The sequence below is a fragment of the Trachemys scripta genome, chromosome 3 (genome assembly GCF_013100865.1).
Source record: "Trachemys scripta elegans isolate TJP31775 chromosome 3, CAS_Tse_1.0, whole genome shotgun sequence".
Classification (NCBI taxonomy): Eukaryota; Metazoa; Chordata; order Testudines; family Emydidae; genus Trachemys; species Trachemys scripta.
This window is the reverse complement of record NC_048300.1, coordinates 6,005,996-6,150,174: the sequence shown is the minus strand read 5'-3', so window position 1 is coordinate 6,150,174 and position 144,179 is coordinate 6,005,996. Positions and strand designations below refer to the sequence as shown.

The 144,179-nt window shown below is 43.1% G+C and overlaps 1 protein-coding gene across 1 annotated transcript; it reads left to right on the top strand.

Moving 5' to 3' along the window:
* The first annotated feature begins 45,732 nt into the window (after window positions 1–45,732).
* On the top strand, window positions 45,733–116,946 carry LOC117874170 (bifunctional protein GlmU-like). Its single transcript, XM_034764032.1, has 3 exons — window positions 45,733–45,857; window positions 112,475–112,657; window positions 116,519–116,946. Exons 1-3 carry the CDS (start codon window positions 45,855–45,857, stop codon window positions 116,768–116,770), a joined length of 438 nt encoding a protein of 145 aa, XP_034619923.1. The 5' UTR covers window positions 45,733–45,854; the 3' UTR covers window positions 116,771–116,946.
* The last annotated feature ends 27,233 nt before the right edge of the window (window positions 116,947–144,179 follow it).

Sequence of the window (144,179 nt, the reverse complement as noted above, 5' to 3'; positions counted from 1 at the left end):
TCAATTAAAACAATTCAGCCATTTTTGCCAATGAGACTAGGGAAAAAATATAGTTTTGCCCATGTTAATAAATTCTGGTGACCGTTACTTTTTAAAAATCATACTACCTCATGCTTTGGAATAGGGGCTTGAAATTAAGTAGGAGGAGGGTGGCCTTTGTGTCAAGGATGTGCCTTTTAAAGGATAATAAGTATAAGGAATAGCCAACATGGATTTGTCGAGAACAAATCATGCCAAATAAGTCTAATTTCCTTCTTTGACAGGGTTACTGGTCTAGTGGATAGGGGGAAGCTGTAGATGTGAGATATCTTGACTTTACTAAGGCTTTTGACACAGTCCCACATTAAATTCTCATGTCCATACTCCAAGAGTAGTTACCAATGGTATGCTGTCAAACGGGGGAGGGGAAGTATCTAAAGGGTTCCACAAGCATGTATCCTAGGTCTGGAACTATTAAATATTTTCATTAATGAGTTGGGTAATGGAATAGAGAGTATGCTTATAAAATTTGCAGATGACACTAAGCTGGGAGCACTTTGGAGGACAGAATTAGAATTCAAAATGACGTTGACAAATTAGAGAATTGGTCTGAAGTCAACAAGATGAAATTCAGTAAAGATAAGTGCAAAGGACTAAGGAAGAAAAAATCAAATGCACAACAGCAAAAAGGGCCATAATTGCCTTTAGCAGTACTATTGCCTAAAGAAGCTGGGGGTTACAGAGGATCACAAATTGAATGAATCAACAATGTGATTAATTTGCAAAAAAAGGGGTAATATTCTGGGATATATTAACAGAAGTGTTGTATGTAAGACATGGGAGGTCATTGTCCCACTCTAGTTGAGTGAGGCCTCAGTTGGCGGGCTGTGTCCAGTTCTGGGCACTATGCTTTTGGAAAGATGTGGACAAATTGGAGTGAGACTAGAGGAGAACAACAAAAATGATAAACAGTTCAGAAAACCTGACCTATGGGGAAAGGTTAGTCTTGAGAAAAGATGACTGAGGGAGGACTTGATAACAGTCTTCAGATATATTAAGGACTGTTATAAAGGCGATGGTGATCAATTGTTCTCCATGTCCATTGAAGGTAAGACAAGAAGTAATGGTCTTAATCTGCAGCAAGGGGGATTTAGGTTACGTATTAGGAAAAACTTTCTCACTGTCCGGATGATTAAGCACTGAACTAGTCGTTCAAGAGAAGTTGTGGAATCCCCATCACTGAATGATTTTAAGACTAGATTAGACAAACACCTGCCAGGTCTTAGGTTTACTGGGCTCTGCCTCAGCACAGGGGGCTGGACTAGATGACTTTGTTAGGTCCCATCCAGCCCCACCTTTCTATGATTCTACATACAGTGAAAATCTGCTCAAATTTGGCCAAGTTGTAAGCCTTTGAAGAACTGCAGTTCACGCATGCTCTGTAGAGACTTCTTAGATTTTAGCAGCTAAATTAGCAGCCGGGGTTTCCAGCCTGTTGTTATTGAAGCTCCAGTTTAGGATGGATTAGTGCTGCCCATTTATGAGTGCTGCCCATTTATCTCCTTGGACCACATCCAAACAAAGGTGTCGTCGCCTCTCCTTTTTTCCGTCTGTTTTCACTCTCACTTCTCCTTTTCTGTCTCTCTTTCCTTTCTGTGCATTTTTTCTTGTTTCTTCTCTTTTGCTCTTTCAAACGTTTTCCCCCAACAATTCTTCTCCACCTCCATCGATAGCCCAGATTGCCACACTCCCTACACTGCTAGGGCGGGCATCCATTAGTCCCACCTGAGACAGAGCTTAGAGCCATAGAGGAGGGACGCTTGGGCTGGAGGGCTATGGCCTGCAGCCCTGTATATGTGAGTAGAGGCCCCAGCAGCCAACTGCATTAGGGAACCGAGGAGAGAGAAAACGAGTGGATTTGGAGGAGCCACTGGCTGCTTTATTTGCAAACATGGCAGCATATTTGCAGTCTGGGGTTTTGCAGCTATCCCTATGCATTTTGATGACTATTTTTTCTGCCCCGTGGCCTTGGTCCCTCAAAGTAGTCTGGGGTTGGAAGTCATTGAATTATATGGTCTCATATGTCAAACCTATCATCATTTCCTCTTTTTACTTGATTTCAGTCCCCATTTCAAATGGTGTCAGTGGAGTTGCTTGTTGAATTCTGTTCCCTAAAGGTTCCACTCTGTCACTTAGGGCCCAGTTCTGCCACCCTTGCATTGAATAGTATCTGACTCCACAAATAGTCTAGTTAATTCTGCCTTTTGCATTTTATAAAGAGAAAGAAAAGAGAAGGAATTTGGTGGGAAGATAATTCCCAGTGATTTCTACTTTGAGGTGTAGAATAAGAGATACTGCAACTTCAACACAGCGGAAAGTTTCCGCACATTCTAAAATCCTGATCTCTTTGGGACTTCTTAATGCCAGAGGCACAGATGTACTTCCGAAACCGTGGCCTATCAGTTCATACTGCACGTGTTAAGCATCTTGCCTCTCAGAAAACACATGTCCAAAATACAGCTATCTCCCTTATTTAATTTCTGATGTTATTTCTAATACACTTACCAGGATGTGATCTAGCTTTCTTAAGCCCCAATCCAACAAAACATCAGTGCTTTGCTTATCATTGTCTTGAAGCACTTACAGTGTATGCACCTATTCCTGAATTCCAGGACAATGTGAGATATATAATTTGCACTGTTGGTTTTGTTAGCCAGAGAACAATGACTTCCCATAACAACTACCCACGTTTATGGAGTGAAAGTAAATTCACGTTTCCTTCACTCCACTGTAGCGGGGCAGTCACCCCGCTCCGGCTAAGAGGGGTTAAAAGCAGACCTGGAGAGGGCTGCAGCTGAGAAAAAGGCTAGGCTGATTGGGGAAGCAGCCACAGCTGGGGCCACAGCTGGCCCTATAAAAGGGCTGTGAGCCAGGCACTCTCTCTCTCCAGCAATATAGAGAGAAGGACCTAGCTGCCTGGGAGCAGGGTACCAGAGGTAGAGCAGTGCTGGGGAAAGGCAAGAGGAGCTGGGGAGCTCCAGCCTGGCAACTCCCCAGGCTGCAGGCCTTGTGCAAGGCCTAAAGAAGGTACTGGGGCTGCAGAGGTGCAGCCTGGGATTAGACAGAGGCAGCTGGTCCAAACCCCCTTGCTGATGATGAGTGGTCATGACAGACTGCAGTTTGCCCCAGTGACTGGGGGCTAGATGATCACTGGCAGTAGCCACTGAGGCAAGATGGGATAGAGGGTTGGGGGTTTCCCTGGGAAGGGGGACCTAGAGACTGTGGGGGTACTGTGGTGGGCAGAACCCTGATGAAAGGGGCACCGGGGTCTGGGAGGGACAAGGGGGCCACTGACAGGCAAAACACTGGCCAGAGGAGGGTGCTGGAGAGCTAATTCCCAGGATGCCCAGCAGGAGGCGCTGCGCCGGTGAGTCGTTGCCTCGCTACACCACGTTTATGGAGTGAAAGAAAATAAAAGGCCAAGTCCTGATTCCCTTACTCATTTGATTTCACACACCTGAATAAAGCAAGACAGAATTTAGCCTAGAGCAGTGGTTTTCAAACTTTATTTCTGGAAACCCAGTTGAAGAAAACTGTTGATGGCCATGACCCAATGGACCTTGGGATGAGGGGTTCAGGGTGTGGGAGGGGCTCAGGGCTGGGGCAGAGTACTGGGGTGTGGGAGGGGGTCAGGGCTCTGGGTTGTGGTTGCAGGCTCTGGGGTGGGTCTGGGGATGAGGAGTTTGGGGTGGAGGAGGGGTATCTGGGTTTGGGGGGGGGGCAGGGGGGGGGGGCGGGGGGTTGGGGTGCAGACTTACCTGCAGCAGCTCCCTGTCAGTGGCACAGCGGGGGTGCTAAGGCAGGCTTCCTGCCTGTCCTGGCACCGTGGGCTGTGCTACACCCGGAAGCGGCCAGCAGCAGGTCTGACTCCTAGGCGAAGGCACGCAAGCAGCTCCACGTGGCTCTCTCCCAGAGGCACTGCCCCCCCACATCTCCCATTGGCTGGTTCCTGCCAATGGAGTGGGGAGGCAGTGATCGGAATGAGGGCAGCGCACGGAGCCCCATGGCCCCCCTGCCTAGGAGCTGAACCGACTGCTGGCTGCTTCCGGGGTGCAGGGCAGCATCAGAACATGTAGCCTATTTTTAAAGGCCCGGTCAGTGGTGCTGACCAGAGTCACCGCGACCCGCTGTTTGAAAACCACTGGCCTAGAGTATGCTCTATAGCTGAAAAAATTAACCTCGTTAGTCACAGTATGTTGGAATCTGCTCCCCATTTCCCTAGCTATATGAAATAAGGGGGCATGTTAGGTGTATTACAGGGGGGTTGTGATCCCTTTTTCAATCTTTATTTAAATATAAAACAGGCAGTCTAACCTGTGAACACAGCCTCCCAAACTGCACTTGACTTGCTGAACAAGTATGATCACCTTACTCTAAGTCTGAAATGATAATGGCAGGGATTGAATTACGGAACTTTTCTATTTTGTCAACACTGCTTTGTTACGACTCCGGAACCACTGCTAGGAAACAAGCAAATCATGTAAACAAATTTATCTCAGGTATGTGTCTATGGAACCAATTATTTTTATTACTATAAAAGATGCTGGCCGGGGGATATAGATTTTTTTAATGAGTTGACCAAGATAGTCTGTCTGGAAACAGAAAATTTGGTGCACACATGCATTAGAGTTTAGATTATGATTGATGAAGGAGAGTAATGGTGAGATCCGGGAAAACTGATGCCAGATTTAGGCACCAAAGTCCCTGTTTTGACTCCATTGTGGTCCACAAAGCTACCGCTGAACGCTGTAGGCACCTGAACTCACTGCCAGTGCTGGCACCACCTTCTCCTTTGGCTTGTCTGAGTGGAGCAAGGCAGGTGCCTAACGCATTCTGGCAAGAAACACCTCAGGGGCCTGAGCCGTCTAAGTCCAGGCAGCTGGTTCCCATTTGTGGATCACTAAGCAGAGCTAGGCACCTCCCTGTGACCTGGCCTTTGGTGGCTGTCTCTGCGAGAAAAGTGGGATGGGGTTTAGCGCACACCCCTGTCATCAGCATCTCCCACTGGCTAGCTTTGGTGGGTCCCAGCATAGCATGTTGGCTTTTGTGGCTCACATTTTTAGATGCCTGTCTCGCCCCATTCATTGTAAAGGGAGCCTAGGCCTGAACTCAGACTTTGTGGACTACAATTTTGTTCCTGGATTTTCTAGGCGCCAAAGTTCTGTGCTGTGACTCTTAGCATTGTAATACTTCAGTCCCCTTTGTGGATTCCTCCCCCCTTCACCCTCCCATTGTTCCTACCTGAAGATTAAGTTTATAAAAGCAGAAGGTCAACAGCTGCATTTTGTCCTTATTTATTGTTCAGTAGGAAAAGGCAACAGCGTCTTTATGTCTGAGGCATTTTCTTCTGTCTGTCTGCTATTGTTAGTCTTGCTTACAGGCACCAGCAAACCAAGCATGTGCTTGGGGTGGCACAATTCCAGAGGCGGCATTCCAGCCATTCTTTTTTTTTTTTGATTCGGCAGTTGCACTCTCAGAGATAGTTGTGGTTTTTTGTTTGTTTTTTTTTTGCTTGGGGCGGCAAAAAAACCTAGAGCTGGCCCTGCTTCCTTAGATCTGCTGAGGGACAGTAGCTTCATATTCTTGTGGTGATTGCAACCTGTATTTGTCTGAATCAATTCACTTATTTGTCTGAATCAATTCACTTGATGTTTGCTGGTTAATGCACAGTGTGTCTTTGTTCTACAGAGATCTGTTACTGCGCCAATGCGGTTAGTATGGAAATGGGAATCAAATATTTTAGTGATATGCCAAATTGTATGTTAAGAAAGAATTACCCAGCTGGCTCTGAGATTAATGGGTGTGTTTTTCCATCAATGTCCATCTCTGTGACAGAGAGTACTGCTCTTGAAGGCACATATTTAAATATTTTTACTAATATAAACATAACTTGTTGTCTTAGGCCCTGATCCTGCAACCTAAACCACGTAGGTCAACACTGGAACCTGTGAGTAGCTCCATAGATTTCAGGGGAGCTCCATCAGCTACACCAGCTGAGGCTCTAGCCCTTTATTTTCATCTTGTTACAAAAGGGTTTATTCTCCCTGTACCTGTGGCACATGAATTAAGGGCCCTAGATGCCTGCTGTGTTCCCACTGGCTAGAAGTGCCTGGGAATACAGATGATATCACTGTAACAAATACTATTCCTTGCCCCTGTATGGCTGCTGAAAGGGGAGCTGTGCAAGAAAGCACTGAGCTGGCTTCAGAGTGCTAGTGAAGAGTGTGTTGGCTTCCAAGATGAGTAGGCTGCATCCTTCTCCTGTCTTTGAAACCCTTTATTTAATAAAAATTGAGAATTTGCTTTAGGAAATCCAAGTGGGTGCTTTGGTATTCCTCAATATTCACTGCTTGCATTTCTTCTCAAGGATATAACTAAATATTGAATGGCCAGAGCTGCAAAATTCAGATCGAGTTGTGTGTCTGGATTTGGAACCAGTCACTTTCCCTTGGAGTATAAAGGGGTTCAGATATGGGTTCCAGTGGGGACTCAGTATCCAAAGCTGGATTCCCGAACATCAGGACAATACCCTACCACACTGGCATTGTTTGTTTTGATGTAAAGATCTAGAGATTCAGAGAAATATGGAGCTGGAAGGGACCTTGAGAAGTCATCTAGTCCACCCCACTGTGCTGAAGCAGGCCCAATCTAACCTAGACCATCCCTGATAGGTGTTCGTCTAGCCTATTCTTAAAAACCTCTAGTAATGGGGTTTCCACAGCTTCCCTTGGAAGCCTATTCCAGAACTTAATTATCCTTAGAGTTAGAAAGTTTTCCCTAATATCTAAAATAAATCTCCCTTGCTGCAGATGAAGCCCATTGCTTCAGTGAACATGGAGAACAATTGATCACAATCACCTTTGTAACAGCCCTTAACATAGTTGAAGACTCTTATCAGGTCCTCTCCTCAGCCTTGTTTTCTCAAGACTAACCATGCTCAGTTTTTTAACCATTTTTCATAGGTCAGGAGGTTTTCTAAATCTCTTATCACTTTTGTTGCTCTCCTCTGGACTGTCTCCAATTTGTTCACATTTTTCCTAAAGTGTGGCCCGAATACTCCAGTTGAGGCCTCAGCAGTGCTGTGTAGAGCAGGACAGTTCCCGACCATGTCTTACATACAACACTCCTATTAATGCAATCCCAAATAATATTATCCTTTTGTGCAAATGCATCAACTTGTTGACATATTCAATTTGTGATCATCCATAACTCCCAGCTCCTTTAGGCAGTAGTACTCCTAAAGGCAGTTATTCCCCCCATCTTGTAGTTGTGCATCTGATTTTTCCTTCTTAAGTACTTTACATTTGTCTTTATTAAATTTCATCTTGTTGATTTCTGGACAATTCTCTAATTTATCAAGGTCATTTTGATTTCTAATCCTGTCCCCCAAAGTGCTGGCAACTACTCCCAGCTTGATGTCATCTGCACATTATATAAGCATAATCTCCACTCCATTATTCAAATCATTAATGAAAATATTGAACAGTATCAGACCCAGGTTTGACCTCTGTGGGACCCCACTATATGTGCTGTCCAGTTTGACAGCAAACCATTGATAACTATTCTTTGAATACAGTCTTTCAACCATTCATTCATCTACCTTATAGAAACTCTATCTACACCACATTTCCCTAGTTTCCTTATGAAAATGTCTCAAGGGACAATGTCAAAGCCATACTAAAGTCAAGATATGTGATGTCTACTGCTTCTCCCACATCCTCTAGGCCACTGACCCTGTTAAAAAGAGACTTATGTTGATTTGGCAGGATTTGTTATTGACAAATCCATACTGGCTAGTTTTTGTAAACCTATTACAGTAGAACCTCAAAGTTCTGAACACCTCGGGAATGGAAGTTGTTCTTAACTCTGAAATGTTCGTAACTCCGAACAAAAAATGTTATGGTGGTTCTTTCAAAAGTTTACAGCTGAACATTGACTTAATAAAGGTTTGAAACTTTACTATGTAGAAGAAAATGCTGCTTTTAACCATCTTAACTTAAATAAAACAAGCACCGAACATTTTTCTTTACTTTTACTTTGTCAAATATTTTTTAAAACTTTCCCTTAATTTTTTTTTCGTAGTTCACATTTATCGCAGTACAGTACTGTAGTTCCTTTTTTAAATTTTTTTTTGTGTGTGGCTCTTCTACTGCCTGATTGTTTACTTCCAATTTTAAATGAGGGGTGTGGTTGACTGGTCAGTTCATAACTCTGGTGTTCGTAACTCAGAGTTTCTACTGTATCTTTTAGGTGCTTACAAATTGATTGTTTAATAATTTGTTCCAGTATCTTTCCAGGGATCAAAGTTAGGCTGACTAGTCCATAATTTTCCAGTTCCTCTTTGTTCTCCTTTTTAAAGATAGGTACTATATTTGCACTTTTCCCATTCTCTGGGACTCAGCTTTCCTCCACAAATTCTCAAAGATAATTGTCAACAGTTCTGAAACTGCTTCAGCTAGTTCCTTATGTACCCTAGGATGAATTTCATCAGGCCCTGCTGACTTGAATACATCTAACTTAGCGTACCCTTTCCCTGTTTTGGCTTGTGTTCCTTCCTCCTTGTTAATATTAATTGTGTTAAGCATCTGGTCGTCATTAACCATTTTAGTGAATATTTACATGAAAAAATATTTTCTGTGGGAACACCATAATTTAAGGGCTAGTAGCCTGTTGGAAAAGTTGGTGCCAATATTTTGAGCGCTGGTAGAAATTTTCAACTTTTCATTTAAAAAAAAAAATTCTGCAAAACCATGAAGGCTTTTAGCCAAAAAGCTTTTGATGAAAACTTAACATTTTCAGTAAAAAGCAGACACTTTTCTCCCCAAATTTGCTTAATCAAAAACGGAGTTTTCCCTCTAAAGCCAGTTTGGATGGAATATTTTCAACCAGCCTCATATACGAGGCTACATAACTTTGTTGATACGGTAAAGATAAAAAGGAGGCAGTAAAAACAGCTAGTTCAAAAGAGACGCCCATGTGCTGCATGCCAGGTGTTCAAACCAAGTCCAAAAAGAAAGATGAGAATTTACAACTGTGAATGGGAAAACACCAGGGAGAAAGGAACAACACATCTCTTATGTATCCCACACCCCTTAACACACTTTGAAAAGAGTAGGCCAGGGGTCGGCAACGTTCAGCACGCGGCTCGCCAGGGTAAGCACCCTGGCACATCGCTCGCCCACACCGCTTCTCAATGCCCCCATTGGCCCGGGACGGCGAACCACGGCCAGTGGGGGCCGCGATCGGCCGAACCTGTCGCGTCAGCAGGTAAATAAAACTGGCCCGGCCTGCCAGGGTGCTTACCCTGGCGAGCCGCATGCCAAACATTGCTGACCCCTGGAGTAGACCGTGATAGAAAATTTCAGGGAGTGAAAATGTCCACCAAACATAGAAGCAGATGGGAGAGCTCAAACTAGGTTTGCAAAAGGAGGAGACATATAAGGAAGCTTATGGCAGGCTGGGCCAGCCCTGGACTGATTGGCTTGGCAAAGAACTCTTCAGACAAAGGTGGTGTGGTTTATCCTAAAAATTAGAAGAAAAATCAAGGATGTCCTGCACCTTTAAAGCTTGAATATTTACTACTCCAGGCTTCCCTCAGCCATATTCCATAGTCCAGAGATAACATGCTGCTTTTCTCAACTGCACTAAATCCAGGATACAGAAGTGTTTGCTTCAGCCATATCCGAGGGGAAGGAACACTACTACTTCAGCTGGTAGCTCTAGCCTTTTCATCTTGCCGTGTATACACCTCAGCCCCCAGGGAGTCAGCTGTATGTTGCTAATGAGGTTCATCAACATTCCTTGCCACAGGCACATGCTAATCCATTTTGGTTGGTAGCAGAAGGCAGGAATGTTTGGCTCTTTGGGGAGATGTTTTAATCCCATTTCTGCCAGATCCTGTGCAAGGCTTGCCATTAAAATTCTCAAATCACAGATAGGTCAAGACAGAATTTAAAACAGAACTTCATATGGTAGCTAGGTCCTACCAAAACTCTGGTAGTGACATCCAGGCTACAGTAGCATCAAGGGGAAATTTACCATGGAGTTCAACAGGGCCAGGATTGTCACCAGTGATGTATAAATGTATTTCTATAGCTCTCATCAACACAGTAGCTGAGTATAAGAGAGGGAAACATGAAATTGTAGTCTGAGCAAAAATTTAGGCACTTTAGGAATCAGGGACTTCTGAATCATAATCCTTTGTCTGAACTGATGCCTTCTTGGCCTTGCACAAGTCATCCACCCTGATTTTCAGAAGCGCTGAGCAACTTCCACACCAGAGAGCTTCATTTGGAATTACATAATCTCAGGTATTCAACTTCTCTGCCTCTTTTCTCTCCACCTGTAAAATAGAGATCATCATACTTATCTATGTGAGCAGGGTCTGCATGAGCTCTCCCTTGACCTCTAGTGAGGCACTGGGGGAAAAGACCTTGGGAGTAGATCGTATTTTCATTGACACACCTTCTCTGCCTAGGTGATTAGCCGAGACAAGGTGGGTGGGGTAATATCTTTTATTGGACCAACTTCTGTTGGTGAGAGAGACAAGCTTTCGAGCCACACAGAGCTCTTCTTCAAGTCTCAGCAGATAGACCTGCTTTGCCAAAGTGATCCATTTTGGCTGGTTTTGGGTTACAATTCACTTTAGTATTGAATGCCGGGGCAATGAAAGTTATGCTTATTGTATGAGTAAAGGGCAGCAGAACTGCCCTTGCTATGCGCTGATTGAGGGGATCACTCTAAACTGAACCTCTCTTGCTAAGCAGGGGGTAGGGATATAAATTCCCACTGAGGATGAGGGAATGCTGTTTAAATACAGTAGTTGTGGCTGCCATTTGATCCTCCCCGCTCTAGTATTTAAAGACAGTAATGACTGGCCTCAGTTGAGACTCCTTGTTCCTGTTCAATGATTACAAGAGCTGAAATCGCTGATGAGCACATCTAGGGGGCTAAGCCTTAGACTTGGTGTGGGGATAGTAGCATTGCAGTAAAAGACAATGAAGAGGAAGCAGCATAGAGGTTCCTCTCCCCTACCAAGTGAAATCACTAAGAGCTGGGCTAATGGAGGGGACCTCAAACATGGCATTGCAAGTTGTGGTAGTGAGCTGCAAGAAGCAGCAATGAGCAGTGGCAGAGGTAGCAGTGGAGGCATTGCTCAATGTCCCCCCCCCCCTTTTCAGGGGCAGGAGGTGGACCCATGTGAATGAGCCTCTGAATTCTGGGTATTTGATGACTAAGGACAACCAACTGTGTGAGTAGGGTGCAACAGAGGGAAAGGGGACTGGTGTGTTAACGGGACAGGCGTTCATTGGACTTTCAGGCCATAAAGTGGGAAACTGAGGCAAAGGACACCGCCCAGTGTACTGTGGGGTGGGTGTTTGCTTATGGTTACATGGTTTCGAATGGTGGTATGGTGTTTTCCCAAATCAATGCTACGTTTCCTTTCCCTTTTAATAAAAGCTTTCTTTTGTTCTATGCAGACTCAGCGCTTGCAAGTGGGGAAGTATTGCCTAGAGGTGCCCGGGGTCATGTTTAGTTTTCCCAGATTACTGGGTGGGGGCTTGAGCCAGTTCTGTTTTTTATTGTTAAGAGGAACCCCCCTGATGCTGAACCTGACCCTTGTTACTGCCAACTCCACCTGGCAGAAGGGCTCCAGTCTACTCAAAGAGGTGGTGCTGTGGGCATTTAGAGAAGATTTGCAAAGCGCTACCACTATTATCACTTCTTGTGTAAGGCTGAGGGAGTTAAAAAGCACGGAGGCTAAGAAGGAATTAAAACAACAAAAGTGAACATAATAAAAGAGAGAAATCTGTTTTGTTAATGAGGTGGTGTATTTGCATCATTGTTGTAGCTTGAGGTGGGGGAAAGGAGCTAAAAAGTTGGGTTAACCTCTGAAAAAAGTAGAGGAAATTGCAATTTAATATAAATAAAGAAAATAAGAGCATTTCAAAGGGGTAAATTATAATTTAATTTAACATTTTTGCTCTTGCATTTCATTGATGGAAAAGGGAGAATTTTAAAGGAGAAGAGAGACCCTGAAGTTTGTTGTGGTCCTAGTTGCTGGGAAGAGGAGGATACCACTAATCTCTCCTGTGCTTCTATTACATTTTTATCCTGCATGACTCTAATGTTTCTGTGGAGGCTTTGTATCTGCCTTCCCTAATAAAACTATTGAAATAAGTGTGAACTTTGGGACTAAAATGAGTGACGTCCCTTGAAATGAGGGAAATTTGAGAGGTATGCACTTCAGTTCTGAGTGTCTTGGCCTATTGACTTTATTGCTTTTAAGCACTTATGCCTAACTGACGGTTGGAGCTTTAAGTTGACTATTTATACTCCTGTATAAGCTGACTCTTTCAGGTCAAATAAGGAAGCCAACTTGTTTGCAGAAGGATGGAGATGCGGGGTGGTGTGGGTTGTTTATATACATGAGTCACCTAAAGTTATGTGTACACTTTTTCCAAACACCTGCAGAGGGCAAGAGCCTGTGGAATTTGTATCCTGCTTGGATTGCTTATTGGTCTGAGGTAGTATGGATGTTTCATATGAAAAGAAATGGGATACATTTCCCCAAGCAGAATAAGCACCTCTCTGACATCAGTTCTCTGGTATCATTTATATGCATGCATAAATTCTTCAGTTAGCAATAATTTTGTAGAGATTTTTAAGTCTTAAATTAGGAGGTCATTTTATAAATTAGCATACATGGGAGTTATTTTTCTAAAAGTCATTGTTTAACTGTCCTTTGAAATCATTCCACAGTATAATTTTTTTTTCTACTATCAAAGCTTCATCAATCCAAGGTTAACGTTGAGAAACTAAGCCCAAAATATCAGGAAATTCAAAGTGAAGGTCCAGAAGAATTGTATTTCTCCCGTTGGGTGTAAGCATTATAGTTTGGGCAAACTGGTTCTTCCAAACTAAGAACCGGTTCCAACCTGAAAGTACACATTACAATTAAGTGTGGGAGAACTAGTATTGTCAAAATAAGGATGAAGGGGAAATTTTTGCCCATCCCTAAGGCACATCAGCTGATTCTTCAAAGTTTTAGTCATGTGCTGAACTTTGCTGTGTTGTTCTGGAGACTCACCCATTTGTAATCTGGGAGCAGAAAGCCCCACCTAGAGGATACTGAGAGCTCTAACTTGCTGAGAGTAGGAGTGAGCAGGGAAAAGCTGGAACACCCCGAACAGGTCCCCATGCAGCCTGAACAGGCATCCAGAGGATGTTTCTAGGGTAACTTTAAATGTCAGTAAGATGCTGACTTACAGATGGAGGTTTGGATAAGGATTAAAGCTCATTTATGGTTAATACAAGTTATATTTGAAGTATCCTTTCCCGTATGTACAAAGGGTTTTTCCTTCTATTGTTTTGTAAATATAGATCAATTTATTCTAATGGGCCTTTATTTGTTTTTCTTCTTTTGCCTGGACTTAGTGGGTAGCGTACTATGTTAGACTTAAGAATGTGCTCGTTTCGTAACTTCCCTTACCTGGCGTCTGCTCTTTATCACTCCAAGGAACAGTAATTGAGGGAGGGAGGCAATCCAATGTGACCACCCTTGAACGAAGCATCTGCCACATCAAGAGTGAGCAGGCAGACAGCCTTAACCCTGAGCACAGTGCATACAAACAAAATAGGGGTTATTTGGTGGCAGTGTAATTCATTAAATGTTCTCTCTGAAAGTAAAACATCAAGTTCCTTTGTATATCAGGAAGGGAAAAATAAATACAAAGCTATCCACTGGTGTGTTAGAGAGATTCTTTTTTTGCAAATGAACTGCTGCAGAATCTGGTGCAGTGATTATACCCTTCAGGAATCACTCATGCCAGCCCCCCAATAAGGATAAGGGGGGGAAAAAATCACTTTTGCTAACACAGCTGGTGTTTAGATGAAATTAGGCTGTTAGCTTTGAAAATATATTAAAAGAAAAATTTTAATTAACCTGTTCCACTGAGTCATAAGATAATATCTGATGCATATAACAAGCAAACAGGCTAAGTATGATAAAATAATTATTTGCAATTAGATATATGCATTACTGACAATGCCGTAATTAAAATGTACTTAATGTCATAGGAGGTCCTTTATTATCAAAATCATTCATGGAAGAACTGTGAAAACAATGTGATCATTATCCAGAGCTCTGAAAAATCTCAAAATTTACTAACGAGACCAAAGAATTTCCTATAACACTTTCTGTTTTTCAAACAGATAGTGATATATACAAGCAGCTGGGACAGCTGTTATTTTAGTACCTAATCCATTTGTTATTGGAGTGGCGCTTCGGTCACTTGTTCATTGATATTCTTTTCTTTCATACTCCCTGAAATCTGATATGCAGCAAGCTCCAGACTAGCTATTGCCAAGGAATTAACTAGTAGAACAGGGCATGTTTTTAAAATATAAATGAATTTTTGTGCAGATCAGATGGGGGAGGGGAATGACATTATACCGTTATCCCCATAAAATTAGATATTTTTAATTCTGCAATTAGTGGAATAGTCCAGTGGTTAGGGTGCTAGTCTGGGGCTTGGTAGACATGGGTTCAAGTACCTGCTTTGCTACAGGTTTCCTGTGGGGTGGGATGGGGTGGGGTGAGTCAGTTTGTCTCTGTGCCTTGGTTCTGCACCTTGAATACTGTGTGTAGTTCTGGTTGCCTCATCTCAAAAAAATCTTTTACAATTGGAAAAGGTACCGAGAAGAATTATTAGTGGGATGGAACAGCTTCCATATGAGGAGAGATTAAAAAGACTGGGACTGTTCGGCTTGGAAAAGAGATGACTAAGAGGGGATAAGATAGAGGTCTATACAATCATGATAGGTGTTGATAAAATGAATAAGGAAGTGTTATTTACTCCTTCTTCATACAACAAAAGAACCAGTGAGCACCTAATAAAAATTAATAGGCAGCAGGTTTAAAACAAACAAAGAAATATTTTTTCACATAACGCCCAGTCAACCTGTGGAACTCATTGCCAGCGGATGTTGTGAAGGCCAAAACTATAACTGGGTTCAAAAAAGAACTAGACAAGTTCATGGAGGATAGGTCTATCAATGACTATTAGCCAAGATGCTCAGGGATGCAACCCCATGCTCTGGGTGTCCCTAAACCTCTGACTGCCAGAAGCTGGGAGTGGATGACGGGATGGATCACTCAATTATTGCCCTGTTTTCTTCATTCCCTCTGAAGCACCTGGCATTGGCTGTTGTCGGAAGACACGATACTGGGATAGATGGACCATTGGTCTGACCCAGTATGGCCATTTTATGTGTAAAATGGGGATTTTAGCATTTCTCTGCCTCATGTGGGTGTTGTGAAGATCATAAAAACAGGGCTAGAAGGCACCTAGAGAAGTCAAGTCAACCCCCCCACCCCATGCTGAGGCTCTCTAAGGGGTCTTCTCTGAGTATTCCTTTCAGGTGGTGTCGTCAAAAACACCCTATCTTAATTCAATTCTGTTGCCACTGAAGTCAGCATGCACTGTTGTAATCGCGTTGGTCCCAGGATATTAGACAGACAAGGTGGGTGAGGTAATATCTTTTATTGGACCAACTTCTGTTGGTAAGAGAGACAAGTGTTCAAGCTTACACAGAGTTCATCTTCAGGACTGGTAAACATACTCAGAACCTGCAGAGTGGGAACCTGGGGGGTTCTGGGCTGCTGACACCTCCATATTGCCTCTGGAGGGTGTTTTAACTTCCTGTGGGTTTATCCACAGGTGGGTTGACTGGGCCTGTAAAAATCCAGGGTGTTGGTGGTCAGGAGTGAAGTACATTGAAGGTGTCTGTAACCTGGCACCTTATCCTGATCTGTTGGTAACCTGACGCTGCCTACCTCCTGACACCTAACTCTCAGTTAATCCTCTGGTCTATCTTGGACTCTGACTGTCTGATATCTGACTTGGCCTGACTCTGACCACTATGTATGATTGCCCACATCCTGATCATGACAATGTAAGCCCATGGTTAGTGGGACTCCAGATGACCTGGGGTTAGAAAACCCAGGGCTTGAGTATCTCCACTGACTATTAACCCTATGTTAAGAAATTTCTAACACAGGCTCAAACCTGGGGCTCTGGTGTCCACATTGCAGCATGCAGACCCACGTCAAACCAACCATATCTCAGACTCCTTGGTACCTTGCCAAAACATGGCCTCTCTAGCCCTTTGGTCGTAGTGCACTCTGAGAAAACTTGACTGTCCACCCTACACATTACAGGAGGTTTGAACAGCCTGCCAACACATCCTGCCAAGCAGTCTTGTTGTTATGTGTGCTCCCAGCTACCGGAGTCAGCAACATGAAGGAGGCATCTTTTGAAGAACTTCTCTTGCTTGTGCTTTCACTCCTGTGTCAGGAGATGGGCTGAGTGTCTGAGACTCTGGTGGACATTTCCTCAGCATTTTCTGACCCACCAAAGACACTTGACATAGCTCGTGATGGAGCAAGAGGAGGAGGAGGCGTACTGAAGCATGGTAGACTCAAACTGGCTGCTTATGGCACCTGGCAAAGCCACCAATGCCTGTTATATAGACCAATATTTCTGAAGCAGGGACACAAGCACAGACGGGTGATATCATCATGGAAACCTAGGATGATCAGCAGTGAGGTCAGAACTTTTGCATGAAGAAAGCTACATTTCTGGAGCTTTGTAAGCAGCTTGACCCAACCCTCCAGGGTAAAGATACGTGCATGAGGGCATCCCTGTGCAGAAATGGGTTGCTATAACTGTCTGGAAGCTGGCTACCCCAGGCTCCTACAGGTCTGTTGCCAGTCAGTTTGGTGTTGGAAAGTCGACCATGGGCAAAAGTGGTGATGGAGGCAACCAGATGTGTTTTACCCCAACCTGGTGGGTGTAAAAGATATTTCTGAAGAAATTGCTGGCTTTGAGAGAATGGGGTGTCCTAACCAATTTGGGGCCATTGCCCATAGTTTACTCTCCTCAAGGAGCACTGGTTGAGCTGGTAGCTGAATCGTTCCTTGGTGCTGTCAAGATGGTTGGTGTACCCCTTCAAAAGGCAGGGGAGCAACAGTTAGGCTGGGTCACCCAGGATCACTGTTGGCATTTCAACATTTCCAATGATGATCTGCCGTTTGTGATAGAAAGTCTCTGCTTGCAGCTTCCTGAAAAGTCCTTTGTTCTTAAAGATGTGAGCATAATGTACCTTTCCTGACCAGCCCTCATTGATGTCAGTGAAGCATCCCTGGTGATCCACCAATGCTTGCTTCACCATAGAAAACTAGCCCTTTCTGTTGATATACTCTGTGGCAAGATGGTCTGGTGCCAAAATAGGGATATGCGTGCTCTGTATCGCTCCACCACAGTTCAGGAACCCCACTGCTGCAAATCCATCCACTATGTCCTCCACAGTGCTGAGAGTCACAATCCTGTGTAGCAGCAGGCAATAAATGGCTCTGGACTCTTACCTGACAGGGGCTCCCGTGATAGATTTCGTGACTCCAAATTGATCTCCGACTGACCAGTAGTTATGTGGCATTACAAGTTTCCATAGTGGGATTGCCACTCTCTTCTCCACTGCCAGTGCAGCTCTCATTTTGGTGTCACTGCACTGGAGGGCTAGGGCAAGCTTGGCTCACAGATCCAGGAATGTTGCCCAGCACATCCGAAAGTTCTGCAGCCGCTGCTCGTCATCCCATGCCTGCACTATGATGCAATCCCACCAGTCAGTGCTCGTTTTTTGGGCCCAGAAGCAGCACTCCACCAACAAAATTGAATTGGTTCTCGCTATGTCCCACAGTAATCTGTGGATTCGGTTCTTCTTGTGGCTCTGTAAATACAGCAGGATCATGGGCCCTGTGCTCGCAAAACTCATGACAATAGTGCAGCAAGGAAAGCTGTGCGGGTCTGTGTCATTTTGAAAAAGAAGTGCAAAAATTATGGGATGCAGATGACATTATGGGATGGAGACTGTTGCAAACTGGGAAATTGACCCCATGCGTCAGTCATGACTCGTTTTGGCCCCATCATGCATTGCCAAAACGTCTCAAAAGACAGTGCGCTGGATGGTGGCGGGTTGCACACTGGGATACCTACCCATGGTGTGCTGTCCTGTGCATCGATTCAAGCAATCCTGGTACCACCAACACAAGGAGCAAAGTATGCATGCACAAAAGCAATGACCTAACTTCTGCCTTATCCAAAGCAACTTGGGTTTTCATAAGTGTGTAGTGTCGACATGGCCTGAGTACATTTTCTGGTCTCTCCCACCAACAGAAGTTGGTCCAATAAAAGATATTCCCTCACCCACCTTTTTTCACTGCTCTGAGATCAATGGGAGTAAAGCTAGTCCAAGAAGAGAGCTTTCAAAATCCTTACAATCTAATGTGTGGAATGCTGCATTCCAGTCATTTAATAAGCACAATTCAGTGCTTTGAAATAAAGACCAAATATAGCAATACGTTTTCTACACCAGGGGCCCCACGCTGTGTCATCTTCATTTTCTTCTTTCCTTTAACCCCAAGCTTCTTTTCTTAAGTCTCTTGCAGCCTTGTTCATCTGCATGGAACTTAATCCCATTCTCCATACTCAGCCAGAGCTCGGAGCTCCCCTAATATCAGGGAGGATTTTGTCTGTATGAGGAAGACAGGATTGGTCCTTAATATTTCATTAATCCTTTCTACATTTGAACACCGACCTATCTATTTCATTTCTCTTTTCCTTTCAATTTTTCACATTGTGCTTTCCACTTCAGTCCTTTTCCTTCTCTCCCCCCCGCCCCGCCCAACCCTTCACAACAAAAGCAATTTACATTTTATAACACTTAGCATTCCAAAGCAACGCACGGTCCTTTCCAGTCATATTACAGATTTTTGAGACTGATTCTCATTTACAGGAAGGGTGGACTGAAAGTGGGCTAAATTACATAATCCAGTGGATTACGATCGTTTGGAATACAGCACTTTTATTCCAGAATAAGAGCGTCCACACACGGAGAGTTAGGCCTGGTTTACAGAGTAACCCTGGCCCTGGCACCTGCTTCTATTCCAACCAAGACAGCTAATGTTAAGGCCTCCAGGATGATGCAGTGGGATAGGAAGCTGTCCTGGGGAGACAGGCAACCAATGAGAGGGCAGCTCGAGCTGGGGGCTTGGAATCCACCAGGGGACTGCTGGAAGGTGGGTAGAGAAGGAGGTAAAAGAGACTGCACGGGGTGAAAAGGGGACGAGGAAGATGGGCCATGAAGGGCAATGTGCCAGGAGCCCAGCATGAGGGGCACAGAGTATACGACCAATGAGGTTGACCATTGGGCTGCGGACAGAGGGGATACAGTTTGGGTGCCTGCAGAAAGGGTGGGGCTCTCTGGGTGAGGAGTTTACAGGTGGATTCGCTGGAAAGAGATGCGGTCGCTGCAGTGTCAAAGCAAAGGAGCATCACCAGCTGGAGACAGGCACAGGCAGGACAACTGGGTGAAGCTGGACTTTGCAGCCAAGGAGGGAAGGAGTTGGTTCCCTCTTGCGTGTTGTTGAAAAACATCTTTCAGTGTGATGGTAACTTACAGTGTATTGTTTTCCTAAGCAAGTATTTGTTACTTTATATTATTTAGTTTTATTTTCTTTTATTTCCATTATTTTATTGTTCCTACCCAATTGCTGGGTTTTTCCTTGACAAAGTTTAAAATTTAAATTTTATCTCCATTGGGTTGGTTTGCCTCTGCTCACCGGAGGCATAACCTAGACGAGGCCTAGGTCACTGCATCTACACCTAAAACCTAGACTGACCTATATCGCTCCGGGGTGTGAAACATGTACGCAGAGACCTGGTTACGCCCACGTAAGCCCCAATATAGACAGCACTAGGTCGTCGGAAGAATTCTTCTATCAACCTAGCAATTGCCTCTTGAGCAGGTGGCTTAACTATATCAACCGAAAAACCCCTTCTGTCACTGCAGTAAGTGTCATTGCTACAGTGGCACAGTCGCAGCCCTGCGACTGTAGCACTATAGTGTAGACAGAATCAGACATAGTTAATCCACTTTAAAATCACACCCTGCTTTAGCCTGAATCAATTTCCCTGGGTTGGAAAGCCCTTAGACTTACACAGGAAAAGCCGGGGACATGCATTACCACAGGCAATAAATTACATAAAGCAGTTCATGATACAGTAGTCGAAAGAGTGGCCAGCTGCTGTGAAACACTTTGACATTGAAGACACAAGAAAGCATGCCTCTATTTTGTGGCAATACGTAGAGAATGAATAGAGTCAGTAAGTCAGAAAGCTGGTCTACTTTCTATTTGTGCACAGCATTGTCAATAAGCAGGATCACCATATAACAGATGCAAAACTGGACTCGTAGCTTTTGTAGCTGCACCTAGACTGGGTGCACAGCTGAGAATTCGGCTTCTGTGCGTTGTTCAAGTTGCAAACTCGAAATCAAATGGGCTCTTAGGCCCATAGGAAAAGAACTGCAATAAAGACTTTGTGAATCCTAATAGGCCACAGGTAGAACTTGAAGGATGCTGCTGTCGCTAAGTGAATGACTAGTGCTAGTGTGCCAGGAGGTAGTCCGGGGGCTCATGTAGCCGCTTATCTGAAAAAAGCGGCAGGACACGTCCCCTGAGAACACATGCTGCTGACGTTGATGTATATATTAGTCAGTAGAGCCGGTCAACATTTTTTAGGTGGAACAGTTTTCTATCAGAAAATGTAGTTTAACTGAAATTGAAACATTTGGCTTTGATAAAGTACAAATGTTCCGTTTTCACTTCATCACTTTGATTCATTTCATTTAGTTTTATACTGTATTTGAATGTTGTTATATTTAATCTATACGATATTATGTTTTATATTTGTTTCAGGGAGTCCAAATAAAATATCCTCAGAATGATCCGCAGGCCGTTTCAAAAGGTTGGGCTTTTTGGTTATGATTTGGAACAAAACCATATTTCAAAAGGCTGAATTTCTCACAGAATGGAAATGCTACTTTCTGACTAGCTCTACTGGTCAGCTTTGAGACTCCGCGCATCCTCGAGGCAGGGCTGCCGAGAGCGGGTTCGGGCCCCCCAGCAAGGGCGGACCGGCTAAACAGGGCCGACGAGAGGGGGGAGAAGCCGGGGAAGCAGGGCCCCGGTAAGGCAACGGGGGGGGGGGGAGCCGGGCCCCCTTCCGGACCGCCGGGCCCCGGTAATTTGTACAGCTTCCCCCCCCCCCTCGTCGGCCCTGCCCCTAGGACCAAGGTGTGCACAAGAACGACAGTAGCTGATCCGCACTTTTAGTACCTGGGAGCACTTAGAGATCCTGGTCTGCTACTTGAGTGAGGTGGGCAAGACGCTGTCATTTCTTGCCCCTCCTTCCAGTTTGTCCCTTCAGAAGAGGGCAGGCTGCTGCTGTCTGTGTAACCCTCACACACCCACAGTGGCCTGCAGGCCCACTCTAGTAGTGGCTGGGCCACAGAGATTGATGAGTTTCCTCCAGCCTCGGCTAATGGCAAAGGAAGTAGAGGCTCACTCTTTAAGATTCCCAGGTTCATGTGCTGCTGCTAACCACGCCCCCGAGGGGTCTGGTGTTATTAGTGCTAATAGAAATTTCACCAAATCTTTACCTTAGACTAACATTTTATCTCCTTGGAGTTGCCGTGCCACGATTACTGAGGTATTTGTTGTTGTAAGCCATAGCTAGAGCTTTTTCTGCTTGCAAGGGTTTAGTCGTGCACTGCTGCAAAATTTCCCTTGAAGTCCAAGGAGGATAAGCTGTTAAAGTGCATGTATTTTCCTAGTGCTGGGCCTTTCTGAGAATGCTACATAGTAGCAATCCGCCACTGTCCAATCAATGTTTATTTATACAAATACTCATTTCTTCAAACTGTAAATAATAAGTCAAATTGTTTTTATACATCCCAAATGAAAGAAATTTCCAGTGGGAGCAGCAAACCTCCCTGCCATATAATCTGCTTCCTCTCCATGTCCCTTAGGCATCTTCACTTTACGGTTGTCAGAAGAACAAAGGGAACGTGCCAGGGCTGCGTTGGGATTTTAATGAAAAATAATGAGAATTCATCGCTAATTAGGGCAGCAATTAAAACATAATGATCGTTGCTGGGGCACTGTTGATGAACTTGTAAATTGCAGCTGTAGACTTGTATCCATATCCACATTACTGTTGTCTTAACTCAATTTGTATATCTAAAAACAGTAATCAAAGTACGCTGGCATTTTCTGCATGGCATTGCAATCATCACTTGGCCCCCTTACAGCAGTCTAATAATCCCTGCTGTTACTAGCTGTACTGTACATTCATTGGGTCACTTTTAGGACATGAGTGGCATATAAATGATCATGGTCTCTATTCCAGAAGAATATCAAAAAGCTTAGTGATTTTAATAGCTAGTCTCTTGTCAATATGCACTGACTTTGCTGCCCCCAGGGATGGAACAGGTTCAGGATTGCTGATTCAGGACGTTCCTACTTTGCATAGATAACACATGTTTAGAATCTCATGTCAGAGTTAGGACATTATTCCAAATTTGAGAATGGTGTTGCACTGAACTCCTCAATGACTTTCATGTCCCATGCAAATGTGTTCAGTGAGGGTGGTCCTCTATATCACACTCAGGGAAACAGAGGCAATAAACTCATGCCCATCCAGGGAGGGGAGTAGGAGATGCATGTCTTACCAGGGGACATTAGCGGGAGAGGTGGCAGGCACAGAGCATAGCAGTGTGAGATGTTGTGGCTTACTGGGGTTGCTGCACTGTACGCCAGCTTTGCACTTCAGATTCAAGCAGCCTTGTGGCTGCTCTACTTTACTTTACACCAGTCACTCACACCAACTTTACCCAGGCAGCCAGCTGGAGAATACGTGCGGTGTGGCTGTTCTTTTATGGCCTAGCCACACCCATATTCATGGAATAGTTGCCATGAACTTTGTTCCAGGAGCGAACAACCTTGGTGGTATACAGTGGATACAATTCACTGGTGGTAAATTTTAGTACCCAATTAAGGTAGGCTCAGCTGCCTACAAACAGAGCAGAGAATCAGGACTTGTGAACATGCCACACTTGGTTGCACATACAAACGTATTTCCCACTCTTGTGCCTGAGGAGCCATCATCCAGGAGATGTTTTTAATCAACAAAGAACCTATTGGGTTCAAATTTACAAAGATAAATGGGAATAATTATGTAACGCTCCCCGTGATGATGCAAAAGCGCGAGTACCAACCTCAGGGCAGACTGTTAAAAAACAGGGCACAAACTCCTAATGGGTTGTGAATTCTCAACTTAGATTTCACCAACCAACTACACCAAGTGCACATGCCTCAGGGCACTTTAATTGTCTTAACAGGAAGTCACAGGCATTCCTCTTGGGTACTCCTGTCTGTGATGCCACCCACTCTCTGAGGTACGTGGCCCCTTACACCAGGAAACACAGCAATATTCAGGTTATTTCTGATCCTAAAGAACCAGTCACTTACCCCAGGTCAATTGCACTCTAGGTCTCAAACCAAAGGCAATGCTTATAGCCAATCCTATAGTAAACTATAGGAAGATTTATTAACTAGGAAAAGGAAATTAGTTATTTTCAAGGGTGAAGTGAGCCAGCATAGACACACAAATGAGTTAGAGTGATATAGGCTTCTATCAACAAGCTCTATTTGACCTTTAGGGCTAACCCAGGCTAAACAGCTGGGATTCTCTTGCTTATGCAAGAGACACCTTGTCCCCCAGAGTCCAACCAGCATAGAGATCCCTTGTTCCTTCTGTTTGTTTGCTTTTAATCCCCCTCTTGCCATGTGCAAATCAGCTGACGGGAGGAGTCCACTTGCATGACTCATCTCCAGGGGGAAGGGGGAGAGGGCAGATCAACAATATGAGTTTTTAGGTCTTTTTTTGAAGATTTCCCTAATCCAGATTTGGGGAGTTTCTAGTTGTAAGATCCACCCAAAGCCTGTCAGGTTCCATGGGTCTCCTCTTTCAGGAGGGGCATAACAATTTTTGTAGAAGAGCAGCTCTTCACACTAATTAACGTCCCTCTCCTGTATGGCGACTCATACAGTCACGGAATACGCGTGGTGTGGATTTTTGATAACCATATCAGTATAACTGCTCAAATATTATATTACAGTATTAACAACAGATATTACAAGTAAGATTAATGCAAGCAGCAACTCACAAGCATTCAATAATCTAAACACTAAACACTGTCTTATCATTCTAATACTTATTTTATCAATATTAACCCAGACTGATTCCAGCTATGTATTTTGTCAGTGTCCAGTTGAGACCTGGGGAGCATGGCATGAGCTGGCGCAGGGCCTACCAGCAGATTAATAAAGGGGATTGTATAATAAAACTGTTATGGAAAATTTATTTTGGATCTTAAACAAGATTGAGAGTCTTATAAAAGTTTTGGTGTTATAATACCTTTATAAATAGCATATTTAAAGGATGAAGCCTAATTGATTACATAATTTCAATCAGTCTTGATTTAATTAGGCTACCTTTTCTATTTCTGTAATGGGGTGGGTGTAGAAAGAACAGTGTCAGTTAAGGGTACTTCTGGATAATTGTGATTGTCTGAGTGTACAATAGCACAAAACAGCCAACCACTAATCAATATAAATCTATACATTTACATGTTCCGAAGAGGTATTTAATTAGTGTTAATGGTTAACACAACCTCCACCCACTTTTAACAAGTTAAGGGTCAGTGGCTACAGCTGATCTGTTCAAGCTTAAAGGGACCTCTTCTTTCCCCTCCCCCCCCCCCCCCCCGGACCTGTATATAGGTAAGGAGAAAAAATAAAAAGGGTTGGGAAAAGTTGATCCCTTTTTTGTTCAACTGGTAATTCAAGGAGAACAAGCAAACTGAGCCTGCTGTGTAACTCCATCACCTACAAAGCTACAACAGAGTTACATCAGAGAGGCACTGGGTCCAGTATTTGTTTCTGTGGTCAGCTGCTGGGTGAAGGATGTTTTGCAATACGCTTCGGTTTAAGGATGAAGGTAGCATTACATGACATATGTGAAGCTTGTAAATATCAAGGACATCAAACAATCCTGTTAGGGAATTAAAAAGACAACGATAGAACCAGACAGGGATGTTCAGAAAGCATCACATGTATTTCATTTTTAACTCAAATATATTCTTTTCCCAAAATTATTGCTATACAGTAAGGTTTTTGATGGCAGTTGCAATATCTCAAGTATTTCAGTTACTTTAACTCTCATACCCAAAGATAAATTCTTAAACATCTCTCACGTGTGTATGAAGTCTTAGGACCAAATTCAGTTGAATACTGGGTATATTCACATTTACTAAGCTCCACACTTCCATTGTCTGGAAGAAGGTCTTTGGACCTGCAGCAAACAAAAGAGCTCACTGCTACCACGGAAAGGCCCTCGGAAATGTAACGCTGATTATATCTATGGTATGTCCATTTTGTTTGCTTTTTATTAAAATAAAGAAGCATTTTTTTTCTAGTGACCAGTTCAAAGTAAACCATCACTTTTAGCCTACTTTGGAACCTTGATTATTTTTTACACCACACTATGGGAGCACATGGTATTTGTCAGACAAAAATGACAGATCCTTTCCCCAAGAATCTTACACTTGAAGTTAGACTTAACAGGCAAGCAAGTGACGAGTTGTAGGGAGCCAGGGTGGCTTCCCTCCGAACCTGAGGGTAAAGAGCCACTCTCTCAGCCTGAGTGGGCAGGGCCAGGCCAAGCTTACTCCACCCCCCGGAAGAAGAGGGGTGGAACAGGAAGTACAAAGGGCGGGACCCTTAGCTCAGTCAGGGCAGCACCCGGGAGGGAGGTAGACACAGACTGCCGGCTGTTCCCTCCAGACCTTGCTGCCACGCCAGGGGAGGCCCTGGACCAGGAGAAACCTGACCTGGAGGAAGGACTAGGGCTACCAGGACTGCCTGTCGCCGAGTACCTGGAGGAACTGGAGGAGCCTGAGGTGGAGGGGGAGCTGGAGCTGCCAGCAGCTGAGTACCCGGAGGAACTGGAGGGACCGGAGGGACTCACTGGAGCAACCGGGAAGGAAGTAGCCCAGGGATAGAAGTGCACAGGGCGGTGAGTCTATTTGGTCAGCGTGTTGCGGAAGGACCCCACTGACCCAGTGGCGGGACCCTCGCCCAGCCACTGTCAGGGCCCTGGGCTGGAACACAGTGGAGTTGGGTGAGCCTGTGTTCCCCTACCCTGGCCAACCTGCCTCGGGGAGCAGAATCCCGACAACGCTACAGACTTTTGCCGGCGCTCCCCCGCCTGAGGGGCGCTAGAGACTTTTGCTGGTAGCTCTCACAATCTGCTCATTCTGAACCTCTGGAAAACTCCTCCCAGGTGAGGAGATGACAATGACCTGTAAACCCCTCAAGGAGTAGGAAGGATGATCTAGTGGATAGGGGACTAGACTGTAGCTATCTGTGCAAAAGGCTGCTGTATCATATACCTGTTAGTAAATGAAACAAACCACCATAACCCTTTGGTTCTTTGTAGGTGAGCTAAAGTCCCACCATGCCTTGTGTATAATTCTTTGCATTTAAGCTAAACCTTAGCTGAACTTTAGCTGATCCTAGTGGGTTATCAATAAACTGATTATTATAAGTAGTCCCTAGTGAGTTATCAATAATGGCTTATGTGTCGTCTTACTCTGACTTGTAGACCCTTAGGAAATGTGTCCAGGTGGCCAGAAAGGGCCTACTTGAAATTGATGAGGCAGGTATTTTCTGTGTTTGATGAGACACGGGTTTGTTGAGATGCTTTTAGCTTATCAGATATTTATCTAATACATTTTCTGTCATAATGATTTGGTCATAAATATCTTTTGCGACTGATAAAATAATGGATTGTTGAACAGGTGTTTTCAGTTGATCAATTATGTAAACCAGATTCCATGAGAAGAGCTCTGCGGGTCACTTTCTTTGTCTCTCTTCTGTACACATGCTGAGTATATAAGGGGATATAATTCTGGGAGTTAGTTGCAACAGTCTAATGCTGACCGCTGCTCTTCATAGTAGGTCTGGTGGATATAACCTTCCTTTCCGTCTTGTGCTGTGTTAATTTTTGACTAATATTGGATCAATACATTCCAGTTGAGCCAGTTATCTGACACTTATTAATATTAATATATTACTAATAACACAATTAATACAATTTTAAAACATAACACAACTTTCTGCTGAAATTGTGGATATTTTGCATTCCTGGCTAAATTCTAAGTGGCTGTTTGCTTGCTTTCTGTAGCTGTGAACTTCTGGAGTGTTACCCCAGAGGTCATTCAGTAGCTTCTTTCCTTCTCTCATTAGCTTTCACAAAATCTAACTTTTCCACAGGACACTTGAGCGGAGTGAGATTGATTAGTTTCACTAGCTCTTTTCAGTTGCCCGGGAATCAGGTTTGTGACAACCTGTCTCTACAGAGTTCTCTCTACTTACATGTGAGCTGTCACAGATTCCCATTGGTAATACTATTGCAATCACAGGATGCTATTTTCTACTCTGTTACACTTCAAAGGACCCTCCTGCAGCTCTGTGCTATGATGCCGAATGCTTGTTTACCTATTGAGAAAACAGGAATGTATTATTTTGTGTGTTCACCATGGACATCCCCTTCTTAACCTTACTGGATGCAAAGAATAACAGCTGACTGACTGGATTCCCTCCATTCGCTTGCAGTATTAGAAGACCAAGAAAAGCAGCATTTTCATGTTTATTGGCGACATTAAAACAAACCTAGTAATTGACACTAACGGTCTCCAGTTTGGCATGCAGCTAGCAGAAGGACATTTTATATTTGCACAGTGCATATAAAAAAGCAGGTGCTTTCCTTTTTTATATAGGTCAGGCCTTACATGACTTTTACAAGAAGAAAAACAATGCCATGGATATGCACACGCTTTAAATCTAGCTAATAAAAGTACCCAGGTGCCATGACCTTCAAAACACTTTTACTGCGTCCTGGGGACAAATTATGCAGTCTCAGTCACTGATGCATAATAAAAATAAAATAAAGGGCGGTTGCTTCACAGAGGGAGATGTTCCTTTTTATATAGAATACAGCATATTACTACTGTATATATGCACAAGGGTGCTATTCAGGTAAGTGTCGAGGGCCTGTACAAAGATTATCGGCTACTGAATGGCATCCAAATAAGGACAGGTTCTGATATCAGTTACTCCAGTGTAAATCCGGAGTAATTTCTTGGACCTCAAAGTTCCTTTCTTCATGCTGCCTTGGTGCAGAGGCTGGGGGGGAGTAGGAGAAGGGGCACACTGCACTCTGGCTATCTCCAGCTGGTGCACTATCCTTTGGGGACAATAACTAGTTGGTGCAAGTTACAGTAGACTGCAGGTGGTTCTCACCTGGGCTGGGGTAGAGAATTAGGGAGTCATAACTGGTTTTGGTTCACACGTTCTCCTCTTTTGTCACCCTCCTGTGGGGAGGAGAGCCATCCTTGGCTAGATGTTCCTCTAGCCTCTGGAAGAGCCAGTTGAGTTCCTGATCTCGCTGGGGACGCCAGAGCCTGGCTAGGAAATAGGCTTGTTCTTGCTGTCAGAGCTGGAAGAGAGACTCATTTTTGTGTTCCCTTCTCAAGGAAGGAGCTCACACCACGTACCAGACTGATGGATGACCTTCTAAACTCCTAGCTAGCTAGCTGCTCTCTTCCCTCCCTTGCAATACAGAAGGCGGCCAGCAGGGGAATGGCTGAGGAGGGACAGTAGTGGCTCAGTGTGCTCTTGGCTTGCATCAGAGCTGCTCCTAAGGGCTTGTCTACACTAAAAACCCTGCAGCTGCGCCACCGTAGCGCTTAGTGAAGACGCTACCCACGCCGACAGCAGGGCTTCTTCCATTGGTGCAGGTGGTCCATTTCCCCGAGAGGCGGTACACATATCAATGGGAGAAGCCCTCTCATCGACATACCGCTGTCTACAGCGGGAGTTGGGTCGGTATAACTGCGTCACTGAGGAATGTGGCTTTTCCACACCCCTGAGCGATGTACATCTATAGTGTAGATCAGGGTTAAGGCTGCAGGGGGAGTGGTGGGAAGTAGCTGTGGAGGAGTGCCATCTCCCTCCTCCCTCCAGCAACTGGGGCAATACAAATCACTGTGTGTGGCTCAGGGAGCACATTTTCAATTCGTAACCCAATGTCCATATGTCTTAATACAGCTACTCTGGAGTCCCACCATTGAGAACCTCGTGAGCAATAACTGGCCTTCAGGCCACAGGTAGGGCACCACTGGTCTTGTTGCTAAATTTTAAGATTTGGCATCAGATGTCTGGGTTCCGTTCCTGGTTCTGCCAGTGACTTGAAGTGCAACCTTGAATCTCAGGTCCCTGGCTGAGAAATGGACAATATCACCTCTCTGATGGGAATTTTGCCAGGTTTTATTACAAGGATTTGAAAACACTTGGGAATCTTCAGAATATTAATGTAACGTGCCATTTCAGGGATCCTGAAATTACTTTTTCCGTCAATATCTGTCAGTCTGGTAGAATGGCCCTGGGTACACAAACAAAATTCAGAATCGTCAACTCTCTTCCAGTGAGACGCCAGTGCCATGCATCCTATCCCAAAGACTGAAACGAAAAAAGGAAATTAAGTCTATCACATCAAAAGTCTTGCTCAGTTTTTACTGTTGAATGTGTCAGGAGAGTCTGCATGAGAGAACAGTATCCCTTTAAAGCAAAGAAAACTCCTAGGGCTTAACTTTCAGCAACAACAGAAACAAGCAAGCACCTGATTAGTGCATTCAGTGCGGAGATGTACTAGGAAAAATTATTCCATAACCAGAACTGTGAAATCTTTGCCGCGCTGACTGAGTGTTTGTGACTCCAACACCGTATACTCCATGTGTTTAGTCTTTGTTAGGACTCAGAAGAAAATATCTGTGAACTCTGTCATAAGAGAGAGAGATTTGTACAGGGGATTAATGTTGCCAGGCTGTCAAGCTGTGACAATTTGAATGAGGGAGATTTCCGATGTCTCATTGAAACGCATAGCAAAAACCATCACTGCAAGAGAGGTGTATTTTTAAAATGACCTTAAATGTAATCCAAATGTGGGAGTTTCCCTCCCTGAGAGTAAGAACTAGGAGCTTTAAACACTGCCCAGTTCACGTTGTAAGGCGGACTTCTTTTTTACTATGCTCTGGCGAGAATTCTCCGAACAGCTCAGAACCTGCAACTGGGCACAAATGTTCAAAATGTTCAGATGTTAAATGTGCTGGGCTCCTTTGAAAATCTGGTCGTATGTGTCACAATGGGAGCTGAGCTCTTTTGAAAATCTGACCCTTAGCTAAGTGCCTAAATGGATGCTGAGCTCTTCTGAAAATCTGGCCCCAAATGTGGGTGCTGAGCCCTTGAAAACCTTGTTTGGGGCTCTTTTGAAAATCTAGCCCTAAATGTTTCCAAGTGGCTGGATTCTGCAGCAAATTACATGAAATAAGTGTCCTATGGAACAATGGGCACATCAAACTCAGTTGTAGGGGGTGACAAGGAACTTCCTCAAAACTGAGATGCTGATAATCATTGCCACAACCATGATAACAGAGCCATTTAAGGGATATTTCTATGAATAGACATTTCCTGATATAAAAATATTCCTGAAAATTTGAAAGATTGAATACTGGATTGCCAATAAAAAAAACAACCATTGGAAATGCTTTAAAAGTTCTAAGGCTTTATAGAAAACTGATGGACCCGCGCATTACATTTAGAATGCTATTGACTAATAGAAGAGAAGGCATTTTGATGAAATTGTACCAAAAGCCTTCAGTATAAAGTGCTGTGGAATAACCACAGATTTAGACTTTGTTACATTTGCAAATGATCTCTTACACAAACTCGATTCTTACCCACCATCTGACTTCAGCGATTTGCTGATCATTAGTACACTGTTTTGTTCAGCTACAATTCAATATCAAAATACAAGGAAAGGTGTAATAATAACAACTCATGATTGGAATGCATTTCCTTCCAGTTGTAATGCTATGCCTACATTTTATTTTGCACTTTGGGTTTTTGAGCCTACAGAAAGGTAGCTCAGCATCGGGTATTCTGCTCTTCTCACTCACACTAGTAGAAAGCAGGACTAATTACTATGAGGTGAAGCCAATGGTGATACTGTGACCAGCCGCTATCTTGGCGGACACGTCAGGAATTGAACTGGGGACCTCCCAGGCAAAAAGCATGAGCTGCTGTTGCAGGAGTTAAACAGCCAGTTCTGGCTCTATAACAGACTCATTTTCTCTGTGGACCAGGCCAAGGGAGACCTGTACATAGAGCAGGTTCAGGCCCATAGTGCCTGAGGCCACTGTAACACTTTTCACAAGGTTCACTGTGAATTTCCTCCTGCACTAGGTCAGCTTCCTTGGCCAGGAGGGACAGGAGGCAGGACCTGGCCTTCTCTGCCTTCTTTGAGTCTTCCACTGCCAGTGCTGGATTCTTTGTGGTCCTTAGGCTAATGAGATTAAATTCACCCCTGTGCAGAGGGCTGCAAAACCGTGGCACCACTGAAGTTAATGGGAATTTTGCCATTGACTTCAGTGGTGCCAGGATTTCACCTAAGGTCCAGTCCCACTAAAGGTGTTTTGGTTTGCGTGTGCCCATTTAACTAAACACTGGGCTGGGGGCTCCTTGGCTGGTAGCTTGTTAAAATTCCCACTCTGTGCCTTGAGAACTTGTGATGCAGAACTCTCTGACCACCTTTCACGGGGGTGGGGGAGACAGGAATTCACCCAGATTTTTTTTTTTTTTAAATGGAGATATCCCATCTCCTAGAACTGGAAGGGACCTTGAAAGGTCATCAAGTCCAGTCCCCTTCCTTCACTAGCAGGACCAAGCACTGATTTTGCCCCAGATCCCTAAGTGGCCCCCTCAAGGATTGAACTCACAACCCTGGGTTTAGCAGGCCAATACTCAAACCACTGAGCTATCCCTCCCCCCAGTATAGTGCTATACCAACTCAAACGGTCCCAGAACTCCTCCTGTTTCAGCTCCTCAGACCCAGGGGAGGGTGTCTCCTTCTTTTAAGGCCCTGGCTGAGCATCACATGTAGGGCAAACTCTCTGTGGCCACACAGCCTGCTCTTTGGGCCTATCTCTGAGCCCGACGTGTCTGTCCCTGCAGCAACAGCTGCACATGCCCTCTTCGGCAGCCTGCCAGTCTAGCTTTGTTGGGAAAGGGTCTGAAGAGATGTGATCCATATTCTGTTCTGTATAGGCTTTTATACTATGCCTACCACTACAATATGAGTGCCTTCCAGTAGTGCATTAAGCAACATGACCACACCTCTGTCACATGTTGGTACTCTCGTCCTCTCCCCAGAAGAAGTGTGTGCAGTGGAGTGTCTTGTTTTGGTAGAGGTTCCCCTCCTTCTCCACCGACATCGCTGTACTGGCCGAAGCCCCTAGTGTAGGCAGAGCTATCTTAGCAAAACGGCTTTTACCAGTATAGCTTGTTTTGCTCAGGGGGCTAGAATAGCAATATTGGCAAAAGTGCTGGTATAAACTGTGTCCACACTAGGAGCACTTTCCCAATATAGTATACTGCCACAGATAGACCTGAAAAGCACTCCTAGCATAGCCTTAGGCTCTGTGACCCGGAGAACCCCTCAGTGCCCAGTACAAGGGGGGGGGTTACAGGAATGTCCTGATTATGGTATGCACATTCCAGTTCACCAATTCATGTCCTATGAGGACTTAAACGAAAGTCAGGGTCATTACTATTGTTGTGAAATGTATGTACAGGTGCTACATAAGGAGTTGTGTGTATGTCTACTGACAATTTGTTCCTAAAGCCTGTATCCAGGCAAAGTTGAGGATAGGTTTTCTATCAGACAAAAGACGTTTACTCACCTGTCTCTCTGGCAGGTAAGTTACCACAAGGGAGAGTCCTTTACCTACAAACCCAACAGGGGGGATGTGAAATCAACAGGGAGGCAGCAAACTGGAGAATAAGCTAGGGGGGCTATCCTGAGTGAGATGCAGACAATGAACTTTGGAGAAGGCAAAGAAGACACCCCTTTAACCTGCACCTAGGAAGTAATCAGGCAATGCAATTACATTCATGAAAATGGGATCACAGCCTGCACTGGTTAGAAACACTGAGAAGGACATTTGGGTGAGAGAAACTTCTTTAGACAGAAGGTTAGTCTGTTAAGTTTAAACTCTAGACATTGTATTTATGATTTTGTTTTATATGTAACTGTGATGGGATGTCCACCTCACTCAGGACTGGGGGAGGGGGGGTTAAGGTGGCCAGGTAGGCCAATTAGTTGCCCAGGCTGCACCTGGAGGAGGAGCCAGGGAGCAGAGTGTTAAGTGATTGCAAGCAGGCCCACCTGTGCAGGAACAGGTGTGGCCTATAAAGTCAGGTAGAGGGCTACAGACCAGGTCTGTGGAGCAAGGTCGCAGGAAGCAGGCACTCCCTGGGAAGAGGGTTCTTGGAGCTGATATATAGAGCTGTCCAGGGCAGAAGCAGTGAGGGCAGAGAGAAGAAAGCCTACAACTGCTGAGCTGAGGGTCCCTGGACTGGAGAAGAGGGCTGGCCTGGGTTTCCCTATCAGGGAGGGCATGGCACAGAACTGAGGCAGTGAATGGGCGGACTGCTGATGGACTGTACCCTGGAAGGAGGAATGCTCAGTGACCTAGCCAGAGGGCTGAGTCACAAAGGAAATGCTGAGGGTCCTGGAGTGAGAGGAGCTGCAGACCAGAGTCAGAGTGATGGCGTGCAAACCACTGATGGGGGTGTGGGTCTTGAGCTAATCACCAGAGTGAGCAGGAAGAAGTGCCAACCCAGAAGTTGAGTGGAGCATCCCGTGACACGTGGTGGAGAATGTGGGCACATGGTCACCCAATACAAGGGGAGGTTGAAAGACTCTAAGGCGGTTGAAGCCTGCCACAAGGTGCCATAACAGAGAGAGAATCCTAAGGGAAGGTGAAAATGGAAATGCCCACTGTACAGGATTTTGTTGCTGCGGGAAGTTATCCCCTATCACGGCTGATGCTGGAGTTGCCACTCCCACAGAGGGGAGCTGAAAAGCAACAGGGGCAAGCCCATGCCTCCTGGGACAGATCATTGAAACCCAGCAGAGACTGTGGGGAAGCCCTGGTATACCTCCAGGACTATTTGGTGAGGGTAGCTGGTCAACAGCAGCGTTTGTGTGGGATCTTACAGGAAAGAAGCAGGGACGTAAGGGTCAGGAATGGGAAAGGCACTCTGGGAGTAGGAGGCCAGAGGCCCAATCCCAAAGGGGCTAGAACTGTGGGGATTCTACCCCAGAAGAAGGAATGCTGAGTGACCTAGCTGGATGGCTGAGTCATGAAGGAGATGCTGTGGGTCCTGGAGCGAGCAAAGCTGCAGACCAGAGATGGAGTGAGGGCGTGCAAACTGTGGAAGGGGACATCAAGAGCTAATCCCCAGAGTGACCAAGAGGAGGCACCAGACCAGTGGTGAGAGGTGCACTCTGTGGCAGTAACCCTTTTGTTTCCCATTATCCTTTCTTGCTGTCTCCTGAACCTTTGATAATAAGCTTATTTTCACTATAAATATTTCAGTGCTGTGGTATCATGCAAGAAACTGAACCTGAGGTGAGTCTCATGAGCTGGTGTGTACACTGCTCCCCTGGGGATAGCAGAACTGGTATTATTGTGAGTGATCAGTGGATAAAGGGCTGGACACTACAGGGGAACACTTCAAAGGGGCTTGGACTGAGTGCGCCTATTCTTAAACTGCAAGGCAAAGAAAAAGCTGGCATAGCCCAGAGGAAGGTGGGGCTGACAGGCTGGTGGTGTCTGACACCCAGTTTAGCACAAGCAATTTCTCCCTCACTGGAAGCAGGAGGATAACAGGGTGTCTCCGTCCTGGGTTCCCTGAGAATCCTCACAGGCTCCCCACTCCATTGGGGAGGGAGATCAGTGGGAGTTGGGCACCCAACTCCCCTTTGTGCCTTTTGAAAGCCTCTGCCACCCAACATGTATTGTGTCGGACAATCCTTTTCAAAAGCATTCAGTATTGGTCCACCTCTGCTCTTGTTAAAACCAATGGTAAATCTCTCATTGACCTCAACAGGAGCAGAGCTAGGCCAGTGTGGAGTGTCTTTTTGAAAATCCCATGCTTCCATTACAAGCTGTGATCCAAACAGATGCTGTAATAAGCTGCCTTTATTATGCAGAAGCTTTATCACTCAGTGCTATGTTTAGGTAATCTTCCCATCATCAGGCTAATGTGCAGTTTACAAGCTGGCTGTTGGCCAGTTGACCACTGTTCCCATCCGCATCTGTGATTATGTAAACCTGGTCTCTTTCCATGGGGACCATTAATTGATCCTCTGAGCAGCAGGGCTGGGCTGAGCGTTTCTGCTGCTCTGTGCAAAGGAAGACATGCAGCTCTCTCCTGATCTTTAATTGGGTTTATGACACTGGATATAGGTTGTGTGTGTGTTTGTGTGGCGGGGGCGGGGGGAAGAACCTTGTGGGTAGAAAAGGTAGCAAAGATATAAAGCTACTCTGAGCAGGGCAACATAAACCTGGGAAACTGCCTTTTCCATGAAGACATACCAAGAAGGAGCATTTGAAAATCACACATAAGCAATAAAAATAATTGGAGGCATCACACCTGCAGCCTGATGCTTTTGCTTGCAGGATCATTTTTCTCAGGGAACGTACAGCAGTCTTCTTGGTACGGTGAACAACTGGCACATCTTAGGTTTTTCAAAACAGATCTTCCCTTGGAGTAGAGAGATCTCCCCTATGGTCATAAGTAAATGCACATATGGATACTAACAGGTTCAACTCTGTTCCTCAGTTGCACCTTTGCCATAATGGACAAACATAAATCCAGACTTGGAACAGCTAGATAAAACTTTGCCGTGGAGATGGTAAAATGAATTTCAGAAAAGGAATGCCAAATGAATGCACATCCTATTGGTTGAAGAGATCAATGCAATTTTTGAATCTTGCAATAGTTAAACCCAAAGTCTTACCTTAGCATTAAGGCAGCGCTGACGGTTGGGGTTTTAATGCCAATAAGTATTGCCGTTGCAGAAGAATGACTTAGCATCCTTTGGAGGGTAAACTCTTGGCTGAGGAACAGAATAAATGAGGGATGCTTCACTGGACTTGGTGCATTCCACAGAGCTCATCAGTAAACTGACAGAAGTACAGAGCAGCGCATAACAGTTGTGCTTCCATGCAAAAATTAACATCCCACTGCTAGTGGGGATTATTTAGTTTATAGGATACCGTTGCTTTGCAAGACTCTGCAATCCCAAATGTGCGACAGAAAAGCATGTTCTGTATCTCTGAGCTTATTTTGAAAGGGACACGGGCAAAGTATATAGGTCTCACAATAGCTTATTTTAAAATTATGGTGGGAAGGCGGTGGAGGCTGTTTGGGGTTTTATTAGCATATGGGTTAGGACTGCAGGATTCTACCATTGACTTTTGTTTAGACAAAGCATCTTTTCATTACTGTTGTGCTGAGGACCTATAGCTCCAATGAAGTTAGTGGCAATACCCTTGAAAAAATATAAATGGATAGAGCCAGAGACTTAATGTTGGTCTCCAAACAACCTTTTGTATGAGCCCTGCATTAGAAGTAGAAGTATCTGCCAATGCCTCACATAACCATTTAAATCTGTTCCTCTAAGAAACAAGGAATAAAACCAGGTGTCATTGGCTACATGACACTTAGTTGTGTACCTTAAGGCTACATCTTGCATTTTGAATAAGTGTTTTTGTTTGTTCTGGAAAAGTCCACCTCTGGTTATTCACCCCCCTCCCCTCCCAAGACACACTTATTTTAAAAGGAATTACATGAGTTAAGGCTCACAGTTCCTGAATATCTACCTGGACTTTCTCAGGATAGAAAAAAGTCTCAGTACAATGTCAAAGGGAGGAAAATAGAACTGCCAGGGTAGTGTTTATATTTCACTTGTGGTGGATAGTGTAAACGCATGTCCTGTATCATGTGCGGCTGATTTTAACTTTCTTCACAGGGAAAATTAAATCAAGCAAAAATTGCAACTTACAATCCGCTTTAGCTACATTATTTTTATAGCTTTGTTTATCCTTTCTCTGCAAGCCATCTAAGCTGTTCTTTCCTATGTTGGGTACTTCCCTGGCCTCTATCACTGTAATATCTGAGCACCTCACAATCTTTTTAGGTTGGAAAATGCTGCTGTCCCTATTTTACAGATGGGAGAACTGAGATACAGAGACTGTTTCCAAGGAAGTCTGAGGTGGAGCATGGAATAGAATCCAGGTCTCCTGAATTTCTGGATTACACCCTAACGTTGTTCCTTTACCCCAGCAGCCTAACAAACCAGCGTGCATGGAAGCAGTACAAGGGAGAAAAAAACCACAAGGACCCAGATGAAAATATCTAGCTTCAAGAGCTTTATTGCAAACAGAGTGATTAAAAGCATAATACCTTGGCAATATCGCTTGTAATTTTAATTAAGGCCTTGGTTCAGGAAATGGCACTACTCAGGAGAGCACTTAAGTACATGCTAAGCACATAACTTCAGTGGGACTTGAAGTGCTGTCCCGAAAAGGAACGGCCTCGTGCTTAAGTGCTTTCCTGAATAAGGGCCTTAAGAGTTAATCAAATATTTGTTATTGTAATAGTCTATAATATTGGTACACTAGTATGTTAGTAAATGGAGCCCACTTAGATGCTGTCTGTCAAAACAACAAAAAAAACTTCTGCACAGACTGTGAGCCCAGATCCTGCTAGCTTTACTCCTGCAATATCAAAGAGACTCTGCATGAATAAGGCCCTGTATTTTCTACACACCAAGTGAAAACGTATTGAGAAGTGCACTGACTCTCTGTGGTCTGTTATACAGGAGAGCAGATTAGATGATCACAATGGACCCTTTTGGCCTTGGATTCTATGACTATGCATTACATTTTCAGTAAGGTAAAATGTAGAGCTAGTCAGTGGGTGGGTGGGGGGAGTTTAAACATGGAAAAGCTTGACTTTTCATTTAAAAAAAGGGGAAGCAGACACCTTTTGTGGGAACTTTCCTTTAGTCTAAAACCCAATTTTCTATTAAAGGTTTTGATAGAAGATTTTCAACTAGCTCAAATAAAATGCACTAGAGAATTCACCTATTAAAAGAACAGATCTGTTAAGTACATCTTCAGTATCTTAGAGGAAAAGCTAAAAAAAGCCTTCATATCTCAGAACTTAATTTGAAAGCGAACGTGTTAAAGGAACAGAACAAGGTGAAGAGTGAACTTGCTGTACAACAAAGTAATCCCACTTAATGTATTTCTGCTATGTTACTGACTGTCTGTATGTAAAGATCAGAAGAACAGTGGCAATACTTTTACATTACGGTGCCATAATATTGAAAAGGAGAGGCACAGAGATGTAGGTCAATATACATGTAGTGTGAACTAGTTTCCAGAGTGCTGAAAATGATGGAAGCCCAATCTCAAAGAAGGGCCTGCTACAGTTTTGGCTTGTGAAAGGCTTAAGTCTTTAGCCCTTTCTTGGGCTACAATTGATCCTAGTTCACGACGTGTTACTATATGTATGGGAATGAAAGACAGCAGTTTTAAGTTTTTCTACAGTGCCCTCTGCTGGATGTTAGTTACTATAAGATGTATAGTATCTTATAGGCACCAAATGTATTGAATAAGCATAGATTTTAAATGTGAACCCTATTCAAATCTTTTAGGGAGGGGCTACATAAGGGAATTGAGCTCTTTTCATAGCATTCCTTGAGAGAGAATGGTTAATGGGTTAGTTCAGATATTAGCTTTCTAAGAATTTAGCCTGGGATTTTCAAAAGAGCCTAAGGGAGTTAGGCCTCTACATCCCAATGAAAGACAATGGGAGTTGGGTTCCCACTGTGTATTTGTGATTTTGAAAATCAGGCCCTATTCAGGCCACTGAACACTGCTCCCTAGCTTCACCAGCTCTTGCTGGGGCCAGGCAAGAGCTACAGCTCCATCGTTCAGTGTCTTCTGCAAGCAATACCACTTCTTTTCACACCCCTCTGCACTGCCCCATGGAGGGACGAGGCAGAACTACCGTCCTTTAACCAATTCTTCCCCAGAGGAATCAACGCAGTCACATGCACATCCCCAAAAATTGTGACTGTCCCTATAAAATCAGGAAATCTGGTCTCCCTAGTTCCAGCACCTGTAAATGGCATGTCTGCCAGATTTTTCATAGGATGGGTCAATGGTTTGGGCAGTAGCATAGGATCCTGGGTTCCTGTATGACCTTGGGCAAGTCACTCAGGCCCAGATCCTCAAAGGTATGTAGCACCTACGAGAAGATCAGGGGAGGATCTGTGCCTCACTTCCCCACTTCTAAAATGGCAATGCTAGTACCTCCCTTCCTCACAGAAAAGATTGTGAGGTACTCACAGATTGCAATGATGGGGGCCATATAGACACTTAGATAGTATAAGATAAAGATTTTTGGCCGTGTTCATTTTAGTTCCACACCCATAGCAGAGGTGTTGATGTTACTTCAGAGACCTCTCTTTATTTTATTTTGTTACTGCAATACAGGTCTGTTCCCCGATTAGCTCTCAGTTCATTCAAATTACATTTCCCTGAGGCATATAGAAAACTGCAGCCTTTCACAGCTAAAGCAATTCTGCTATTTCACTTTGAAGGAACAAACCAGGTCCTTTAAATGCAGAAGCACACCCCAAGAAGGGACCTCACAATGATGCACAATCCAAACCTGCTTGAATGTGGCAGGGCCTATCTTGTTTTACATCAAAGCATTCCCCATTTCAAAACAAAACACTTACTACAGTACTCAATATCAAAGTATTCTCAGTTAAAGCGAATACTTACTTACCACAGTGTCCCCTAGCAGCAGTAAACCATATTGTAGCAGTGCCTATCTAGCACAAATTGTCTCACATCAAATTCATCTTAGGTTATGTCTATGTTAGAGATTATGGCGGGGGCATGGCTGAAGAAGATTCCCTCTCTTAATAACACTACAAGGCTTGTGGAAAGGAAGGGGCCTCCTTCAATGTTTTGGGGTCTGTCGCTTTCTCTCGCTCCACTGTAAAAGCTTTCTTGAATGTTCTATAGTTATTTTGATTTATATAGAGGAAAAATGCCTATCCCAGGCAGTCCAGCCCATAGGCCGGGTGTAAAGCAGTCTGCCTGCTGACTTGTGCTGCAGACTTACTCATGTGATTTGCATGGCTTGTCAGGAAAAATGTATTCCACTCACATTAAGGAGTGCACAAGCAGGCAGAGCTATAGGAAGAGATCTTTAAGAATCATGCACAGAGCTCAGTACTATAGGCCAGGAGGCCTGTGTTTGGGTGCTAGCTCCATGGTCCAGACTGCATGCTTGAGCTTCCCTGGTGTCTCACTAAGCTAGGTCCCTCCTAAAACCTGACCCTATTTCCCCAGTTCCACTCATCAGGTTACAAGATGGACACAGCAAGCACAGGACGCGATTGAGCATGGGCGACAGGAAGTTTTTGGGGAGTTCAGTACTACATAACTCTCTTCTGCAGGGATGGGATTTTTCAAAAGTATTGTGTTGTCTAACCTCAAGACATCACAAATCATGAGTAATACCCCTTCAACTCATGAGTTTGATGGGGTTTTTTTTAATGTTTTTAGTCTGGCTTTTGGCTTTTTAACTCCCCTCTACTTCTTTGCCAATGTGGGTCTGTGAATTTCAGGTTGAAAAGCCAACCTCTAATGCACACCACAGTCTGGCTATTCAGTCCACCCACCCTCCCTCAGGTCTAAAACAGGGGAACTGCCATCTCTTCTACTGTCTTGACTCTCTGCCCTCCTAGTTGATTTCCTTTGATAAAAGAGAGGCTGGATGGTAAATAGTCTGAGAGCCGCTGACCTGACCAATGCACCATGATTCACACTGGCACATGGAACTTGTATTATTTTTTAGGGTTGATGAGTTGTAAATATACCTACTAAAGAACTTGAAACGTATATCAATCATTCAGATAAGCGATAGTGTCACAATAAAAACAACAGAAGTACTTGTGGCACCTTAGAGACTAACAAATTTATTTGAGTATAAGGTACTTCTATATAATTAGTCTCTAAGGTGCCACAAGTACTCCTGTTCTTTTTGCGGATACAGACTAACACAGCTCCTACTCTGAAACCTGTCACAATAAAACCACTAGGGGATTAGGTTAGCCTTTTACAAAAAGCACCACTCCCCTGACTCCTCCCTCTCCACTTCTCTGCCCAAGACTGGGCAGCATCACCTACCCTCCGCTGTTGCCTCCTGCTGCTCTGGACGAAACACCCGTTCCCCTGCTTCCCTCTTCCCCCCCCCTTCCCTCTTCCCCCCCCACCAATCCACCTTTCAGTGTCTCCTTGCAGCCCCTGAGTCCTGCCCTGCCCCTTGAACCACACAGCGGCAGCCATTCTCCCTGTGGATATGGCTTCAATTGCGTCGAAAACAGCGGGAGGTGGCTGCCCACCCACACTCCCACCTGTAGATGGACTGTAGGCAAATGGTGGCCATCTTGCTAGCTTCAGCCCCCTTGATAGTGGTAAAAAGCAACAGAGGGTCCTGTGGCACCTTTGAGACTAACAGAAGTATTGGGAGCATAAGCTTTCGTGGGTAAGAACCTCACTTCTTGCATCTGAAGAAGTGAGGTTCTTACCCACGAAAGCTTATGCTCCCAATACTTCTGTTAGTCTCAAAGGTGCCACAGGACCCTCTGTNCTGGGTGTGACTTTGATCCCTTGGGGGATTCCATTACATTAAATTGGACTGATTACTTTATTCTTCAGCGTACCCACAAAAAGGCTTTAAAGCCCTACAAAAGATGGATTGTTAAATCTCTCTACTCTGGGGTGCTTCTGAAGATATTTCTCGTTTTATGGTGTTGCAGTTCTCCCATGATGGATCTACTTTGTTTTCCTGAAGTTTTCCTCAGTGAGAACACTACTGAGTGCTGTGATTCTATCTGACAGGCTTTTACATAGGCTATGTCTACGCTACCGTGGTAAGTCAACCTAAGTCACGCAACTCCAGCTACATGAATAACATAGCTGGAGTCGACATAGCTTAGGTTGACTTACTGTGGTGTCTACATTGCACTGGGTTGACGGGAGACACTCTCTAGTTGACTTACCTTACTCTTCTCATTCCGGGTGGAGTACTGGGGTCGACTGGAGTATGTACAATGTCCCATGAAAATACATGGCATGGTGGCACCTAGATTCTATAGTGAAAAGTTTATTATAGTTTAATATTCCAATACAGTACATGGAGTCTGTGGTATTAAACACAAATCAAGAGTTCCAGAAGCGACTAGTGATTTGAGGTGCCTCAATTTTGGGGTGTCTAACTTGAGACACCTTCCAGGGGCCTGATTTTAAGACAAGGCCGAGCCCTTGCAAATCAGGCCCCTCTAAGATTGCTTAAATTGGGCATCCCAAAACTGGGGCCCTCAAAATCACTAGCCATTTCTGAAAATTTAAGCCACAGTACATAGTATACTAAATCATTAAGTAGGCGGCTTCTAAAGCATAAATAACATGGTTGTTTCCATGGTTTGGAATAGGAAGGACCGGATGGGAGGATATAGTAAAAACGGTTAATCCACTTTGAGAACTTGTAAAATTCTATCTATTTCCAAGCATCAGCCAGAACACTGCCCAGCTATACCGCCTTCAGGAATTACATTTATCATACAAAAGCTGATAGTCTCTTAACTGCCTGTTTTAGTTGGTGCTGCTGTAATACTCTATAATTTTAATTGCAAGCTGTTTTTCTACCTTACACTTGTTGGTGGCTATTTAGAGCATCCTTGTTTTAATGTTTAATTGCTCTATAACAGCACAATAATTACCAACTAGCTACAGAGGAATTACATACTTGTCTGTACTCTGTAAACTATAATGTTAACCCTATTTGCAAACAAAGAATTATGCAGCAAAAGTACCTGTGAACTTAAACAATAGTTACCAAACAAGTAAAAGAAACTTAAAAAGTACAGTGACCTGTTGCATAAACAATACTTTAATATAATTTCTTAGTAGTTAACCTATTTCTAGTAAAGGGTAATCAGCTATATGGTATGTTGAAGAAGAATGTTATTACTGTACTTTATAGCTACATTGTACATTCATCATGCAAATAATATATATCATGAATATTTGTTTCTTTCTACAGAGATGGTTTTAAATCAAGAGAATTGGAAATATTTCCAAATGAGTCATATTTGTTTTGGATGGATTTGTGAAGCCTTTTTAAAGAAAATTAGTGATACCACAGCCACAAGGTGGCAGTGTGTACAAGGAAATAAAAATCTCGCCTTTAAAATTATTTTCCCTGAGAGGTATAGATCTCCTTAGACACACTGGCCAAGTTGTTGGCCTTTAAAATTAAACTGTATTCACAGATCTCTCGTATAGTAGGATTTAGCTTCACGATTTCAACTACCAGAGAACCAACTTTTCATAGCAGCGGCAGTAATTTAAAAGCATTCACCCAACCCATTTCTCACTACCTGGTCTCATACTGCAGAGTGCCTTAGTTAAATTGATATTTTGCATTAGAATTAAAGACTCAAAGATGCCTCATGAAACACTTTAAGAAACATTCCATTTAGAAACACGGGCTCATTTGCCACGGTTCTCATCTAAAAATCTAAACAAATGTAATCCATCTGTGCCATCCTTATGCAACCATCAGTGGGGCATCTAGGCACCAGATACAAAATTAAAAATAGCATGCTTTCAGTCCAGGAAAAAACATTTTCTCCACCCCTCCCTTATTTTTCAGATGTTTCACGTACTGTGTATTTTCATGAGGAAGATTGCCAGGCCATTCTTACCCCATCACTGGTGAGGGGAGGCTTTGCAAAAAGTGGGGCCAACCTAAAACATCAAGGCCCTGTTGCATCCTGAGCTTTGGTGCTAACGAATTCATAGCCAAGGACCTTCCCCTAGCAATGCCCTGCCCCCAGCCCCCAAGAGATACACACTGGGCTCTGTCCGCTGCAGTGTTTGACTGAAGAGGCGGCCTGTAACACAGATCGGTCCAAGACCATTGAGGGCTTTAAAGATTAGGGTCGGAACCTGGGAGTGGGTCTGGAATTGGATGGGGAGCCAGGGAAGAGCACAGAGAATCACTGTGATATAATCACATCAGGGTTTTTTTTTGCCTGCATTGTGTCTCTTTCTTTGTTAATTGTGGATGTTTGCATAAAAACAAGATCTTTGACCCTTAAGAGTTCATGTGCTCCTGCTGCTTATTCCTCTCCTGAGCTAACAAGCCTCTACTACTGATGGTACAGCTGTGATGTCACAGGGAATTAATACTCTCAGATGGGAAATAAACAGGAGTAGATTAACATTAACAGCAAATTACTCTTCTCAATACAGGGTGGATCTCAGTTCTGATACGCTGCTTGCCCCAAATGTGCACATTTCCCATCAGCATCAGTGGGAGATTTGAGCATGTGGGTAGAACAGAGCAAGTACTGGAGTCAGTGTCCACCCTTCCAATCTGAAAGGCAAGTTTTGACAATGGGGAACAAGGATGCAGCTTTCATGCAAACAGCACTGGTAATGGAGGAGGAGAAAAGACAAGGAGAGAAAAGGGGACATATAGTGTGGATCTTGACAGTAGGATCCATGCTGTACAGTGATCAGAGCATGTTCCTTCCAGCTCTACTAATAATGTAAATGAACGAATTCCTTAGCGATGCTAACCACTGGAGACTGGTACACAATAGGCAGAGGGATCCTGTCTTAGCCCTTTCATCTGAGAGCTTTACCCTCTTGGTTTAGAACAATTGTGGATTAGACTAGAGCACCCTTTGCTAAAAGACGCTTAGCGCCCATGTGCACTCCTTTTGGGATGTGTTTGTGTATGTTTCCCTTTCCAGTTTTTAGAGAAGGGCCTGAATTAAAACCCTGTATCTGAACTATGGAATATGGAGTCAAAAATTATCAGGTCCAGTAGGATTCAGATACCAAAATAAGAGTTTTCCAGCTTCCCTGTACCAGGTTGTGTTGGAATCTATATTTTGTGGGTGGAACAGTAGAAGCAACTACTTTGATTATGCAGTTTCTGGATTTGTGTCTGCAGTTTGACAGACTCCAGATATGGGATCTGAGGTTTTGCAGCAGTATTGTACAGGGGCGCATCACATGTGGACTGTAAAGGTGCAACAGGAGTGGCATATGGGTTTGGGAGCAAAAACTTCTTCAGTCCAGTTGGATCCAGGTGCTGGATTTGGGTTTTTGTGGTGACTGATATACTGGGATGCATTAGCATCCAGAGGTTTTTTTGCTGAAATAGGAGTGGCTAAGTTTATTGTGTATTAATATGTTAGAATTTGTGAAAGGAGGCCAAAAATTGACTGGATGCAGGATTCCGTGGTGCTGTCATGCCAGGATGGGTCAAGGTCTGGATTGTATTGGTGCAGTAGGAGCATCAACACTTGTTCTCCGTTCAGGAATTAGAATTTGGGGCCTGGGTTCAAAAATTTGTCGGCAAGATCCAGTTGTCAGACCCAGGTTTTTGCATGCTCTCGCACTGGGGTGTGTTGGGATGTGGAACTTCTGGAGGCGGTAGGAGTGGTTAGACTTGTTCTCTATTTTGTTAATACAGTTTGTGTACAAAAACCCGGCAGCATCCAGGTCTTTTAGCTATTTCCTACAGCTGTCGTGGTGCTGCTTGCTCCAGAGCACCTCCCTTTCCTGGGCCTCTTGCCAGGGCCAAGCCACGTGCTTCGCCTGTGACCTTTGCACTGAGCGAACCGAGCCCTGGGGCCCAGCGCAGCGTCCTGGCCACAGGAGGGAGTCCAGGGAACAGGACAGCCACCGTGAAGGGCTCAAGCAAATTTAATATGGTGAGTTAAACTGCTCAGCTCGCTCTGCAACTTTGTTTCCTCTGCTACAACTTCCCTGCTACAACATTCACCATCCTTGCTGGGGGGCTCCTCTGAGATTCAAGGCTACGGGCCCTGGCCCCGCTTTGGTCATTTTGGCTACTTCAAGTCCCAGTGTCTCTGGCTGCATCTGTGAGATGAAACAGCCATCTGAGGTTGTAATGTCTGTGTGAGTGGAGGTGGTTAAACATCTTCAGGATTTAATTTCAGCAGCAATGCAAAGGGCAACGGGAGGCGTTGCCACAGGAGAGCAATTCACCTTGACTGCACATGATGATCCCAAAGCACTGCACAGACTCCATAACGTGTGGTACCACACCGTGCCAGCCTATCACACAATAGAGAGGCCACCTGCTTCTCCAAGAGAGAGGAGGACAATCAGTGTGGAAAAAATACAGGACAAAGACTATTTTCAAGGGATACCTCACTCACACATCAGTGTTTCATTTGTAGTGTAAAATCAAACAGGTGGATCACAGTGTCTAATTACCACTGAGAAACAGGATGAAGTTTATCCTGTATTGACTCACTGCGGGATGTGGGATATTAGATACTAAATAAAGAATGTGCCTTGACATAAGGAACAGGTGATCGCCCTACTAATAGGAGAATTTGAAATTTCCCTCCCTTTGGGAATCTTTTCCCCAACCTCACCCTACGTTTCTTTGTGAAAACAAAAATTGAATCATCTCTGTGTATTTAAATTATGATTTATAACTGGGAGGCTGATTGGTCTAATTTTCAGGTGCCCTCAGGACCCTTTACAGTATTCTGGTAAATGTCATTTACATGGGTTTTATGTCCACTTTTCATGGCCAGAACAGTGTAAAAGAGCCATAGTAAAATGAGAACCTGGACTAATATATACCCTGTTCTGTAAGCATCTCTGGACAAAACATGGACTCAGCACCTGCCTTTTATGTGGCCTTCCTGGATCCTCTAAAGGGCCTGATCCTGCTTCTGGGTCCACGTGTGCAGAGCGCAATTGGGGCTTAGTGCAGGAGCAATGGTTTGCCTGCGCAGATCCAGTTGCAGGATCTGGCCCTAAGAAAGAACTAATGTCTTTCTTTCTCCTCTGTTCTACTCAGACTTCTTTTAATGGTTGCAAGGAATATGGCTGCTGAATCTCTGGCACCCTCAGCTGCTACACTACTTGAAAGTCCAGAGGATTTTGAAGCTAGTGTGAGAAATTGCTCCCAAGGACAGGTGTGTGGACAGCACCACAGGAAATCTGCTATGCCTGGGAAGAGGGGATATTAGGCCAAGTACACGGGGGCAGCCTTGTAATTTTACTAAAATTCTGTGTGATTTCTGATATCCATCGAGAGCAGAATGGCTCATCCAAAGGACTCCTCTAGACTGAGCAGTCAGTTGATGATCCCTGAAGCTGACCTTGTTAGGCCTGTGTTTTGAACTCATAGCTATTTGTAACCCCATGCTTAGACTGTTAAGCTATGAAGAAGCCCCCGCCTTTAGGATTCGGGTGAGAGACTGGCAATTTTGGCTAGGGAATCCATTTCCTACTTCTCTAGCAAATAACCTCATTTCTTTCCTCTCTGCATAGAGATCATTCAAATCACTTTCTTTATAGCCTCTTTAGATATAATTTGGACACCAATGTCATGTATAATATCACTAGCATTGAGACGCTGTCTGCTTGAGATGGGGAAGGTCATTTTGGGAATACAGTGATGTATATCATGACATTCTATCTAGACAATATGACTACTGTTGTGTATGCCACCCTAAAACTGACATATATGGGATTAGAGCAAAAATCTGGTTCCACCGAAGTCATTAACAAAAATTTCCAATATTTAACCCTTAAAGCCCCAAACCTCCTTGTAAGGAACAGCATTTGGTAATATTGCTCATCATCTATACAGACATGACTAGGTACAATTTGATTAGAGTGTTGTCAGCATAGGCACAGTGCACTCATTATGCACTTGTAGCTATTTAACATTCAACTTCTTCCTATAGGTTTTGTCCTTTTTCTAAGTCCAGATTTTTCTTTTATTTCATTCTCTGCTTTGTGCATCCACGACAACTAGAATTTCACAAAAGCCTCTGTAGCTCTGAAAGCAACTGGATTGAAGCAGAGTTGACTGTTACATGAAGATAATTATGTAGTGATGCCATGTATGTTGTCAGTGGATGGTATTTTGCAGAGGAAAAAAATATTATGCTACAGTATCCAGGGTTTCCCAAAGCAATATCAGCCCATTGTGTTTGGATGTGATAATATTATGTGGATTCCTTTGGTGTTCCTTTTGTTTGCAAAGGTCTGTAACTTCCACCCTGTTCTAACCCTAGAAGGACCCTAGCCCCAGTGACTTCAGTGGGGTTCTGTGTTTATAAGGGATCATCCCTGGTGACCATATTGCAAGATTGGTGCCTTCGGAATAATTGTAAAATGAAGGTCTTCATCTTTCAGAATGAGCACGTACACTGGGGCTAGAGAGTGTCTCTTCTCCAAGTAGATCATTGACATTCCCCCACAAAATAGTAAATAAAAAACCCCACCAAAAACATTTGTGCAAGGATCAAGGCCATAGACATTTATTAAAAAGAGCACAAATATGCTTTTATAATTCTATTTAAAAAGGGGCTATTTTTAAAACATATGTATGGACATCTCACAAAAGAATGTTCTCTAAAAATTAATAACTTTTTTAGTATCAAAGTAACTGCAGTGACACATTCTGCAGCATGCACAGATAGTCTTAAGACCAAATGATGCACATCTAAAATGGCAAATACACACTGAGATGAGTCCAATTGCTTTTTTTTAGACTCCCAAACTACATGAACTTTTATGGAGCGCTTTAGCTCCAGTCTAATGAAGACAGCCGAGTCATAAAAATGATTGGAAAGGTAAAGGCCAGATATTCAAAGACTTACCCACATGCTTAACGACACCTATGCTTAACTTTAATCACGTGCATAAGTCTTGTGGATTCAGGTCCCAAATGTTCATAAACAACCCTAGGGGTTTTGTCATGTACTTCTCTAAGCAGAAAATAACTTCAAGACAATAAAAAGGCATGAAAAATAATTTGGAAAGCTAAATAGGAGTGCTCTTGTACTCCATCTTTGCTGTCAAAATACATTAAGTTGCACTGTTGTTGTTTTTTTCCTGAATTTTCTTTAAATTCTGTGTCTCTGGCAGCCTCCTTATATGAGGTTGGAAAAATCAGCTGTGCCTTTACTCATTTTAACCACCAGGGGTCATCATTTTAGGGAGACAGAGCAGGTGAACCAGATATGGAGAAGCTCAAAGAGCTTTGCTGAGTTTTTCTGGGCATGGTTCCAAATGATAATATCTTTTCCCACTAGTTGTGTTACAGAGCTAAACTTTAGTTCACTTAAAAAAAATGGTGGGGGTGGCGGAAGGGTCAGTTAACCCCGCCCCTGCCCCCCCAAATCCCGTTTCACTCATGTACAGTACTTTTGGGATAGCTGCTTTGCGAGCAAAGGGCCTGATCCTGCAACTGACTCCCTGTGCAAAGACCCCTGTGCTGGTGTGCAGCCTCATTGAGATTAGTGGGTCTCTGTGCAGGGAGAGGGATCTTCTTGCACAGAATTAATTGCAGGATCACAGCTGAAATCATACACAGACAAACTGCATTAAAGGGGCAACAATAAATCTCTGGTATTGTGCCCGGCGAAGCAGGGTAGCATCGTCTTTATTAATCCAGCAAAGCCTGGGCAAAGGTTTGCAAAAGGGGCTCGAGATTTTTGGGTGCCCAAAGAGAGACGCTTAAATGGGCCTGATTGTCAGAAAGTCCTTGGCCAGCCCACTGAAAAGCAGGCCCCTTTAAGATGCCTCGTTTCAGGTACCCAGAAATCGAGGCAGCTAAAATTGCTAGTCACTTTTGCAACTGCTGACTCTGATGTCTCTGTGGTTAACTGGACATCACCTACATTCTGCCTCCCTTGTGAGAAAGCTCTGACCTCCAGGACTATCATCTCTCCGCTTGTTCTTTTTCAAAGCAGTACAAGCTGTCAGTAGTGGACTACACCGTACCGCCCACCTACCCCTAATGTACAGGAATGGCGTTGCAACTGACATTCAACCAGATTCCCTGAAATACAGATAGGATCCATTATCACTTTCCTTCCACCAGCCTTCACTTTTTGACTTTAGGCAAATACATGGTGTGCTGGATAATTTTGGCAAAATAGGTATTAGGCTTGAAGAAAATATATTTATAATTTCTAGAAAATTTGTTTTTTTCTTTTCTTGCAAAGCTCATTCCTGGCCTGTAGCCAGCAGGGCAAATTCCCTGCCAGTGTGAGCGGGTACAACTGCACTGAGGTCAATGGAGCTGAGCTTGGTTATACCCAGGGGTGTCTAGCGGGAGATTCTTTGCTGTGCCTCTTAAACTCGCAGCCTGGGAGGAAGGAGGATTTTTGTGGCTCTAAGCCACCTTTGTGCCTCCCAATCTGGAGCTGGTCTGGTGCCTCTGGCATAATTTAGACAACCATGGGGGTCTGTTTGAATTATGCCAGCCTCCAGAGGGCTGCCCTATGGGCTTCAGAGCTGGATATTGAAGCCCTGCCCCTAACCTCTCCTCCCTCCCTGAGCCCTGCTGCTGGCGGGATAGCGTCCTTAGAAGGCAGCACTTAGAAATCTTTGGCTCACCCTAGTCCTTATTTGATACAGTCTTCTCTCTAAGGTATTTATATGGCCCTCATAACCATAGTATCTATGGTCCTCACAATCTTTTTTTTTTTTAATTAATTTAGTTGCACACACCCTTGTGAGGTAGGGAAGTGCTATTATCCCCATTTTAGAGATGGGGGAACTGAGGCACAGAGAAATTAATGGTATGTCTTCATTGCAGAGTTAACCTGGACTCTTAGTCAGGTGTTAGCCCCTAAGCCCCCTCCCATCCATACACACAAATCTCTCCCCCCAGGCTAGCTGGCCCATCCTAGGGTATAGGGTAAAGCTTAAGTGCTGCTTTCACTCAGCCTGGTAACCAGCCCGCTTTGCAACACAGGTTAAACCACTCAAGTGTTGATAGTCCTCCAGTGCCTTCCCACAATTCCCCCCTGTGCCCAGAAGGACAGACAAGTTCTCCCACAATTCACTGGGAACGAATTGTAGAGCAGCTCAGCACACTGCAGCACAAAACCAAGGGATCTGGCTGCAGAAGTTTTAGCAGCACACATGGGGGAGCACAGCACCGGGGAGGACACAATACCTTGTGTGTAAGTGTGGCTGCTCACACCCTGGCTAGACTATGATCCAGGTGCTGATCACCTGTTACTTCGCCAGTGAAGATACATGCCAAGTGACTTGCCCTAGGTTACACAGTTGGACTGTAGCAGAGCAGGGAATCAAATTCAGGTTTTCCCAGTCCAGGCCACACCCAGGTCCATCCTCCCTGTCTTTTCCTCACAATGCTTTTTCTGAAATTAGTCCTTACAGCTGGTTGAAAATGTTTGAGTTTTCACAACGTTGACTCTTTTTTTGCTGTTTATCAACCAGCGCATTGAGTGGTTGAAATGTTTTGAAAACTTGACATTCTGAAGCAAAATTTGTAGGAAACAAAATTCAGAAATGTTCTCTGAAAAATGTTTGGCATTTTCCATCCAGCTTTACTAATAATGTAAATGAACGAAGCCACCTATTCCTTAGCGATGTTAATCAATAGAGACCGGTACATAATAGGCAGAGGGATCCTGTCTTAGCCCTTCCATCTGAGAGCTTTACCCTCTTGCTTTAGAACAATTGGGTTTTTTTGCTGTGGACTTATAATGGTCCGGTCCAGCAGAGAGACAGATTGCAAGGCTGATGCTCGCTTATATTCTGCTCCTTGCTCCGTGAGCCCATTCAACTGCAGAGTTGGACACCAGCCTTCAACAGCCCAGCTGATTTTAAAATGAATCGCGGGGCTGGGTGTGGAAGTCAGTGGCTCTTTTCGAAAGAATAGAACCGTTAGTGTCTGAGCGGCAGTACTATCCTCCTTTTGTTTTTCTCTCTTTAGCTCTTTGTTATAGCAACATCTGTAATCTTGAGTAAATAGCATATGGGGAGAATACATCTTGTATTTCTATTAAAGAAGCAAAACGGTGTAGGGGCCATGTTAATGTATAAACTATATAGTCTGCATATGAAGGAAGTTGATACTTGCTGGTTTGGGACTAAAGGCCACATCTTCCTTTGTAACCTCTCTAGGCCGATCATGAATAATATTATTTAGTATTTATATAGCACTTCATGAGTCACCTCCTCACCTTGTGCAAATCTACATTGCTCCTTTGAATTTAACAGAGCTCTGCTCATTTGCACTAGCTGGGGATCTGTCCCGATAACTTAAGACGGTGTACAGACATTTGTTAATTAGTGGAGTATATGAGGGAGCCCTGATATTCTCGTCCCATGAACTTTCTACAAATACATGTCACTGTCATGTCAATGTAAAGTTTTAAATATGCGGTTATAAAGTATTGATAAAACGCTTGCAAAGAGAAGTCGTTTTGAAATGGCACCAGAACTCCTATGTTGAATATAATCGAAGCAAGGATCTTTAACACAGTGTATGGTCGCTAAAGGAGAGCAATTTAATCAAAACTGACATGAATCCGCTTGAGATTGCACTGCTCCAGAATCTATTCATTGCTATCAGAATCTTTCCATGGACTTCAGTGGGGCTTTGGATCCGGCCCTTAATGAGCAAAATTCAGGACCATAGTTAAGGTCTAAAAAAGAAATCTTTCACAAGGAAAAATTGTAGATGCAAAACATATTTAGAGTCTCAAAATAGTGAATTTTGGAAGGGCGAGTGGAGCTTGCAGAGATTAACACGGTAGAGTAGGGTCTTGAGGCAACGTATTTCCATAGATGCCACACTGTAACTGGGAGACTAGCAGCTGGACGCTGTTCGTTCTGTTTATGTTGTGTCTATAGGAAACAGTGATGCTTGGGGGCTGCGGGAATCAGGTAGTTGCTATGGAATGTTGAGACTATACGGTACCACACTAGTCATGTTGCAGAGCTCATTGGAGAAGCTGCCATGTGAATGGGGTGGGGTGGGGAGGGTGAGGAGAGGGCTTATACTGGGTGGCCCAAAGCATGGACTAAAGAAGTTATAATCTGACCTGTGTAATATTAGCCCTTATTACACAGTTTCTGGAGATCTAAATGTCAAACTTGTGCCTTGCTCATGTGACTACTTATTTGAGACCAGTAGGGTAAGCGTGACAAACAGCAGGATTTGGCCTCAAGGCTGTATTGTTTTTCTCTGCAGTCCTGCCCCAGCTTTCACCAGTCTTACTAATAGGATGAAAGCATGTACCTCAGAATGACATGTTGATAAATGAGAAACTTCTGTGTGTCCTGGTAGAAAATCTTCTCTGTGAATCATCATTTTTGTCTTTTGCCTGTGTTCATCTGTGAGCCATCTTTGTACCCATTATTTTAGCTCTATAATCTGTCCTCTGTATTGTTTTCTACCCCCGACTCAGTATTTGCCATGCCAGTCTCTGTTTTGTGTGGGTTTGTGTTGGATTAAAAGACGTGGCGTGTATCCATAGAGAAGTTAGATTTAGCCAGAAAACCACACAATATATGGGAATCTTCCAGATTTGGAGTTTGTTTTTCACACCTGGTATAAAACCAACTAACCCACAATTCTGCTGTAGTTTCATGGTTTTCATCTGATTTGAGCCCTTGCTTAGATCAAGGCAAATTTACCACCTTAAGATGGGATTGAAAGAATTATCCGTACAGGCCCCACATGCCGTGAGGTTAGAAGGACTCCTAAAGGAACTAAGTCAAGTGAGAATAGGAAGGGAGGAGTGAACTGAGAGACCAAATGGCTGGCAGAATTGCTGAAATCTCCCTCACTGCTGGAGTCAATTCCCCTCAATGAAGTGAGGAGACAGGTGATAATTTTCTGCATTTTAAAAGCTGTCGTCAAGAACCAGCTGGGGAAATCTCATGCCACAAGTTGGTCTTAAAAGTCTGCCAGAAGAACAAGTTATCTACAGGCTTATAATATTTTAAAGAAAATCAGGTTAACAGATTTTAAGGCCAAAAGGGCTCATTAGATCACTTTTCATCCTGTACTCCTGTATTGAGACCAATAACTTGTGTTCGACTAAAATAGTTCTTCCAGCCAGGCATCCAAGACTGATTTGAAGACATCAAGAGATTGAGAATCCGCCACTTTCCTGGGTAGTTTGTTCCAGTGGTTAATCACCTCACTGTTAAAAATGTGTGCCTTATTTCTAATTTAAATGCGTGTGGCTTTAACTTCCAGCCATAGGTTCTTGCTATGCCTTCCTCTGCTAGATTAAAGAGCTGGTATTTTCTTCCAGCTCACACAAGATTAATGTTAGTTGTTAATATTGTCATTTATTATTAAGCATTGGCTGTGCTTGGCCCAAAGTAAAAAGAGAGACTTGCCTCAAGGAGTGTATTCAAGGGACCCAATACTGCAAACATTGTGCATGTCTACACTGCAAGTAAAACCCCACGGCTGGCCCGTGCTTACTGGCTCAGGCTCCTGGGGCTTGGGCAATTTAACTGTGGTGTAGCCTGGGCTCTAGGACCCTGTAAGGTGGGTGGGTCGTGAAGCCCGAAACTCTACACTGCAATTAAACAGCTGCTTAGCCTGAGCCCCGCTGGCCCAAGTCAGCAGGTGTCTAACTACAGTGTAGACATACCCACTATGTGCATGTTTAACTTCACTCATGGCAAATGGTCCATCAAAAGCAAAGTTAAACAAGTGCATAAGTATTTGCAGGATTAAGAGATAGAAACAGACCAGACAAGTGTGAGTCTTCCAGTACAGGAGAGTGCAAGCTAAGGCCTCAACCTGCAGAGACTTAAACTAATGAACAAATTTACTCGTGTGAGTTGTTCCACTGAGTTGGAATGCAGTGAAGGAGAGGGCAGTGTCAGCCAATGGACGGGGCACTGAACGGGGACTCCGATCTCAGATGGGGCCTGTCGGCGTTACTGTAACGCCAATCATTAATGAAAAATGAGTTTGATGGGGCTATCCATGTGAGTAAACTCATGCATGTGCTTAAATGTTTGCAGGATCAAGGCCTTAGAGTTGGTTGGTTTCATCTTCCTGATCTCACCCTGTTTCCTCTGTTAGAATGTTGGGTGCAGCAGACATTTCCCATGAGTTAGTGTTTGCAGGCGTACATTTCGTTTTCTTTTTCAGAATATTGGGTATCTGTTTCTTTCCTCTTCCAAATTCAAAACACTATTTGAAAAGACAAAATAAAAATTTCCTTGTTTGTAGCTGCCTTTTTTAGCCTCTGTAGGGTATGACTACATTGCAGCATGGCGGTGTGCATCCTGGCCTGGGTAGATAGACTTGCACTAGCTCTGTTCCAGCTAGCATGCTAAAAATAGCCGTGTGGACTTTGCAGCATAGACGGTATCTTGGGCTAGCTGCCTGAGCTTGGACCCGAGGGTTGGGTGGGCTTAGATGTGGGCGGCTAGTCCAAGCCACCCTCAGTGCTGCAATAGCCACACTAGAGCGCTAGCTTGTTCAGAGCTGGTGGGAATGTCTCCACCCATGCTCGCAATCATGCCATCTCCAAGCTGCAGTGCAGACGTACCCTTTGAGGCATGAGAGTACAACTTGTTTCCCTCGAACTTAAGTGGGAGATTTTTAAAGGCCTGCACAAAGGGCAGGTCGGGCAATCCCATTGGGTGTTTGGAGCCTCACACCCCTTTATGCCTTTAAAAATCTTCCTGTATGTGTTTTTTCATTTGTTTGCTTCAATGGGTTATGAACAAATGTATCTAGTGGATGTACCTGTCTCATCGACATCAACACAGCTGTGTTCTTGTAGCTAACAATATTAGTTGAAAATCAGCAGGAGGCTCCCAAGAGCACACAACGTTGGTTTTGTCTATGTCGTGGGCAGACAGTTTTCTGCTTAGGTAATATCTCGACTGTGGTTATATAGATCTCCTGGCAGTGGGTTTTGTAAAGAGCTGTTATTTAACATAGGAGGGTCATGTACTGTTCCATTAGAACAAAAAATTAATGTAAACGTTTATCAAATATAAATAGGGTGGTACTAAATCTTTATAAAAATGCAAACTGATACTCCGCAGCAGGGCCACAAAGAAAGGTGTGCGTGAACTGTAAATCCAACAATTACAGTAAATACACTAGCCTGCTCACAATAGCTTTAGGTCTTGATCCTGGTAAGTGCTGAATGCCTTTTGTGAGGCACATAGACATGATATCCAGCACGTCTCAGGAGGTGCTCAGCACCCTGTGTGATCTAGCCTTGCTAAGGAAAGTTACCAGACAAAAGAAACAACAGACATCCTGTTTTGTTCCTTCATGGGATCTCCCACGTAGCAGTGTCTCAAGGAAACCAAAGAAGGGCAGGGGAAAGAAACACTACAGCAATAAACACCACCTAGCAAAACCCACTTAAATTTAAGCTATAATGGTGCCACAGGTGAAGTCATCCTTAGTCATCTTTCTATCAGAAGTTCTGCTGGAGATAGTCCAGAAGCAAGCAGTGTTGATTGATATGCCAGGGGTGCTTTTTATGGGTCCATTGATTTTTTGCAGAAGTCTTTTAAAAGTCTGCCCTGCTCTCTCCCCTGTCCCCGTTGCTCAGGGAGAATGTGGACTACTAGTACAATTTTCAAAATCAAAGGTAGGAATGCTGCAGAGGTAAATCCAGGCCCATTATCCGAGATGAGGACTTCAGGAACTCCATGTCTTGCAAATATTGACTTTAGTTTCTGAATGACCTCTGCCAGTGAATTCTGAGTATAGCCAACTCTATATATCTCAAAGTAATCAACTACAATAATATGTCCTTTCCAGAAAGACAGATCTGTGGCTGCCAGCTGCCACTGTCTCTCAGATTGCTTTGTAGAGAGTAATGGTTCTGGTGACTGGCTTTCCCCACCCTGGTTACATATTTTACAACCCTTTACTAAGGTCTGAATTTGCCTGTTCAGACCAAGCCACCATCCAGATTGTTGTGCTCATGCCTTGCATTTTTTTTACTCCTTGGTGTCCTGCCTGGATTTTGGATAGCATCTCTTTATGAAGTACCATAGTGATAAGAATGGACCTTCAGCCATGTGAAGCTCATTTCAGTCCTGCCAACGTGGCAGTAGGTCTGTTGGAAGTTGCCGTCTTCAACCATACCCTCTTTGACAAAGTTGAGTCAGTTTCTGGCATGTTCATCCTTTAGTTTTTCATCTCTAAATTGCTGAAGTTGGCTGGCAGATGCTGGGATTGCTACCACAACAAGGTCAATGTAGACTTCGACATCTTTCTGTAAAGCCTCTTCTTCCATTGGTGGCAGTTCAACTGCTACTCTAGATAGTGTCTGCTGCTATCGGTGCTTTCCCGGGTATGTTTTCAATGTTGAAAGAAAATTGTATCAGCCAGGGTCGAAATCTTTGAATCTGAAGTAGAAAGTCATCCAGCGGTTTTGAACCCAATAGTTCCAATAAGGGCTAGTGGTCTGTTTCTATATTAAAATTCAAGACAAATACAGTAGAACCTCAGAGTTATGAACTGGCCAGTCAATCACACACCTCATTTGGAACCGGAAGTACACAATCAGGCACAGCAGAGACAAAAAACTTAAAATAAAAAAGAAAACTACTGTTAAAAGTAAACTACTAAAAAAAGGGAAGGTTTTTAAAAAAAGATTTGACAAGATAAGGAAACTGTTTCTGTGTTTGTTTCATTTAAATTAAGATGGTTAAAAGCAGCATTTTTCTTCTGAATAGTAAAGTTTCAAAGCTTTACTAAGTCAATGTTCAGTGGTAAACTTTTGAAAGAACAACCATAGTGTTCTGTTCAGCATTTCAAACAACCTTCATTCCTGAGGTGTTCCTAACTCTGAGGTTTTACTGTAGAAAACAAAACCCTTCTGAAATCGCTCAGCTCTCTGGATCCATCCATTTAATAGGCAGCAGGTTTAAAACAAACAAAAGGAAGTATTTCTTCACACAATGCACAATCAACCTGTGGAACTCTTTGCCAGAGGATGTTGTGAAGGCCAAGACTATAGCAGGGTTCCAAAAAGAACTAGATAAGTTCATGGAGGATAGGTCCATCAATGGCAGCTAGCCAGGATGGGCAAGGATGCAAAACCATGCTCTGAAGTATCCATAGCCTCTGTTTGTCAGATGCTGGGAATGGGCGACAGGGGATGGATCACTTGATGATTACTTGTTCTGTTCATTCCCTCTGAAGCACCTGGCATTGGCCACTGTCGGAAGACAGGATACTGGGCTAGATGGACAATTGGTCTGACCTAGCATGGCCGTTCTTTTGTTCTTATCAAGGCCCACTGCCTGAGTTGCCAAAATCAAACTTTTCTAACAGAGCCATTTGTGCTATAGGTTCTATTGCTGCATTGATACAGGGCTCTGACACCGCCTTGCTGCAGCTTTCCTTCCTAACTTTCCACTTTCCCCACTCACTCACCACCCTGGCAGTCTGGGGTTCTCTTCTTTCCTTTACTACTTCTTTAAAGAGAGGGATTCGCTCACTGCTGACCCCAAGTATTGCAAGGACATAACCATAACGAGCCATGCTTTAAGCAGCAACTAGTAAACTGTCCTAACCTGGAAGTTCTCACATTTATTAAGCTCCCCACTGCAACACATCCTGGTCCTCTCTAGTAATTGTGGAGGACCTGGAACACTCTAAGCACTCCACAATGTGCTTTGCTGGATCGGGGCAGAGCGCTCAGCACCTGGCAGAATTGAGCCATAGACCATAAAGGCGGTGTGACCCACCCAAGGAAAAGTAAATGAAAGGACCTCCTGAGCAGATTGTCTTATTTATGGGAAGTTAATTTATAGGAACATAGGTCTTGTTGACTGGGTCAGACTTGAGCTCCATCTGAGTATCTTGTCTCTGAGTGTCGCCAGTACCAGATGCTTCAGAGGAACCCCACTGTAGGTGGATGTGGGATAATCTGCCTTCTATAGAAGTCTCTCCCTAACCCACAATAGAAATCGGCTTAAACCCTGAAGCATGAGGTGTTATATCCGTTATCAAACTCTTGTTTAGATTTACTATCCCTCTGTATTCCTGTTATCCATATCAATGCCCATTCTCTCTTACAACCTCGCTAAGTTCTTTGTCTCAAAGGCCTCCTGTAGCAACGAGTGCACAATTAGACTGTGGAGCTGAGCTGTGTGGGGAAAAAAACCCAACTAATTTTGTCACCAGTTAATGGCTTGGTTGGCACTAAATCTGATTTGCAGACACAAACCATGGCAAAAGCTCAGTAACTGTGGCCGCTAACAATGTTTCACCATAGCCAGGCAAGAAGTCTGGCACATAGGTGCCCACCTGTAAATGACCCAGCACACTTTACTTGTAGTTCAGCCCTCAACGTATTTGCATAGCAAGGTTGCCACCCTTTCTTCCAGTTCCTTGTGGTAGAACATCTTGCAGCACGTTGGGCCGTACGCTGCTGTTGCGCTGTGCGGATGTTGTTAGAGCACTCTGTCCTGCTGAGGCACTATGGGATAGCTGCATGGATTCGTCCAGAATGCACTGGCACAAGCAGCAACGTAGATTTGGGTGCACACATGCAGCTGGGCCAGCTGTTATGTGGACACAGAGGCAGACCCTCAGCTGCTGTAAATTAGCTATGATAATTTACAGTAGCATAGGAGCTGTCCCAGAATGAAGCATGTTACTTGTAACTTGTTAGGGTGATAGTGCCTCTAGTTGGTTACAAAATTACAATTAAAAGTTGCATTATGGGCAGAACCAAAACCTAGTCCAAACTATTAGGCACCTAACTCCTGTCTATGACTTTGCAAATTTTCCCCTTGGCCCTTACATGATCCACCTGGAACTCATAAATTTGAGTAAGATTCAGCAAAGCACTTAAGAACATTCTTAAATTTAAGCACATAGGACCCCAATTCAGCAAAGCATTTTGATGTGTTCTTAATTCTATTCCTGTTTAGCAAAGCACTTGAATTCACGCTTAAGTGTTTTGCTGACTTGGGGCCTAACTTAGCTCTACACGTTTTATTGGACTCCAATAAAATTTAAACCAGATTATTTGTTGCACAAATTCTCACATAAAATTCATGATCTAGTTAGCACCCAAGATATAATCCATTTTTATAGAAATCGATGCAATTCGAAATGCATCTTTTTAAAAAATGAATTTTCCATCCCAGGTGTTGGCACGCTGTATTTGCTTATAGATAGTGTTCATGTGTTCAGGTTCAAAGTGATGACTTACATGTGTTTGAGGAACACCAAACTTCTGAAGAAGTGTATGTAGAGCGTCCTGCTCCCCACCCCATTTTCTGAGGCAAAACATGAGTGTAAGATGAAAAGATGGTTCTCTGGCAATCTTTCATTTTGTGTTTGCTTATAATTCATCATTATTTGTGGCAGACCTTTTATCATCTACCCTACCTTATGTCTTTTATCTTTTCTAATACTGTATTTCAATATTTAAATAGGCCTTGCAGTTCAATTAAAAAGTGACCATCCTTTGAGAAAAGAACTTACCATACGCTGTGTGCTTTGCTTTTTTTTGTTTTGTGTTTAAAGGCTATTAAAAAAAATTAAACCTATACTGTATTGTAGTACAATTAAAAAAATGCAATTATCATTTCCCCCCAACTTTTGGCCAAACAAATTCCTCTGTGCTTTCTGCTTTAACAGCAGGGAACAAAAATGTGCAAAATAAGAAGATATATTTTTAATTTATGGGAGTTTTTTAAAAGGCTGCATTAGGTTCAGATTAAACCCTGCTGCAGGTTCAAGGGAAAATTTAAGAAAATCAATTTTCCCAGATGGGGTGGGGGGGAGAAAGGAGAGAAAAACACTGCCGTTTATAGTGTTCTTTGTTATTTGAATCAATAGCTCTGTTCCCATGAATAGCTGAATAATCACTTTTTTGTCCAGCGTTGGTATACATACAGACTTATCTCCTTCAGACTTTGGTGTTGAACCTGTAGCAGCACATTTTTGATCATTAACAGTTTCTTGCTCTTATCATTGTTAATTTTTTCTACATCTGTGAGTCTTACTCTGAGACTGGAACGCAGCGATTATTCCCTGCTGGGGAACTGGCATGCTCTATAAAAACATCTTTTTCAGATAAATTAACATTCTCACAAGAAATCAGAAGGAATATCAAGAAACCAGGAGCTAAATGTAACGTTTTTGGTGGGGAAATTTGCAAATGTGCTGTGTCTTACAGAATTCAGAGAGTGAGAGGAAACATACATAGCTTAGTAAGTAACAATGCTTCAGAGGAAAACACTTGAGTAAAATTTGTATTTGGAAAGGCTGCGTGGTTTTGCTACCTGTTATTAGAAATCGGTAGTGTGTAATATTTGTGATGTCAGAACTGGTCATGGGCACCTGCAGATGCAACAATTCTCAGCTGCAGCACAATGGAAGCAGAATTTAAAGTGGGTATAGATTTCTCATGTACAAAGGCCCCTGGGTATTATTGTTTGCAGGGAGGTATCTGTTACCTAAGGTAAATCATGAGTGGTGTTTGGATTTTAGTGGAATATTAAATAATGAAGGGCTTGATAATGCTAACCTTATTTATGTTATGGTACTGCCTCCAGGGCCTACCTAGATCAGGGTGGTAGGTGCTGTACAAACACATAGTAAGAAACAGCCTCTACCCAAAAGAGGTTATGATTATTAAATAGACAAGGCTATACAAGTATTATTGTATAGAGGGAACTGAGGCAAAGGAAGCCTTGTCTGAAGTCACACACGGTGTCTGTGACAGTGCTGGGAACTGAATCAAGGTTCCTGAGTCCCAGCGTTACAAGACTATTCTTTCTTTCAGTGTGGGTAGTTCTTTCTTATGCAGTAGTCCTGTGTCCTTGAATGGGTCTACTTCCAATAGAAAAGACTACGCACGTGAGCCATGCATCACTAATAGGATTGGTCCCTTAGTGCCTTGCAGGTTAAAAGTGATGGTAGAACACTGCTGGTAAGAAGCTTCTTTTTTTCCTTTACGGTTCTGCAATTTAAATTGTTGTTGCACGTAACCCTGCAAGGGCATGATCATTTCAGAGGCTAACGAAGACATGCATAACAAAGGAAACTGAAAACAAAGCTTTCTCTGGTTTTGGTTTGGTAATTCATACTTATTATCTCTTTGTATTTTGAGCATCACCTTTTCCACTTACAAACAGTTATATGGTTAAAAAGATATTTCCAGAAGATAGTAACCTTGGCAGTAGTTGTCAAGGCTAATAGTTTGACATTTCATATCACCCACAACTAATCAACCGAACATGGCAACACATTTGAAAAACCCATTATAGATGTACGGCTTAGGAGTAATATGTCAAAGCTAGCACTAACAGCTGTTATGTAAACTGGCTGATTTTCTTCTGCTGAATAGTCACATGGTAAAAGAAAAAGCGCTTTTGAAGGACTCAAGAGCATCTAAGCATGAGGACCTGAATAGTGTACTGTACTTTTGAATGCCATATATTTATAGAAAGTTCACCTCGGTGATAAGCACTCAGTCTTCTCTTTCAGCTGCTTTAAGATATTTTTTTCTTCCCCTAAACTGCTGAAGTTTCCAAAAGATGTGCTGTAAGATATACCATGCGACAGGTATCTCTGGTATCCTTTAAAAACAATATTTGGTACAAATGGTTTCCATAACTGTTGTCTGTGCCTTCCTCCAAGATCAGGGAAGCTCAAAGAACCCAGAAGTCACATTCAAAACTGTTTGCACGCCCCATATACCCAAGTCCAATAGGCAGAGAGAGAAAATAATTTTGTTCTGAGTCTTCTAGAATGACTAGTTGCTCAAGAAAATATTTCTTAAATTAGTTGTACTTGCTAATTGCTGAGGAAATATTTTTCTTTAGCTGCTGGGTAGGTTTCAAAGCTTGTATATAGAGGAAAAGAACTGAGTGTTCTTTGAAAACACCAGCTGAGCCACCTTTTACAGTGGAGTTAAGAAGATCATTACCAGTCACAAAAAGGGGCTTCATCTGAAGGCTGGCAGCTTTATTTAATAATAATGTTTAATTCTGCAACATTGTGTGCGAAATGATGGCTCAGACAGGTTTATTGTTTAGGAAAGAATTGGAAACGAATATAGAAATACACTGCAAACTTACACTTGCTAGAAGTGAGGTAGAAGTCCTTTCTCTGCAGATTCCAATGTTAGTGAAAGAATCGACCATCTTCAGTGTGCCATGGCACTGAGACGATACAGTCCTTCAAATGCACTGGTGCAACTTCCATTGATACCAGCGTGAGCGGTTTATGTGCCACAGGGGCCAGAATTTGGCTTACTGACCTTAGCAGAGATATTGAGTGGAGGTTCATGCTAGTTTTGTTCAAGTAGAAGAAATTAGTCTCATTGGACTGGGGCTCAGGAGATCTGGATTCCAATCCTGGTCCTGCCATTGGCCTGCTGGGTGACCTTCTGTAAAACGGTTTTCCCAGCTGTAAAATGGGGATAATAATTACTTTCTTTTGAGCTGCATGGGTGAAAAGCACCATGTAAGAATTAAGTATGAGTTCTTTTCTCATTTACAATAACAACACCACAGTGCTAATGCCTGTGGCTGAATGTGGAATCTTCCTAACTTAATGGCTGCCGCATTCTACTTGTTCACTTAGTTGCCTGTGTGTAGTTACAAACGTTATTGGCAAAGGGTTTGGGGTTGTTCTCTAAACCATACAAAAAGCACAGTGGAAATGCAAGGTGTTAACTTGTCATCTGCTTATTCATGAACACTGCAATCGAAGTAGAACTAATGAACAGACATCATTAAATAATCCAGTTAATTTGAACTATGTGCAATTAAATAGCTCACAGAGTGCTACAATGCGGACAAATGGAATCGGGACTGGCCATAAGACTCTAGCTTTCCTGCTCAGTGTGCACAGAGGGTGCTGCTTTGAGCTCTGGGTCATGAGAAACGTTCCCTGTATTAGCACCCTCTGCTGGCCACTGTATGCAGCGTGGGTGCTGGTTTGAAAAGAGACATGCTCTCCTGGCTGGAAATAAAGTGTCCCAGTGACAGCTGTCTTTTTAAAAGAGGATTGCTAACAGAATAGCTCATGGGAAGAGGCGGTCTCGGAATGAAACTGGTTGGGCCAGACTGAAAGGATGAGTTAGATCTTCCATTTTCTTTCCATTCCATTAGTATCTCTGGAGGGTGTTAAACAGAAGCTACCAACGTTATTTGCACTGTTGTCCAATAAAAGACATTACCTCACCTACCTTGTCATTAAACAATTACAACCCATCCTCCATTGGGACCATATCCTGAAATAAATCTTTTCCAAACCCCCTCGTCTGGCCTTCAGACAACCCCCCCAACCTTGACAAGCTCATCATCAGAACCAAGCTGCCCACACACCAGGACCCACCAACTCAAAGCAGCACCAGACCCTGCCATAACAGTTGATGCAAAACCTGCAGACACATCTCCACTGCTATGATGATCAATTCCCTGCACAACACACTTTTCAAGATCCATGGGTCCTACACATGCCTATCACAATATGTGGTGTACCTCATCCAGTGCACTACATGCCTCAATAACAATTGTGTGGATGAAAGCAGACAATCACAGAAAAAGGATAAAAGACAAAAACATCATGTCACCCGAGGATGAGCCACAAGGACTCCTCGTTATTTTTCACAAAGTGATCACTGCATATGTGATCTCTCAGTCTTCCTCCTCAAAGGAAACCTGTACAACACCTTCAAAAGATGAGCCTGGGAGCTTAAATTCATAATGTTGCTAGACACTAAAAGTCAAGGACTTAATAAAGATACTGGATTTATGGCTTATCACAACAAATCTGTAACCCACTAGCCCCCCCCCCCCCCCCCCCCTTTTTGTCTTATGACTACAAAGGTATTAACTGGCCACTTCACCTTGAATGGGCCCTTGAAATATGTGTTAGCTGCTTATGCTAAACAATCAGTTCAACCTTGTGTTTAGCTGTGACATTCTGAGTACCTTTCCCAGACCTGAAGAGGAGCTCTGTGTAAGCTTAAGAGCTTGTCTCTTTCACCAACAGAAATTGGTCCAATAAAAGATATTGCCTCATCCACCTTGTCTCTAATATTCTAGGACCAAACCAGCTACAATTGTCAGATGTTGGCTGCATGTGGGTGTCTTTCAGCATGCTGTCCCAGCTCTACGCAGATAGTGGACAGAGCAGACCTCCACCAAACCACCCAATAAGACCACAAATCTGTTTCAGTCGTGAAGGCACCCAGTCAGGTTTATTATCAATGAAGTTTGGTATTAGTGCCTTCTACATGCGACAAGTACACTTAATACATATATGTCTGTGACAATGGACTCAGCTCAGTGAATGTCGGGACTTTCCATCCCCCCCTCAGCTGGGCAAAGACACTCCCTCTGAGACCCCTTGTTATACCCATACAAACTAGTTACATACTGTCCCTCTGATGTGGTTAGTTACCACCCTTTACCTCGTACAGGTTGGTTCAATCAGAACATCTTTATTCATTACCCTGTCATCCTGACCTTATCGCTAAGAGATGTCTATGTGTTCCTATTATCTTTGTTTGTACTGTACTTGGTATCAGGTGTTCTGGTGCCATCCTTATGGAATGTGGTAGGCCCCGGACATTCATGTAAGCACTTCTTAGGAATGTGTATGTTTTTGCAATACTAGTCCTGTTCTTGCCCGGTTCTGTGAGCTTGCGCTCAGGCAGACCCTGACTTCTGCTCACAACCTGACTTTTGCTAACTTTGCTTTATTTTAACAGGGCCTGACTACCACTTTAGTTCAGGCCTCAGGCCTCGTACTGAGCCTCTTATACCAGGCCTCATGTTTCAGGTTCTCTCTTTCTACTACAATGACACTGCAAACAATAAATGTATCCATAGCAGCTCTGAACAGCCTCTTGGTGGGAACACGGCGTTGTGGAGTTCCAAGAAATGACCTTGTTATAGGAGTGACGTTTGGTAGGTTGGTAACTCAGCTTTCACCATTAGAGGTTCACTCATCATGGCTCTGTCAGATACAGACAGCATAATAATTAATAATACATTGTTCTTGTTATTGCGGTAGTGTCTAGGGCTTTCACCATTAGAGGTTCACTCATCATGGCTCTGTCAGATACAGACAGCATAATAATTAACAATACATTGTTCTTGTTATTGCGGTAGTGTCTAGGAGTCCCGGTCATGGACCAGGACCCCATTGTGCTAGGCCCTGTACAAACATATAAAAAAAATTATAAAGCTCTTTGGGGAATGAGCCATCTAAATATAAGCAAGAGACAATGGTTGGATACAGACCAGGGGAGCATAAGGAAGCAGCAAGCTGATACTGATTAGCATGGCAGGCAGTGGGGTCAGCATACCAACTGCCCAATTGTTGTCAATTTTTTTGTAGGGTTCATGGTGAAGGAGAGTTTTAAGGAAGGATTTAAAGGAGGACAATGAGGCTGCATTGTGGACGGTTACACGGAGCTCCTCACAAGCATGAGGGCAGCATGAAAGGAAGCACAAAAGCACTTATTTGACAATTTAACAAGTGGTTGACGAATCTGGTATCATTGGCAGAGTGGAGGCGGAAGTCAACATCTTGATAGCATTTGAGAGATGATAGATAGCTTAGGCATAGGTCAGGAAGGGCCTGGAAAGCAAAGAGGAGTAGTTGATGTTTGATGTGATGGAGTCAGTGGAGTGATGAAAGAAGGGTGACGGTCAAACTAGGAAAATGATCTTTGTGATTCTGTAATTACAGCAATTCAGAAATGGGGGCTGTGGCTCCTTAGCTGTTTCATCTCGGCAGTTCCTCCTCCACAGACTTTCACTCTCCTTGCACTGTACTTGGAACAATAGTCCAATCAGGCTCTTTTTATTTTCAGGTTTTACATCACCATCCTATCCATTAGCATCCTGCTTTTGTTGGGTTTGCTTAGAGTGGCTGCTTTGGTGTCAGAAAGGACAAGAGTAACTATGTATTTCCTTATTCCGATTCAATGCGCTGAAAGTGTAAAGAAATAGAGTTCAGCATTTCTACTTTGTATTTATGCTTTTGTTAGGAACTTGTGCTTATGTTCCTGTTCAAAGCACACAGAACTGGCAGAGCAATAGAGATGCAGGTTTGGTTTGTGCTAATCTCTCTAGTTAATTCTTCAGATGGTTTAGGTATACAGATTAGAGTCTTAGCAATGCTATGAAGCAGTCAGCAATGTTGCATTTGGGTCCTGCAGTACACACTCAAAGATAATTTATTCTCATTGACACTTCCTTTCATAAAAGCCACATTCCATCTTCTAACATCATCTTGGAATAACTGATTGATGGGCAGGCCTAGTTCTTTTTGCGAATCCTCTAGGGAGTTTAAAAATAGCCAAGGACAAGTGTTCAAAATGGCCGACACCTTTCCAGCTGAAAGTTATCGAGTTTGACACATCTGTCTGGCTAAACAAAGCACAGTTAAAACATAGCTGTGAGATGTTTGCAAGGAAAGCCTAACTGTAAACTTAACAGTGATCATGAAAAACCCTTTTCACTTGTCATGGACAACAATATGGCTGCTAATTCTTTCTCTCTTGTTTTCCCTACCATTTTCTGAAAGGCATAAGAAATTTCACTATCTGTATATTTTCCATGGGAGAACTTATAATGTAGCACTATACTTCTTCTGTTAAGCTTGTTATCTGATGGCAGTCAGGATTCAGGCATATTACTTGGCATTCATATATCAAATAGGAATGGAAAGAAAGAAGGTATTTATTAGGAGCATTAAGACTTGCAAGCACACTCTTTTAATAGAAACTGGGGAGTGTAAGTCTTCCTTGATGGGGCTGTATAATGTGGTTCAAGAATATTTAGCAATCTCACTCCTTCTGTTACAAAGCAGAATGTAGCTGCTGACCTAATATAAGTGTAAGCAGAGTCAGAATGAGCTGTACCCTGACATCTGGTGGTGAGTTGTGGAAAAGGACTTCGGGGGCTGATCTCATTTGCATGGGCACACCCACCCCGCCTAGCATGAAGGGACTGCTTGCCCAAATGGTCGCTTTGGCTGCTGTAAGACGTCCTGTCTCTTTGTTATCGGGGCAGGAGTAATAAAGTGTTGTTATCCTGGTTATGGAATCAAGGACAGTAGAACTGTACTTGGTATTTTAATGATGGAGGGACTCGTCCTCAACTAAGTAGCACTCGCTAGGCAAGGGACATGGGTTCCAAAGCTCAGTAAACTGAGAGAGGCTGGGGACAGTGATGTGTACTTGACGGTGTGTGTACCTTCTGAGGGCCCTATATGTTACTTTGACCCTGAAATCACTGTTTCCTAGGCCTAAGCATTAGACCTACTTTGGGCTAGTGGTTCTGGTCCCCCTACTGAGAGCTGAAATCACTAAAGAGCTGAAGTTACTAAGAGCTGAAATCACTGAGAGCTGCGTTAAGTGGGAGGGGGCCTGAAGACATATTGGTGAGTGGCTAACAGAGAGGAGCAAAGAGTCCTGTGGCACCTTATAGACTAACAGACGTATAGGAGCATGAGCTTTCGTGGGTGAATACTCACTTCTTCGGATGCATGTGAGAGGAGTGGCTAGAGGAGCGGCCAGCAAGATGGCTGGTGGAGAGGAGCAGCTGGCGGTGAAGACTGCAGCAGGACCGCATAGAGAGGCATGGCAATCGGGCATTGACCCAAGCAGCGGAGCATGTAAGATGCCCCCAGGCCTCCGCCCACTTCCACCCAGGCTGGGAGGTAAACTCTGCAGATGAACTTCTGAATTCTGGGGGCTGCACTGACCAAGGACAGAAGCTGTGGGTGTGGTGACTGTTGGGTTGCTGGACTTAAGACCCTGAGGGGAAAAGGACACTGCTGAACTTTTGCTCATGGTTTGTGTTATGAATCCTGTTTGTGGTGTTTCCCCAACATAATGCCACATTGTTTCCCTCCTTTATTAAAAGGCTTTTGCTACACTCAGACTCTGTGCTTGTGAGAGGGGAAGTATGATATGGGGTGGTATGTAATTGTCCCAGGCCACTGGGTGGGGGCTTGAGCCGGTTTTGCATTGTGTTATTGAAACAGAACCCCGAGATACTGAACCCGGCCCTTGTTGCTGCCAACTCTGACGGGCAGAAGGGTTCCATAAGTATAATCCACTGGTGTATGTGTGCTGCAGGTCCCGCTGTGCTGGTCTGCACAGCCCCAGATATGGAGCCTTGATTCTTGAGCTCAAGCTGTAACGGCTCATACTTTTAGCTCTGAAGGTTCTCAATGCATCAACCAAAATGGCACATAAGCCTCTCACCGAAAGTGATAGATGTCTGCATAGGCCCTTGTGGTATCCATTGCACAGTACATTTTCAGAACTACACACTATTCTTACTTCTTACTTATATTTCATAGTGCCCAGAGCAGTGGTGCCAATTGGTGTGGGGGGGAGAGGGCAGCAAAGGAGGGCAATGGAGCCAGGAGAGATGTGGTCTGGCAGCTTTTAAGCACTGGTCCCATGCTAGATCAGTATGGCAGCTGGCAGAGTGATCCAGCGTGTTGCTCCGATTGCGTGGTCACAACGCCACTCGTTGAAATTTATGTAAGGTGGACTTAACATAGTGTGAGTACCTGCTTCCTGGAAAGACTGGGGTTGTATTAACTCATAAGAACGGCCATGCTGGGTCAGACCAAAGGTCCATCTAGCCCAGTGTCCTGTCTTCTGACAGTGGCCAATGCCAGCTGTTTCAGAGGAAATGAACAGAACAGGTAATCATCAAGTGATCCATCCCATGTTGCCCATTCTTTCTTCTCTGTACCATAATGTTTTGCCTATAAATTGGCTGAGCTTGGTTATTTGGTCTCTTAAACATCTTTAATAATGAACCACAAGTGTAGACAAAATCAATTGGCTATACACAGTCAAGCAACAGTTTACATGGGGCAGTTAGAGTGCAACACATTAGAGCTCTATAGAAATCACACCCCTCTAATTTGCACTGCCGCGCTGTGTAGACGAGCCCTCAGTTTGTTACTTCTGCTCCTGATGCAGTCATTTTCTGAAGTGAGAAACAGAGTTTCTTTCTCGCCCACAACAGGTAACCTCATAGTGACCACATGCAGTTAAAATTGTCTTACATAAAAATAAAGTTTATTGGCATAGGATGAAGAATAAAGAGGAGAATCTCAAACAAATTGCTGTAAATGTAGATGACTCACTATGACTAGCCAGACTCCAATCTTAGACACACAGAATATTAGAGCAGAATCATTCTAATTCTGCTTCATTGTCCCAGAAAGGAATGTGGCTCACTTTCTCCTGACCACTTGTTTTGATATATACCATTTTCCTGTGTTCTGGAAATGAAGACTTTACCCAATTGTTGAGGGATCTTATGGTTTTAGAATCTAGCACAATAATCAAATGCGTTTCTTCTTGCTGTACCACCATGTGTATTGTTTGTATGGTTGCACCTCAAGGCGTGAATCGGGATCGAGGCCATGTTACCCTAGATGCTATACAAATGCAGTGAAAAACAGACGTTGTCATATTATTTTATGTTAACTTCTTGTTTCTTTTCCTCTTCCAGTGTTTGCAAGAATGTGTTACTAATGTGCCTATAAATAAAAAGGTTTTCTGTACTTACACCAAAGGATATTTGATCTAAAGGAATGCAACCAGCAGGAGGTTTGTACAAAACCTCATTAGCCTCCTGATTATTTTCAACACCTTTCTGAGAGAAATCTTTATTACCATGGCCCCACCTAGGACTGTAGGGGGAAAAAGAGTGGTATTATTTGAGAAATAATATGTGATTGTGTAATAAAAGACTGTATGCCAGCAAATTTGTATCTACAACTTTAACTTTTCTATTCCTTGGCTTTTGAATGCTAATAATGTTCTCTTATGGTTGTTTTTGTATAGAATTGTCTAGGATTTTTTTATATATAAAAGTAGAATGAAAATAAGTTCCGTAATCCAGGACTATTTCACTAGACAACTAGAATGCTATTTCCCACTCACATTTCCAGATCCTGGAAAAATGTGCAGCATTTGAGAGCTCCTTAAGAGCCCAGGTTCATTTAATCTTCACTTAATGTGATGCACATATTTACTGTACAACCAGCTAATTATGCACATACACCCAGAGCAGTCTACCTCCCTTTTTTCCAAATGTTGGTAAAAAATGCTGGCATAATGTAGCAGACTAAATGCTAGAGAAGGACTAACATCACTTGGTCTTTCAGCCAATGTCTCGTCCACCAGGCTAACAGTGTCTCCCAGCCAAGGCACTTGATCTCTCTGTGCCTGAAAAATATAGCAAATAATAATGTTTGGTGTTTACCTAGTACCTTTCCATCTGTAAACCTCAAAGCATTTCATATTATTATTACTTGTATTATTGTAGTGCCTAGGATACCTAGACACAACCCAGGATGTCCCTCTGCTAGGCGCTGTACAAACACAGAACAAATATAGGGATGGGTAAGTGTTACTAACCTTATATTTGTGTTGGCCTAAGTACAAATCTATTAAGTGATTGGTATGATAGCCAATGTGATCTAGTGGATTAGACATGAGCCTTGCATCTCAGAGGTTAGGATTGATGTTCCTAGCCCTGCTGAAAACTCCCTTTGGCAAGTTGCTGCTGAAATGTCCTATTTCTCAGGTACCCCATCTGGGAAATGGAAATACTGATAGTGGGCCCCTTCTCTGGGAGTGTTGTGAATTCTCACTAACTCAGCTTTGGGAGGAGGGTAGAGATATCTTAAGCCTCTTCAGGGGAGGAGTAGGACCTAGAACACAGGAACTGTCCACATGCCTCCTAGGCCAAAGGAAATTTTGGTAGCAAATGCAGATGCTGCAGTTTGCTTTGACTACTGAAAAGCAGCCTTGATTGTTCGAGATGTGACAGTGAAAATAATCTCTGTTGTTGAAATCATGCTAGACTCTTTGTAGACTAAATAAAAGACACAGTCCCTGCCCCAAGGAACGTATGATTTATAGACATGACTCAATGAATGAGAGCAATAAACAGTAGTGAAAGAAAGAACAAAGATTACAATTTGGTGTGTTATATGCCTGACTTGATGCATTGCTGCATGGCTTTAAAATGTAAGTTGATATCTTTATTTAATGTTATGGCTGATCCAAAAAAACCGCAGAAAATTATTTATGAAAAAAAAAATTGTGGAAAAATTTCATTGAAATTTTGGCTTTCCAGAAAATGTCAGCGATTCTATAAACTATACATTGAAAACGGCAAAAAAATATGGAAAATTTCTGCAAAACATTGTAATGGAAAATTTTCAGGCTGTTATGTTTTTTTATGTTGGTTTAACAGTCTGAGCTTGTTTTCTTTAATTTACGTCAACACCCTTCCCTTTCCCTCCTTACGTCGCGTTGAGAAGAAGAGGTTATTGTGCTCGGATGGTGACGGGTGGCAGTACAAAACTCTAAAAGGCATTTGATTGATGAGGGTCTGTGGGTATGCCATTAAAACGGTGTTTTTAGGAGGGATTTGAATATAAGGATAAAGTCAAGACCTAAGCCCCTATGCACGGCCAATGAAAGACTCCCATTGACTTCAGGGGGTTGTTAAAGGCCTCTCTGGTGCATTGGGATTGGAAGGTTGATCCACGCATAAGGGCAGCATAGAAGACAGGGTCGGGAGGGGACACACAAAGGGCTTGTCTACATGGGGCATTAGCCGGCACCAAAGGTGAAAATTCTAGTGCACACTAGCATGTCACGCAATAACTGGCCCATATGGGCCCTGCTACTGTGCATTAAAAGTTCCCTAGTTCATGTTAATGTCATGCTGTTTGAAACAGGACTATATTAATGTGTGCAAAGGGAACTTTTAGCGTGCACTAGTAGGGTCCACACGGGCCAGCTGGTGAGCACTAGAATTCACACCCTTCTGGTGCAAACTAATGCACCGTGTCGACAAGCCCAGAGAGGGCACTGAAGCTTGAATGATTGGTAGAGCAAAGAAGAAGGGGAATGTGATAAGAGACTAGCGAGGAGATGTAATCTGGGGCAGAGCTGTGCGGAGGCAACGATGGTAGAGGAACTGTAGTTGCCTTCTTTCTTTCATCAGCTGCCAGGATTCCTGGCTATATGAGGCCTTTTCAGCCATATTTTAAAATTCAAATCATGTCTGTCCCCATTCATGCATGCCCTCAGCAAATAACTTGTTTGCTTTGGTTTAAAACTCCCAAATAGCTAACATGTCAACTATGTTGTTGTGTTGATTCTGAGTTCTTGTTATTTGCAGTCACATTGTACTAATGTAAATTCATCTTTCCCTTTTTCTACCATTTGATGACCCCATGGGTTTTTAGGAAATAATAAGAAAAAAACATGGACTAAACATCTTTGTTTTGTGGGGGGAGGGGTTTCTTGTTGGCTTAATTGCAATACCATTTATATCACATAATATAGTGCACCAAGGTTGTAATTTTCCTATCATCTAAATTGCAGGCTGAAAATTGTGTTAAGAAAGGACTGTAGAGAATGAATTACTGCTTTCAAAATGACTACTGTTAACTGACAATGTGACTGACTGGCAAATGATTACCAAAGACAGGATGTTTTTGTGTTTAATGTTAGTTTTGGTGTCTTTAAGCATAGCCCAGCATACACTGTGTGAATAATACATTTTAAACTGAGAAGTCCTGTATCTCACTAAACATAGATATAGACTATATATACTTTGAAAAAATTAAAGGAAACAATCAAGATGCCCTATTAAAAATCTTTCTATTACTAAAAGCCACTCAGATAATGAAAACGGAAATAATTTTTAAAATTTAATTTTCTGCTCTGTTTACATTTTGCTTGAACATTGAAACAAGACGGGTAAATTTCACACGTTTCTAAATCAATTTCACTGACTGCTTCTCATAAACTATTTCTATTACTATTGTAGGCATGACACAGAGTGATTCTATATGAGACACAAAAAAGACAGTCCTTGCCTCATAGAGCTTAGTATGTTCCAGACAGACAGACAGACCAACAGACACACACATATATTTGTACCTATATGATACTATGTGGGATTTAAATGAAAAGATAGTGGAGGTCTAGTGTACTAGGAGTGGGAGATTGTCCCATGCCTATGAGGTAATGTGGACGAAAACATGGAGACGAGCAGGAAAAGAAAAAAAAGATAGTGGTAAAGCTGACATCATTGGAACAAATAGGGCTAGGGGAATACAACAAGAAACAAAGATCTGAGGTGTAGATCAGAGCAGTGCAGGTCCCAGAGCAGAAATCCTGGCCCCACTGAAGTCAATTGCAAAACTCCAATTGACTTCAATAGGTCCAGTGTTTTACTCAAGGAGTTTAAACTTGATGTGATGTGCAAAGAGGAACCGGTGGAGAGATTCAGACAGGGAAGAGACATGGGTTTGCGATCTGGCAAAGAAGGCAATTTTAACAGTTGTGGATTGGATGAACTGGTAGAGAGTGATGTGGGAATCAGGGTAACCAGCATGAAAGAGGCTGCCGGAAAGAAGGCAAGTGTTTTAGCTGACAATCTTTATTCTTTTGTGTTCACAGATGATAGACCTGGAGCCCGGTAAATGTCAGGGTAACTCAGGAAGTTCCTGGGTACAGGTTTCAGTTAGCCATACTACACAGCTGTTGTGTTCCTTGTAACCATGCTTATTTCCAATGTCACTTTTTAATTTAATGTGAAAAACCGTGACTTCAACCAACTAACACCATCAAAGTCAAAGTAAAGCCTACCACACTCACTGGTAGACAAGGAACAAATGGCTGGGAGGGTAACTGTGATAAAGTATTGCTCAAGGGGAAAAATACCTCCTGAGATTGTAGTCTGACACAGGTGCTTGGGGCGGCCACTTCGGAGAGGGGCGGCACGTCCAGCTGTTCGGCGGCAATTCGGCGGACAGTCCCTCACTCCTGCTTGGAGTGAAGGACCTCCCACCGAATTGCCGCTGCAGATCGCGATTGCGGCTTTTTTTTGGTTTGTTTTTTTTGTTTTGTTTGGCTGCTTGGGGCGGCCAAAACCCTGGAGCCGGCCTTGCTTGAGTGATCTCATTGGTGTTGATGTCTGAGAGTCTCCTGCTCTCCAGCTTCTGAGTAATCTAAAAGTGATGTTATTTCTTTGGACCCAATCAGATTAGTTAAAAAAAAAAAATCGGAAGCTTTATAACAAAAAAAAACCTGAGCTGGTCTAGGACCTCTCAAAAATGGTGTAAATGAAGGATGGAGTGGCAACAATGATTTGGAATTTCATCCCCCACCATGCCCCAACTTAAGTGAGAGTGGAGCTGTGCAAACGTTGCAAATATTTGCAATACGATTTGAAAACCCCCAAATTGAAGGCTTTTGTAAATTTGCGACTGTTATCCAGTTGCACAGAAAACCTTGTCATGCACTACTTTTTGAGAGAAAAGCCACCAAGTTTGAAATTTAAGATGATGATCAGGGTTTGTTGTGTGTTTTTTGTTTTTTTTTTTTTAATTTGTGGGGCTGTAAAATAGAATGGAATGAAATTGCAATTTTTCCCCATGCAGTTTGGTGGAGCTACATCAGTACATTTTGCACTCCACTGATTATAGCTTTAATATTGTTTTGGGGCCTGATCCTGCAATTTGTTGCTTGTGGCCAGATCCCTTCACCAGTGCCAGGCCCCACTGAAATCAATGAAGTACTACAGTTTAGGGGTTTGCCAGTGTGGACTTAATTGCAGGATTGAAGCCTGAATTAGAAATGAGCTCAAGGTACAAAATCTGGATCTGGGTTTCCAAGATCCTCAAAGTTCTGGGTCTGGTTATTTGGTTTGACCCATTGTGGATGTAGTGGCCAATCACAACAATGTGATTGGGCTCTAGGTTTAGAACGTTAGCGCCATCACAAAGTCTGCTGGTGTTTTGGTTCAGGCCACAGATCTAATGTGAATGGGGAAGGGTATTAGCTGTAGAATGAATGAAAGTGCTGTGTTTTAAAATAGAAAACAAGAAATCAACTGTTTCATTACTGTACATTCTGCTTTGCTTCCAGGCTTTGCTATTTCAGTCAATGCTGTGGTACTTTTAGATGTATTAAAGTACACTAAGATGCCTGGCACAGCAAATGTCCTTGAAATACTGCAGAATGGATTTTTGAAATGCAGTGAAAGGTGTTTGGGAGCTGTTGGGTTCTACCCTGTCAGCAAGTAGTACAGTGCCTTTTTGATGTTAATGCAGATGTATGGTTTAATAATACACACTAGGTGAGTAGTTAATTAACATATTGTGGCCCAATTATTAAATATTAATATTGGGATTGCTTTTTATTTATTTATTTTAAATACCAAAGTGGCCAGGTCCACAAAGTACATGAACAGCTGGGAAAATGGACAATTTTTTGAAAAAGTTAACCTGTTTTTAATTAGTGGATATGAAAAAGGTACCAAAACCAATCTAATTGCTACACTCATTTTCCCCTTCCCATTAAACATCCAAACTGTACAATAAAAAATATGTCTTTGCTTCCAAGCTAAGAACTTTAATGGGCTATTTCTTATAAGAATAAATTTTAAGTAACAAAGTCTTGAAATTTTTTTTCTATGGAAAATGTTACTCTTCCATATCTGCTTCATGCTTACATTTTTATTTTACATTCTCAGACAAAGAGTAAATAGATGTTGATGTCTTAAAATGTATAGTGAGGGTCTTATTCTCATTTACATTAAGATCCCTTACCTTATTCTGTCTTTTCTGTTAACTACAATTCTGTAAATCACATTCATACCAACTTTAAGACCATTTTACATTACCAGCATGCACTATAAAAGGAACTAAGTATAAATGAGAATAGGGCCTTCAGTCTATATACTTGTTGCTATCATACAAAATCCAGAAAAGCATTTGTTTATTTAAATCTTAATGTTAATTTTAAGAATATATTTTTTGCTTATAAGACTTCTTGCTGGTACAACTCTCTGTACGTCACATCAGCGGAGGTCTTGACGTTTTGAAGCACCTGGTGAAGAAAGCAATTTCATGGTTCATGCCATCATTAATGCTTTGTTGTAATCTTTAGAGAGCAAGACCTTTTTGTTTAAGTTTGGCATAATGAAGGGTTTAAGTTTTCGGTTCTGTCAAATTAGCCATCAGTGTGAAATGAGAGGCCCATTTCTCTTTTGGTTTTGTGTAGATTGCCTGCAAAGATAAATAAGTGAGCATTACAGGTGATTCTTTCTATGTGCTGAGGTAGAGAGGTTCCATTTATTGCCATCAAATGCATTAAGCTGGAAGTCAAAGCCCTTAGCTTTTTGCTTGCTGCTAGTCTGGACCAGAAGACAATCAAACCATAAGGGTCATTTTCTGCATGAGCTAACCTTTTCCTCTCTTATGGTTTGAAGCCTTTGTTGACAATGAGATGCTCAGTGGGAACATTAAATTAACACTTCATATTCGTGGCTGTAAATTTACTGGCAGGCTGAGGAAAAGTCAGGGAAAACAAACACTCCATCATTTCTGCTTCATTTAGCTTGTGAATGGGGACGCTCTCACCTGCAGAGAAAAGAGGTCAGGGCAAACAGGGATAATTTTAATCTGACTCTCAGCCTAGTCTTTAGTTGTAGTGGATTGTGTTGCATTCTGTGCTTAAAGTAAAGGTGAGAGGGAGGTGAGAGCAAGAAAATAGATAAGTACTATATGAAATGCTTAAGAGGCCTTGTCACACTAAGGAATGCATGGATAGTTACTAAGGAAACTAACAGGCTAAATACTGTTAATTTTGCAAACTACAAAATCAGCTCACTGTCGGATAACAGTTGCATTAGGATTTGGTAGGTCATGTATAAAACCAAGAGACCACTGAATATCACAGCTACAGATTTTCAGATGGAATATTTCTCCAAGATAATGACACTTGATTTTTCGGCTGCATGCTTCCTGGTCACGTGTTAAATATTTTCCGTCTCTGTCCCAGGTCAAGATAAGTACTAGGAATGGTGTTCAGGGACTGCTGAGCAAATAGTGCCGGTTCATGTTTCTCGGCTAAGTAATGTGACAAACACTGATTCATTTCTTACTGCAGGTGTTCATGACTTTGACCCCTATAGACAGAACAAAGAAAAATTATCAATGAAAATCAAGTGTCTCTTAAAACTGCTTTATTCAAAGGACTCCCCCCCCCCGTTCCATCCACACAGCATGTAAATGGTATAGATTCTCATTATGAAAGAAAGAAAAATGAGTTATGAAGAGGTGTTTGTATCTGAGTAGGAAGACAATTGAAACTCTGTATGTACACACACACACACACACACACACCAGTTAGATCTACTAAACTGTTTTATGTGTTACTGTATGTTACTTTTTCTTCAAAAAAGTCAATGTTAAAATGTATTAGATATTTGAATGTTCATTTTTACCGACTCTTGTTTTAACCGATGCCAGAATTCTAGCCCAGTCTTAAGGATAAAACCTTCCTCTTCATTGGCTGAGGATGATGAGGTGGGGTAAACAAAATAATTGCATTGCATATTACGGTTGTTCCCAGGCAGTGGAAATGCCGAAAATTGTCAACCGCTGTGAATTGGTGTGCTAATTATTTCTGAAACTGAAACATTTCAGTTTCTTCCTGCTGTGAAATCTCTAATGTTCTACATCAGATCAACCTTCCCCACTTTCTGATATAGAAATAACCAGAAAATTAATAATTATTCTCACATTATTTGTGTGGTTCAAGTTGAATACCAGCTTGTTGCTGCTTTAAGGTTTTTGTTTTATTTTTTTTTTTAATTAATTTCTTCTGAAACGGAAACACTTCAAAGACTGAAAGTGACAAGAGGCAAACACATTCCTCAGCCTGTTTATCTCTCCTTAAGTGGGCCAGAAAAGTCTGATTTGTCACGCTGCTTTCAGTAAAACCGTCATGCTTGGACCAGGGATGGATTAGTTGATTACGGTGAATGGACAAGCAAACATGAAAAGGTGCTCAAGTTGTGCCAAAAGGGATAATTATTTTTGGCCATGTTTTTCATCACAGGTGCCACCAGACAAGAGTAAAATCATGTAATCCTTTATTAGATAGCCCATGTCGTGTAGTTTTAACTTGGGACGTTTCAGTGGACGAGTGGATTAAGAGGAATTCCAGTTTGTATTTAGGCTGTGTGGGAGAATTGAGGACTAAGTGGGAGTGCTGAACTGGTGTCATGTTAAAATTAGCCTACCAGGTGGTCCAGAAAATAGACACAGTGTGTCAAGTAAACTGAAAAGCTGGGAATCTTTGCAATTCGCTGGCTGCTAGTGAGCCTGGCAAAGGGTGCGGGCTCTGGGGTGGCACTGATGCCTCAGGGAACTCTGTGTCAGGCTTGGTTTACTACAATCAGAGCAGTGATTAGAGTCCTTTTGATCGCAGGTTTAGTTTTCAGCCTATCAAGGGAGTGGGGGGTGGCGATGAGGGGGTGGGATACATATTAATGTCTTGCACGGGGCCCACATAATTTCCCAGAGGGTTACGAGGTCAGGTTTGTATTTAGTTAGCAGTAATGATCTCGTTAGGGATCTGAATGGACCACCGTCCAAGCTCTTTCAGGGATATGAGCGTGCCTGGCCTTCACCCTTCTTTCCCTTCGTTGTGTGGGCTTACACAGGACGTGAACTGTGATTAATGGACTTCCAGTGCTTAATAATTTGCAAAACAGTATTAAACAAGGAAAGTTGAGGACAATTGGAATTGGACACAGGAGGGGCAGAAGGTTGTTGTAAACAGAACCAGTACAATCCAAGTGCACGGAATTAACTAAGATGGATGCATACAATGTCACAGCTGGCAACTGGCAGGGAGCCGGGCCTGGGAGAAAGCTCTATTGCGGCGTCCAGGTGGTCAGGCTGAGCTGGCCCTTTTAACTTTGTAAGTATTAAAAAAGGGGAGAGAAAAAAAGACTACTTTTGCAGTGGGAAAGAAAGTAAGAGGAAGCCATTGAGCAACAGAAAGAAAGAGATTAAGAAGCTGAGAAAGTGACAAGTTGATAGTAGAAAGCACTTTCAATAGTAGTAATCCTTGACATACAAAGACAAATATGAATACTTTTGTTCTTGAATTTAGATTAACTTTCAGTTCAGGAGCAAAACTTCAAGTAACTTCATATACTTCCATCTCCTGGCGTACCACACAAATAAAAGTTTGTCGTTCATTGCTGTTGACCTTGTAAAAGTGCTTCTGCAAAGAACATTGAAGAAAAAAAACCACAATGTGGCTCTGGTAGCAAATAGATAAAAATGCTGAGAATGAAATATGAAGTAGAAAAATGATTAAAAATATCCACGCTACTTTTCTCAGATTTATGTCGGCACATCCTTGGTGTGTTCATCTGCCATATGCATCATCCCCAACCTCTCAGCTTACACAATAAAGAGCTGGACACATTTTACTTTTAATAAATTCCCTAGTGCACTTATGAGAAAATAGCTTTTGATAAGAGGGCCTTCAAAATCAGCCAGTTTGTATGGGCGTATGATTCGCAGAGATCAGAAGCAACAGGAAACTAGAATTCCGTGAAGTAGTGATATTTTTATGATAATTAGGCCATGTTATATCATGGGGAGCAGAAGAATACATGAAACCGTCTGAAATAAAAGTCTAATTAAAAAATCTCATATACATAAAGTTTATTTTTTTTATTTTTTGGCCAAGCAAGAAGTCATAGCTTTCTGATTCAACTGCAAAGCATTGCAATGCTGTCATTCAGCTCAGTTGGTTTGTTTTCTCTGCTTACCAGTTGGTCGGAATAAATGTCTATTTGCCCCTTTCTTTTTGATGTTCTGCAAGCGAAATGTGAACAAGTACCTCAAAGGCCGGTAGAGAGTGGAAAGTTAGAGGGAAAATGGGCAAATTCTAAGATCCCCCAAAGCAGTGAGTTTCTTTAGTCAAATAACTAAAAACTGCCCTTGTATAACAAAACCTAACCAGCAATTCTGTAGATGTAGATTTCCCTCAGTGCCATAAAAAAGGTGGCTTCGAAGTAAACAGCCAGAGAAATGAGCTATGTTAGCAAGAGGAATCAATTCGCAAAACGTTGACAGACTGCGGGTGCCTGACATCCTTGCTAAAGAGGACAAAGGCCTCAAGAAAGACTTCCCCCTCCCTCCCCTGAATTCTTGCTTGTGGTCAAGGAGATGAGGTGAGGTTGGTTGCCTGAAAAGACTGGCAACGAGGTAGGGGAGGGAAAGACAAACAGCCTATGAGGGTTGCCGGTGGGGATCCTGGCAGGTCGGCTCGTGTAATGTTGTCAGACTGATGTACAATAGCACTTCATTGTTACAGTACTTTTTGGCCCATGTTTTATCCAGTAAGGATGACTGACAGCCTTACTTTGAGATTTCCTAGCTTCTGAGAATTTGATAGACATCCTTATGAGTGCCTTCCAGGCAATGGCAGACTGTGGAGAATAAAAGAACTTGGGAGATTCCCCCGTCCCCTCTCCCCATCCTATCCATGTGGCCCGTGCATTTACTGTAGACCACACTGGATGTTGATGTGGGTTTGCCATCTTTTTGTTCTGGGTTTGTATAGTGCCTAGCACGATGGGTTCGTGATTCAGGGATGGGGCTACTAGGTATTCCCGCAATACAAATAATGCGTGTACAGAGGTTTGGTGTGGAGCAGAAGATTGTTTGATTGGTCATGCCGACCTGTTCTGTCTTCTTCCATCCGCCACCTGCAAATCCCAATTGCTGTACAGACCTCTCAAGGAGAACTTCATTTTGGAAAGTCTGAAGAAAAGTCTGTGGTTATCAAGTGCTGAACATCAGCAGCTCGTGTTTTCTGTTCTGAAACATTTCTGATTATTTTGGGTTCTTGGCAAGCAAGAAAGCAACTCTGTTTGAAGCTTTTAATTGGCCAGGTAACAGAGAGAAATGGCCTCTCTGTAGCTGTGAGGAAATTTGCTTTGCTTTGTGACTAGGTCCTGTGATTAGAGCAGAGCTCTCAAAACAGTGCAAAACATTTTGTGCAACTATTCACATGAATGGAAAAAACTGAATTCAACAATTTGGCTGTGTTCATTCCTCTTTTTGCGTTTGCTTTTCACCAGCATGAACTGATTGGCAGGAATATTCGCAGAAGCAGTGAATTCAAAGTGAATATTGGCAGAGTGAATTCTGAGGTGGGAAATAGGATTCACACTGGAAGTCTGACACTAAAAATTGCTGTGGTCATTCTGGGTATGGAAATGATACCATGTGATTTGCGGGGCCAATTGAAATCAACCAACACAGCTTCAATTTTGAATCTCAGATTTTTACAACCAACTGTTCGTTACCCTACAGACAATAATTATTCAGAGACACTATTTGGGGTGAAATCCACCCTTGCACAGAGGGGTTAGCACTTAAATCCCACTTAAACCCTATTTAAGGTGATTAGTGTGACGTATAGGCCTTAGGCTGGCCCTCTGGGAATTTCATGCTTGTTGAATAGTTTCAAATGGGGAGTAAATCTGAGAAAATGCCCCCTCTGCCCCAGGATGAATATATAGATCAGACTGGCAGTGGGATAAAGAGCCGAGAAGGGAGGGGGGAAGCATGCCTGAGAATGCAGGGATGAGCTCCTTCTTTCTGGGCTCTGTCTCCTACTGGCTAGTTGGCTGGGGAGCGGATTCACCATTTGCTCCCACCCTTTAATTTAAACCTTTTCCTGGGCTCTAGGGGCCTTTTGTCCTCGTTAGCTGCCTCTCCCTCCCCATAGGATAGGAGCTATGTTTTTAGGATGCTGTGTTTCTGACCAATCGCTTGCTTTTAGATCAGGAAGGATTTTTTCCTATTGGACTAAATTGGCAGAGGCCCACTGGGTTGTTTTTTTGCCTTCCTCGCAGCATCGTGAAGGCACAAGTAGGTTAAAGGGAGTGTGAGCTGGATATTTAACATTAGGAATTTATAGGCCTATGCTGACAGATTGTGCCACACCCTCTCAAAGATACTGCGGAACCACCTGATCAACATCCTATACAGCAAACAGGGAAAGATTACGAATGAGCTCTCAAAACTGGATACTCTCAGAAAAAAAACAACCTTCCACACAAACTTCCTCGTGGCTGGACTTCACAAAAACTTAGACAAGCCATTTACAACACACACTTTGCTTCTCTACAAAAGAAAAAGGACACTAAACTATCTAAACTACTACATGCCACAAGGGGCCACAACAGTGATTCCTTTAACCCACCCAGCAATATTGTTAATCTATCCAGCTATACTCTTAGCCCAGCAGAAGAGTGTGTCCTATCTTGGGGCCTCTCCTTCTGCCCCTCCACCCCCATGAACATAATACAGTTCTGTGGTGACCTAGAATCCTATTTTCGACATCTCCGACTCAAGGAATATTTCCAACACACCTCTAAACAACATACTAACACACAGAGACCTTCCTACCAACACTACAAAAAGAAGGATTCTGGGTGGACTCCTTCCGGAGGTCGAAACTACAGACTGGACTTCTACACAGAGTGCTTCCGCCGACGTGCACGGGCTGAAATTGTGGAAAGCAGCATCACCTGCCCCATAACCTCAACTGTGCAGAACACAGTGCCATCCACAGCCTCAGAAACAACTCTGACATCATACTCAAAAGGGCTGACAAAGGAAGTGCTGTCGTCATCATGACTAGGTCGGAATATGAACAAGAGGCTGCTAGGCAGCTCTCCAACACCACAATCTACAAGCCATTACCCTCTGATCCCACTGAGGGTTACCAAAAGAAACTACACCATCTGCTCCAGAAACTTCCTGAAAAAGCACAAGAGCAAATCCGCACAGACACACCCCTAGAACCCCGAGCAGGGGTATTCTATCTGCAACCCAAGATCCATAAACCTGGAAATCCTGGACGCCCCATCATCTCAGGCATTGGCACCCTGACAGCAGGATTGTCTGGCTATGTAGACTCCCTCCTCAGGCCCTGTGCTACCAGCACTCCTAGCTATCTTCGAAACACCACTGACTTCGTAAGGAAACTACAATCCATTGGTGATCTTTCTAAAAACACCATCCTAGCCACTATGGATGTAGAAGCCCTCTACACCAACATTCCACACAAAGATGGACTACAAGCCATCAGGAACAGTATCCCCGATAATGTCACGGCAAACCTGGTGGCAGAACTTTGTGACTTTGTCCTCACCCACAACTATTTCACATTTGGGGACAACATATACATTCAAATCAGCGGCACTGCTATGGGTACCTGCATGGCCCCACAGAAGGCCAACATTTTTATGGCTGACTTAGAACAACGCTTCCTCAGCTCTCATCCCCTAACGCCCCTACTCTACTTGTGCTACATTGATGACATCTTCATCATCTGGACCCATGGAAAAGAAGCCCTTGAGGAATTCCATCATGATTTCAACAATTTCCACCCCACCATCAACCTCAGCCTGGACCAGTCCACACAAGAGATCCACTTCCTGGACACTACAGTACTAATAAACGATGGCCACATAAACACCACCCTATACCAGAAACCTACTGACCGTTATACTTACCTACTTGCCTCCAGCTTTCATCCACACTACACCACTCGATCCATTGTCTACAGCCAAGCTCTATGATACAATCGCATTTGCTCCAACCCCTCAAACAGAGACAAACACCTACAAGATCTCTATCAAGCGTTCTTACAACTACAATACCCACCTGCTGAAGTGAAGAAACAGATTGACATAGCCAGAAGAGTACCTGGAAGTCACCTACTACAGGACAGACCCAACAAAGAAAGTAACAGAACGCCACTAGCCGTCACCTTCAGCCCCCAACTAAAACCTCTCCAGCGCATCATCAAGGATCTACAACCTATCCTGAAGGACGATCCATCACTCTCATAGATCTTGGGAGACAGGCCAGTCCTTGCTTACAGACAGCCCCCAAACCTGAAGCAAATATTCACCAGCAACCACACAACACACAACAAAAACACTAATCCAGGAACCTATCCTTGCAACAAAGCCCATTGCCAACTCTGTCCACATATCTATTCAGGGGATACCATCATAGGACCTAATCACATCAGCCACACTATCAGAGGCTCGTTCACCTGCACATCTACCAATGTGATATATGCCATCATGTGCCAGCAATGCCCCTCTGCCATGTACATTGGCCAAACCAGACAGTCTCTACATAAAAGAATAAATGGACACAAATCAGATGTCAAGAATTATAACATTCAAAAACCAGTTGGAGAACACTTCAGTCTCCCTGGCCACTCGATTACAGACCTAAAAGTCACAATACTACAACAACAAAACTTCAAAAACAGACTCCAACGAGAGACTGCTAAATTGGAATTAATTTGCAAATTGGACACCATTAAATTAGGCTTGAACAAAGACAGGGAGTGGATGGGCCATTACACAAAGTAAAACTATTTCCCCATGCTTATTTCCCCTACAGTTCCTCATATCTCCTTGTCAATTGCTGGAAATGGACCATTTTCATTACGACTACAAACAGTTCTTTTTCTCTCCTGCTGATAAAAGCTCACCTTAACTGATCACTCTCCTTATAGTTTGTATAGTAACACCCATTGTTTCATGTTCTCTGTGTATATTGTGACAAAGTTCCTCCTCTATCTTGGTGAGTCCTGCACTTATTGGCAGATTTTCTTGCCTCAGAGATTCACCATGTGGGTTGGGGAACAGCCCAGAGTCCTTCCCCTCTGGAAGAACCCACAGTCCAGGTCAATTGGGAGGTTTGGGGGGAACCCGGGCCCGCCCTCTACTCCGGGTTCCAGCCCAGGGCCCTGTGGACTGCAGCTGTCTATAGTGTCTCCTGTAACAGCTGCATGACAGCTACCACTCCCTGGGCTACTTCCCCATGGCCTCCTCCAAACACCTTCCTTAGTCTCACCACAGGATCTTCCTCCTGGCGTCTGATAACGCTTGTGCTCCTCAGTCCTCCAGCAGCACACACTCTCAGCTCCTTGCACCTCTTGCTCCCAGCTCCTCACATTCACACCACAAACTGAAGTGAGCTCCTTTTAAATCCCAGGTGCCCTGATTAGCCTGCCTTAATTGATTCTAGCAGCTTCTTCTTAATTGGCTCCACGTGTCCTAATTAGCCTGCCTGCCTTAACTCGTTCTAGCAGGTTCCTGATTACTCTAGTGCAGCCCCTGCTCTGGTCACTCAGGGAACAGAAAACTACTCATCCAGTGACCAGTATATTTGCCCTCTACCAGACTCCTGTACCCCCCAGTCTGGGTCTGTCACAATATATATATATATCTTCCTACTGTATTTTCCACTCCATGCATCCGAAGAAGTGGGCTGTAGCCCATGAAAGCTTATGCTCAAATAAATTTGTTAGTCTCTAAGGTGCCACAAGTACTCCTGTTCTTTTTAGGAATGTTCAGTTTGTAGCAGCTGGTGTCCAGTACAGAGAAAGGTCAAAAGGGCCAACTCCCAGAGGTAAAAGAGACCCAGGATTTTGCTGGTGGACTTTGTGCTTCTTGGAGAAGGGGACTCCTGAAGTCTTTGCAGACTGAGGTGCCCGTTTGGTACCCTCTACGCCCTTCGCGGGAAGAGGGGTAAGAGGATTCAGAAGTGAGCTGAGTAGGCTGAAAGGATCTACCCTGATTTATTGGTTATATGGTGTGAAATCTTTAACCCTGGACTAGACCCAGTTAAATTCCTGATACATGGGGTTGGGGTGAGTGGATAGCACCCATCCTTAGTGGTAAGTTAATAAAGCGGCGCCTGCCACTTAAATCCATCTCCGTGTTTGTCTTCATTCACCTGCATATCCTGGTCATTCATGAACTGCACCTGCGTAATTTGCAGACATAAGAAGAGGCTGATCTCTTTGAATGAATTATTTGATCAGATCTAGAATAGAATCTAGCTCACATGGCATTGCAGTTTAATTGGTCATGGTCATTAAGCATGGAAGAGGTTTTAGTGTTCATCTGGGGGCTGGTGAAAAGGTAGCTGAGCACCAACGGGCCAGATTCTGATGTAAGCAAGGGCCTGACGCCGAGAGAGTAAGGGACCACCCAACACCAGTCTGGCTTTTGGAATCTGCCTGAAAGTTATGGTCAGACAATCAAAGAGATATAAAGACTTTTGAGTATAAAACCTTTGCTCAAGGCATCAACGCTCATTCTACAAGGTTGCCTCGTGAATAGAGAGAACTAGAGCATGCTGTGTGGAACTTCACAGCACCATCACTTGGGTTTCACTTAGCAGCCAGTCTCACTCCCATTGAAATTAATGGCCAAACTCACATGGACTTCAGTTGGAGCAGGTTAGGCCTTGAATTTCTTCTTTAAGACTCAGAAAACACTTAAGCACCTACTTAACTTTAAGCACATGAGTAATTTCATCCAAATCAATGGAGTCGATGTGCACCATCTGAGGCTCTGGCCTGGCGTATGCAATATTGACTCATTCTACATCTGTGCAAATATTACCATTTATTTTACAGATTCTCTTAAAAAGATATGGTTGAAACATATAGGGCAACAGATAAAAAGGGAAAATAAGGAGGATCAGACATATAACTCCCTTGCACATGTGATAATTTCTAGCATAAGCTTATCTTGTAGGAACTATAATATACTGTATAGGAAATAAATCAGAATGTCAGGGCCAAATGCCATTTTCCTCATCTGCATGATTTGCAGGATCACAGTCAAACAGATTTCTTTCTCTCTCAGAGACGTCTCCTCTTTAATTGAATTATGCCCCTGACTAGCACACAGAATTCATTGTTTGGTGAGATACAGGGAAATTACCATTTGATAAAACAATACTGTACTCTTCCGTCACCTGCACAAACATCCTTCAGGAAAACCATTATGTAGATTTCCTTGATTACAGACTATTGTCCCTTTTTATCTAAAACTTCATTTGCCATAATCAACTATAGAACATATTACTGCACGAATATTTATATATTGAATGCACAGATGCATTTGAACTATCCTTGACAATTGTTTGCTGGATATTTCCTTTAGAACTTCAAAAAAGTTTCCTGAACCTATTTAATTAAGCTTTTTTTTTTTTTTTTTTTGGTTAAGACAATCAGTTTATAGGCAGGTATTTTCTCAGTGAATCATTTGGTACTTAAGACAAAACTTATTTTGGAATCTCCAGATATCTAAATCCAGCCCCCTTTTACCTTCCAGGTGGAGACATTTAAGAATGATTAACTCTAATAACCTTCCACCCTGACTTTCTTATAGGGTGAGACTTCAACAATTATTATAACTCCCAGTTTAAATTAATAGTTTTACCTGCAAAGTTATGCACTGCTGTCACAATAAAAATCAGATAAATCATTATTAAATGTCAAGATTCAGAGTTACCAATTCTTGAGACTTTATTGTGGGTCACACAATATTTGGTTGTGTTTTTTTCAATCCCCAGCTCCTGGAATCATATGATTATATTAGACCCTCGGGGTATGTCTACACTATGGAGTCTGTCATCTTATCTATGCCAGCATATCCTGCTCATGTAGACACAGTCTATATCAACAAAACTGCAAACGATGTTCGTTATATTGACAGAAGTCCTTCTTGTCTTCACTTGTTAATTCGGATTAAGGTCAGGTGTGAATTTAAAGCAGAATCACTACTCCTGATTAACTCTCTGTGTGGACTCCTTTATTCTGGAATAACAGTGCTTTATTCTCAATTATCTTAATACAAATTAATCCACTGGATTAATTATAATTATATAATAATAGCTATCCTAGAAAAACTCCCTGTGTAGGCAAGTCCTAAACCTCTATTAACCTGATTATGTACCTGACGTATATCTTTCTCCAAAAATCTTTGGTCGCGTAAAATATTTGTGTATATTTCTAAAGATGCCTTTAAAAATGAATCAATGAACATGGCAAGTCTAGTAAGAAAATCCTTACTGATAAATGAGGTGGAGGGACAGCAGCTAATCTGATTACAGTAATGACATCTGATGTATTTACTTGGAGCAGTGATTGCTGAACTACACAGTCATTGGCAAGCTTATTCTGTTTACAGGAGTTGTGATAAATATTCAAAAATCTGTCTCCCCTATGTAGGCAGAGAGCTTTGTCAAAGAGCGGAATCCTCCCCACTCGTATAATCTGATCTGTCTGCTTTTTCAAAAGCCCTCTCTGCTCATTGCTGTTGGTTTTGTAACCTTCCATGCACCCAGGGTTTTTTTCCAGTTTAATAAGAAATAATTTCCCGTAGGCTCATGGCATAAATACCTTTAGCTGAGTACTAGCTATCTCTGTGAGCTTTCTTACGACTACCTTTACTAATATGCTGTATGGACTGACTGTTTCACATGCCTGATTAGTTGGTTCACCAACCTCATAATTATTGCATTTGTAATTTGTAAGAAGGATTAGTTCCTTAACACATTCAGTCAGCAGCATTACCAGCTGAGTGCAAAAATATTATAAGGAGCTTTGAACCTATAAGCTTACGTCCTTTCTGAGGTTGGGCCATTCATTCATCAGTTGTAAATTCTACAGTGCCATGTAACCTGACTGCGAATGTTGCTTCCTAAAATTCTCTTCTGCTTTCTACATATGCTTTCAGGCTATCTCTCCATAGCCTCGCATTTTAGCCAGGTAGATGCATGCAATTCCATTTCAAGTGTAAAATTGGTGCCTACTCCAGCAATATCAGAAACGAAAGGGGGCCAGCACAAAAATAATTATTTACCAATTCAGTGGCTAGTTTCATTTATTACAGTTTCAGATCCCTCACTGAGCTAATTATGGTGAATCTCATTAACTCTGTGGAGTGGAGTGGGGAGCGAGGGTTTCCTGAGATGGGCTGCTGATGTAAACGCTCCGTGCCACTGCACTGATGGGAAGCGTCAAGAAATCCAGAATGCTCAAGGCGAAAGGGTTAGCTCATTTGGACATACATGTGTGGACACTTAAAGTTCCACCTGCCCTGCCGGGTGAGTTCTGTTCAGTAACATGAGTTGCTATAACAATGTTGCTCCCTTCCTGAAAGGCAGGTATAATTTTAAGACTCCATGGACCAAATTCTTCCCATGGGGGTCAGGGTTACACCAGCGATGAATTTGGCTCCAGGACTGTAGTTTAACTCATGTGTAGCTGCAGAAGAACTCACTTTTATTTAATGGTTAATTTTCTCTATTGCCCATGGACTGGACTGTAACAGGCATTCTCTAGACACACACATTTAAATGTCCTGTAAGACTCAGATATTTAACTATGTGACACAGTACTATGTGCTTTATCTTAATTGATTTAAATATAACAAAGTTCTGTGGTGAAACTAATGATTCTCAAAGGCTAATCTTTACCACTTAAGCAAAGTTAAGTGCTTTACATTAAATCGACCTAATGTTCATTAGTTTTAGAGTAATTCAAGGGTGATTAGTGCACTTTATAACATATTCTTTGTATTTTTCATTTGGATGTGCCTTTTATTGAAAAGTGCACAGTCTGGGTCAGGGCCGGCTCCAGCATTTCTGCCACCCCAAGCAAAAAAAAGCGATCGGCGGAGGCAATTGGAAAAAAAAAAAAGCCGCGATCGGCGGAGGCAGTTCAGTGGCAGGTCCTTCGCTTCTAGAGGGAGTGAGGGACCTGCCGCCCCCGAATTGCCGCAGGTGCCACCCCTGTCCCTTGGCCGCCCCAAGCACCTGCTTGTTAAGCTGGTGCCTGGAGCCGGCCCTGGTCTGGGTGTATCTCTAGGACAGAAGGAGCAAACTTCTTTTCAGAATGATTCTGAGCAATCCACTATCGCCAACCCCAAGCATTTGAAAATCATGAGTCAAGCCCCCCCCCTTCAAATCCATGAGAGTGTCATAAAAGTCATGAGATTTTAACATAAAAATTGTGAGGTTCTTTTTATTTTTTGCTGTTTTGTTTTTGAACCTTTAGGGCTCATGCTTTCAAGCTTTTTCTCCACAATCACGAAGGTCTGAAATTTACATTAAAAAATTTAAAACTGAGAATTTATGTATTCACGTGACTCCAGGACCTGGAGTTTTAGGAAAAGCAGCCAGTTTCAGGAGACTGGCAGTAAAATCACCATAAGAATTAGTATAACATTGCTATTTGTTTGTTTTTTTAATCTAAAGGTGATAGGAAAGTTGCATCACCTTATTCTATAAAGGGATGAAGCTATTGTTGTTAAAAACTCAATAACTGTGTGCTGAGGCCTGGGGGTCGTGTATTCTTTGTTAACTAAAGCCCTAAAAAACTAGGTGGTGCTCCTAGAGCCCAAAAGACCTTCTGAAAATAGTTTTTGCAATTGCAGCATCAGTTTACCCCTTTCCATAATCTCATGATTGTTAGTCATACAGGAATGGAACTAGTATAAACTGAAGTGATGCCATCAAAGCTGCAATATCCAAAGATTAGTCTACTGTATAAATAATTACTTCTTAAAAACATCCTGCAAGTGTAGAAAACTCTTACTGGTCCCTCCGAAGTGAGGCCTGTAACCATATTAAAATCTTAGGTCCTCGGGTGGGAGACTTGCTACTTTAGGCTACTGGCTTATTGGGATCTTGGTCTATCATTCACCTCTGTCCCTGCTTGGCAAAATTTTGTAAACCATCAATGTACTGTGAAACTTGTAAATATCTGTAGCCTTCCTGGTGGCAATAGTGGGGCAGGCAGGAAGAGCCAGAGATCACTTTTTGAATCATGTCAACCTTGAGCATTCAAAAAGCATGAGTCAGACCATGAAAAATGCAATTTAAAAAAAAATTGGGGTTCTTTTTCTTTGTCTTCTGGCTTTTGAGCCTTTAGCAAGCATTTGGGTCATGTTAGCAAGATTTTCTTCACAGTCACAAGGATTAGAAATTTACATTCTTTAGTGAAAGCAGGGATTCTCTTCTTACCTAATCACAGGACTCCAAGAGCTGGAGATTTAAGAAAAATATCAAATATTGCAAAATTTAGGATAAAATAATGAGAGCTGGCAACACTGATGACCCAGCAGAAGAGCTGAAATGTTGACACTTTTGCACCCCTGGTTTCAGAGTTCATGTTGGCGGGGGAGGGGGCAGCTAAGGGTAGGGAGGAAGGTCATTAAAAAAATAATCAGTAAGGCACAGTAGGTCATGTCTTGGGACTCTTACTGGAGCTGGTTAGACTGTCAGGTCTCTGAGTTTGTGTGTTTGATTCAAACAAATTTTACGGCTCTGTCCTTTTAAGACTTGTGTGGCTGGTGCAAGATATTGCAAAGCCACAGGAAAGCTTTGATTGGGGCACGTTTTAGCACATGCCTATGATTCCATTTGAGTCACTACAATAAAAATAATGTTTTGACTTCCAGGCTAGAAACTACCTTTAGCTAAAGATCTGGCTTGGGGTGGGGGTTTCAACTTGAATAGCATCTCTAACCAACCTTCAAAGTGAGAAAATTACATTTTTAGGTTGGATAGGATTATAGTAACAGCCTCTTTGCAGCCTGTATTTTCACAGAAGTCAAGCAAACTTTTTCATATATGCTCCTTGGGTTGACTAGAGCTTAAGGGCTTGGAGTTGCTTACGCATCTTGTGCCTTTTCATGCTGATCGTGAAATAAGGCTAGGCCAGAAAGACTGTTGTTTCCTTTCTGCTACACAATGGGTAAATAATTTACAATGGAAAATTTAATTTGCTATTTACACCTGATTTATAAAGAGAGACGAGTGCCTAGCTAGATACATATGACCTGCATCTTTCAAACCTGCCATTCCTTGCTTGTCTGAGATTACTAAGGGCTTGGCAGAGCTAAAACTGGGACTGTGGCTAGGACAAGAATTAATAAGTGTATGTCTAACCGGTATATAATAAATACATTACTGTTAGTATGAACTGGTTATTTGTTGATGGTTTATGGCGGACTCAGCCCTGTACGGATCATGGAGGAAGGAAAGCCAGTGACCCCATTTGTTCATCATGTCTTTTTGGACACTGCTATAATGTTTATGCATGTGTGTGTTAGAAGACTTGGGCAATTTGAAAGGTTCAACGGTGAGGTGCCGGGGAGGGGGGCCCATGGCTTGCTTAGAAACTGGCTGATTTCGGCAAGATTCTATTTGCCCTCTTGGCAATTATTTACATTTTCCCCACCACCATGGGGGTAACTCTGTGGTGAATTAATTAGCTGATTGAGAAATCCCAACTAAATTCTCCCCGCTGCTAAAACTCTGTCCTCACTGTAACTGTCATGCCCCTCCCCTGCCTCTCACCTCTGCAGCCTGTCAAAAATATCCTGCTCAAGTCATCTTCCTCGCCATCTTCTCCTCAGCTCTGTGAATTCCTCTGTTGGCTTCTGATCTGTTACTGCATCAAATTCAACCTCCATGTGCTCACCTCCAGGCCCTTCCTAATCTTCCTCCCAGGTGCGTTTCTTCCTGTTTCCCTGTATTCCATCTTCTGCCCAAATGCACCATCTCATTATTTCACCGTATTCCTCCCTCAGTTTCCCTTCTTCACTCTTGAATCTGGGCCTTGTACCCTGCTGCCTTCTGTCACCTGGATCATTCTCCTTCCCCTCATTCACTGGGCCCGTTCTCTGCCCGTGCCCCACTCCCTTCAAATCCATTTCTCGATCCAACCAGCGAACCAAATTTGGTGATGAATCCTGGTCACGTGCCACCTGAGACACGTGGCGCATACGCTAAGCAGCAGCAATCTCTCCTGCCTTCTCACCATTGCTAACCTCCATGCCGTCCCGCTCCTGAACTCTTCTCCTGTGCCTTGCCTTCCATTTCCCTTGCTTTAGTTACATTGCAAACACCTTGGAGCAACTCTATTTCCCTATTGGCCAGATCATTGCTGACCCCTGTGCATGTGTAGACGTGGGGGGAGGAGGGAAACACAAGGCTTCCTCAGGGGTGGCTGCAGTGCTTGAGGTCAGGGGAGACCAGGGGCTGCTCCCACCAGGCATCCATGGGGGTCGCACATTGCTTCAAAGGTGTTGGGGCCTCAGGCAAAGTCCATTGGAGTCAATGAGAGTCTTCACACTGACTTTAACGTGCTTTGGATTATGCTCTTGAGGAGGGGTGGAGGCCACTCCTCCTTCCCCAGCTGGCAGGGTGGCCTGGACACAGTTGGGGAAGGCTGCCCCATCCTGAGGTCAGACGCATGGCGGAGCCCTACGAGTGGGATATTCCAAAGTGCGCAGTTCCTGGACCTAACGCTGCTCCCATTGAAGTCAGTGGTACAACTCCCGCTAAAGCCAACGGGAGCAACGTCGGTCTTTTGAAAAATCTCTTCCCGGGTGTTTCTGATGGCACGTGAACAACCTCTCCTGCTGCGCCTCCAGGAGGATACAACTCCGCAGGATCCCTTGAGGAAGGTGAACCTACCCTCTTGCCAATGCGTCAGGAGCCAGCTCGGCCTCCAGGCCTCTTTGGTTCCTGGCCTCTGCTGAGACTTCCAGTAAAGATGGCAGTGTCTATTCAATAGGAACTACCGCTATGTATAGGGTACTTAGGGCAGCCCCCTGTTGCCATCATATCAGTAGAGCCCTGCAAATCCGCGGACCGCAGATGGATGTGGATCCAAATTTTGTATCCGCGCAGGGCTCTGAGTAGCTGAGCACCTCCCAATCTTAATATATTTAGCCTCACAGCACCCCTGTGTGGTCAGAAGATGTTGCTACTTTACAGCTGGGTAACTCCGTGATAATTCATCCAACCTCAGAGTAAATCTGTAGAAGAGCAGGGAACAGAACCCTAGTCTCCTATGTCCTAGGCTAGTACCCTAGCCACTGGGCCAGTTTTCACATGCATAGTGCCTCACCAGTTTGTTATACATATACCACTTTCCAGCCAAGTAACAGCAATAACTATCAGCCAGCTTGGATTGGATTCAGAGCACTGAGCTAGAGCTGAAAGGCTCCAGTTTCTGTTATCAGTGCCCTGAGCCCACCAGCCCCCACAGCCAACAGCCGTTTCATAAAAGGACGTAAATACCTTTCGTGGTTCAGGCGACATCCCAGGCCACTCCGGCGTTGCTCTGATGGTTTATTATAATGCTAACAAAATCCTTCAACATATTTAATTCACAGTTACTTATTATTTATTCTCTCCGTATGTGTAGTGTGTGTTTGTGTTCTGCATGTGTATTTATATAAATTCTTATTTATCAGCTTCATAAAATATCCCTTCTGAGAGGGGCCGTGTGAGGATGACCCAGATGCACAAGAGGAAATGTTTCATATCTCAAGGAGTGCCTTATGTGCACCCTAGACAACCCCTCCCCCTGGTGTGCCATACATAGAACTTAATGGTTTTAAAAATTAGAGCATCTGCGTGGCTTAGAATTTATTGACGTACTGTGCATAACAAGTGGAATTTAAAATATAATTAGCTGAGCTGCATCGTGTCAATTCACAAAAGTTTGACTTTGTCTGGTATTGTCATGGGCCTGACTTTGGAAGTGGAATGTTTTAATGGGGCTTCTGGACTTTTTGGGGGGTTCTCCAGGGCTGGATTTTGTATCTCAGATTTATGGAAAAATAGAAAGACCCTCTGTTACCACTGGACGGTGCTCAACATCCTGCAGGTATCCCTGAGAAGAAGGCGGTTGGAGGACAGCTGCACTATCTACAGCTCTCTGCAGAAGCTGCTAATGGAGGAGGTGGACAATATCAATGTGTGTTCAGCTGGGGGAAGACCCCCACACAATCTCTCTCCCACCTGTGTCCAGGCTCAACAGGTTACTTTCTGGTACGTCCAGAGTTGCCACAGTTGTACACTGGATTGGCTTCTCCTTGCTATGACTGTGGGTTAGCATTTCAAGCAATACCTCATGTGGTGGAAGAGCGTCCAAGTGGACATCTGGAAGGCAGTTTCCAATGCCTAGCCTCCCTTGATGGAGAGGCTATCCTCTGATTACAGAACTAGGACACTGAGCGCTGCATGTGAGAAGAAACTGTGTCCAGTCTCAGAGATGCATAGGCCCCAATTCAGCAGCTTACTTAAACTTATGCAGTCTGGCACAGTGGTGAGAGCACTAGGCTGGGAGTAAAGAGATCTGTCTTTTATTCTTGGCTTTGGCCCTTGGCCAGTCAGGTAACCTTGCATAAGTCACATGATCTTGCTGTGCCGTAGTTTCGACAGCTATAAAATAGGGAGAATGATGCTGACCTCCTTTGTGAAGTGTTTTGAGATCTGTGGATGAAAAGCCCTGTGTAAGAGCTAAGAATTATTATCTTGAAGTCAATGAGACTTAGGCATGTGCCTAAAGACATATGCCTGCTTTAGTACTTTGCTGGATCAGGGCTACAACCTGCAAACTTTGTCAAGTTACAGAGATTGGTGGAGAAAGGCAGTAGATGAAACCCTGATTACTATTATTATTTGTATTACCACAATGCATAGGAACCCTAGTCACAGACAAGGACTGCATTGTGCTAGGCTCTGTACAAAGAACAAAAAGACAGCTCCTGCCACAGGGGCTTACAGGCATAGTCAAGTGAGTGGTACTGCAATGCCTGGCACTGCAGGGCTGTTATTAATTTTGCTGTCAATGTGTGTCTCTGCCCCACAATTTCTCTGAGGCAAGGGGAAGGAGGAGGAGAAAGATTTCACTTATACATTTATAAGGTGGTATGCATTTGCCGTTCCATGCTTGTCTAATTTAGATTGTAGAGCTTACAACGTAAATTAGACAAGAAAAGCATCTGAATGGAACAGACAACCGAAGGGATGGGAAAAAAAGGGACAAGGGTTAAAATCAATACAAATAATATAAGGACAGTATCTGAATACAATGGATCTGGACAGATGTAACTGAGGGCAGAAACTGGCCTGTAGAATCTTTATTACTCCTGATGACTCGTGGGCTAGAAAGAACCCAGCTTGACTCTCAGATCCCAGGTTGAATTTGCAGCACTGGCAATTAGAAAAATGTTTTTTAATTGTCAGTTGAGCTAATCATGAGAGACAATAAATATAGAATCCCATTTTTACAAGTCAATTTTCAGAACAGGCATTGACTTTAAGATGGAATTTGTTTCTATTTATAAAATTCTGAGTGAACACACTCGTTCAGATCCCAGAGGATGCTGTCCCCTTCCAGCACCACTTCCCTTGGTTTCCTACCATCTGGGACAAAATTTTCAGCAGAAAAAAAAGATTTTTCTGCCATATTAAAAAAAAACGGAGCTGACCCTGGAAGCAAGAGAAAATGTGATTTAAGCATTGATTCAACTCTTTGTAGAGAACCAGCAAAGCAGAGCACATCTACCTAAGGCAATGTAATATCTTTCCTTTTGATAAAGCTGTCTCATTAAATTCCTCCCCTGAAGAATCCTCACCTATGCCTTTCTGTCTGCCTGTGCCTTTTGGCAGCTATGCATGTGGAATGAGAGAATACAGGATGGTATGGCCCATAAATAAATAAATAAAGGTGGGGGCCAAAATGTCCCCAGCAGGGGGCAGCGTGGAGCCATATGATGACTCCAAGGGGAGGTCAGAGAAGGATTGTGTCTGACAGAGGTGCAGTCCCTCCCTGAACATCCAAGTATGCAGCTAAACTGTGCATGTTGCCTGTCCTTTAGGCCTGCGCCCTCAGTTGTGGCCAGTGTGATCTGCTGGGTGGCGTGGGGTGGGGAGAACAGAACTATGGCTCCACTGCCTCCCAGCCCTCTCTGCCCCCTTTGGGGTGCCATGCACCCAAAGCACACACTGAGAGTGTTGTCGCTGCGCTCAGTCTTTTACCCGTGGATGGCATTCTTCATCAGCACACATGCTTCAATTAATTAAACCCTCACCACACCCCTGTGAAATCACTAAGTACTATTATTTATTATACCCATTTCATTGGGGAGTAAACCGAGCCAAATTGATGTTCAGTGTTTTGCCTCAGGTTATAGACAGTCAGTGACCAAAACCCCTAGGGAACAAAAATCCAGGAGTCCTGAGTACAAGAACCCTGCTGTACATCCTAGACAATATTTATTCTTAAACCCTTCTTTATCCGGAGGGATTGGGAGTAATTTATTTGGACTCTGAGGAAATGTTTTTTTAAGGGCCTTTCCATATGGATAGTGATATCTGGGGGAATAGCTGTGGTGACTAATAGTGAGGTTCGGTCTTCTGAGATAAGCCTTTTTAAAGTAATTTAATTGCCTGATGATCTTACCAAGGTTCTTTCTTAAGAGGATACAACATGCAAAGCAAAGAGTGGTATATTGTGTGTCCAGGACACCCATACTGTACCGCTGCACCCACAGAGGTATCCCAGGACAATTCTTCTAACTGCTTGCTTTATGATGCCAAGACCTTTGCGAAAAGAAAAAGTTATATGCTGGGTACCTCAGACTAGGGTCTGACTATCATCAGCAAGACAGGCCAAGGTTTTCTTAAGAGTTTAGATACCATGGTGATGGGTGTAGTAAGAGAACCTGAATAGAACAGATTTCTTATCGGTCGGTTTGCTCTGGACCCTTTTGGAGTTAGCTCAGGGTGGAGATAATGCCTACATACTGTGTACCCTCTGGAATACCTCGCTGGGCCCAAGCCTGTGTTCTGCTGAGCCATTACAACCAACAAGGATTAGAGGAGAAACACTTTCCCCTTGTATCTCCTGCTCTAGGAGAAGATGAATGGGCACTGAAATAGCCTCACTTAAGGGCATATCTCATTACTCCATTAAGTCAACAACCACTTGAGTGCCCAAGGATTTCAATCAAAGCTAGATGTTGAAAAGGGGACAAAGAGTGCCAAAGTTAGCTGATTTCCACTTACCTCCAGAGGCTGTTCAGCACAACTCTCCTCACCGCCTGAAGTGAGAGTCGAGACAGAGGAGTGCTGCCCTCGGCCACCAAAGTGACTGGTCAGGAGCTTGTTTAGACACTGGGGCCATATGAAAGACGGGTCTGCTATGTAAAGGAAGGCTGTGGCTAGCTGGCCTGAAAATCAGAGAAGGGAATTATCCAAGCCCTTCTTGGATACTTAGCTCTGACATGCAGCAAAAGGGGAGATAGAATTGTTCCTGACAGTGGCATTATCCGTGTTAAATTTTGCAGAGCAGCCTGTTTGGATGTTAATGCTGCTAGAGGCAGGGAACAGCTAGCAGGCCTCTGGGGAGAAGACAGCTCCGACGTTTTGCACGTGAATTCAGGTGGTCGGCTCTCCTGGCCTAGGCTGAGTGGTGGGGGAGGAAGTATTACAAATTACAGATTTCTGCTCCTTCCTTTTTTATGTAAGAATAAATGAACAGTCGTTCACGGTTTCCCGAGACTACTTACAACTCATCAGTTTAGTAAAAACAGTGATAGCAATCATAACCTTTTTAGCAAGGCAGAATGGTCTTAGTCAATGTGGTTGTCTGGAACTCAGGAAATTAGGATGCCTGCCTCTGCTACAAACCTCCTGTGTTACCTTGGGCAAGTCACTTAGGCTCAGGTCCTCAATGGTATTTAGGATCCTAATTTTCATTGAAACCAATAGGTGTTAGGAGCCTAAATAACTTTGAGGATCTGGCCCTTGCTGTCTCTGTGCCTCAGTTCCCCATCTGTAAAATTAAGCTAATAATGCTTCCTTTGTCAGTGTATGTCTTTGCACAGTGCCTAGCACAATGAAGCCCTGATCCCAGGCTATTTTCTCTGCAAAATGTAGTTCTGTTTTTACATCGGGATAGCGATCTGAATGGAAAATGCTAATGGAGAAAAGGCATGGCTAGTTTTGACCTTAACCTAGAGGTTAACACTGCCCTCTCCATTCCCTTTGGGGGTTTACCGTGACTATCTACATTGAAGTAAAAACTACCGTGCTCTGGCTCCACTCAGATTGTACATCACGGTAGTTATCTTGAGGAAAAAACACACCTTTTTTTTTTTTTTTTTTTTACTGTGAAAACATAGCCTCGGTTGGGGCCTGTTGTGTATAGGAATACTTGTGAGCCCTCTGGTTTTGCTCCCCGTTTTATGTTTTAGAAGCCGCCAGAAGCCAGTCACAGCAGCAGTATATGTGTATAAGTAGGCATAGATGCTAACTCCATAGGTGCTCCGGGGCTGGAGCACCACAAAAAAAAAATAGTGGGTGCACAGTGCCCACCATCCACCTGCTGATCACCTGATCGGCAGCGGGTGGGAAGCGCTGGGGGGAGGGGTGGGAAAAGGCGGGGAAGGGTCGGAGCCTTGGGGGAAGGGGCGGAGTTGGGGGAGGCCTCGTCAACGAGCACCCACCCACAAAGAAGAAAGTTGGCGCCTGCATAAGTAGGCTTTGCAAGTTTGTGTATCATCAGTAAACTTGGTTATTTGGGACCCAACTTGTGTGTGGTTTCTTCACGTGTCTGTTGTTTAAAGAGCAAAAGGCGCAGCAGGACCTGTAGGCACTCCTGTAATACAAAAAAACTCTGCCCCACCTCGCCAACATCCCAGTGACGCTTTGGAAATATGAAAGGAAAAGTTGACTTCTGTGCTCGCCGTAGGGGAAAAGGTCTTGAAGTCCCAAGCTTAAGAGAGGAAGAAGGAGAGCATCAGCATGGGCATTTCAGACGAATAGCGGGGGAAATGGGGGATCTGGGAGAGGACTGCCTGGGAGGTGACAAGGCATTCATTAAAAATACGTATAAAAAGATGTAATACAAGGATCTGGTGACAAACCAACAAAGCTCTTTTATTCCTCATTGTTTATATTTTCACTGGCTCCCCACCACAGAATGACACTATAACCTTGTACTTCATGGTTCATTACCTATTATTCTATTTATTAATGCGTTCTTGGGTCCTGGTGATGTGACAAATCATCCACGCTTTTATCTTATGGTTTAATAGGATTTTTATGAACCCCCTCAATGTTTACATAACCTTGCAATTCACAGTTATCTATCATTTATCCTCTACTTTATAGGCACTCAATAGAGCTGTTACAGTGAAGGTTCTTTCAGCCTGCACATTATAACAGTAGTCTATTGCAGATTAATATTTTCCAGTTCTTATAATGAGTGGTTCATTGAAATCAAATTCAGTGAGTCTTTGGAGATGCACCTGCACTTAAGTAAATGGGAGCTGCAATGTACGGTATGTGAATCCCAAGCCAGGATTCGATACGATGAGCAATTTGGGCTGGGATAGGTAACCAACCAAGATTCCGCACGCAAATATAATTCTTTCCTTTTTCCTTGGTTTTAAAACTTGGAAGGGCCAGATCCTCAGCTGGTATAAATGGGCATATCTCCATTGCCTTTGATGGAGCTGCATTGATTTACCAGCTTAAGGTGTCTCAGATAGTGAGACAGCAGCCTGGGATGGGCTTTATACAGGTGCACTGTGGTGCACCACTCCCGTCATCTATGCATGTTGTGGGTTCAAGTCCTACCTGAGCTCCTCCTCCTTCTTGTAGACATTGTCTTGACAGTAGGGAAAAGGGTTTTCCCTCTTCACGGGAGCACTCACAAACAGGGGGTAGGGAGGTGTTCTCCCCAAGACAGGACAGATTTGGGGGGAGTGGCATACTACGGCTATGAGCATGGTATAAGACCCTATGTAGAAAGAATAGCATTCTCTTTGGATGACGGGTTTGCTCCCTATTCTGGAGCTGGACACAGTTGCTGGATGGGAACCCTTTCCCACAAGACGTAACGAGTGGGGTACCGCAGGGGTCTGTTTTGGGACCGGCTCTGTTCAATATCTTCATCAACGACTTAGATATTGGCATAGAAAGTACGCTTATTAAGTTTGCGGATGATACCAAACTGGGAGGGATTGCAACTACTTTGGAGGACAGGGTCATAATTCAAAATGATCTGGACAAATTGGAGAAATGGTCTGAGTTAAACAGGATGAAGTTTAACAAAGACAAATGCAAAGTGCTCCACTTAGGAAGGAAAAATCAATTTCACACATACAGAATGGGAAAAGACTGTCTAGGAAGGAGTACGGCAGAAAGGGATCTAGGGGTTATAGTGGACCACAAGCTAAATATGAGTCAACAGTGTGATGCTGTTGCAAAAAAAGCAAACATGATTCTGGGATGCATTAACAGGTGTGTTGTGAGCAAGACACGAGAAGTCATTCTTCCGCTCTACTCTGCTCTGGTTAGGCCTCAGCTGGAGTATTGTGTCCAGTTCTGGGCGCCGCATTTTAAAAAAGATGTGGAGAAATTGGAAAGGGTCCAAAGAAGAGCAACAAGAATGATTAAAGGTCTTGAGAACATGACCTATGAAGGAAGGCTGAAAGAACTGGGTTTGTTTAGTTTGGAAAAGAGAAGACTGAGAGGGGACATGAGAGCAGTTGTCAGGTATATAAAAGGGTGTCATAAGGAGGAGGGAGAGAACTTGTTCACCTTAGCCTCTAAGGATAGAACCAGAAACAATGGGTTTAAACTGCAGCAAGGGAGGTCTAGGTTGGACATTAGAAAAAAGTTCCTAACTGTCAGGGTGGTTAAACACTGGAACAAATTGCCTAGGGAGGTTGTGGAATCTCCGTCTCTGGAGATATTTAAGAGTAGGTTAGATAAATGTCTATTAGGGATGGTCTAGGCAGTATTTGGTCCTGCCATGCGGGCAGGGGACTGGACTCGATGACCTCTCGAGGTCCCTTCCAGTCCTATAATCTATGAATCTATGAATCTATAAGACTATATATAGTTGTGGGATGGGTTCAGAAATGACCTGTGTCTGCTGATAGTGGGGAGGACAGAGTGAGGGCAGCCGGCTTCAGCAGTGTTACTGAGCATGCTCAGTCTATGTGAGCATTCTCAGTACAATCCAAGCAGCAAATGTGGGGATGGGGGAGGGGGGGCTCCATGGCACAGGTAGCCACCCCGGGTCCTTACCCAGGATTTTGCATGGGACTATACTTGAGTGGCTAGCCCACACCATCACCTGCACTGCTGCAGCTACACTTCTATTTTGAATGTCCTACCTTAGTCAAAGCTAGCATCTATACATCTACTGGAGCTGGAAATTACATCTCCAGCTGCAGCATAGACGTACCCCATGGCATGGTGCAAACTCTCCTCCTGTTTGCCGCAGCTCCCCCGAGAATCTACAGGAGCAGCCACATAAAAAATCTTCATTGGACCAGGTGTGAAAGTGTGCAAGGGCATGGCCAGTGGGGCCCCCTGCCCAAGTCCCCCTGGGTAGCAGCTGTGGAGGCTACTCAATCCATTGGGGAGCAGTGTCAGGCTCTGTCCTCTCAGACTCCTGGGCGTTACCCATGTGTTATCAGTCTCTGTTTGTATTACGGTCGCATTTACAGACCCCCACTGAGATCCGGGTCCCATTGTGCTAGGTGCTGTGCATACACAAAGTAAATGAGAATCTGTCTCCCAAGAGCTGACAATGTAAATAGGCAGGAAAAGAAGTGATTTGGCATAACTCATAGAACAGCACGTGGCAGTGCCAGGAATAGAATGGAGGTCTCCCGAGTCCTTGTCCAGCACCCTACCCACTGGACCATACTACCTCCTCATCCGTTTATTTGAACTTCACACAAGAATAGAGCATCAGCGCATAGTCAGGATTTGCCTATGTAAATTTGCTTAAACAGCCTCTGTAGAATAGATGCCTCCAATTGCTGGATAGCTGCATAAAACAGAGGCAGAAAATTATCTAAATATGACGTCAAACATGTATTAACAATATGCATGAGTTAAACTGAAGACATCGTTTATGATTTTGTTCAGAATCCCTTCAAAATGAGTTAGTACCTAGATGTGATCATGGATTATGTGTTAGTCCCACGGAAAGCCAACCACAATTGATGGTTTAATAAACTGGCTGTATGCAATACTAACAATGAAGCCATGAGGGAATTAATGTATTTACAAACCCTAATTAGTAGTTTGTTACTGTGATACCAAATTTAAACAAATCCGTAGCAGCACTGACCATCTGGGTTAAAAATCTCCATTTTGAATTTAATTAAAAAATAGTTGCGACAGCAAACTGGTCTTATTAGTTAGCTAATGATCAGCTCTACACTAATTGAAATGAAGAACTCTATCCTGCAGGTTTGTGAAATGTTTTAGATGTGAGAGGGAACAATCAAAAGCCATGCTATCCTTTGGGGCTTAGGAAAGCACAACAATTGATTAAATGAAATACAAAAAGACATTTTATCAAATAAAATGCAAATGACCAAACTTTAAAAGTGTGTGACACAAATCTGGCAATTAGAGAGAGGGTGAGGTTCATCCATTTCTATTCTAGTTTTTAACTTACACTTAAAACTACTTAGAGCCTATGCAAAGTAGAAACCAGGAAAGCTACAATATGTGAACGCAATTTCAACTTGAAGTTTCTGGCCCTTCTCAACCTGAAAACCACGGGCTCAACTGGGAGCCATGTATTAAGCTCATGCTTTGCTGTAGCTCAGGGAAGGGGAGGCAAACTTGGCCCTAAGCCACCTTTATGCTTCCTTCAACCTTAGGTCTGACTGCATGACTCAGAGCTGTTCCAAGGCTGTTCTAAATTGCGCGGGCTGGAGAAGGAGCTGACCAATGAGCAGGAGGACTGTGGTCTACAGTATCATTCAAATTTCACTGTCCCAGGATGCACTTCGGAAGATTCAGAAGCATTGTTCACTGCTATACATAAATCCTATGGAAGCCTTGATCGAAGTTTGAATAGTGCCTCTCTCTAAGGCCTTGTCTACACTGGCAAGTTTCTGCACAGGAAAGCAGCTCTCTGCATTGTAACTCCCAAGGTGTACACACAGCCAAGCCACTTAGTGCGCAGAGCCTGCACAGTTGCTGCGCTGTAAAAAACCCACCCCGATGAGAGGCGTACAGTTTTCTGTGCCGGGGGTACAGTGCCGTGGTGCCAATGTAGACACCCTGGTCAACTACAGCGCTGCGATTGACCTCCGGGAGGTGTCCCACAATGCCTGTTCTCGCCTCTTTGGTCATCGGTTTGAACTCTATTGCCCTGTCCTCAGGTGACCAACCGTCAGCCTCACCCCGTACATTCCTTTGGAATTTTGAAAGTCCCTTTACTGTTTGCTTGGTGACGCATGCAGTGGTCTCAGCGCATCTTTCCAGGTGGCCAGGCCTGCTCCATGCACCAGGCGATCCCCCGCTTGGAGCAATGCCGAGCTGCTGGACCTCATCAGCATTTGGGGAGAGGAGGCTGTCCAGTCCCAGCTGCGCTCCAGCTGTAGGAATTATGATACCTACAGACAGATTTCACAAGGCATGACAGAAAGGGGCCACGAACAGGACACACAGCAGTGCAGGGTCAAAGTGAAGGAGCTGCGGAATGCCTACCACAAGGCACGGTAGGCAAACCACTGCTCTGGTGCAGCGCCCATGAGCTGCCGGTTTTACAAAGAGCTGGACACGATACTCGGTGGCGACCACATCTCCACTGCAAAGGCCACTGTGGATACTTGGGTGGCTCGCGTGCCAGTCAAGAGTGGACCGAGCCAGAAGGAGGAAATCTTGGAGGAGGATGTGGAGGGGGAGTGGGAAGGGGAGGGGGACCCAGAGGCAGAGGATGATTCGGAGGTCAGAGATGCATGCAGCCAGGAGCGATTTTCTACCCTGGAGGAGGCTCGCCAGTCACAACTGTCAGATCTTGGCAAAGCGCAAAAAGGAGAGGAGGCCCCTGGTAAGTGGATTGATTTTGGGAATCACTGAAGTGAGTTGTTGGGGGCAGGAGGGTTGCAGAAAGCAGGCTTGTCTCCCACCACATGCCTAGACTGAGCAACGGAACCGGCTGTTGATGGACTCCCTCACTTCACGGGAATCTGCCTCAGAGATCTCCAGGAAACCCTCATGGAGATACTGGGCAATCCGCTGCTGCGGGTTCTTTGGCAGAGCAGCTTGGTTTCTTGTCCCATTAAGGGTAACTTTCCCGCACCACTTTGCCATCACGGGGGGACGACCATTGCTGCACACAGGCGAGCTGCATAGGGGCCAAGGCGGAAGCCGCAGGCTTGGAGAAGACCCTCCCTTAATTCCCTGCTCACCCTCAGCAGCGAGAGATCTTCCATAATGAACACTGCCGGTGGAAAGTGTGGGGACAGGAATGATTATCAGCCTCCCCCTACAGTACTGGTTCTCCCCAAGAGTCCTGGAACACTGATTTCCCCTGCCCCTGTGGCTACTCACCATGTTGGGGGCCTTGTGGCTCATGTGTGCTTGCCTGGGGTCAGCCAGTTAGCGACAGGTGTGAGAGTACTGGCTGTGTTTTAAATCCCTGAATCAGTGTGTGTTGCAAACAATACTGCTTCTGTAAAATGTTGCATTTTGGCTTCACAGAGATGACCTTGGGAGCCCAGTCTCCCACTTTATCACCAGCTGAATGGCTGCGCAGAATTAGAAAGCGGCCACGAAGAACTAAGGAGGACTTTCTGCGTGACGTTATGATGCACTCTGCCGCCGAGAAACAGGAATTGAAGGAGTGGCGGAACAGCAAGAAGAGGGACCGAAAGGAGAATGCGGCACACCAGAATGAAGCCACGGAGCAGCTCTTAAAGGTTATGGAGCACCAAGCAGACAGACTTCAGGCGATACTAGCTCTGCAAACCGAGCAGCTCCATGCCCATCCTCCCCTGCAGCCTCTGTTGCAAAGCTCTGTCCCATGCGCCCCCCTGACACCGCCAACACACTCTTATCAATCTCCTGGCTCCAGTCTATAATTGCTGCATTCCACTCCTCCCCCGTTACACTCCAGCACTGCGGACTCCCAGTACCCACTGCACTCAACATCCGTCCCTCTGCAGTTTAGCCCTGCTGAAGTACAGTACCCGTTGAACTGTACTCCAAAGGAGAAGGTTGGATATCTGGACATAAACAAATCTTTAACCGTCCTGGGACTCCACCTCCTCCTGAGACCTTCCCTTCCCCCATCCCCCTCAGTGCTGATGTGTTTTTTTTGTTTCTCTCTCTCCTCTGGTTGTTGTTTTTTAATAAAAGAATTGTGTTGGTTTGGAAGTAATCTTTATTCTATTCATTGAAAGCAAACAGAGCCCTGCAAAGCAACAGACAATTATCTTAAACCTTCATATTGCATCGTCTACACCAATCACAATCACCTCCTAGCATTACAAGTACTGCACTCCCGAGCATAGCAACAAATGTTAGTGGCTTTCAGCTTCAAATTGCTGCCTCAAGGCATCCCCAATCCTTATGTCTCTGTGCTGTGCCCCTCTAATAACCCTGGTCTTTGGCTGTTCAAATTCAGCCTACAGGCACTGAGCCTCAGTGGTTCAGACCTGAGTGAAGCTTTCACCCTTCCCCTCATAAATATTATGGAGCACACAGCATGCGGCTATAAGCATAGAAATATTGTCATTGTCCAGGTCTAGCTTCCCATATAGGCAGCGCCAGCAGACCTTTAAATGGCCAAAAGCACACTCAACAGTCATTCTGCACTTGCTCAGCCTGTTGTTGAACTGCTCCTTGCTGCTGTCAAGGTGCCCCGTGTATGGCTTCATAAGCCACGGTATTAAGGGGTAGGCGGGGTCTCCCAGGATCACAATGGGTATTTCAACTTCCCCTATGGTGATCTTCTGGTCCGGGAAGAAAGTTCCCGCTTGCAGCTTCCTGAAGAGGCCAGTGTTACGAAAGATGCGTGCATCATGCGCCTTTCCAGACCAGCCTGCGTTAATGTCTGTGAAACACCCACGGTGATCCACAAGCGCCTGGAGAACCATTGAGAAATACCCCTTCCGATTAAAGTACTCAGTGGCTAGGTCGTCGGGTGCCAGAATCGGAATATGCATGCCATCTATTGCCCCTCTGCAGTTAGGGAAACCCATTTGTGCAAAGCCAAAGAGGCAGAGCACGCAGTACACAAACCATTGACAGATGGTGCCAAATGCGGACGGAAGCACAGGGATTGCTGGGATGCGAAGCAATGCATCACAGGGCACTGGGACAGGACCCAGGATACCCCATGATCCCTTCCGCCTTCCCACAACTCTTAGTGGCAGAAGAGGAAGAGATGCTCTGTGGGATAGCTGTCCAAAGTGCACTGCTCCGAATAGCGCTGCAGGTGTGATCATACTATTGCACAGGCAGCTGACAGTGTGAACACGCAACAGCGGTTACCCTTCAGCGCTCTCTGAGCGGTGTTGTAACTGCCGGCACTGTAACTCTGCCAGTGTAGACATACCCTAAGTTAAATGGCCACTGCCCTGTGCTGATTGCCGTTTAAATGTTTGCTATTCTGCTTTTCTAAAGTCATAGGAATATGCACACGCTGTAGGTATTAGTACAGGGATCACAGATTAGTTGTCATATTCCTAGTACATATTTAGAACATCCCTGGTTTTTAAATTGTTTCCATTTATAGCTTTACAGTTTTGTTAGCATTGTTTGAAGATAAAACTATCTGTCTTAGATAGCCTTTCCCACAAAATAAAAACCAGGAGTCACCTGATGAGATTAATAAGCAGCTTCTTGAATACAAACAAGAGGAAGTACTTTTTCACACAGTGCACAATTAACCCGTGGAACTCCTTGCCATAGGATGTAGTGATGGCCAAAAGTAGAACTGGGTTTAAAAAAAGAACTAGATAAGTTCATGGAAGGTAGATCTATCAATGGTTATAAGCAAGATGGTCGGTGATGCAACCACACACTTAGGGCAACCCTTACCCTCTGACTGCCAGAAGTTGGGAAAGAAAGATGGAGTTAATCACTTCAGCTGCCCTGTTCTGTATACTCCCCTGAAGGTCTGGTACTGGCCACTGTCGGAGACAGGATACAGGGCTAGATCGACCATTGCTCTGACCCAGAAGGGCCATTCTTACGTTCTTAGGCTATGTCTACGCTTGGAGAGTTTTTGCGCTGTCAGTTTCACCGGTGATGGGGAACTGGTGAAAGAAAAGCACCGGTTTGTGTCCTCACTTACTTCCACGGACGTCAAAGAGTGGTCACATTTGCAGCACTTCCATTGCCAATGAGAACAGCACACTGAGGGCAGCTATCCCACAGTGCAGCTCTCTCCATTTTGACAATAGGTCTTGTGGGAAGGGGGGGAGGGTGAGTGCAGGGTCCAAGCAGGGGATCGTTTGCTCTGTGGAGCAGCCATGGTCACTTGGCCAGATGAGTGAGCACTTGCAAACAAAACAGGAAAGGGAGTTTCAAAGTTCCCCAGGCTTTACAGGGGGAGGAGTGGACATCTGTTTATCTGGTGTCAGAGCAGCAGAGCTGCTGGCCAGCATGGTCACCCTAGGCACTGTGGGATATCCTCTGGAGGCTAAAAGCTCTGTAAACAGGAAGAACATGTCTTCACTTGCACATCACTGCAAAAGGATCAGCAGTAAGAACTGTACGCCTCTCGTGGAGGTGGTTTCTTCTGAGCTTCACTGCAAAAAGTCATTGGCAAGTGTAGACACTCCTGCCGTTTTTGCGCAAAAAAGGAACTTTTTGTGCTTTAAATGGCAAGTGTAGATACGCCTTTACAGAGACAAGGTGGATGAAGTAATATATTTTATTGGACCGACTTCTGTTGGTGAAAGGGACAAGCTTTCAAGCTACAGGGAGCTCTTCTCTGGGAAAGGTACTCAGAGCGTCCCAGGTAAATACCACGTGGGACAGATTGGTCTCAGAAGGTGTTAACTCAGGGCTTCTCAGACTTTTGTACTGGTGACCCCTTTCATACAACAAGCCTCTGAGTGCGACCCCCCCTTATACACTAAAAACACTTTTTTATATATTTAACACCATTATAAATGCTGGAGGCAAAGCGGGGTTTGGGGTGGAGGCTGTCAGCTAGCAGTCCATCTTTTCAATTAAGATGGAACATAAACCATCGTGATACAAACGGGGCTTGATCCGACACCTGATGAATAGCAACAGAAAGACTCTGATTGATTTATTGGGCATTGGCCCACATCCACAGGTGGGGCAGGGTCTCTCTTTAAGAGTTTTGTGCTTTGTACAGGTCTGTCACATCTTATGCTGGGGTTACATTCCGCAGTCAGCGTGTAAAGCGAAAATCGCGTACAGTCAAAATTACATTGAGTGGAATGGCGGGCGGAATTGCCCGCACTACAGGTACAGTATTAAAATTGTTATTTTTCTCTTTTTTTGTTTGTTTTTGCTGACCGCGTAAAGCTGAAATTGCGCATGTTAAATGCATGTAAGATGCGACAGACCTGTATAGTGCTGAACCTATTGCTGGCATTTAACAACTAATCATAACGGGGAGGCAGATCTGTTTCTTTTTCTGCAAATGTCCCCAGATTCCCAGGGATTGTCTCGAGCTTGCAATCGAATGTTAGATAGCTCTTTAAAACCACAGGCTGCAAGACTTAGTTAATTTTCACTTTGTCCCTTTATAGTTCTCTGCAGGACTCTAGATATCGGGGGGACTGAGAAGCTTTCCAGATTAAAGCAAAACATATACACTGAAAATAGCAAACAACCAAATTGCTGCCGTTGTAACATGACTTGATATTGAGAAACTCTTTATATATCATAACAGACAATGAAGTTTCGGTAGGGGCTCTAAATCACTTAATGTTGAAAGGAATCCCCAGATGGCTTTATCAAGTCACTGTGTAAAATTGTTAGAGATCTCCACCAGCTAATAAATTTGATTTGGGGTTTGTTTTGCTGGCATTTGTTCAAACCCTCCGAGAACTATAGTTACTGTATTCGAATTCAAAATTGGAATGCCTGGTTTGCTATCCTGTGGGACTGAAAATAAAATTCAGGGCTAGAATATGAATGTTGGTTGGTTTTCTTTTTAAGTCGGTACATTATTATTTGAGGAGATATAGCGTAGGATAAAACCATTTATTTTGTTTCAAATATTTTATTGAGTAATAAAACTAGCTTACATTGTTGCCACGTATGGGGATGTGTGCTTGTTACTATGGAAGGGAGATAAATAAAGAAATCACTACCCTAGTCCCACCATTTTTCACTTTATGACTCTGGCCTCCATGCTCCTTGTTCCTTATACCATGCAAAATACAACAGATGAAAAGACTAGATTGTGCCATTAGATACAGCCCAGTGCATACGCTGCGCTCTGGGTGGCACTGTGACTAGACACCAGGGGTGGTTGGGTGTGTTTTATTCTTGTGAAAAACATAAATGAAAAGAAAAACCGTTTTGTTTCTGTCCAAAAAAATTTTAGCTGATGTTTTTCTACCCCTGCAATTTAGTAAAAAAATGGAAATTTCTTATGGAACCTTTAAACATTTTTTAAAAGCTGTTTCAGATGAAAATGATCAGCTCTGCTAGCAACACCCGCAATTCTCTCCCCACTCCTCCTTGCTCTGGGAGAGTAGCAGTTTGCTGTGGATCTATATCAGAACCAACCTATGCTCATTGCTGGCTCACCTGTGCTGACCAGAGGCTCTGCCCCTCCCTGATCATCTTCTCTGGGGTGGAAGTAAGCAGTCGTGTAGTCCCACTTACTCCTATCTGATCTGATTGCCGGGTTCAGGTAGCCCACACAGGGCCAGCACAACCCGTTAGGCAACCTAGGCGGTTGCCTAGGGCCCTACAATTTGGGGGGCGGCGACCGCGGTAGTATTTCAGCGGCGGGACCTTCCACCGCCTCTGTGGGGGGCAGCATTTCGGGGCGGGACCTTCCGCCACCTAGGGCGGCAGAAAAGCTGGTGGTGCTCCTGAGCCCACACGAGGGTTTAAATGGGGGTGTCACTGCTTTGTGCAGGCATCTGGCAAGTCACAATCTTGGCCTAAGACCAAAGGAATCTGGACTACATAACCAATGTTTAGGGCCATTACTGAGATTTTCAAAGCCCACCGGCGGATTTAGCTGTGCAATGCTCATTCATTGCTGTGGCACTTTGGTGGCTAAATCCCCTAGGTCGGCTTTGCCAAACTCAACCAGTATCTCCGGGAATATGCAACTGACTATGATGCTGCCCCCCCCCCCCCCCCCCCCCCAGACACTGTGCGTTATTTGTCTGCCAAGCTGAGTCTTATGTAGGCAGTTGATTCCATTCCCCCTGTGGGTCTGATTATCATCTCCTATGGCAGCTTCCTCCTCTCTAGCCTGCTGGACTCTCCATAACCCCTTTCAGTCTGTCCAAAATGCAGTCACAAAAATCATCCACTTTGTTTCAAGACCTGGAGAGGCAAATCTCCTGGGGGAGGCGGAGAGATAAGCCATGCAGTGCCCGACTTTCCTGACACTGTGCCACAACACTAGAAGCCAGCTGATATTTATCAGCGGCCCCAAGAGCCGTGTGAGGATATTGCCCAGCCTGCAGAACCATGAGCAGCTAGGGACAGCTCCAGAAACATGAGGCATCACTGGGTGCATCTCTGAAAGGAAGGTTGGTTTTATGGTTGAAGCACTGGGCTGGCACTCAGGAGATCTGGTTCAAGTCCTGGTTTTTCCATGGACTCACTCTGTTGCCCTGGCAAGTCCCTTAATTTCTCTGTGCCTCAGTTTCCCGTCTGCAAAGTGGGGATAACAGTACTTCTTTTTCTCCCTCCCTTTGACTATCTTGTCTATTTAGACTAAATTCTTAGGGACTGTGTGTCTGGACAGTGCCTAGCACATGGAGCCTCTAGGAGATACAATTAACACTTGCTTCAAAATAAGAGAGAAAATCACAGAAAGAGGGCTGCTCGAAGACCATGCAATAAAAATGGATTTACTAACATATTCTGATATACTCTGCTGACCCACTGAAACTAGGTTATAAAGGATAGATTTATTAAGGAAGTCAAGTACAAGCTATTACCATTGTAAACTTCTCTTCTACACAGGCTGGACCTAGTGCCTTTTCTGTTTATGCCCTCCGTTTGGGGCCTGGGGAAGACATCGTCACCTCTTTGTTAAAATTTGTAGAAGATAAGAAGCTAAAAGCTCCATTTGTCATGACTTGTGTGGGAAGCATCACCAAAGCAACGCTGAGACTGGCCAACGCCACTGCTTCGAATACTAATCAGGTACCTGACACATGTAGTGATGTCTTAGCAATGCATATGCATAAATTGGTGTGTGCACAGAGCTTTCCTGGAGATGTGTTCCATTCCCGATTAACTCACGGCGAAGTTTAAGGGCCAGATGTTCAGCCGGTGTAAACTGGCATCGCTCCACTCAAGTCGATGTAGCTGAGGATCAGGCCCTTGGTGCAGAGAGGCAAGCAGATCTCTAAATCTGTTCTGTTCTATGTCTAGCCATAGCCCATCAACCATATTTTCTCAGTAAGTGTGTTATCTTTATTGCTGTGTGTTTAATTAAGCATTGAGGTAAATTAGATGGTCCTAGTTCAATATTCAAGGATGTTTCTTAAACTATAAATAGACATTTTGATCATGTGTCTGGGTCCATTAACGGGCTTATGTCAACAATAAAATGTCTTCCTGTTAGTATTTGTAGAAGGGGGGAGCGTCTTCATGGCCGAGATTGCTGGGCTCTCCCTTCAGAGCTATGGTCCAAGTCCGTCGGGCCACTGAACAGAGGTACCGGCCAGAAAACCTGCCACCAGCAGTGGCTGCATGGGATGGGCTCTTTCTGTTCCCCTGTAAAGGAAATGCCCTCGGCAACAGTACCCACTGGCTGGCTTCCTGAGATGGGGCCTTAGGCAATACACATTTTTTCACTTTTGGCCCTGACCCAAAGTCCATTCAAGTCAATGAGAGGCTGAAGTTATTATTGTAATTATTCCCGCAGTAGCTAGAGGTCCCAACTGAGATCAGGGTCACATTGTGCTGAGGGCTGTACAAGCACATCGGAAGAGACAGTCTCCGCCCTGGGGAGTTTGCAATCTAAATAGAGAGACAAAGAACGGGAGGCAACATGGAGGCACAGAGAGGGGAAGTGATTTACCCCGTGGGTCACTTGGGATATGTCCACACTGCAATTAAAAACCCACAGCAGGCCCGAGTCAGCTTGGGTTGGAGCCTGCGTTCTGGGAGCCCACGAGGGGGGAGGGTCCCTGAGCACAGGTTCCAGCCCTGGCCTGAGTATCTACGCTGCAATTAAACAGTCCCTTAGCCTGAGCCCCGCTAGCCCAACTCAGCTGGCACGGGCCAGCCGCGGGTTTTTAACTGTGGGGTAGACATACCCTTGCAGAGGGAGTAGAACCCAAAGTGTCTTTATATTATTATTCATAATAAAAATACTAAGAATTGATCATTAAAAATGCTACTTTTTCTAGATTTTTTAAAAAACATAAATTCCCTGCTGTCTATTGTATAAAAGGAGAGATCACAGTGAGTGGGAGTTCGGTATTTTTTTTTTAAATCAGTGAGAGCTTACCCTTTCCTTGAATCTAACATATTTGCTCCAGGACTGTGTCACCGTGGGAGTTTTACACTACATGGAACCAAGGAAAAATCAATGTAAAAGTTGGGGATTACACAACAAATTGTGCATTATTTCTAAGCTAGGTCTGAGTCATGTGGGCTTCCCCTTTGTCAATACATCTACTGGAAGAGACAAATGTACAAGCCTACTTAAAAGTGGCTAGTGATTTTGAGCGTCTCGGTATTTGAGGGGCCCCACTTGGTGCCCATTAATGGGGCTTGATTTTCAGAAAGTGCTGGGTATCAGTCCGTTAAAAATCAGACCCCTTTGAGGTGAGTCTCAGGTGGAGCACTCAGAAGCAGAAGCACCCAAAATCATTAGTCCATTTCTAAAATTTGAGCTGTGTGTGCACGTGGGTGTATGCATGCACACGTGTACATAATGTCCATGTAGTGGCAACAAACTATTCCAAGACCCCAAGTTTCCCGTAAGAGTGCACATTTGTTGAACAGCATCTTCCATGTGTTGCTGAAAAGTTCCTTTGTTGGCAAGATAAACAGAGAATATATGTGAATAATGATTAAAAACTTGGTGTTTGAACAAGCTGGGAATGCTCCTTTGTTCCCATCTAAGTTACAGTTGCAATAGAAGCTGTTTACAAGAACGCTAAAGATCGCCAGGTTGGTATTTTAATGATAGTTCTCTGCATTTCCATTCAGGAGACCTGGTATAATTCCCACTCTTTGGCTCTCCTGGCCATGAATGACTAGCAGTACTACACAGGCGCTCCTGCGGCAGGGAATGTGTCTTTTGTCCTTTAACTGTGATTCCTTTTGGCAATGAAAGAGTGATATTGATGTTTTCCAAAGGTTTCCCATCCACCCTCCTCAAAGATGTATGACAGCTGCAAGAAAGAGTCTGGAGGGCAAAAGGGTTTAATGTCCTAGAAAATTCAGGGTTCTGTGGAGTATGCAGAAGATTTTCAAAGGGGTACCTCACAGATTACTCACCTGTCACTTTCCATCCCCCAAAGCACTCAGAAATGACAGACCAGTGGCAAAGAGGTGAGAAAGAATGGACTTGTTAAGACGCGGAGCTGAAGCCTGGGCACTCTCTTTCCTGTGTGATCTTAAATAAGTTAGAACCCCTCTGGCCCTCCGGTTCCTTGGGTGTAAAATGGGAATCTCAGGGCTTCCCCACCTCCCCGTGTTGCTGGGAGGCTTCCAGTAATTCAGTGATGTCTGTGAGGCACTTTGAATTCTTTGTATCGAAGACATTTTGTGATTGCAAATTGTTAACGCGTACCTGGAATTATGCCAGGTCTAGGCTTGAGTAATCCAAAGAATCCGAGTACTTGTCAAGCTGGCAGATCAAAGGAAACCAAGATGCTATGGTGCTTTCCCATGTCACTCCACTTCTGGCAGCTGAATTCCAACATTCTAGTGATTTCCCCCCACAATGATAAGTGCTGCCACAAAAAGAATTCTAACACACTATGCTACTCTCTAGCACTACCACTCCACACATTCCCCCACTCATTCATCTTCCCCAGGGGTGACTTACCTGACTGCTAGTGGAGCTGAAACATGAAGACCTGTATTTTCTAAGCAAAGCCAACAGCAGTGCCCGCTAAATTGCTTACATATCTGTTGCACTCACAAACCGCTATATCTGTATACCACACTACCCATTCGAATGCATGGTTACTCACTATTGTCTCCCCGTTATGATAATCTGGCCCAAAGTAACTCTCAATACTCTTTTTTAGGTGGTTATTTCAAATGGTTTGAATATATACAAGTAGAGCTTCTGTTAGCTATACTGGCCCGCCTTTCCGGAAGTGACTAGTAAACTGAGGTGTCTCCATTTTTGGATGTCCACTTTGGGGTCTTCTAAAGGGGCCTGGTTCTCAGAGCGAGTGGGTGCTCAGCTATCTCTGGAAACCAGACTCCTTTAAAGTGTCTCAAGTGAGGCACACCAAATCAGTTTTGAACATGTAGGACCTTTTGGTAAAATTTTCAAAAGCAACTAAGTAACATCGGTGATTGAAAGTCAATGGGACTTGGGCTCTTAAGGGCCAGATTTTTTAAGGTATTTAGATGGCTCAAGATGCAAATAGGCACCTAGTGGGATTTTCAAAAGCATCTAGGGTCCCGATTCTCAAAAGTATTTAGGCACTTGACTCCTTTGAGGATATGGACCCCTAGGCATCTAAGTCTCATTGATTTCCTATTGATTTCAATGGGAGTTAGGTGCCTAGGCACTTTTGAAAATCCCACTAGGCACTTATTTGCATTTTTGTGTGTCTAAATACCTTTTAAAATCTGGCTCTACGTGCCTAAGTGCCTAAAATCTGGCTCTAAGTGTCATTATTGAACATGGGACTTGGGGGCCCATGTCATTCAGGTGCTTTTGAAAAATTTAATCCTTTGTTCCTTAAGATTCTAGAATGAATGTGTGTCAGCCTATTGAGATGTCCTTGATACCGGAATGTGAATAAAGCAATGTACACCATATTGGCAACTGACTTCCAGTTCTGTTGTTTTAATTATTGTTAGATTATTCATCTAAATGAGAGGTTTGAAATCGTCTCCTTGGTGGGAACCCTGAACAAAGCACCTCATCTCCACATCTGCCTGTCTGATAAGGACGGGAAGACTGTCGGAGGGCATGTTATAAGTGACTTGGAAGTCTTCACTACAGCTGAGATAGTGATCGGCGAATGCACGGGCCTGCAGTTCACCCGGGAGATGGATGATCGCACAGGTTTCCCAGAACTTGTCATTAGTTCTCGCTCTGAAAAGGTTTAGTAATTTCTGCCCTGTAAATTATGTGACATGCCTCAAAAAAAGTGGATTAAATAAATGGGGTTGGAGCATGCCTTCCTTTCTCTTAGCTTTTAGCTTATTGATTCAGACATATTTTCACGCAGAGAATAATCAATTCTTCAGTGGGTGGACAGAATAAAATAATTTCAGGCAAACTCTTCAAATGACTTGTCATTAATTTGCCTTTTGCCAGCACTTGTTCACTCCAAACAAGATGTGTTTAGCTTCCTCCAAGTATTAACTGAGTTGTGCCCTGGGGATTTTCTGGGACTGATTGGCCAGGAAGGAGGGGGGCGGTGGGGGCTGGCGAGGGCTAATGAATGCACTATGTTTGCTCATCTTTACAGAGTCACTTATTACCACTAATTGGGAGGGACAGTTCAAACAAGCACAGAGGAGCAGTTGTCACATGAGCGTGACATGGTTTTAAAGAGGCAGTCAGGGACGATTGCACTGCCTGGTCCTGGCCCCTGAACTCTGCAGCATCCTGGCTGGCAGCCTAGCATATCTCCTCCTCAAAGTGGAGCCTTTGTCAGGGAGTGCTATTAGAAGTCAGCAGTCTTAAGAAATCTGGGCAAGACAAGTCATTTCAGGGAGCTATAGACAGACATGCAGCTGTCTGGGACACTTAGAAAGTCAACAGCTGACGGAAGGGGTGGACTTCTGGCTTGGCTCAAATGCATTTAAAGATGTGATCTGAATTAATTTGTGATGCATAGTTTGGGTCTGTTTTCCTAAAGAGTTCCTTTGATTTAAGAATAGTTGGTGGTAGTAGGAGTCTAATATTAATACCGGACATGCTTTGTACATTGTTTCCTGACGGTACCTGTTGATTGTTTCCTGTCTGTTGCACTTAACAGAATGCAGAAATGTTAATTTCTGACTCTGTTTGGCTGAAATGACAACTCCCTCCAAACACAGCTAATGTTTCCAAGTTATTTTTGCTTTTAATGTTTCCCTTCCAAATAAATTCACTGTGACATTCCCTGATTAAAACCATTTGAATTAATATGGTACAAACAGATTGCGTCTTTCACATATAAATTTACCTTCAGCTTCAGCATCAATATGTTTTGCTGTTTTTTGCGGGGGAATCTTTGATTAAAAGAATTAACCAGGGGTAAATATATTGGAAATCTTAACACAATTTTGTTTACCTGCTACATTTTTGGTTCAAGATAAGTTGTCCAATGGGGAATTATAATAGGTTGGAAGTAATGGGTGGCGTGTGATGTTATATGGGGGTGTTGAAGTGTGTGAGAGAACAAACTTTATGAAAGAGGGATATATAATGAAGACCTGTTATATTAGGTTCTAAAGCTGAAAGCCCTACTGAATGTAGTCCAACGGGACTATAGTAAGGGCCAGATTCTGATTTATACTTAGGCCTCCTCTCCATGTTTTTGGCAATTGATATATTATTGTTATCAATTATGATAATAATATTGTGTCCTCAGTCCCCAATCGGGATCGGGGCCGCACAGTGTTGGGTCCTGTACAAACATCCATTTACATTGCCAGTGTGGCATAAAAGGCACTTTGTGTAAATGAGGATCAGACCCCAAGTGTTTGCACAATCGGGCCCTTAACTGGTGAGCTATGGAATAAAATAACTCCTTGGTGACCAAGCGGTAGGGCTGCGCTTTGAACTCTTGTTTTATTAAGTCTTCCAAAGAACTGACCAGTATAAAACTAGATGGAATGGAGTCTATTATTGCTAGGCCCAATTCCCTCTCCCTTTATCCACGCTGAGTAGTGCCTGCCTCCGAAAATAGCTCCATTGGAGTCAGGAGCGTGAGTGAGGGTGGCAGAATTGGTCATTCGACTTTTTTCAGCTCACGTGTGTCCATTTCTAGGGGTGTAAATATGGGAGACCTGACTCCAGTGACAGTTGCAGGTGCTCAGCACCTCTCAGGATCAGGCCCTCAGGACCCAGGTACCAATTCAGTCAAGTTGTTTCATTTGAAGTATGTGCGTAAGTGCTATGGTAAAGGAGGGTGGTTTGTTGAATGGGAGCCCAAATCCTAGTCGCCTGTTCGCTCGATGAGTCCCTATTGAAGTCAATTCGCTGTTCTCCCAGGCCCCACAGAGAGCTGGTTTGGGGTGAGAATGGGTAAGGCTGACGGCAGGGGCGGCTCCAGGCACCAGCGCAGCAAGTGTGTGCCTGGGGCGGCAAGCCGCAGGAGGTGGCCTGCCGGTCGCTGTGGGGGCGGCATCAGGTGGCCTTCGGCGGCGTTCCTGCGGGAGGTCCGCGGTTTCGGCGGCAATTCGCCGCCGGGTATGCCAAAGCCGCGGGACCGGCAGATCACCTGCAGAAATGCCACTGAATCCGCGTGACCAGGGACCATCGCAGACCCGCTGCCGAAGGCTGCCTGACTGCTGTGCTTGGGGTGGCAAAAAACATAGAGCCACCCCTGGCTGAGGGGACCACACATCTCACTCCCCCTTAACCCTATGCCCTACAGAGGTTCCTCAGGAAATATAATACAGCCCACACTGTAGGGCTAGGGACACCCCGATCGGCATCCTGGAGATTATGTCGTCAGGAATAATCCCTGGTAGCATGAATCCCTTTGCTGGAGAAGGGTGGGGACACCATGGATACATGGCTGAGGTGATGGCTGTGAATGGTTATTGATTCCCTGTGGGTCACCATGGATCTCAGGGGATATGCAGGTTCTGGGGAGTTGGGCCCATGGCCTCTTCTGTCACCTAGCAGAACAATGTGAGGAAATCATGCAGCGATTTCTTCCCCCTTCAGTTCCTGGGGTGGGTTTTACAATAGGAGGGGAGTGAGCCAGACCACTGGATTCCATTAGTCCTTGTTTGCTGCCTGATTTTGAATGGTAGATTCCAGTTAGAGTTCAGCTTTCAGTCAGCGTTTCCAAGCTTATATTCTAGTCTGATTTTTTTTTTTAAAGGAAAAGTGGAAATGACAGGCTGGGTTTTTGTTTAAATAGTTATTCCTATTCCCTTTACAAAGAGCACCACATTTTCTGTTTTAGTGCAGGAATACAGAGATTATCTGCATCTGCAGTCTGACTTAAAATACATTCTAAAGATGCATTGTACGCACATTGTTACAGAAGAGGATAAAGCTAAGGAAACCGTCTTAATCTGAGAAGTTAGACTAAACTGCTAAAGCACCAGAGAAAATTGTTTGTGGGTGGTTTGAATTCTAATTGACCATAAAGATACTTTCAAAAATTATATTGTCAGGCGAGTTAATAAGAAATTAGGACATTTATCTGAGTATGGAGAAAAGAAAATGAATTTGTTTTGCAGTCTAGTCTGTTTTAGATTTCTTGTGTCATAATAGAATTAATTTGTTGTTCATTGATACTTTAAGATACATAGGGTGTTGTGTTTTTTTAAGGATGAAAACAATGGGCCCTTCACTTTTGCATGAATGAATGAATTCATTTATTTTTCTTACCATCCGGAAGTCATTTATTTTGCCCTGAGACATCTGCAGGGTCTGTTTACGTATGATGGTTGCAGGGTACTTGGCAAAGATGGAAAAGCCATGGGCCGTAATTGTTCTTGGTAAAGCCTAGCATTGTGGTGGGCTGTGGGTAAATACTGGAATAATAAGTATATGCTGATCCATTAGGAAGCTTAATTGAACTAGTTTAAGAAATATTTAAAATGTTTAATTTAAGCAAAATAGAGGTGACATACCTCCGGTAAATTTGCTGTTCGTTTGCCCTTACATGGACAATGATATTTACAGGCAGCCACAATGTATTTTGGCCTTCATTTCCCTAATAATATTTTAAATTATTTTAATTGTCCTTTTAAGATCATGAATGACTAAGACATTTTAGTAAATAGCAATCACAATGAATTGAATGTTCTGGTCAGTGTCATGTGTTGTTTTCTGTCATAGTTTAGAATTAATTTATGGACATCTCTTTATTTAAGAAAGAATGAAATTACCAGCTACTGAGGGCAAAATCCTGGTCCATTGGCAAAACTCCCATTGATTTTAATGGGGCCCGGGTTTCCATCTGAGGGTCTAAATATTAATATTGAAAATACTCAAAAGCTGAAAAACAGTTTTAAAAAGGATTTTCCTTTCCTTATCTTTTGTGCATTATTGTACATTGTACTCCTTATGGTTTAGTACCCACAAACTTTTTCTACTGTTAGTTTTTCATTTCATAACAATTTCTAGATTTTTATATTTAGAAGAGGAATTTTTTCTATTAGTTTTATTTTTATACCTTTAATTATTTTTTTTAAATTTCTCCATATCTGTGGAAAGCACCTATCCTGTAGCTTTAAAATGCTGTTATTAAAAAATGTATAAATGTAAGGGAAAATCCTAGATATATTGGACTTGCCATCTTTAAAACCAAGACCATATTCAGCAAAATATTTCAGCATGTGCTTAACTTTAAGTGCATACCTAAGACCATCCTTATTTAGCAACGCATTTCAGTAGATTCTTAAGTTGCATTGAATCAGTGTTAAAGTTAAGTGTTCATTTAAGTGTTTTGATGAACTGGGACCTTAGTCATCTCTACCAAAAAGATTGCAACCACTCATCATCTATCAAAAATGCCCTCCTCATGCTATTCCCCATACCCAAAATCCCAAGAAAATAAGACCCTTGAGATACTGTTTTACATTGGACAGATAAATACACATACTTTTATCTTATGTTTTTCTCTCTTTCCAGTATGCATCGTGGACCATGTCACTCGAATTGTAAATGCTCCAAAGACACAATAACTTGCTTTGGAACTGGGGTGTCATCATCGAAAGTGTGCAGTTGTGTTTTGATGTCAACACTAAAGATGTTCTTTTCTCGGCATCCACCTCCTATTCTGTTCTGCTTAGGAGCTCACACGGGTGTCTAGGGACCACATTCTTCCAGGGATGTAGGCTCCTACATTTCATTGATTTCCATGGCAGTTAGGAGCCGTAATACCTTTCAGGATCTGGGCCTAGGTGCCACTTTGTGAAGGATGGAGACCCCTGGAATCCGAGTGCTTTACTTCTGCTGTCTTGGGCCCCGATCCTGCAAGCCGATCTATGTGGAAGGACTCCTGCAACCTGCACAAAGCCCCACCGATCTCAGGTTCGGGGCCTGGGCCATTTTGAATCCCGAGTTCATCGTTAAACCTCCCACTCTTACTTAGTGATGCCTTATTGCTACCCTGCTGCTGGAGAGCCTCTGATGGGGTTTACCGGGCAGCAGCAAAGACGTTAGAGATGGAAGAGACCCATTCGAACATCAGATCCGTCCCTTCTGTAAGTGCAGAACACGGGGCTCGCACAGGTGTTAATTAACTTCAACTTCCATTGAATCAGGTGGCCACTCAGCCCTTCCCAGGAGGAACTGAGGCCCAGACCCTCAAAGGTATTTAGGCTCCAAAGTCCCAGTGGGATCTTGGCCTCAGTGCTTTGAAGGAGGGACCTGCAGTCCCTTCATTCCTTCCACAGACGTCTGCAAAGCAACTTTCATGCTGATGCCAACATCTTTCCTTACCTGCCCCGGGAAGTGTAGAAACACCAGCATTCAGAACACTAAGGGTCAGATTCTGATCCCCTCACTCCTGGGAAAAGCACCTTCCTCCCTCAGTAGCCCCAACGGTCTGGAGGAGGAAGAGTGGCAGGATCTGCCCCTGAATAAAAGCAATTCCCCCCCCCCCCCCCGAAAACTTGCTTCTTTGCATCCTGATTTGATGTCGCTTATATTTTCTTTCACAGTCTCCCCTCCCCTACAGCTCCTCTGGTGGCACTTAGAGTGCAGAGCCTTGGCAAGGAGCTTTCCCCCAACCTTCTGCTCTGCACACAACCTAACAGAGAGCGATACAGCCTGCTTGCTACCTCCCCTTGAGATCAAGTACTCTGTGTGCCTCCACTTTATCCGGCCAGAGTAGATTTAAAATAATCTAGTGGTTTTAGATAGGGGCAATGTAGGATTCTCTTTGGCTTGGTTAACTGGTGTTTCCTACTGATGGTGTAGCATTAGATTTAATTTTAGGTCTGTATAAAGTACACTGTGAATGTAATGCAAAGTTTATTGTGGCATCTCTGAAGTAGATGTCTCTGAATCCGATTGTTGCTTTTATCATCCGGCAAATACCAGGGTATAAATACGATGACACTTACTTGGGGTGATAATCAGGAATAATCTGATTCTTAATATAATTTCTCCATGAAAAGGTTTTGGAAATAATATATCAAATTAATGGTTTACAAGAATGGTTTTAAACATTTGAAGGGGAGGGGAAAAACCCAAACCGCTTACCTAAAAACCTTTTCTGTACCATGAATAAATTCGCTCTTTGCCTAAAACTGAAGCCTAAAATTGGTTTTGATTTTTCTTTAAAATTCAAATCTCTGATGTTCTTAAATTGAACAAACGATATTTTTTAAAAATATATCAGGCTCCAACATCTGCAGATTATGATTTGCATTTTGAAATTGGCTGCTTGAATTGAACAGGGATGAATACTGTCAGTCTTCTTTTATTCACTCAGTTTATTTAATGAAATGCTAGAGGTCAACCCTTTGTCCTTAAATTAGTTACTATAGAAATCTTTTTGTACTTTTCTGCTTGTTATGATGTCTTCTAAGCAGAAGAAAAGGTTGCCATTAATTATGTCTTTGTTGAATATGGATATCTATTCATAGTTAGTTAAACAGTTTCAAACAAAATTAGCATTGAGCAACTCTCAGGCCAGCTTTAGGTTGGTTATCAAGAATTTTTTGCTAAGAGAATGCTCTTCTGCAAGTGTGCATTATCTAATATATTCAGCTTTCAGTTGCTAATTTTTTTTTCCAGATGAAGATGGGCTTAATTGAGGTTGTGCTTTTAAGTTTGTAGAGCTCTTCAGCATCTCATACAAAAGCATCTAGAGGCTTTTCATTTGTCTTGAGTATGTTTTAGATGTACAAATATTATTTACTTTAAACTCCAAATCAAAAGGCGCACAGTAACTATTTTAAATAAAACATTATTCTCTGCTGAAATATATATAAATTCAAAGCAGGCATTTTTTTTCATTATCGCTTAATAATTTTTTTCAAACTGCTGCTATTAACAAATTCTAGGATAACACTGGAATAGCAGTTTAGCAACTAGTCTCAAACAGGCATTTAATAATGTAATTTGCTGTGAGCTACTCAAAAATAGAGGACATATATTAAAATTAAGATATAGCTACAGTTTCATGTCTAACTCTCAGCTAAGTGCCATTTTGAATAGGACTTTAAAGATTAATCTTCCATAGTTTTTAGAATGGTCTAAATATAATGACAAAGTTCAATTCTTCAATGAAACCAGCACGATGTGTATTAATCTATAGTGATTTTTATTTTTTGGATTCCAGCCAATAGTGCAACCCATAATAGTTTTCAGCAAGTAATAGGAAATCCAAGTTCAGTGACAAGTCTAAAAATACTGGCTGGTTAGAAACTTAGGATCAGGCTTTTGGATAGTGAATAGGGTATCCGTGCATGAATATTTGTTTTAATACATTTCTGAGGAACAAAAATAACAATGGTCACTAATGATTGGTTGTCTAGTCTTAAAATCAGACAGTAAAGTGCTTAGCATTAAAGAAAAAAAAAGAGCTAGCAGGAAAATTAGAAGTTAATTAGGAAAAGCCATAAGAAAAAGTAATTGTGGTAGCTGCGGATTAATCCTAATCATAAATCAAATGAATATAATGATCACTCACAAAAATAAAATGTATATTTCAGAAAAGATTTCTCTCCCTATTTTCCCCCCAGTAGCTTGTCTTCAGTATACCAGCGCTGCCTTTCCACCAACATTAAAGATGCTTAGAGAGGAAACTGTAACCTTGTAATGCTTTTAGGTATAATGTACATATTTTTCATTTTAAAAACTAGCTCGCAATGACATTGTAAAGTAGAGATCCCAAGTCACCCTTATTATCATGGTGTCTCCTTGAACTGAACCTCTGAGAAATGTGAAGGGGAGACTCTTTGGAATGAACAAATCCTTTAGCTGCCTATAGTTATTTATTAAAATAGACTGGAGAGATAAAGAATGGGGATGGGGAGCAGAGGAAAGGGAATATCTATCTATCTATCTATCTATCTATCTATCTATCTATCTATCTATCTATCTATCTATCTATCTATCTCCAGATAGAAAAGATTGGGACCATCAGAACACAAGGATCTATTAGATAAACGTTTAAGGAAAAATACTAACATCCTGACCATTGTAATTAGCATTTGGATAGTTCTAGTGAAAATGCTTGTTACGAAGGTGGGGTGAATGTGTTTGCATATTTGTGCAAAAGAGTTAAAATAGGAAATAAAAGAGAAATCTAGGTGGGACAAAATGTTCTCACTGAGTGTAAAGAAAGATGGTGAAATGGAAAACATACTTCTTTGTTTTCTGAGGGTGGGCGAGGAAAAGTAGTTGCAGTCATTTCATTTAATGGATTGTATTCATTGTTGCAGCCTTGTTTAATTCTATTACTCAACCAAAATAATCCCTGTGTTAGCATTATGCTTCTATGTGTAGTGGGAATAAGGTAATGCAATCTTCTCTCTACATCTTGACTGATTTTATAAACTTAGCAGACTATTAAAAAAATCTTTGAAGTCAACTTTCCACTTGTGCCTTTAGCTCTTGAACAAGTACTTTTCTGATTTTTCTTCTAATATATAGATTCATCTTCAGTTCTGTGAAGAGCTTTTACATTTAATCCAGCACTGGAATAGCAATTTGCTGCCACGGCTTTAAAACGGGTTTTTTTCCTTTAACTATCTCAGGATGTAGGTACTTTGGGCTAATCTTGAAAAACAATGTCAACCTGTCTTCCTTGTGTTTCAGTTTTGGATCGCAAATGAAAAGCTGGTAAAGTATGTCTTGACCAGACTGATAAAACAAAAATTGTCTAGAACTGATACTCTAAAAACAATAAGAATCCTCCAGGTTTTATATCAATGTCACAACAACAGTCAGTATTCTTAACTTTGTGTCAACTTCAGAAACCACTGCACTAAAAGTTATTCACTGATCTGATTTTAGCTTTAGTAATCCCATCATGATTTTGGGCTCATTTTTTCATTTTTATTTATTTATTTTAATCTCATGAAGCTTTTCTGGGAATTACAGTGATTTTTGATGTCACTGTATGTTAACTGTTAATCGCTTAGAATTGCTTCTTTCTCTCACTTGCTGAAATTGATGTTACTCAGGTATTAAAAATTTATTTTGCTTGAGGAGACAGCAGTATAGACTATCAATATGTTTATTACAGAGGAGGAAAAAATCACAGTAATGGAGAAGGCTCTTTTAACAGCTGTATTTGTTATTAGGCATCAATGATTCATTTAAAAAAACCAAAAACTTTGTAAAAAGATAGTTTCACAGTTCTGGCAAAATTCTGCTTTAAAGAAACATTCGTTTTTCTATTATAATAAAAAGTACCTTTAATCTCATATGATTTGAGCAGTGGTTTTCAACCTGTGGTCCGTGGGCCCCTGGGGGTCTGCAGACTATGTCTTAGATTTCCAAAGGGGTCCGGACCTCCATGTGAAATTTTTGAGGGGTCCACAAATGAAAAAAGGTTGAAATTTTTATTAGAGAATATTTTGTTCCAGATACAAAAGCATATTGGAATCATATTTAGGTATATTGTAAACATTTGGAAATGTTCACTACAAATATGAAATATTCTCTCAGAAATAAATATATTGAAACCACAATATTGACAAACAGGACTAATTCTGTCTGCCTTTATATTTCATCAGGAACAATTCTAAACTAGACTGTATCATTATATTAAACTTTTTGGACACAGTACCTTGGTCAAGAAATTTTGATGTATTTATGTGAGTTGCAGTGTGTCCTTTGTGTTTTAGTGTCTGGAGAAATATAGATACTTTTTGTACATCTTTCAAATTTGTTCTTAGGGCACAGTATACATTAGCATATGAGTCTTTAATTTACAAGAGTGGCAAAAATGTACATCTGGGAATGTTATGGTTCTAAGGTATGTTTTTAATTTTTGTAATAGTTTATTGAGAAACACCGTGTGAACAATTCTCATAAACTTTAACCAGCATCTACGTCTGTTTCTCTTCTTACTACCATCTCATGGAAGTAAATTATTGCTGTCCTAACAGTAAATTTAAAAACAACAACAATCTGACACCATTTGTTAAACCATAAATAGGGGAACATTCAGTTATGAGTATAATAGCATATATTGAATTTTCATAGGAATGATTTAGTGAATATTAGAACATATTTTTACTCTATTGTTTAGACTCAAGATGGCATAAAATCTTTAACATCTATTTATCATGTAGTTATTTTAATGTAAACATTTGTCCATTTAGATGAAGTGTTTTCATTATTAAGCTAATTTCAACATGTTTCAGATAGACTGATGAATTAGAAGCAAAGCACTTGCTGATGAGAAACGAAATTCTGTCTCAGCTCAGCCTGCTGTCAGATACATCTTCATTAGTTTTTGTCATTCACCGATGGCAAATGCTGTATAAATGAGATGACGATCAGGTCCGCCTTGATAACTTGCCTTATCTCATTAGTTTTCACATCAAAGTTAATCAGCAATGTGAATTGTAATTGCTGGAAGAGACAATGCAATAGATCACTAGGCCTTTTTTCTGTATGGCATCTTGAAACATCAGCAGGCTGGTGTGAGTAGATAGGCTCAGAAAGAAAATGATGTGGAAAGCATAATAAGCAAGCTGCTCAGAATTAATGAGCTTACCCAATAAGAAAAGAATAACCAATCAATGTGAGTTGGGCAAATATAATTTAGGAATAATTGCTTGATTGGTTGTCTATAGTAGACTGATTTGACCACACACAAGGATTAAGAATTAAGATGTCAAGGCAAAAAATAATTTGGCAACTGAGGGCATGTAATTTTTTGTTTCCTTTCCTTTATGACTGAAAGAGATTGCTGTTTGATATGTTATTCCCCAAGAATGAAAACATTAGATAGAAACACACTGGCTTTTTCCTTTATGCTTCCCTTATAATACAAGCTCTTTCAAACCCCAGTGGTGATATTTGAGTATGGGACATTAAAAATGAATAGAGTTATTTTTTTTTAATTCCAAATGTTTTCATTTAAAAGCATTGCACTGAAAAGAGAGATAAGTTTGTAGGTGTTGAGCACAAAACATCGGTATCCAGCTAAATTGTGTACATGGGAGTTTGTAACATACAGCAATTATTTGGTTTAAAGCTGAAAAGCAATTCTTGCATTATACATGCTTTTAAAATAATTTCCCCTACAGCCATTCCCCAATTAGTAAAGAACCCTTATATTCTTCTATCTAAACTATTGGGAAGGTTCAGCCAGAAGGTAAATTTGCTTTGATCTACATTACATCTAATTGAGTCACTACCAATGTCTCTATCCCAACATCAAGAAATGTGAAAATGTTAGATTATTTCACTGGGGATTAAACCTAATTTTCGCGTGTTCTGCATTAACCTATTAGGCTGACTCATCTGCATTGCTAATGTGGCAGAGGCAGCTGTCACTGCTAAAGAAAAACATGATCATGCAATCCTTGAATGAATGATTCCAGCTCTGATTAGTGTTAGTGAAGTTAGCTGAGCCCTAGTGATAAGGAAGGAAAATTCCCAGGTTGCCAATAGCTTTGAAAATTATCAGACTGTAGGCAAAAATGTACCTCATGACTCACAGGCTTCAGTCCAAATGTAGTGTGGAGTGACATTATTTAAGGCAGTCTATTTTGACTAACTAAAATGGTCACTTGCATGAATGTGTTTGTTTCTTTTAAGGGGCTAATGTAATGGATACATATTAAAATGCTAATAGAAAACAACCTGAAATAGAAAACAGCATTTTACCTTTTCTCCTTCATTAGCAGTATTTAACTGATATTTCTACAAATATACACAGAGGGAAGCATATCATGATTCATGGTAAACAGTAGCTTCTATGTTGCTTTTTTAAAAGGTGCTTCGGTATTATTTACATATTCACTCATTTTTTTTCCCTTAATGTGCCCTTGTGACTAACAAATTCCAGCCATGAAAATGGGATTCAGATGCACTGTACAAAACCGGTGCTCTGTCCCTGAAGTGAGTTTAACGGCAGTGTTATATATTTGTGCGTTTGCACTCATCCCTGTTCTTTGTTCACATTGCAGCAGGCATTGCTGTAATCTCAAGCCTTTACTTATTTCTTTCTATCCATCAGATTTAAATAGTGAAAAAGCAACAATGACACATCCCCTTGAGATGTGAAAAATTTTGGAATGAGTTAGCCCCCAGCAATAGAACTAGGAACCAATTTAATCCGATTAGTGCTTCCCAACAATAGATGTTCCTAACCCATTGTGGACAGAAGCCTTTACTTTATTTGTTTCTATTAGCCAAGAAGCTCAGATAGTAGAAAAGTGGAATTTTGCCCCATCAGATTGCACAGACAATCAACAAAAACAAATTGAGAAAATAGTCTAATGTGTCAATATTTATCTTTTGGCCCTAATTGTCTGCAAAGAGGACTTGTTGAGTGTGTAAAGTTTACAGCATTGGTTTATCTATGTGCTCTTGATTCTTCCTATTGTATGGATATAGAGGCAGCTACTCACAATGCCGTGATATTTAAGAAGGGCAGTAACTACAGAGACACAATGGAGGCATTTTAATGGGAAAAAGACGGGGATTTGTAGACAAACTGTAGTACTAGATAGAAAATATTTTTCAAAGGCTTTAAACTGAAACATATATAGATATATATAATTTACAAGTCATTTATGAATATACTTAGTGCAGGTTCATGACGTAGGCGTAAACCAGTAGAATCTGATACAGAGAAACTTGTTTTTAAATACTTCTGAATGATTTATACATCTTCACTATTCCCTCTGATTCTCATTTCCTTCTCTTTTTTTTTTTTTTTGGGACTAAGGCCCATAATGACATTTCTATCGGTTAACTGTAGCAGCAGAAATGAATATCACTAGTGGCTTCCATCATCGTATTTTATGTTTGTGGTATTGTTTTTAGAAGCAGGTGACTTATCTGCACTATGGAAGATTACTGTGTAAAGTGACCTCTCTCCCAGTCTAAACCAAAGGAAGACTTTCAGACTGGTTTGGAAGGATCAGTTGTACTTTGCAATCCAAGTGGAGAAATAGAGCAATCTTATTACAATCATTTGCAGCCGTATGCATGGTGTCAATTGCCTAAACCAGGAAGGCACTTCACTGTTCGAAGTGAACTATAGTTTGTCATCCAACATAAAGTAAGTGGGGCAGCTTCTGATTAGTTACACCAGTATAAACCTGAAGTAACTATACTCAGTGGAGTTACTCCAGAGTTGCACTGGTGTAATTGAGAAAAGAATTTGGCCCAGTATTTTCTGCTAAACCAAATACATGTTGTGAAATAGCGGAATAGAAGAGCAATGCCGGATGGCAGCTAAAACTAAATACACTGCACTCATATTCTGGCTGTGACTTTTCATAATGAACAGAAATTAAATCTGGGAGTGAAGCTTTTAGTCTCTGTCTGCAGGGCAATGTCCCAGGGGCTGTCCTGTAATTTCAGCATCACGTAACTCCGCTGGATAGCTCAGCATCATCATCTTTGGAGACCCAAGCTCATGAGTCTGCAAGTCTCCCCTCCCACTCCTTAGGTGGAATGGGGCATTCTGATGGGGTGAATATTAATTAGGTGTCCACTGACAAGGCCTTACCCTCACCAGTGAAATGACCAACCCCCATCAAGCCCACCTCACTTTATCCAATGCTTTGAACTGCCAACAACACTGCTAACAAAGCCGTGACAAATCCCACCACCCCACTGGGCCCTAGGGAGATAACAAAAATACTGATTTTGTGGCCATTGTGAGCATCTGCTCCGACCTTCCTGCATAGCGCAGGCCTTAGAACTTCACCCTACATCCTGCACAATAACTTGTGGTTGATGTAATGTCCAGCCTTGAGTTAATGATTCCAAGTAATGGAAAAATCCACCGCACCCTTGGGTCAGTTGTTCCCAGTGGTTAATTTCCTTCACTGTCAAAACCTTGTGCTTAATTTGCTGGCATGCCATCCCTCCGGACACTGTGTGTATACATAGAGGATGCTGCCCTCTTACCACTTCAGTGGGAAGATCCAGAGGTTGTTTCTGTCTCTACAGTTATAGTCCAAAAAAAAAAAATCGATTGTCTGCCCTTGTAAAAGCATAACCCCGCTGCCAGTGTTTTCCTGTCGAGGCTCTCCCCTGGAGATTTTGCATTCATTTGATTAGCAAGCTGCTCAGGTGAAACATACATTACCCAATTTACATGTAGACAGACAGACAGAGATAAACATAGTTTGTCTGAAAGAAACCTATCTCTCAACTTTTCTGATGACCAACCTCAAGTCACAGATCTTAAGAAAATAATTTTCAGTCTATACACATAACTCTTTACATATTATCCGTACATATGTTGTGCCATCATTATGATGAACAGTGTGACACAGACTTTCATTAGAGACCTTGCATGGCGTTCTTTGGTGAACCAGTATTTAGATACCAGACCCAGGGGATTCCTGTAATCAGTATGCACCCACCTGTCAGTGGGCACGAGGCAGTCTCTGGGTCATGCAGACCAACCAAACTTACTTACGTTCCAGGAAAACTGGCTGAAACGATAGTTAAAAATAGAAATATAAACCACCTAGGTGTCCTGTTGTCTCTCATAGTAGATTGTAAACTCTTCAGGGCAGAGATTGACTTTTTGTTCTGTGTTTGTATGGCGCCTAGCACAGTGGGGTCCTGGTCCGTGATTGGGACCCCATAGGCACTACTTCAATGCCGATAAATAATAACAATTAAGAATTAAGGAAATTAAAACACCCCTGGGGTGAGAAGTAAAGTGCTGCCATGGGTCAGCAACTAGCTAAGAGCCGAACAACGAAGAGTTAAATGATCAGTCTTCAACATGGCAAAAGGCTAACAGGGGCGTGCACCCAGATTTTGTAGCAGGAATTGGGATGTTTAAAACATTTATCTCATTAACTGAAAAAAAGCATGAACAGCGAGGTGGTGAAGGTTTGCAGATGAAAATTATTTCAGATTGTCAAGACCAAAGAAGACTGTGAAGAACTTTCAGAGGACCTAACAAAGGTAGGTGAATGGGCAACACAATGGCAGATGGAATTCATAGATTCTTAGAGTTTAAAGCCAGAAGGAATCATTAGATGACCTAGCCTGACCTGCTTTATAACCCAGACGATTAAATTTCACCCAGTTACCCCGGTACCGAGCCCAATTATTTGCATTTAGCTAAAGCCTATTTCCCAGAAAGGAATCCAATCTTGATTTGAAAACATCAAGAGATGGAAAATCCACCACTTCCCTTGGGATTTTGTTCCAATAGTTAATCACCTGCATTGTTAAAAATTTGTGCCTTATTTCTAATTTGAATTTGTCTGGCTTCAGTTCTTGGCCTGCCTTTCTCCGCTATATTAAAGAGTATTTTAGTATGTGGTATTTTCTGACCGTGAACATATGTATACACTGTAATCAAGTCACCTCTCTCCATCTTCGCTTTGATAAACTAAACAGATTGAGCTCTTTAAATCTGACACTTTAAGGCATTTCCTCCAGCCCTCAAATCATTTTCTGGCTCTTTTCTGCATCCTTTCCAATTTTTCAACATTCGCTTTAAAATGTGAACACCAGGACTGGATACACTTTTCCAGTGTTGGTCTCACCATATACAGAAGTAAAATCATTGCCCTACTTGTTTAACATCCTCCTTAGTTGCTAATAGACTGGAAAGTACTTCATTATCCTTGTGTGATAGGAGTATATCACTCTTGCTTCTTTCCAAATATAGAACAAATATTTATTGAATGTGTCTACCTTTTCTGCATCATTATTAACAATGTTACCATCTCCATCTAATCATGGGCCTATAACATTTCTAGGATTTCTTTTGTTCCTAAATTACTTTTAAAACTCCTAACTGTCCTTAACCCTGCCAGCCATGGATTTTCCCTGACGTCTTCAGCTTCTCTTATCAATTTTCTACATTTTTTATCTTCTAATTTATAGAATCATAGCAATATAGGGCTGGAAGGGACCTTGAAAGATCATCAAGACTAGCCCCCTGTGTTGAGGCAGGACCAAATAAACCTAGACCATCTCTGACAGCTGAATGTCCAACCTGTTCTTAAAAACCTACAATGATGGGATTCCCCAGACTCCCTTAGAAGCCTATTCCAGAGTTTAACTAACCTTGTATTTAGAAGTTTTTCCTAATAACTAACCTAAATCTCCCTTGCTGCAAATTAAGCCCATTACTTCTTGTCCTACCTTCAGTGGACATGGAGAATAGTTTATCACAGTCTTCTTTATAACAGGCCTTAACATATTTGAAGACTGTTATTTGGTATCCTCTCAGTCTTCTTTTCTTCAAACTCAACATGCCCCAGTTTTTTTAGCCTTTCCTTATAGGTCAAGTTTTCTAAACCTTTGCTCGTTCTTGTTGCTCTCCTCTGGACTCTCTCAAATTTCTCCACATCATTCCTAAAGCATGGTGCCAAGAAATGGACACAATGGGGAGGCAGCTGAAATCTCACCAGTGCTGAGTAGAACAGGACAATTACCTCCCCTGCCTTACATATGACATTTCTATTAATACACCTCAGAATAGTATTAGCCTTTTTCGCAACTGCGTCACATTGTTGACTCATATTCAATTTGTGGTCCACTGTAACTCCCAGAGCCTTTTCAGCAGTACTACCACCTAGCCAGTTATTCCTCATTTTGTAGTTGTACATTTGATTTTTCCTTCCTATGTGAAGAACTTTGCACTTATCTTTACTGAATTTTATCTTATTGATTTCAGACCAATTCTCCAATTTGTCAAAGACATTTTGAATTCTAATCCTGCCCGCCAGAGTGCTTGTAACCTCTCCCATCTTGGTGTCTGCTGCCAATTTTATAAGCATACTCTCCAATCCATTATCCAATTTCTTCAGAGAAATGATGAATAGCACTGAACCCAGGACTGACTCCTGTGGGACCTCACTGAATATGACCTCCCAATTTGACAGTAAATCATTGATAACTATTCTTTGGGTATGATCCTTTGACCCATTGTGTACCCATCTTACAGTAATTTAATCTACATCACATTTCCCTAGTTTATTTGTGATAATGTCGTGTGGGATTGTGTCAAAAACATATTAAAATCAAGCTATATCATATTTACTGCTTTGCTTCCCTCCCCGCCCCCGCCCCCATCCACTAGGTCAGTATCACTGTCAAAGAAGGAAATTAGGTGGGTTTGGCATGATTTGTTTTTGACAAATCCATGTTGTCTATTCTTATAACGCTATTATCCTCCAGAGGCTTACAAATTGATTTTTTAATAATTTGTACCAGTATCTTTCCAGGTATTGAAGTTAGGCTGTCTGGTCTATAATTCCCTGGGTCCTCTTTGTTCCCCCTTTTTGAAGATAGGTTCTATGTTTGCCTTTCTCCAGTCCTCTGGGACCTCACCCATCCTTCAGGAGTTCTCGAAGATAATTGCTAACAGTTCTGAGATCGCTTCAGTTAGTTCCTTAAGTATCCTAGGATGAATTTCATCAGGCCCTGCTGACTTGAATACAACTAACTTATCTAAATATTCTTTAACCTGTTCTTTCCCTATTTTGACTTGTGTTCCTTCCCCATTGTTGTTAATATAAATGGCGTTGAGTATCTGGTCACCATTAACCTTTTTAGTGAAGACTGAAGTAAAATAGGCATTAAACACCTCAGCCTTCCTGATGGCATCCGTTATTAGCTCTCCTTCCACACTAAGTAGAGGACCTGCACTTTCCTTCATCTTTCTCTTGCTCCTAATGTATTTAAAGAACCTCTTCTTGCCTTTTATGTCCCTTGCCAGGTGTAACTCATTTTGTACCTTAACGTTTCTGATTTTGTCTCTGCATGCTTGTGGTATTCTTTTGTACTCCTCCTTAGCAGTTCACCCATGTTTCCACTTTTTGTAAGATTCCTTTTTGATTTTCAGATCATTAAAGAGCTCCTCCTTTTAACTCTTTCCAAAACTTTCCTGTGTGCCATACCTGTTTACCTGCTCAAGGGATTGCTTGGCAATTGACTCAATATATAAATCTCACAGTTTAGCTCTATCCCTTCACTCATAGGAAGGGATTAATCACTTAAACTTGAAACATTGGCTCCAAGGGATCCATCCAGATTGTTTATTTGAGAGAGGAAATGAACAAGAGGCGATAAATTATAGATATATGGAATAACAAACAATATAGAGAAGGTAATTGGGTGCTCTTATTTACCCTCTCATAACACAACAAAGGAACCTGCAATTATATTGTAAACTCTTTGGAGGGAACATGTCTTTTGGTTGTGTGTGTGTGTGTGTACAGTGCCTCGTACAATGGGGTACTAGCCCATGACTCGGGCTCCTAGGAACTACCATAATACAATAACTACTGCCACTGTTAATAAGTGAAACTGAAAGACAACAACTTGTAAATGAATAAAAGAAAACACTTTTCTACACAAGGGAGGACTGGCCTGTGGAACTCATCGCCATAAAATATTTTAAAAGGTTTAGACACGTAGGGTCAAATTACCCGCTAGTGTGCATGGGCAGAATTCCTTTGAAGTCAATGAATCTGTGCTGATTTACACCAGTAGAGAATTTGGACGATAATATCCCCAGTTACACTAAATAGGGTTAAAAAAGGTTCAACGGGATATAAACCTTCATGCTTCAGGGCATAAACCAGCTACCAACTCTTGGGGTTAGAAAGAACTCCTGCCCTTTGCGCAGGTTATTCCGTAATTGTGCACCGCAAGGTTTCTTGCACCTTCCTCTTGGAGCACTTCATGCTGACCACTGTCAGACATAGGCTTCTAAAGAGTAGATGGACCATGAGTCTGATCCAGCAATTCCTAGAGCTTGTTATTCTACTCCTAGATCCACTCTGGATGCCAGCCTAAGCTATTAGATGTGCTGGTCTCAGCATTTTTATAGTACGCTATGGTTTTATAGTGTGGTTAGTAGAACATTAGCAGCCTACATAAAGAGCAAAACTCTAGATGATGGTGTCAGAGCACTGGAAGTTTTATGAACAATAGGCGGGGACAGAGAAATAATACATAGAGAATTAGAAATATTAGAAGTATAGGCATAATATAGCAAAATGTTGAATGGGGATCTAGGAGGATTAGCGCAAGGAGGTGATAGTTCTCATCTATGGGTCTGACCCAAAGTCCATTGCAGGTAATAAGAGACTTTTCATTGACCTAATTGAGCTTTGGATCAGGCCCTATATGACTCTGGTGTAACTGGCCTATTGCATTCAATTCCGGGTGCCAGAAAGATATTGCCAAATCAGAAGAAGTTCAAGAAAATATCAGCAAAAATAACAAGAGGGAGTGAATTATGAAGTAAGACTAACCTGGCAAAATGGGAATAGGTTGGCTAAGCAACAAACTGTTATCCAGTCCTTGTTACTCTAGTATCAATATACAAAGAGTGAAAACATATAAAGGATGAAAGGAATTATTTAGTGGAGAATACAGGGTAACTGGCATGAAAGTAGAAAAGGGGAAATTTAAGCAGAAGAACTTCATGACAGTGAGATTTATTTGGCTGTTAACACGCTCCCAAAGAAAGTTTTGGAAGTCCCATTACTTAGGGCTTTAAAAGCACTAGAAAATGTGTGGTATGGTGCAATCTTTCATTGGCAAGGGGATGGAATGGGGGTGGTCATTTGGGAGGAAGTGTGGTCTTGTGATTATGGCACTCGGCTGTGATTCAGGTGACTTGGGTTCAATGGCTGGATCTATCTCAACTCTCTTTATTAATGTTGGGCAAGTCAATTAATCTCCCTGTGTCTTAATTCACCATCTGTAAAATGGGGTTAGTACAACCTCTTCTGTCTAGTCTACTAGGACTGTAAGCTCTTCAGGGCAGGGACTGCTTCTTACCAGGTATATGTACAGCATCTATCACAAAAGGAGTACTGATCTTAGGGTTTGTCTACATGGCACAAATGAGTCTGGAATAAGATATTCCACAATAGCTCTTTCAGAATTGTTCCTGTGTGGACACTCATATTCTGGAATGAGAGTGTCCACATGAGGAGTTATTCTGGAATAGCTACAGTGCATTAAATTCACACTTTACCTTATTCCAGAAAAACTTCCCTATGTAGACAGGTCCTTTGCTGGGGTCTCTAGTTGCTAGTAATAGTCTAATCTAATAGGTCTTTTCAATCTCTGGTTTTGAAAGCTAAGATTGGGGAATTAATTTCAGATAGCTCAGCAAGGTCAGTAAAGAGCAAGGGTGTACTACTATTGTTGTGTGATGGATCCTAGTTTTAAACCTACCCATTGGAGAAAAGGTTAGATATCCAACATCCTGTAAAAAAATAGACTGAGGGAATACAAGATGTGTATAGATCTGCTGACCCATTCTCAATCTCCAGTTAATGAAAATGCAATGGAAAGGGAAATTTAAGAGCCTGCCGTGCCATGGAAAGTTGACCCCAAAAGACTGGTGGAAACCAAATTCTATCAGGCTTCAGAATCTTTCTTTATGTAAGGGGACTGTTGCCCCCTTACTAACATTCAGTGGGGTGTTTTGGTTGGCTAGCTCCCAGCACTGAAAGGGGAAGGGTCGATGGCAAATCAGGAGCCTGAGACTGACAGTCCCCAGGGGCAATGGGGAGAGGCCAATGCTCCAGATCAGCCTGATTGACAGGGCGGGCAGGCTAATCAGAGAGTCAGGAGGCCAGGGTGGGTCCCGTCCTCCGTGGAAACTGGAATGTCCTGAGTCAGACAGAGTGGGGCCGAGCTAAGGAGAGGGCAGGGGCCCGAGCTAAGCTGCTGGAAGCAGAGCTGCAGCCCCAAAAGCCAGAGCACAGCCTGGAGAGAGCAGACCTGCCCTGGGACCAGAGCTGTAGCAACCAGAGCCAGAGGGGCCAGACAAGCAGCCAGGAAGCAGGTCAGAGCTGGGAGCAGAGTCACAGAAGCAGCCTGCAGAGCAGAGCTGTCCTGGGAGCAGAGCTGCAGCAACCAGAGCCAGAGAGGCCAGAGAAGCAGCCCAGGGAGCTGAAGGCAGAGCAGCAGCAGCAGCCGTGCTGAGGCAGAGTGGAGCTGGAGCTGGGGCTGGAGCAGTCCGGAGCTGGAGCTGAGGCTGGAGCAGTCCAGAGCTGGGGCTGGGGCAGTCCGGAGCTGGAGCTGAGGCTGGAGCAGTCCGGAGCTGGGGCTGGGGCAGTCCGGAGCCGTGTGCAGTCCGAGTGCGGTGAGCAGCTGGGGAGAGTGAGGGGGACCCTGGGCAGTGGGCCCAGCACAGGGAGACGCCTCAGCCAAGAGGCCTTGCAGGCCAGACTTGCAGGGGGATCATAACCCCGACTGGGCAGGGGCGACGCTGGGAAAAAGGGTCCTGCCACCTAGAGCCTGAGAGCGTGTGGCCACCGCCAGAGCAAGTGTCCAATCCACAGCGTCTCTGCAGCACAGACAGGGCCTGAGAAGCAGGCCTGGGACCTACAAGGAACAGATTGAACTGCCCTGACGTTCCAGAGACACTGGTTGTAATGTTCCCTGCCACAGAGCAGGGTGATGTGTTTTCCTCTAACCTTTCCCATTTTTCCTTATTCTTTTTTTAAAATTAATTGTTAATTAAACAACTTGTATTTGCTTTAAATTGTATGAAATGATCAGTGGGTCAGGGAGGTGCCCAGTGCAGAGAGAGTACCCCGGAGTGGGGACACCCTAGCCCCTGTCCTGGGTGACCACCGCAGGGTTGGGGGTCGAGCCCCCCAGGAATCCTGGGCCCAGCCTTGTCGGGGTTTATGAGGACTCTGCCAGACAGGAGAGTGGAAGGGAAGTCCTCAAGGGCAGGGAGGCCTCTGGGTAAAGGAAGTGGGAGCGAGGACTCGGATCCTTTCGCTAGCCCTCTTCACCGGGGTAGTGCAGAAGCCAGGAAAGTTCCCCACAATAGCGGGACCATTCCCCCGCTTACATTTAATCACAAGGGATAAAATTTTCAAAAGAACCTAAGAGACTTAGGAGCCAAAACCCCACTGATTTTCATTAAATACTTTGAGCACTTATTTCTTATGCCAGTTAAACAAACACGTCCCACTGTGTGCAGTCTGAGCTTTCACTAGCTATACCACTGTATCTCCTGTCCATTAATTTTGCCACTCTGTCTCCAAGCGTGTATCAAATGTGTGCTGTATGTTGGACTTTTATACATTAACAAATTGCTTTATAGATTTACGCCTGATTTTCAGAGCTGCTGAGCAGTTCTCCAGGACCAAATAAAAACCAGTTCCTAAGCATGAGTTTTTCAAAAATATTCACTCATTGAGTCTTTCGGAAAACCCACCCATAAGCTGTATTGTTCAGCTGGTCACCGTTTTCTCATTGAAACATTTTTTTTCCCCATGAGAAATGAAAAATGTTAGTGAGAAATTTTCATTTTGGTAGAAATGTTCCAATTTTTCAATAGAAAATTGGAAACTAAGCAACATAAAATGTTGCAGGGTTTTTTTCAGTAAAATAAATAAATAAAATCTTGGTCTCTGTTTTTCATCAAAAAACAAACAAACAAAAAATGTGTGGGACAGTTAGAAAAAAAATTAAAAAAAAAATTCTCAAAAATAATTGATTTTTTTCAACCACATCTCTTCTGTTGGAATAAGTCTGACAAGTCTGGTCAATGACTGGTATTCAGCTTTTCATGAACCTTAAAAATAAGATTCAGCCCAGCCCAGTCCCCATCTCTGTATATTACAAAGCATCTCCACACAATATGGTGTATTTTTCAGGCTCAAGCTAAGAAAGGCCTGATCAGGAAAAAGATGTAATACATCTCTACCTCGATTTAACGCTGTCCTCAGGAGCCAAAAAATCTTACCGCGTTATAGGTGAAACCGCGTTACATCGAACTTGCTTTGCTCCACCTGAGTGCGCAGCCCCGCCCCCCTGGAGCACTGCTTTACCCGTGTTATATCCAAATTCGCGTTATATCAGGGTAGAGGTGTACTAGAGCTGGTAGGGAAGCTCAGACAGTACCTCCTCCTATCAGTCTTGCATAAAGCCAGTATGTTCTTTCTCCCTCCCTTTCACAAGCACTAAATTCACGTGTAAACAAAGAAAATTACAAATGCCAGACCATTTTCAATGTAATAAACAAGAACAAGAACTTATTAATCATTGCTGACCTTCACTACTCTTCAGGCAAGCATTGTTACTATGGCTAAGGTCAAGGAAAGAGCCATTGAAGACATTGTTAATTAAACAATCAGAGTGAATTTAAGAAACAAATGATAGTTCAATTAGGATTCCAGTGGAAATATTTGAACGTCATCCAACAGCACCACATGATGGCATGCTGAGTAAGATATCGAACCATTTAGAGACATTAAGAAAAAGAGAGATTTGGGAAATAATATTTTGGGGTTATTTTTTTAAATGACACAGGGAAGATAAAAACTAACTCTGCAGCATGTGTAAATTCATCCACTGATTGGAGGTATGTCCATTTTCACCAGCTGAAGATCTGGTTCTGATAATGTACAGGGATATTCATACAGACTTACAGACAATATGTGCTCATGCTTAATTTTTGTTTTGGTGCTTTCCTAGACATGGAAGGATTTACGTATCTTTTTTTAAATGTAAATGATTAATATCTATGTTTATTCCCAAGTATTTATTTGTATTGAGGTTTTTTTGGTACTGTTTGCAAATAGCTTTTTTCCTTAAATTCAGATACTAGTTATTTGCTTAACATATGTAGAAGTTAAAATTCAAAGCAGATTCAGAAACAAAATATTTAAGCATCATTTACTTTTAAGCAGCGTCAGGCATCATGGAATACTGAACTCTTTGCAAAAGACATACACCCAGATACACTGTTATTAGTGCTTGTGTAATCTGGTAAATTGTTTTATCATTTCTCCAACTGTAGATTTTTATTTTTAATTAGGAACATTTTGTGCTGGTTTTTGGGAGGAGGAAAAAATAATTTTTAGTAGTCCCTTATTAAAATTTCATCCTTATAACCCAAGTTATACTTTATACATTATACCATAAGAGATACAGGCCTTGAGAATAAGGTAGACCACTCTGATGTGTGTATTACTGTGTAACTCTTACGTTCTTTAGTAAGACTAAGGGTATGTCTACAGTACCCGCCAGATCGGTGGGCAGTGATCAATCAAGCGGGGATCGGTTTATCGCGTCTAGTCTAGACGCGATAAATCGACCCCCGAGCACTCTCCCATTGACTCCTGTACTCCAGCTCGACGAGAGGTGCAAACGGAGTCAACGGGAGCACGTCAGCCATCGACTTACTGCAGTGAAGACACCGCAGTAAGTAGATCTAAGTACGTTGACTTCAGCTACGTTATTCACGTAGCTGAAGTTGCGTAGCTTAGATCGATCTCCCCTCCCCCCCCAGTGTAGACCAGGGCTAAGGGGAATAAGGTAGGTATAGAAGTGATCTATAGATTATGGGCAATGTTTAGTGGTCAGTGTTTTTAAGGGCTTGGATGATCTCAAACTTGAAGTGGTTTACCTTAAACTAAACTGTAATAAAACTGGGTTAAACCAAAATAAGTACTGGTTGAACATAACACCTTTAGTCGATTAGGAACAGGTTTAATCTAAGCTGAAATAAGACACTTTTAAATTGAAACAGTGTCTACATAGGAGTTTGCACTGACTTAACTAAACCGATCTAGTACAACCAGTTTTACTCAACCTGTGTGCTTTGTGTATAGACAAAGGCTAATGCGTGTCTTTAAATAAGAAAGCAATAAAATAAGAGGTCTGCGATTCGCTCACTGGAGCATAGGACGTTCCAGATTGCTCTGAGGTTACATGCTCATTGAAGAACATTGTCATTCACATAACTTTATAAAAACAAAATCTTGTCAAAAATGCACATGCATGAGCACAGCAGAAAACTTTCAAGCTATGTATATTGTGGCATGAGGAGAAAAACATGGGGAGAGGGGGGGACCGGCAAATGGTGCGTATCAGTAGGCTTGTGTTGGGAGAAGAACATGAACTCTGAGACCACCTCGACAGTGATGGGTGATGTGTTGGATGACAGCTAGGGAAGATTTTGGTCCTGCTGGATTCTGGCATTGAGGCCGGAAGTGAGTGTAGAATGAATGTTTCCAGGCAGACATGGGTTTCCATTGCACGGATGCCTTACAATCCATGTAGAAGTCATTCTGTTCACCTCCTTGTCCAGCAGCCACTGTAGGTTATCTTGAGGGCTTTGTCTTAACCACATCTTATACCTTGTTGGGTTGCTGAGCGGTTCAGCATTGGTCTTGGTGCACTTCCTTTTTCTACTGGAACCCATAGTGCTGCTGAAGGAGGCTGGGTCATCGCAAACATCATCTTGCCTTGCTATAGGAGTGCTTCTGCTTTTGTCATGGTCTTCCAAATCAGGAGAAAGGGCGGGGCTAGAGGGGTGACCTTTGAAAATAAAAATGTAATTTTTCAACATCAGAACAGCCATCCATAATATTTAAGCCCATTATTTCCAGCATCCTAGAAGTATTTCTGCCGCTTTTCTGTCTTCACTTTAAAGGAAGGACTATATCATCATTCTTCCTCCGACCAGACCCGCTTCTGAGAGATCCGAGAGAATCATGGTCATTATAAAATTGTTCGCTAGTTCATATATATTTTGCATCTATTGGATGGAACAGCCAGGTTACTATGACAAATCCTGCATTGACACCTGGCAAGCCCAGGCACAGTGGCAAAAATGCCTCACCAACATTGTTCCGTTGTGCACCTCTGTATTTTCAGCTTCTTGGGCAATGGTATGTTTGTGGTGCAGTCGCAGTGATAAGAATACATTTGGACTGGAACCTTTAAAATGGCTTATCACCACACCTACTGGTGTGGATCACAGGATGATGGTGGGGCCAGGGAGGAAAGTGGCTTCTCCTTAGCTTGGTGCAAAAGAATTTGCCGCAGAGACAGTTGGTGATAGGGGGAAATTAAATCGAAGATCAACTATTATTTGATGGCAGACCAGGTGCCAGCTCATGCCAAGACCGCTAGGCCTCAACTGAACACAGACGAATGCAGAGTTGGAAACCAGTCTGGCTCACCTGTGTGTTAATGTTGTTAAAATAGCTGTTAGGTTTACAAAAATGTGCTTAATGTCTAAACTTTAGGAAATGCTTGTAGGATGCTGCATGTATTAATCTCATTTAACCTCTGTACCCCATATTATCGGGTTATACTGAGTGTTTACATTGTAAACCTCTGTAACTATGTAACTCACCAAACAGGAAAGAAGCATTAATTAATGTAAAGCCTGGCTTCCTACAGAATGTTAGGTCCTGCACACAAGAAGGCCCTTTGAAACCAAATGAGCCATAGTGAAACATTATATATTGCTTATTATAGAAGCTTCTACCACCCTTTTGAAACCTAAGACTGTAACTCATGTCTGTGAACGTTTACCTGGTTTAACCTTGTAAATAACTCTCATTTTCTTTTTCTAGTTAATAAAAATAAAAAAAAATAGTTAATTTATTATAGGACTGGCTACAAGTGTTGTCTTTGGTGAAAGATCTAAGATGCAATTGACCAGGGGTAAGTGACTGGCCCTTTGGGACTGGGAGTAACCTGAATATTGTGATTTTTGGCCTAAGGGATCATCTATCACAAAGGCAAGTGTGCCTGAGTGGCAAGACAGGTCGGAGTACCCAAGGGGACTGTCTGTGACGCTATGCTAAAGGTCTTCTATTGCTAGAGGAGTTCACACTTGGTTGGTGAATCTAAGTACAGAACTCCCAACCCGTTTGGGGCTCTGTGCCCTGCTTCCTAACAGTCTGCCCAGAGGTTGGTACTGATGCTCCTGAACCCACTCCAGACAGCTTGATGGTGTCATTAGTGGGACTGGACTCAGCACAATTATTTGTTTCGTGGTTAAATGTATGGATCGCTAATTTTGTATACTGAGGTCCTCTTGTCTCTATTTCCTTAATCCCCTCTGATGTGGCTTCCATTTGCACTCTGCTGAACCTGCCCTCACCTACGTCCCTAGGACCTCTTCCTTGCTAAGTCTAAGGGGCTCTTTGGTATTCAGCTCTTTTATGTTGCCTTTGACACAATTATTTGATAGTTGACTGATCCTTGGGTTTGTCTCTACTCTAGGCTTCTGTAGCTCCGCTTTCATTCCTTCTTGTCCAACATCTGCATTGGTGGTTCCATAGCCTCCCCTCTCCCACTCCCTGCTGGTGGCCCCCAGTACTCAGTCTCCTGGTACTCTCTCTTTAGGCATCCTTTCCTACATCTAGGATTTCATTTACCACCTCTGTGTAGATGATTCCCATCTCTTTCTCTGCC

Bases quoted from the DNA above. Each gene is read 5' to 3' on its own strand.
- LOC117874170 (XM_034764032.1), top strand. The intron at 112,658-116,518 runs GTACCTGACACA...AATTATTGTTAG, and splicing joins CTGCTTCGAATACTAATCAG to ATTATTCATCTAAATGAGAG.